Source organism: Pomacea canaliculata, linkage group LG5, assembly GCF_003073045.1.
Source record: "Pomacea canaliculata isolate SZHN2017 linkage group LG5, ASM307304v1, whole genome shotgun sequence".
Lineage (NCBI taxonomy): Eukaryota > Metazoa > Mollusca > Gastropoda > Architaenioglossa > Ampullariidae > Pomacea > Pomacea canaliculata.
This window is the reverse complement of record NC_037594.1, coordinates 15162285-15306463: the sequence shown is the minus strand read 5'-3', so window position 1 is coordinate 15306463 and position 144179 is coordinate 15162285. Positions and strand designations below refer to the sequence as shown.

The window sequence follows — 144179 nt, the reverse complement described above, 5'->3', positions numbered from 1 at the left end:
GCGCCGGGCCAGCGCCCACCGTCTCCGTGCAGCTACACCCACCTCCTCCCAGGTTCCCAACTGTGCGTGAAGCGGGCCTGTGCACCTGCACGCGCCGTTTTAACACTTATTATCTACTGTGGCTCATCGGCGATCAAGACACACCAGTCCCGCCAAGTCACCCGACGCTGGCATACAGATACAGCATCTTAAAACTGTTGTGAATTCTTTCATAAATTTTAAAATCAACCTGATTGTTCCACGATTTTTGGAGCATGTGTTGAAAAAAAAAAACCAACACAACAAAGTGAAAGCAATAGGGCCACACAAACAGATATACTTCATTTTCTTTGTCAGTATAGGCTGTTTTTTTTTATCTCTTTCTCTCACAAGCACACATGCACGCGAGTTCACACAGTATTGGTGAACAGGCAAGAGATGAGTGACTCTGAGCTAGATTCGATGCATTCCGGTATCAATAAATCCATTATTTTCTTGCATGATAGCCAGGTGTTAGAAACTCATTGTCATGCATATACCTACTCATTTTTGGCAACAAATTTAATGAGTAGAATTGACACTCAAAAGTCAACCATAAATGCTAGTTTTGCAGAGGCAGGCCTGGGCCAAGCATCTACCCAGCAGCCTTGAGAGCTGGTGGTAAGGTCATGTGATCAGGCCTGGCTAAGGCCGATCAAGGCCTTATCATCACTGGTCAGCTGGCTGGAGCAGAATGCCACACCCTGACCGAGATGGGCGGCTTTGTGGATTCCTTAACATCGAGGAGACAGAGATGAGCGGCAGCTTCTACCGCCGCTATTTCATCCTTGACAGTGCCAACCGAAAGTTTGCTTACTACATGGACAGCCCATTGGTGGGTCAAAGTGGTTATAGTTTTAAAAGTTTTGTTAGAGAGCATTGTGAGTCGCTCTCCCTCCCTCTGTTTCCCACCTCTCTCTTTTCCTTATCCCTTTCTCCTGCTGCCCATGGAAGTAGTGTGATAGATGAGGAAGCAAAGTTTTCTTTTGTTGGATCCTGATCCACTAAATGCAACCTCTTCCACAGATTCATTTTCTTATATTATTTTCTCAATTGTATTAGAGGATCTAAACTTTCATTAACTCATAGCAGTCTCATAGTGAACATGGTCTTTTGACTAAAGGTGTCTGAACTCTTAAGAGTTAACAGTTAGAATGTGGTCAATGTTGTTAATGTGTAGTGTGAATGTACATTATGCACATGCATGCATTCTTTTAACGTACGTTTTGTATCTGATTACATGTGAGCTTGATTGTATGAATTCCTGTGAACCGATTTGCAGGAGGCTGCTCTACAATATGTCTCTGTGTGCTTTTATTCAGATGCAATCATTTAGATCTTCCTTATGTTTCCTTAGCAGTTACTGTGTACATACCATGAGGAAATTAAATAGGAAAAAACCATTTGTTGCAACTGTAGTGTATAATTCTAATAGGTTTTAATCATCTCAAAATATCTGTCAGATGCAGTCTTAATTATATATATGGCAGTAACTCAGCATGTAAAGATGAAAGTCCTTGAAGGTGGATAAAATGTAGTTTATACCATTTTCCAAAAATGTTTTGCATTTTGTACATTCTCTCCTTTTCATTCCCAAATCTTAAATCTTTTGCCTCAAATTTATCAGGCTTTTGTCAGCATAAATGTCAATGAATCTGTGTTGATAAAAAGACACAAGAAACTTAATGACATCATTGATCAGACTTTGCGTTTCAGCATATTTAATGGGAACCACTTGCTCCCATCATATGTCTTGAGTAGCGTTAGCGGGGAATTGAATATCGCATCTGTCCCCAATAAACAAATGAAAAGGGTGATAAACACTTACATAGTGCCTTTTGCATACTCAGAAGGCAAACAGGCTGTTCCTGAGAAAATCAGCTGTCAGATGAAGTTACTAAAAGTGTAAAGCATAGTACAGTCTTGGTCAGACTTACAAAGCCTAAATTAAGTTTAAAATGTGGAAAAATTATTTCAATTTCATTTTCAATAGTCTCTTATGTGTATCTGTATGGTGATTTTATTTTGCTATCATTTTAGACTACTTTGCTGCTCTAGCAAAAAGTGTATTTTCTGTTGCCAAAGTTAATGATATGTCAGTGCCCATACATACTTAGATTTGTGGCTTTATTCCTACAAGTTTATTTAAATGAAGAAATAATTCATTTTTTTGTGCCATCTATACATACTTCCCACCCATTCCGCAGTGTAGTTTTTACAAGCTCTGAAGGCTTGACCCTATACATAACTGTGAAAGTAATTAACATCCACATTTGACTCAAATTCATCCTCAAAACATTCTCTATAAGAGGCCTGATATGAACTTCAATGGTCTTTTAATGCTTAACAACCATCTACTGTTGTGGAGCCAACTAAATGCATCTGTAAGAATTATGTGCTGTTCTGTAATAGTGCTCAAACTAGTAGGGACTTCTATTACCGAATCTGCTTTGATCGTATTATACTCCTCACTGTTTGCCTAAGTGAAGGGATTTACTATGTCTTAGGACATCAAGCGACTTAGTAATATCAGTATCTCCTTGTCCTGGTATTGTTTGCCTAGCACAGATAAAGTGTCCAACCTTCAGCTGTCTTGTAAGCCGGCCTAGTCTACCAACCTGGTTTTAGAAATTAGGTCATCCATTTTAACATGTATGCAAACATTCCCCAATATCTTTTCATACACTCAGTACTAGCTGCACAGAAAATAAATTATTTTGCCTTTTTAGCACTGATAAAAATGTCATCCCTTTACAGTTTTTATGCAGAGTGTACATGTTGATACATGCATTAGTGAGCAGGTAATGTGTATATGGATGTATATGAGTGTGTTTTGTCTGCATACATGAATGAGCAAACAGGTACGCCCACATGGCTCTTAATGAAGTAAACAGATACATTTATGTGACTGACTGGAGGAAAGAGATGGGTTAGTGGCAGATTGAACAGGAAAACAGTGAATGCTGAATTTTTTTTTTTAGGGACTTGGGGCAGAAGTAGATGGGTTTAGATTAGGCTTTTGGCATAATTTTTAATTGATATTCAATGACAGGTCTGTAGAGAAACTTATGAGAAAAAAAAGTTAAGATAAATCTTTACTTGGGGGTCAGACATTTCTCCTTGTCCTCTGTAACTTTCCTTCCCTAACCATTTTTTTCTTAAGGGTCAGGTAACTATTCAACAAGTAGGTCAACTTGAAATACCCTGTGCCACAAGGGTATCAAACTGGTTAGTGCGCATACATTATGCCAGTACTCTAACCGCGGAGCTGTTTGCTTTCTAAACAGGTGGAAAACACAAAAAAGAGCTATAAGAAAATTCACACCCCTATTTCTTTAAGATTTTAGTAATATCTTTTTATTATCATTATTAATATTATTATCCTCGTAATCCAACTGATATATTATGCTTAATTTTGTTTTGTGATTTCAGAGCCTGCCAGAATCATGGAGGAATCCAGTGGGTGAAATCTATTTGCAGTATATCAATAAGGTATGGCATAACAGTAGAATATTTCTTTTAGACAGTCAATAATAATATATATTTAAGGTTTAATCTCACGCCTTCAATAATATTGTTAAGAGTCAACTCATGCTTTCTACTATTATTGTTAGAAATAAAGGAGACTAGCATAATAATTGATAAGGATTGTCATCAACAGCCCTTTGACTATTTTACACAAGAAAATAAAAGTTAAAGCTAACATTTGATTTTACAGTATAGCGAAGCAAGTAGATTATAGTTAAAATCATTCTTCATTATCAGAACGTGCACTCAGGTGATTATTTATGCATTTAGTGATTACCTTCATCATGTGTGTGTGGTCATATACATACATTGCCATGATATAGCCTCAGCGTAAAACACCAATTCCCTTCCCCCACCTTCATATACATACAGGCATACATGCCTACTATACTGATTGTAAAAGAAGTATTTTATCCCAAATGGCCAGCAAGAGTCTAAAGATAACAAGTCATGGTTGTTCTAAAATTAGGTACATGGCCCAAATAATAGTAGTTTTACCTGCATGAAGAAAACCATTATTATACCCAGCTAACAAAGGTAGGGTTTCTAATAGATAAAGCAGTAAAGAATTGCCATGGCAGAAGGATTCAGTAATGGAATGTTAAATTATGCTTTGTTGGTTTCTTTTCATTTTGACAAGGCAAAGCACAGATGAGTTATTTTAACTTGTCTTAAGCATTGTAGCATTCTTAAATATTTCTGTTAGCATAAATATAAAAAAAGCTTGGTTTGCTTCATGTCTTTAGTATTTAGGGCAGAGTTTCCACTCCAGTTTGCAGTATGCTAATGTATATCGTCATTGTGTGTGTGTGTTTTAGGTTGGTGATGCCAGAAAGATGAGACCAAAAGTGCCGCATTGCTTTGGTAAGTTAATTGATACTACATTATTAATTGATGTTACATTGTTTTCATTCCTCACTATTTTATAGCTGCAATGTCTTTTTAATCATGTAGTAGGTTTTGAATAAGCCATTTTAATTTGTCAGTATTCAATATTCAGAAACAGTGGGAAATCTGCCATATCAGTTTCTGTTGTACTATCATCTTCAGGTTCTTTTTTCTTTTTTTTGTTTGAATTATGCAGTTTTACTAAATGTTGACATCAGAATGAAATTGATTTAATTTGGAAGCAGTTGAGCCTGCTTTCATTAGTTGTTGTATGTCAGTTGTCAGTGTCGCGGGACGGCAGTACTTTCTACAAGCTGAAGATGACCATAGCATGGAGGAGTGGATTGAGGCTCTCAATAATGCCAGCAAAATCACAGTAGGTTTCTCCTTACCTTCAGGAAGGTTGTGTCTACAAGTTTTGTATTGAATGTCTGAAAATGTGTTAAAATGATTTTCAAAAATCATCTTACATCAATAAAAAAATCAGAAGATTTTGTTCATAACAGTAATGTAGAAGAATTCACTTGGCTAGCAGAAAAGAGTGCAACTTAAAGAAAAACTCACATGCTTCTCATTGCACTAACTGTAGTCGAACACTTGGGCAAATAGAGGAGCCTTGTTGAAGATACAAAATATAATTTTGTAAGGTTCTGTGAAACATCAACTGAGCAACTTGTAGTACGCTGTCAAATCATGCAAGTATGTGTATCTTGAAATTTGCATATACTGTCCATATAGATTCTGATGTATAATATCTTGTTATAGCTTGATAACTTTTCCTAACTTAATTTTTTTTACATATTAGGTCCCGCGACATGAACGGACATACCAAGGAACTGAGTGGCATGCTGGTGACCTGAGCCAGACAGGTTATGTCACAGAAATTATTGGAGGTGTTGTCTGCAAGATGCCAATGCAGGTATGTGGACTTGCTTATGATAAGCTTATTTGTAAGCTCAAAAGTCACAGATTGAAGTGAAAGGGTTAGGTAATTTTTTAACAATAGAGCCAGTGCAGATAGAAGGGGAAGGATCATCTCTTGAATTTTCCTCTGCTAATTCACAGTCACTGTTATGTGCTGGTGGACCTGCTGAAGAGTGGGGCCAGATGTTAGCAGCTGTACATCATCAACATGCAGACAAATCAGCTAGTGTATGGCAGGAGAACCGAGGCCTGAGGCACCCCACACTTCAAGACCACATGTGTAGATGTGGAGCAGTCTATAAATTAGAACCAGTTCAAGACACTGCCAAAGATCACAAGAAGGTTCTTGAGAAGGATGTCATAGTCAAGTGAATTAAGCACAATTAACAGTTCCAGCATTGACCATAGCAAGATGTGATCCATGCTCAGTCATTCAATCTTTTGTCCCTGACTGGTACCAGTTGTTGGGGCAGCTAGCACATAGACACAGCTGACAAGGCCCACCACTCATGCCAGTTTTAGGTGATAGTGAGCAGCTCCTGCATTTGATGACCAATCCAGTCTTTGGTGTTCATAAGCCAGTTCTTCTGGCCACCACATCTTCAAACACCCTCTGAAGTACCAGTCTTCAACAAGTCATTCAGCATCACATGGCCAAACCAGACCAGCTAAGTCACTTGACTGTTGCAAGTAGAGGTTCCTGATGTTCTGTGAATGTGGCAAGTGGGCTTCATGCAAAGTCATTGGTTTTATGCTTTCTGCATAAGATCCAGAGCAGCATCCTCATGCAAATGCCTGGTTTCTCTTTGTAGTGGCAATCCAAGTGAATGCTTCACATCCATCAAGTGGGATCAGTACTATGAGGGACTTGTACAGATTAGTTTTACAAGCAGACAAAAGTCATTCAGTACTTGTAACTTGAGGTAGAAGAGATTTCTAAAGACTACACAGGAACTGTTTTTTTACTTTGGTTCTCACCTTTGTTTATTTGCACTTAAGTTATATTTGAAACCATTTAGAAATTGTTTGAACTACATCTTTCAACAGTTAAAACAGGCACAAAATCAAAATTATACATATATGTGGGAATTTTGTATAATGTTCATATTGAAAAATTATTGAAAAAAATTTTCAGCTGGTGCAAATCTCCAACATGACACCCCTTTGAGTTATTTTGCGATAGTTTGAAGGAGGAAAGCACGAGTCTCCAACATTGTCAAAGGGAGAGAATTCATGTAGAACTAATTATAATTTTTTTAATGAACCTTTCTGCCCTTCATCAGTTTTCTTCTTGGCTTTGTTTACGAGTAGTATGGTTTTCTGTGAATCAGTTGTCCATTTCTTTTTATTTATGAAACCTGAGACATGAGCTTTAAATGCCATTTACAAACACCTCACTGTCATGTCAAATGAACCATAGGCATTATTGCTTTCTCAATGGCCTGGTCAAGTGAGGAATGTGCTCATGTTGTTTGTGGCTATGTAACCATGTGCAGTATTTCTGTAATTCTGTATGTGTTTCTGATTTTAAACTTGCATCATCATTATTAGAGTTATTATCTTCATTTATTAGTGTCTTAACTGTACACATATTATTTTACAGATGCCTGAAGATGTGGACAGTGAGACAGAAGATGATGAATCTCGATCATCATCTTCTGGAAAGATTTCCCCATCGAGTTCTGTTTCTCGACATCTAAATGCCCTTGGGCGGGAATGTAGCAGTGCAGAGCATCACAAACCAATCACATCAAATACAGTTACACCTATCAGAGCAGGCTATGCTGTGAAACAGGGGGCTGTGGTAAGTGGTTGCATTAGTCAGATTTTATTCACATGTTTATGACTGTCAAGAAAATAAAAAAAACAACCAAGAAAACCCATTCCCCAACATAAAGACAAAAAAATAAAAAGAGCGTTTCAACATTTTCACTGTAAATATTTCACAATCCTCTCCTGCCAAGGGATTCAGGATATGTATGGTCCTATAGGTGCTTACAAGTTTGTATACTTGAGAGTGGGCAAAATAAAGCCTTAAAAGTGCTTACTTTTGGTGAATAGGACCTTATAAATTGTAGTCATATTTTTATATAAAAAAAACAGAGGTGCTTATTAGTCCTTATTAAAGGGTGTTCACATTACTCTTCTCACATAAAAGAATGAGTCTGACTTGGGGAGAGAAAGGTGAGGATTGACAGATTGAAGCGATTAGTGAAGAATAACTGTCACCATGTCCTCCCCTAGGTAAAACCATTCTTTCCTGCCATAACTATAGATGTGACATCTCTATCCCCCCCAAAAAAAGACCAACCTGGCACAGAAAATAAAATTCTGAATAGCTGGGTGGAGATAGGCTGTGAAATAGCATAAGGTACTGAGCTTGGTAAGAATAAGTAGGAACTACAGAAAGACGGTTTTGACTACAGAAAAAAGCGAGTTGCTGGCCTTATTATTTTAAAAGAACATGCATCATTTCAACAGCTCTCTCTCATTCTCTCTCACCACACACACATGGAGAAGGAAGAGAGGAGGGGAGAAATAAAATAATGACCTCTCCTGCAGAAAACAGAGCCATTAAAAAGAGGAAGAATCATTGTGTCTCATCTTGAAATGGTCTTTAAAATAGGTGTCCAGGTTCTTAAAAAGTTCTTATTTTCATAGTGGTCAGAGGTGTGTTAACCCTGGGTGTGGCTCCACATGTACAGATCTTTAACATTTAAAGACATACCTGATTGGGGACATATATCATCCTTAAAAGACTCCTTTCATATCACTGATTAATGCCTTAAGCATGAAATCGAAAATCGAAACACAAATCTCAAGAAATAAAAAAAAAATTTCTTCACCTGTTCAAGTCTCCATTTGGGCTGAAGCCATGTGTGACATCAGTACGGGTGGCATTAAGACTGACCATAGCATGGCTGATACACGTCCACAAATATTGAATCTCAAAAGCCTAAGCACAGATATGGAACCATTGTGTCATTGTTGAATGCACAGGGAAATGTTCGTCACACCAGTGTACAAAGTTAGGAACAGCGCCAGTATGAACATGTTGATTATCATACAAAAGTGACAGCAAGGCAGTATCATCAGAAAATTTTATAAGAAGCTCCTATCCGAAGTGACTCCACTTTCTGGCTATTATACACTTACCAAAACATAATGTGGATGTCACCAGTTGCAAGGTCACACATTATTCATTTTTTTTTTGCAGGACTTCATGACTGTAAGTACAAATTGCCATCTTTGAGATTAGATAATAAACAGCTGTGTTCCAGGAGCTGAAATTTACAGAGGATATTTATATTACCTCTACCTACCGGAATAGTTTTACAATTGTGTGGGTCTTTAACAACAAAATTTCTTCCTTCTCATTTTCAGGAGACCTTTGCATACACTTCCATCTCAGATAATCATATTAGATTTGATATTTTATTTGTTTCAGAGAAAAAGTTGGAAAAGGCGATACTTTATACTTCACGAGCAAGGACTGTCATACTTCAAAGCAGAACATGTGAGTAGCCAATATCTGTATCTTCATTTCTAAGAATTGTTCAGTAAGATAATGATTACCTTTTGCTTTCAAATTTCAAATGTCATTTATCAAACGAGGTTATTTTTAACAATGTTTTTTCATGAGGTTTTGCAGTGGATGGAGAATATATATCATGAAAGTGCTAATGGAAAGAATGTTGTCAGTAAAGAATAAATAGAGGCTGTTACTATTGGCAGCTTATGTGTTGAGTAATCTCAATCTCTAGATAAACCTTTTGCAGTGTAAAGATTCTCAGCACAGCATAGTTTTATTCTTGATTTTACTTATGTATATGTTTTATTTATTTATTTTTTTTCATTCACTTTTTTTTATCATGAAGGTAAAGAGTTTTGAAAAGTTGTTAAGATCTGTGTGGAGTTAATGAAAGCTGTGCAGACTATTTCTGTATTTGTTTTTCTTTCCATGTAGGACAAGCATGCCATCAGAACTATACACACTGTAGACATCTTAGAAGCAAAACAAGCAGAAGGGTAGGTTTGTTTTTGACAGAATAAGTTAGATTTCCATGTAAAATATTTCACTTACAGAAGACGAATGTAGTTCTAAGAATTTTGTTAGGTTTGTTTTTTTTTCTTTTGTCTTGCTGGAGCTCTTTTCTTTTTCTTCTTTGTTTTTCTCCTTTTCTCTCTCCTCCTCTCATTTTATGTTTTATCTCCTATCTATGTCAAAATAAAAATCTTTATGCTCAGTATTATAAAGAAGTGCGACTTTTGTTGCACTAGTTTTACAATTTAGAGGAAGCTTCACCCTCAGGATGGGTAGGGAAGCAAATCATTTTTTGAGAGTTACTTTATGTGATGGAGTTTTCCTTCAAGCCATTGCTTTCTTTCGTACTTGCATTATCCCACTGTTATAATTTGGTTATTGAATAATTAAAGTTTAAAATTAAAATTACACACTTTTAGCTGTTTTGTTTATTTCGGGGGGTGTGAAGCCTTAACTTCATTAGCCTGCTTGCTTTCCTCAGTTTAAGAAATCATCTGGTCATCCTAAAATGACTGCTGTAACTAATAATATCAGAAAAGTGTTTACACTTTCTATAGATAAAATCTGTTCCAGACCTTTCAAATACTATATTAGAAGGGCAGCATGATGGAGGCAAGCAGAAATCTTGAAAAGAACATTTAGATACAGTTTTATTGTTACACATTTTTCCTGAAAGACCATGAAAACATCTATCTTACTCAGGCAGTTTCTGTATGATTGACTTAAGATTGTTTTCTTTCCTTTTAGAACGAACCTTAACAGAGACAACTTGTTTGAATTAATTACAAGTAAACGAATATTTTATATACAGGTGAGCACTGTATACATACATGTGTGTGTCTGGGTGAAGGGGTGGGTAGTGCGAATGGTGCATGTGCAGTTGTCTTTGCTTTTGCGGAAAAAGAAAGGAGAAGGTGGATTAAAAGGGGGTTAATGTTATTTTCTGTCATTTGAGGAAATGGAAGGCAGAAAGTTACAGGCAAATTACAATGCACTGTATGTGCAGTAATGATATTTATATTCACAGTTTTTTTTCTTTTAGTGGTGAAATTGTTTTCAGAAAATTATGGCTTCATTTAGCTAACTGGTCAGCATCTCTGAATGATCTATTATCTAATCAGATTCTGTATTGATTCGTGTATTATAGACACTTGCTTTCTTATCCTTCCTGCCTTAAGACTTTGAAAAATTGCTGCATTTATTATAACATTTCTTATATTTAAGAATACCTTGTGATTGCTTATTTTCATCATAGTGTTGAATCTTTTGTTTTTTTTACTTTCACAGTGTGATTCACCAGCAGATATGCAGGGCTGGATTGATGCAGTGCGCTTAGCAGTTCGAACCAGGAAGTTGGAAGAGCGAAAGGTATTGCTGTAAAGGACATACTTAAATTTAATCTGGCTGATGCTTTTCTTTGGCAGTCTGTGCATAAAATCTTTTAAACCTACCCATTTAATGTGCATTGGTGCTTGTATTTGTGTGCATGTGCATTTGTGTGAGGAGGTTCGTGTGTATATATGTCTGGAACTTTATTATATTTTGTTTGATTTTTTTTCTTAAACTTAATTACTTTGCAATTTTTCAGTCAATGCAGGAGGCAGAAGGAGGGCAGCATGTGGAACCAGACCTTGGACACACATACCCTGATCCAATCTGGGTATGAGCAGAGTGGGCGGTCTGAGCAGACCTCTGTGCTGCGTGTTGCCTGTGATTGTATTGCATATGTCAGGCATGTCTTGTTTCCTGGGACACCTCACTGTTCCTGTATTTTCCTTTCTCACCTGGATAAAGTGTAACTTTTGGTTTCAGTAACTATCCAAGCTGCAAGCATGCATTTGATTCAGGTGGCATTTTATTTGTGATCATGTATGTTGAAAGTTATTTCCCTGTGTGTTTTTAAAGTTTTTAAAGACTTTCCTTTATTTGACACATGGTTGTGTTTTGGTGAAGACTTTGAGACCTGTTCCAGAAAGGCTACATTTTTCAGGGCATGAAGGAGATTGAGATTAATTTACACATGAGTACATGCATGAAAAAAATGTCCATAACATTACAGAGTTATCAACATTCAGAGCAATTGAATTTTCCCCACAAATTTACTTGAACATTTACTAGAGAAAGAGGGAGAAATGAGATGATCAGAAGCTCTTACCCTATCAGCCTTATCCCCTTATACCTCACATCATATACAACTTTTTTTTTACTCCCAGTACATTTACCACCCCCGCCCCCCAGGCTCTTCCATTTACTGGCAACAGCTGTCAGCAAAAATTGCAGATCAAGTTTTCATAATTTAGGTCATAGCCGTTTAGCCCTAAAAACTTAGAGCTATAGAACATGAACTACTGCTCAGTGTGATGCAGCCATCCTGTCCTTTCAGACCAAAACAGTGGCATTGTTTTGTTTGCTGTAAATAAAATGTGCTTAGCCACTGTGGGATTTGCATGGTGTTAATACTTTACATGTTTGCTTTGCTATGAACATGGAGGACCAAAGAGCATGCCTTTTTTTTTATAGATAATTTGCATGTCATGACACGTTTTTTGAATCTCTTTGCTTTAAAGGAAGGGAAATTGTTTAGTGGATAAATATATAAATATTTCCTTGAGGAGAATCAATTTTCCTTTTCTTTAAGTCCAGTTCCATCTCTTTGCCTAAGAAAAAGCAATTGTAACTAGTTTGAAAAGTGGAGGCGGGAATCTTGAAAAAGCATGTATGTAAAGTGGTGTCCACGTGCTGTGCTTCAGGTTTTGTAGCAGCTTCTTACTTTTGTTCTGATCTTTACCTTGCACACTATTGTATAAAAGGGTATGCAACTTGTAAATATTCTCACTTTCTTTATCATTTCATATTATTGGTACATTGTGTTGGGCTTTGAGAGAACCTCTTATCTTACCACATCATTTCTTTCAGAAACAGGAATATAAAAAGCTGTATTTTTTTATTTTATTTACTTTTTTTTGTTTTAAAATCTGTACACAGCTTTACTTCTTGTATTGAGGAGCACCACCTTTTGTTTTCAAACATGGCATCACTCACCACTGTTTTTACTCCTCCTGTTCTGAAGCAGCACTGCATTTGGCTTCAGGCATCATAATTAATCCTATGCCATGTTGAATGTAATTTGGTTTTGCTTTATTTATTGATGTGTTGGTATATCAGGAGAGGTGGTGTGCTAATTGAGTGTTTCACATGTACAGCAAGTTGTTGTCTGCATTAAATAGATTTAAATGTTACTAAAATTTTTATAAATGAGGAAAACAAAAGAATTCAGTGAAATTCATATTTCCATCTTCATGATCTCATCCATCTACCTTTTTGTTTTTAGTAATTTGGACAATAAGCTGATAATTGAGGGGCAGTTGGCACCAAAAATAATTATGCTATGAAAGGAGGTACCTAATGAAGAAAGTTAATTGTTATTCCTTTTGTTTTTCGTCTTTCTTCCTGTGGTCACGATTTATATTTATTGATTTGTATATATTGCACTTGGGGAAGAACATAATTATAAGAACAGTCTGTTTATTTGTCTTTAAATGTTCGTTTAAGTGAATAAGATGCAGCATCATTTTGTTGTTCTTGTTGGCCTGAAAGAGAATTCTTTCCCACTTACATACCACCCAAAAGATGTGTACATTTACTTTTGAGAATATACAAGTTTTCATATTGTACCACAGAAATCTTCACTTTACCATCAGTTGAAAGGGTAGTGCATATCACAATATTAGTGACTTGCATGGATTACTATGCATGGAACGGAAGTTTATAAGTTTTGACTATCATTATACTGGTTCATTCTATGATGCATCTCTAACGTGTCTGTGTGTGTGTAAATAATTTTGCTATATGAGGGCGTTAGAGTGGGGAGAAAATTCCAGTCTGCATCACACTTTTGTTCGCTTGGTAGTCAGAGTGGAAGAAAGATGATGGGTACATTTGTCAGGACTTCACAAACATTTTGATGTGGACTCATTTATTATTGTTATTATATTATTCCTATAAATGTTTATAAAGTGGCTTAGGCCTAAGAAATTTATATCAGTGACTTGTCAGGCCTGAGTGTTTGGGACTTGCCTAGAGTATGTCATGGCCTAGTCATTCCTTTTTTTAAATTAGGCACTTCCGGAGGCGTGGGTTGTTTTTTTTGGTTGTTTTTTTTTTTGGGGGGGGGGGGTTGTTGAATGGGCTTGTGTGGGTAAGCGGGATTGTAAAATTACAGAGAAGATGATCCCTATGAAGTAATTTTAGTTTCCTTGCAGGGCACTAAGGCACCTCATAACAACTTTTGCATCGATTGTTGAATAGGCTTTATGTGGACCCTTGAACTGTTTGAAAGGACTTCGTTAATTCTGACGTACAGTCAGCTACATTAGTGTACTGACTTCCATTTCTACGACAATTCGTGTCGCCTTTTGTGAAAACAGTCTGGCAGATTCCGTGTTAGTTAACATCATACGGCCATTGCAGACTGGCCTTTTGAGGAGTGAACCCATCTCACCCTTTCTTGGCAGGGAAGGGCCTTGTGGTGTGCACACCGCCATGAGCTGGCAAGCAGGGTGCAGACATTACTATAGCTCCTCGTGATGTTAGGAGGTTATTGGTTAGGTACGCGGGCCTCTAATTTTTTTTTAAATTTTTGATGGGGCGAAGTGCCAAGGTGAAAAGGTGTTTGAAAACTGTGTCTTACGTCAGCAACGCGACGCAAAGAGGAAATACAAAGTCAAAGCGCCTATTTTGAAACATTTAAAAATCAGTACTTGTTTACATTAAACAATGACTCCAACCACCTTTTAATCATTAACAGAATGAAATGTGGCCGTAGTTATGTCGATGGTGTGCAAAGCCAAAATAATCCATGGATTCCACAGCTCATACAGAGCTCGTTTTTAGCCACCTGTCACCATGTCGAGTGGACCACCGATTCTGAACGTTGTAGGTCGGTTGCATTAAAGAGTCGCGTGTGTTGGCAGCCATACTTTCTGCTGCTCATCATTCCTTTGAAGTATTGTCGTTGAGAACCCAGAAGAGGAGTTAACTATTGCCAAGGATCAAGGGTCAAAGGTAGCTATAGGAAATGGAGGCAGAACGAGCTCCTCTGAACCGAGGGCGGACTAGCAGATGTCTGACAGCCTGCAGGTCCTCGTCTTTGTCCCGCTTCCAGATGATTGCCTGTGGTCACAGCAAAGAAACGCAGAAGTAGACTACTTCGGATCCAAGACTACTCGCCTGGTGAGAGAACAGGCTTTTGGTATATTACGAAATGGGTATTTTGTTTTGGAGTGTTTTTTTTTCAAAGATAGCTGTGACACTTACACAGAATGCTTGTGGGAACATCGGAAGATGCTGCGATGTTCACTCCGGTTGTGTACCACGATGAACCCGGCACTAGCGATTAAAGAAATGAAACTGTTACGCAGTGCATTCAACTGAGCACCGACTAACAACAACAAAAGCCATCTCACCCGCCCATTTACCCTATACCATTAATTAAGCCGTTTGATCACTTAATTACTGTTGAAACTGGAAAACATTAACTGTAGGGAAGAAAACAGAGGAGTTGCTGCCCTTGATTACTGGCTTTACACAAGTTTGATTAGCTCAGCCCCGAGGGTGGTGTATGCATTTCTTGTTGTTTACAGTAACGCGGAAGATGAGGGACAAGTAGACAGTTGGAGCGCTGGGAGAACCAGGTAAACACAACACTTTGAAAAAGCGTCAACAGTCTCTAGCGTCATGACCGGGAGACGAACCCCTAGATCATCTTTACCAGCGGAGTGTCACACAGTCGCTACGAGCATGAGCAGGCGGGTGGAAATTTGCGAGGGGGCGGATGGAAAAGTTATCCAATCGGACTCTTCACGTGTTTTCTTTTGGTGAATTGAATGTTCTCACCTCTCTTGTGAACTCCATGAAAGCGCAGGATTTGGAATGATCAGAGTTCTAAGGGAAGAACCATTTGGAGGAACAACAGATCCGTTAATCAGGATGAGTGGAAGAATGGAAAAATCTTTGACATGCCACGCGGTTGAAAACAACAGGTTTCACCGAGTTTTGTTTTTGTTTGTTTTGAACAGACGGTATGACCTGCGTGTTTACCGTTGTGGGACGTCGCTCGGAGAAGGAGCGGCTTTTGAAGCTGGCACAATGGCACTTTGGCTGTGTTCGACGGAACTTTAACTGCAGATTTGTGTTTTGTAGGTTTGTTCTTGCCGTGGTTGTAACAGTCGTTTTGACAGCGATGCGCACTTTCACGCTTCATTGAGTCGGTTATTTCGTAATGACATCTTCTTGGCCGCTTTTTGTCTCTGACTCAAGCTTAAGGTCTGTCCGTATCGCCTACAGTTTTTGTTTTTTTTTAGGCCTGTCGCCAATATAAGGGAGCTGTCGTGAAATATTCTCATGCAGCTGTTTTTGAGGATTTTTTGTTTTGTTTTGTTTTTTGTTTGTCTTTGCTTATGTCTTCCTCGAGTCTCTCCTGTACATGTGATTGTGGGTGTGCATGTGAATTGGATGGATGGGGGGCGGCTCTTAGAAGTAACCTGCCTCTCAAGCATTTCGTTCAGATACACTGTTCGCTAACAGAGAAGTGTCGACTGAATTTCCATGTGTCATGTTCTCGTATCTATGGTAATGAGAGCTGTGCCGCGAGTGTTGAGAGGCGAGGGCGTCCGTGTATACAGCCCGCTATACTCACAACCAGAATATTCTACGCTATCTTGAAAAAGAAAAAGAAAAAGAAAATAAGCAGAAATTTTTTTCATCCACCCAGAGTCTTTAGTCAAAAAGAAGTTTAATTACACTGAGCAAGCGATATTTACTGGTACAAATTCTAAGCTCCAAGCTCCCTTCTTCCTGGTTCAGTCTCAAAAATGAAGAAAAAACTGTTTCCTTGGTAGACTTATTTTCTCCTCCACCCAGGGTCATTAAAAAGACGTTTAATTACACCACAGCGATGTTTACTGGTACAAATTCTAGACTCAAAGTTTCCGATTTCCTGGTTCAGTGCGCGGAAAAAACATGTTGTGCGGTTCCGCAGACGGAGACCCAAATGCCTGAGCTTCCTGTTGACGACATTTTTTCTCCATTGGTCAAAGATGTTTTTTTTTTTTTTTTGTCTGAAGTAAAACTCGTTCCCTCTTTTTCTTTCTTTGTCTGGATGTCAGATTAGTTCCTATTTACGGGACACTCGTAGCCATGTGCGTCGCGAAAGTAAAACACTTCAGTGATCACAAAAGTACAATAGTTTGTACTTGTTTAGCTCCGAGGTTTGAGAAGCGTTGCCTAAAAAAAGATTAAAAGCTTTTATTGCAGCAATGTATGAAAAACATTGTTAATGTACGTTACACGATTTTCGTAGGTGAAGGACGTGATTTCTGTAAAAACATTTCCAACGGCAGGCATAAAAAATTCTGAGTTTTGGAAAACATTTTTTTTAGCTCGATGTTCTTGAAATATGTGTTTGTTTACTTGTATTCTTTTATGTGCTGCGGAACAATTCTCTGTTAGTAACATTGCAGACGGACGTGAAATATTATTGTCGCATCGCAACAGACTTGTATTGCTTCGACACGACACATACTGAGTTGTGTGGAACTAGTAATTCGGAATTGGACAGACTTGTCTCACAGACAGTAATATCTGTAGCTTTAAAGGTTAAAGGACTGCTGTGACGTGTTAGCCCCTTGTTCGGGTCTTTCCAGAGGTCTGCCCGTTGTATATTAGATTTCAACGGAATAATAGAGATAGTCCTCCCACTCCCTTGCGATGAACTCTCACTAAGTGCAGGAAACCCCGAACTTACATTTGTAACGGTCTGCTGATTCCGTGACCCGAATCAGCAAGTTCCGGTCTTGGCGCGAGAGACCAACCACTTCCAGTTTCGTTTGCGCATGCTGTCTGGGTTATCAACCCCTGTATTGGTCAAATTTTAGTGATGCACGGGTTTTCTGTGAACTTACGATTGTTTTCCATAGGTTTCTGTATGTTTAGCATGTGTGTTAAACCATGTCTATAATCTGTGTTTAAAATTCTATGCATGTTAGGAATGTTCGCCATTATGTATGGACACATCAATGGAATGCCTGTGGCCTCACGTCAAGCCATTGACCGGTTCAAGATTTCTGACAAGGACTTTATAGCTAGAGGACGACAGACAGCTGTTCCGCAGCTGACATCAGTTATAAGTACAGCTGCCGATGATGCAGAAGGAATCCTCTCCGTGTCTCGAGTACCTCATTATTTTGTGATGTAGACGACAGGTTTTGTATTACATATATTTTAAATAATCACTTTACAATTTTCTAAGTCTTTCTTTCTCGCGGCTAGACACCTGTACATTAAGGACGATCTGAAGCGTGGGGCAGCGCGAACATTCGCAGCATTCGGAAGTCCCTGTGCACCCAAATTCAAAGGTTCGCCAAGCATGCTTGAAGTCCTGTGTTCTACCCCATCGTGTATTAATTTAAAACGCATAATGTGGACACAAAGAAGCCGCTGTATGATTTTTGTGACAGGTGTAGCTTGTGGGGCACTACCCACCCACTTCCAAACGCACATGTACAGTTTTGTTTGTTTAACGGGCTGTCTAGAGAGATGAAGTAATGTTGTTTTACCACGTTGTCTGACTTCAGTTTGTAAACTTTTAAGCCCTGGCTAAACTGGAGATCAGTTTTCTTTAAAGCGGAGTTGTGTGACTGGTGCTGCGCACGCTTATCCACTAAGGCATTCATTATTATTGTCGATCTGCGAAGGAAGTATTGATGTTACATGCTGTTTGACACGTTTACACTCATCTTACTTGTTTACACGTGGGTTCATTAGGCCTTGTATGCCGAGACAAAAGAAAGAAAGTGCTGCGAGCTACATCTCTAATGTCTTCCATACTTTGATAATTAGAGCCACATCATAGTTTGGCAGACGGTCATCAGAGCGACCATTTAACGTCGCTGTAACTGTCCTCGGCTGATTTCAATGGTTTGGGAGGTTTTTGCGGTATTTACAAGCTTTTCTTCTGTCTTGCATCTTTTTTTGAAAATTTTCTGGATTTATTCGGTTTCTGACTTTTGGGTGAGGAGTGGGAAACTGGTACTGTTTCTTAGGGTTTTACGCTTATCATTAGCATGCTTCGCTAAGATTGTGCAGATTGTTGCACTCATCAAACCTGAATATTATTTTGGTTTCCGAGACTGCCACTTGCAAAAAGCGTTGATTTATCTGTGAATAGACTAGGTAATGTAAGTACCCTCCCGTTGTTTTCTCCGCCCTCACCTTTCCCCTCTGTCTCATCTCTCTTATGCACAGCGTGAAACGAATAAAAATATCCTGTCTTGTGAAACCGAGAGGCGAGGCAGCACTTTATCTTTCTTGCGGAAAGTATGGACGGAAGTTGATTGAGTTGCCCCGCCGCTTTCTCACCACGAGCGGAGATTTACTGATTTCAGACATATGCTGAACGTCTGGTGGGGACGAGACCTTGCGGCCAGGATCGGCAGAGACAAAAGTAATTAGGCATCATTCCTGGCTCCTGGTCTTCAGTCTACACTATACATTTTTTATGAAGGGCTGGTAACTCGAGGGCGTATGTTCACTGCACAGTCTTTCAAGTTCGCAAACCGTGTAATACGCTAGTGCTCGATACAAGCACATAGTAGCATCACCACCTTCCTGTACTTACAGTACTTTAGAATGTTACGAATGTTTGGGAAGTAGAAAATAATTTTTATCATTTCCTTTGTCGTATTTTTTTTTCTTCTTTTCTTTATTTTTATTTTTGCTATTCTGTATCTTCTTTTCTTCATATCATTTTTTTAATTCTTTCTTTTCTGATTTATTTTTTATTTTGTCACCGCTCTCTCACACTCTTTTGTTTGTGTGTGTGTGTGTGAGAGCTGCTAACAAGTTATGTAACCGGACTCATAACGCACAACACAATTGTTTGTTAGGTAGAATCGCTGCATCTGCTGTCCCTTTTCATATTCTTACACATAGGCCTGACCAGAGGAGGGGACAGGGGTCTGGTGTACCCGGGCCCGCGGTTGTGAAGGGGCCCGGCCTTGGTCAGTGGATTCTGTTACATTACTGAATGAAATGTAGATATTGCCAATCGAACTGAGAACATGTTATATACTGGAAAAATAATTTTTGATTATAATTACAAGGATCCCGGAGAGGTGGTCTGCCCTAGGGCACATGCTGGCTCCTAATCCTGGTTGACGGAATCGAATAAGTGTGGGCCGACTTCCAGGTTTTCCCGACTTTCCTAGCGCCGTGACCCACCCTGCAGCAGAACAAGTCTGGCAGGCCCAATGTGTAGGTGTTGGACAATTTTTTTCGGAAGTCCCCGACTGTGGGTTGTCTGTCTAAATGTGACAGAGAAGACGTTTGGATGGAAGTAGGTTGTTAAGTGCTGAGAAGCTATATGGGGAAAGCCAGTCTCCCCCTAGTCTTGCAGCCAGCATCAGACTTAGAGATGAGAGAACTGTAGCAGTGGTGGTGGTGGTGGTTGTGGTCGGGGGAGGGGATGGCAAGAACCCCATAGACCAGTCTGTGGTGTGCGTGTGGTTGGATTGCCTTGTAGCCCTTCTTGAAGTCCGCAGTGACGCACACATTTCAACGTACACATTCCCACAGGACCTCCATCGTTTCCACTTTCCGTCTTTGCGAAAGCGTTTTATTTGCCTGTTCCCTGTCCCCTTTCTGTGTCTATAATGTCATTTAGACATGGCAAAAGTACATCCTTGTATACATATTTTGTTTTGTCACGTACTCTCTGATTACCTGACACCTTTTGTGAGTGTTATTAAAAAAATAGGGTGGTGGTGGGGTGGGGATTCGAATTGGAAATTTTTGTTTTTTCTGATGTCAGCGATCTTATCACCATGGCGACTAACAAGCGCAAGAATCAGCAGTGGCATCGTCTGCACACACCGTCTTGAAAAGACGCAAGGAGACCAGTAACAGATGTGAAAACTTTTCCCATCAGTTTATTTGAAGTTGATTCAGATGCTAATTTCCTCTCCTCCTTCCTTCTCACATTCAACCCCATTTTTCTGGTAGTCTCGCTGCGTAGACGAATGATCTGGAATACATGAGCTAGATATGTCTGACCTTTTACTGATAGAACAGGGCTTTGTGGGTGTCGGTGTGTTTTTCAAGTCTCTCCGGAAAATAGGACTTTTGATTCGAAAGTGAAAATATAATGCGACAGCTTCATTATGGCTTTCTGTGTTTTCAGTATGTTGCAAAGATGCATGTGGAGTTCTTGACTCAGCAACTTAATATATTGGGTCATAAAAAAACAACCTTCCCTGACCATGAGGATGTGGCAATGAGGAGGGAAATATGTTAGGGGTGAAGGGCAGTGGCTTGCGCGCTTACTTGCCTATACAACCGATCCACCATAAAGTGTGTTTGATAACAAAAGTTATGGCCTGGATTTTATGCTTGTTTTTTGTGCTATTTTGCTGACGAATCTCTGTAGTTTATTCGAAACAAACGATTTTTCGTTTAACTGAAAATGCGTACTTGACTATTTTGTTTGCTGTTTATCAGTTGGACCGGCAGCTATATATAATCGTACAAAACTGACGTATGTGTGTGTGTGTGGATGGATGTCTGCGAACCGTGTCATAAATTTTCCTGATGAAAAATAAATCTTTTATAATGATTCCTTTTATAAAGTATTTTGTGGTTTAGTTAGAGCCCGTTACACGTTTTGTATGTCTCTCTCTATATCAGTATATATGTACATAAAAATCTATAATTCCCATAAAGTAAAAAAGCATCTATTCTCTTGCTGCAGCAGGCTTTTTTCACTGTGAGTGAAGCACAAGCCTTACAGAAATGTGGCACCATGACATTTGCACAGTTTCCTTGAAGGACTACTTTTTCAATAAGAGACTCAATACCGGGGATGATGTGGTCATAAAGAGCAGCAAAGAATGAAAAGGAAAAGATTTGTTGTTTTTTTTTTTAACGCAGCGTTAGATATCTTCCATGTCTTTTAAAGTCTTAGTGCTCGTGATTGGTGATTGCGCTAGCTTTGTTAAGAAATGGCATTTTCCGTTGCTCATCATCAGAACATTTCCATTTCCTCTTAAAATAATTCAACATACTTTTCAGCTTTCGCAAAAAACTGAAATTATTAGAATAAAAAGAAAGGAGATAGCTAACCCTTAGTGATACCATAATGCGAACCGGGGTCTCGTCTGGTCTGGCGAACAGAGCCGGGGAGCAGCCACAGACTGTGGAGAGATTGAAGGAAAGAGCTTGTCTCCAGAGCATGTGGCTTGATAACAGGCTTCCGTTGTAAGCTTGATAAATGATTTCTGAATTCATTGCAATATTACAAGCTTGAAAATGGACATGCCACGGGTAGAAGGACTTTACAATTAATTTAGAATGACCCGTCTAGACCTACATTTTTCGTACATCAGTATCCACCAATATTCACCAACCTCGTTGTCCTGATCTCACAATAATACTTTATCCACACTTATAACCCTCGTCATACCGATCTAGCACTGATACTGTATGCACATTTACAATCCCTTCAAATCGGGGACACACGCACTTTACCCACACTTACATACCCCGTCAGATCTGACGAAATTACTGTATCCACACTTACGGTAGGCGTCACACAGAAAACATACGATGCCATCGTGGATCTTGGGTGGATGAGGCAGAAATATGTCCAGACAGCCCCTCAAACTTCGTGAAGTTTACTTTCTATAAGCACCAGAGTTTTTTGTATCTTTTAGGCTGATTGCCTTGAAGAGTCTTAGATACATAACCATTGTATTGACGCTGTCCTCATTCTCCTTTTTCTTTCTTTGAACCATCTTTCATGATTGTTACCCCTGGAGTAGTTCGTTACTCAGTCTGTAATTATTACAAACTGACGCTTTGAACGCACTGGGGCAAACAGTTGGAATGTCCAGAAAAAAACTTCGCGAAACACTTCCATAGGCAGGGACATTATCTAGCGGACTCTCAACAGTTTACAGTTTCATTCGCTTGGTCTCCTCTTGAGCTGTTATCTATCGTCTGTTGATGTTTCCTCTTGTTCATAGTTACTGGCTTTGACTTCCCGACTGCTAGCAGTGTGCTAACCTCCGTCAGACCTCCGTTTGCTGACGTCAGAGCAGCACGAAGAAACTAAAACAAAGAGAGGTTTTTCAGTATTTTTTTCGCTTTCCCGCTATTTTTTATTTTTATTGGCGGGTTCAGTACATGGGCTTTCTATTTTGATCCGGTACATTAATATCATCCTCTTTTTCATTCGTTTTCTTCTGTAAATTCTGGGTAAAATGTTTTTGCCAATCAAACATCATTCCGTCGTGGATTTTTTTTAAATTGGGGGTCGGGAATGGTGCACTGCAAAGATCAAAATGATCAATTGTATTTAGCAAGAAATTATAAAAAAAATCACTTATTTGCAGAGATCGCTGATTTTATTGACCTTTTTATCTCTTTGCGCATGATTCGGTTTATTAATCGCGTGCACACCTGCCATCAGTCTGTGCCTGAAGCTTTCAACTCGGCCAACGAAGTCGTAAGGAAGAGACGACGCACTGGGCAGATGTAGAAAGGAAATAAAAATAGATGTTTCTCAGTTTGGTGTATTTTACTATTCTTGTATCAGAAAAGTCATTCAGATTTCAACATTTGTATTTTCAGTTCCAGGCAGTTCGTGGGCTGAAGAGCGTACATCATAATGTATAATTGTAGTCTTTAGCTTTGTAATTTCCTACCATTCCTGTCTGACACCCACAACTACTACCCGAGTGTCTTTGGTCTGGTTGTGTTGTCTGTCTCTCCGTGCCACTCCTCACATGGGTCAGCAGACGTTCCTTTTCCTTCGCAGGTCCCACTGTTTGTAACTCTCTTCCAACTGTGTCTGCGTTCGAATCCTTGAAATCTGACCTCAGAATTCATCTCTTTAGGAAATATTTTGTATAATCAAGGGGTACTGTTCCTTTCACTCCTCATTTTTATTTAAAATCCATTGAGTTTATGTTGCTGTCATGGTGTCATCTGCTTGCGGGCGTTTGATTCTTGTACGGACTGTCGGTTTGTTTGTGGTCTTTCGTGTGCAACGCATTCTCTCACTATCTCTTGACAAGTAGTTTTGAAATCTTTTACATATTTATGTGCATGTATACAGTGTATTGTGCTGTTTTGATCAACTTTGGCATTTCTTATTATTCTGTTTTTGGTGGGACGTGCTTGTACACCGGGTTAGGGGAGAGGTCTTGACATTCCAACATCATATAGAGCCACGGTTATCACCTGTCACCAACACAGTGAGGATTAGTTGGCCTCAGTTCAGATCTCATCTCGCGCTGTTGTTTCTCTGCACTTGGCATCTGCTTAGAGCACTAGCTGATTTGCCGTGATGTACCTTTAGCTGCTGGCCCGGCGTAAAACACCAATTCCCTTTCCCCTTCCTCTATTCCCGATGTCACCAGATTTGGGCAATCCTAACGGAATTATTATGACGTTGTCCATTCTGACTAATCCCTTTAAACTGGTTTTACTGTTGAGTATTCTGACATTGTCATGCCGGTGCTTTTGCGCTATACTGCTATACTAATCTACTGTTTCAACATAATGATCTGTACAATCGCTTTGCATCACGTGCTGAAAACACAAAAAGAGTTGCAAAACAGCTGCAACATGGAAGCGTAGCTTAACTGTCGACAGAAAGTCAGATGGCAGACGAGAACTCTGTCAGAAACCTCGGGACTGCATGGTCGCACATGACGCATTGTGACAGTTTGATGGATGGTGTCCTGGCAGGACTGTCTGTACTTGATGACATCTAGTCTACAGTCTTTCATCACCAAGTCGTACTGTACCTCAGACGACAGACTTGACGCCTTAGACTGCACTTCAATGTTTGGGCTCAGTGCGCATGACCGGAACTGAAGTCGCCATGAACCTTACGTCAACGCAATGCTGCAGTGCGGTCGGCTTGATGCCGCAGTGAAGCATAAGCACACCACCTCGGGGAACATAAGAGGGAAGATAAGACAAAGTTCTTTGCAATGAAATATTTACAGGTAATTCGACGTGAAGCCTCCACGCTGACGACAAAATCCCCCGCGCCCCCCAGCATCCCCACGGTGTCGCAAGTCCCATGGCGTCCGCGAGAGGAAATGAGGATTTTAAAATAAGATGACCCTAGTGGTGAGGGTTGAGCTGGGAGGAAAGGGGCTGAACGCGTGTAACGTGGTGAAAGCTCGTGTTGTTGTTGTTTATTTTCCTGCTGAGCAACCTCAGCGTTATTATCTGGCAAGAGTAAACAATTTGAAGAGAAAATTTGAAAGTTTGACGCCCAAAGGGACGATGAAGACACAAAAATTAACCCTTTTGCAGAAAATGGGATGGCAATTTTAATAACAATTAAATTGTTGTATTTGCATAACCAAACGGTTCTGGGAAATTTGCATGTGGTGGTAGTTCAAGTTTTACTCGCATGAGAAACCCCCTCCTTTTTTTTTTTGTTGCAATCGAGCAAAGGCGGAAAGGTGGACAGATTTAAAGGGTAGAAGTGTGTTTGTGTATGTGTGTGAGAGAGAGAGAAGGTGGGAGTACATCTACTGCTGTCATGACGATTTTCTCCCAGCCTTAGATTATAGAAATTGTGTCCGCTACATTTAACTTAAGCACCTTAATTAAATTCAGCTTCTAACCCTTTTCACGGCCCTTTGTCTTTCCAGGTTCACAGCCGTTCGCCACGGGAGGGCCGTCTAGGAAGACAGAAGAAGAAGACTTGGTCTTTATGGTGACATGCATCTCTACAGAAGTGACATTTTCCCCTCTACCGCGACCCGCCATGTTCATTTCGTTATCACTATCATTATGATCGCATGGATTCGTGATATGACTAACTTATTTGTGTGTGATGTGCCCTTCGCTGAGTACAGCCAGTTACGCACAGCAACATTTATTATTATTATTACTTTTATTTGTTCGCACGATGCACCAAGTGTTGGTGGCGCCCTAGAGAACTCAGTGCATTTCTTGGTCTGCCTGGCCTGCTTCGCTGGAATAGCTGCTCTCGGTGGCCATGCTAACAGTGTCTGTGTGCTTAGTCTTCGTGCTGTTGTGACCTGATTACAGGAAGATGTGAGTGTATGTGTGAGGGAGGGAGGATGCCGACACGATTTCACCGCGAACCCAACCACTGGAATCTCAAAGAGGAAGTCGCGCCGCAAAAGATTTCGACAGAACTCACAGCCTGTGGACGATTTCCAAACAATAGGATTGGCTCGTGCGGCTCATCCTTGTAAAAGATGGTGGGACGTGAAAGGCAGTATTTTACCAAAAGACTTTTAAATGTGACGGGAAACGAGATGTGTGCTGTTGAGTGGGCTTTACTCCGAGATGTCTAGATGCCATTTTCATTTTCAGCTAGAGTCGTGGAGCTTGGACGAGAAAACAAAACGTGGGCGAATGAAAAGCAAAACGTGACACTTGAAACACTCGACACCTGTGTTCATTCTTGGTTCTCATGAAGAGAAAACGGTTGCAAGGAGACGGATTTCTCGACTCGTGATGTCTTTCAAGTCGTGCCATTAACCATAGCAAATTTTGAACCACGTGGGAAGCATGCTTATTTACTTTTGCCTGCGCTTGTGCTTATCAAGCAGACGAGTGTTGTCCACAATGTACCGCCCTAATAATGTTGTGCAGCATGTAGGGGTCTTGGGAAGTGTCCTGCCAGTCTACGGTCTGCTGGACACAAGGTGTACATTGGTTGCAGGCTCTACGGAAATTTCAGCGGCGTCCGAATAATGAGTGTAAGGGAAGGAACGAACTGAGGACAGATGAAAGATATAATTAGCTTCAGTGAGAGCATCTTTCTCATGTCCATACAAAAAAAAAAAAAACCGCCTTTAAAGCCTGTTGGTTCATTTATATCGGTCATCATCATTTGTAATTCGCATAGTTCTCTAAAGAATAGAGCAATTATTTATATGGTTGATTATTTATAAACGTTTCTAACTGTCGTGAATAGGACATCAGGTAGTTTCCGTATTGATGACCACAGCTGACTTGAATATTTCGAGTTGTGGGCATTGGTAGTAAGCACAGCTTGTCTTTCTTGCCTCCTAGACCTTGTAGTCGCTTTGAATGTTCATCTGCCACGTTATTCATACGAAACTCGCCTTCACGTCGGCTGAGAGCCAAGCAAAATTACATTTTAACAATTAAAATGAAAGAGAATGTAAAGCCTCAAAATCTTTACCTAAACGGCGCGCTGTCGTCACATATAAGAACGAGTAACAGATATGAGTCACAAGGATTTTGACACCAACGAGGGACAACAAAGTTCCTTCTTTTGCTTTCATTTCTTCCTCGGTTCTTTTTCCATGCCTTTGTCGGTTTGTCATTATATGTTGATCTCGATTCCTTAACAAAGATTTAGTATGTGAATCTCTTTGTCCTTTATTATGTACGTTCATCTGAGTTTTCCGGTTTGAATGTTATTATGTTCCTGCAGGTGTCATCTGCTCAAGGCGAGGTCAGAGGCAATACGCTCAGTCCAATTATTTGATGACAGCTCCTGTTTCGTATTTTTAATTCCTCAAGGAAAAAGAAAGATTCTAGCAGTTAGGAACACTGGTGAATTATTGACGAGTAGACTGCAAGGTTGTTCAGGAAGAGTTCAGCTTCTGTCAACCCGACCACATTTGATGGCCGGTTCTTCTCTTCCCCTTCTTCCCTCTTACAGTTGCTGTCAGTCCAGCAAGCCAGTTCTCAACGACCATCACCACACACACACACACACACACAGTACAAATAGATGTCATAGAATTTAATTCCGTTTCTCTAAAATGACCTCAATTTTTTTTCTTGTGAAGATTAGTATCTTTTTGCGGGTTCTCTTGCTTGGTGCTGCATTTTTTGGTGGAAAAATGATAGGAGCAAAGATTCTCTTTGATAGGAGAGGATAACTGGTGCACAGCAGCTTCGTGTACCTGATACTGAGACCCTCTAGCACCTCGGCTGCATGCGCACCTGAGCTTTGTATTGTTTGTTGTTTATCAGCCTGGAAATGTGTGGGGACTAGGCTCATTTTCCAAAGTGTGAAGCAAAAAATGACAGCTGGCATTTATCATTAGAAGATGTACTTTGACTGTGGAGCTGAAATTTTTTCTAGATCCATTGGACATTTCGAGAAGGCCATCCTTCACAAAGGGCATAAGGCTTGTGGCCATTATACCCCATCTTCCACATGAAGTCAACATCAATCGGTCAGACTGTTTTGTCAAGTTTAGAAAGTAAAATTATGCCAAATCTGTTACCGTAGGAGAAAGATCCCCTTGGGATGAACCAATAATAATAATGAAGGTAATTTATACGGTGCATTTTCATCAAGGCATCCTGGGGCAACCATTTGAAAAAAAAAAGGTAGGCGGGAGAGGGACAGAAAATACCGTTGATTCAGATGAGAAGCAGGCCATTTGATTGTCGATCTAAGATACATTTTTTTAAGACCATGACTAATGGCACATTGCTGGCTATTCATTTTTTGCTCACTTGCAAAATTCGCCACAGGCAGCCAAATGCACTTTCTCCACTAATAATAATTTTACAAAAAATAGTCTTTTTACTGTTTAGAGTGAAATTATTCAAAGGGGCGAAGATATCGGCGATGCAACCATTAACACTTCTGGGTTAATCTGGGCACAGAGACAAAAACTGTTATTTTCTTACTCTCTCCGCACTACCGCAGTAATGTCACGTGATTATTTTGTAGGAAGCGTTATCAAACACGTGCATTAGCTATTTAAGTCTCGAATGGAAAACAACCCTTCCCCTACAAAAAGAAAAGAAAAAAAAAACCCCAACAAGTTGAAAACTTTTCTCCAGTCTTTTGTCTCGCCATGAAATATCCGTTAAAAAGAAAATTCGACCTGAAATGTGGGTTTATCTTGCTTAAACATATGCTTCATTAAAAAAAAGGATGAAGAACCTTTCAACTTTTCCCTCTCTTCGATGTCATTGTACGCCATCTCCATTTTGTATTTTTGGAGACATTTGTAAAAGGCAAGCCTTGAGGAGATAGCATATTGATCAGGGGAATAGGGGGATAGCATATTGATCAGGGGAATATGCTCTTGTAACTGGATTTGATGCGAGCAGTTGGTGATGTGTTGCAGTTCCGAGGTGTTGTCTGCAAAAGGAAGACGGAGGAGAGAGAATTTTAAAAAACCTGAACGGAAGCGCTTCAGACTGAAGGCTATTCGCAATTTTAAAGGCCGTTCCCTTGTAGGAAGCACCTACACCACCAAAGCTCATTATCTCAAATGTGGCGAAATGTCGTCAAGAAGCTTCCAGCTGTCTGTACACCCAGGCCTGTGCTTTACAATTACAAATGCACAATTTTCTTTCTCTCCAAAAAGACAGAGGTTGTCTCTAACTCTGCTGCCACCGTCCATATTAGACACTTAAACTGGAGAACATTTCTTTTCAACTTAAGACAGCGAAACAAAGAATAATTAAATTATGGCTGTTATGTTATTTAAACAAATTCTATTCCAAATAATCAGTGCAATTAGTGAGGTTAGTGGAAAGAATTGTCGCAGAGCTGGTGGCGTTCGCCTCAACTCGAGGTCGAGCATTCAGTGGACAGACTCTGTTCTAATCTGACAACCACCGATGCCCGTGCTCACCTTTAGTAAGCAAAGCAATGAAAGAATTTCATTATCTTGGTTGATACACCATGTTGCAGAAACAAAATAAAATGTCATTCCATCGCAGAATGAAAATAAAAGTCGATCAAAAGGAAAATAACGAGACGCATACACGATACAGTTCTTGGACATTTTACTTTCCTTTTTGCAACGTCGAACCACATTATTGTTTTTCTTCGATTTGAGAATTTTCTAGACGATACATTTCCTGAGCTTGTGACCTTCATGTTATCTGTGTTTCAAAAGACTGGATGCTACAAGGAGATTGTGCGTGTAAACTGTTTTTGTTGCTTGGTTTTGGCCATCGAGGCTTTGTAGGCTCCCGTCTTTCCACGAGCAAATCCTTAGCAGCACGTCTTCTAGATTCGTAGCTTGTGATAATGCCATCTTTAATATAGTTATGTAGTTACTATCTTTCTCATCGTGTGGGCATAATCATCTCAGTGTTTGAGTGGGTCAGACATGAAGATCTCAATGCTGACACTCATATATATGCGCGTGCGTGTGTGTGTGTGTGCTTGAACGCTTGAACGTGTGTGGCCTTGTGTTAATAAAGGTGTCCAAGTGTATCCTGTTCGCATGCATGGACGAGACAATGTAGGATATATATATACATTGCAAGTTTTGTATGTACCGTCCTGCAGACAGACGTCTTCAAAAAATACCCAGAGGAAAGGAATGAATGAAAAAGGGTCTTTAGTGCTTTCTTGCATTTTTCTCGAAACCGTGAGAGGAAGTTTATAGGAGCATGAAAGGAAGTTTGAGAGGCTTAAAAGAGAAGATAACCTACATTTGCCTCTTGATCTTTGGTTGTTTTTTTTTGTTTTTTGTTTTGTTTCTTTTTTTTTTTTTGGAATGAGGGGAGGGGTAGGTCGGGGCTTCGTGAATAAGCACCGGGAAGCATGGAAGATGAATCTCTAGGGAAAATCTTGATCCATGGATAACCTCTAGTTATCACAACCAGTTTCTAATCCATTTCTGTGAGGTCTTTACAGCGTTTTCCTGTTGTCACATCCATGATATCAACTGTCTCACTTCTCACAGATGCCTCGGGTATGGACGTGTGCAAAGTGTGTGCGCATCTTCTAGGTTGAAATTCCGCAGCCTAGGAATTCATGATCATCGGCTGATTAACCAGAATGATCATTTTAACACTCTTATATTTCCTTCGCATGGATTGTTCTGAGATAAGAACAATGACAACTATGATGATGATGATGATGATGATGATGATGATGATTGTTTTAATGTAAGGTATCTTCCTTGCAAAGTGCTACCACCCACATGAGTTTAATTTAAAGCTCACAATCATCAAGGAAGGCATGCCATGGACCGGTGGAACAGCCTTATGTTTAACGATTTTGTCACATTTGTATTATCACAGCTACTTCAATAGACAGAGCTTTTGTAAAAGTGTTCACTGGTGCCTGCATTGCATTCAGAATCTACTTTAAAAAATATTCTAATGCCTTTACATAATTATATTCGTCTTTTACAGCCTAGTGGGATGCGAAATTTTTGTGACTTGGAAAAGCTTAGTGCAAGATACTACTTCCACAAATCTGTGCGAATACATCCCGTCCCTTCACGACATACAAACCTACAAATATTCCCCTACACCAAGAACGGTCTGACTTCATGATAGTACAAAGAAAAAGGTGTAGTTAACCCAGATTTGGAAAAATACTATCTTGCACTGAACTTTATAAATCATTAGAAGACATTTGCATTAGTCCTTTAAGTGTTGTCCTTCTGGACGTTGTGAATGTGTTTGTGTGTGCTTGGTCTGCTCTAACGGACTTGCCTTTAGTGCAGCTCTGCTTTCGTCATGTAAAGAGTATAACCGAATTCCTTTTTTTCCTCCAATGTCGAATTTAATTCTTGTACTTGTGTTCTGTAAGTAAATGTTGAGGAAACATTACCTGAAAAGGTGTGTGACTACGTAACACATTCTCGGGCAGCTGCCAGAATGTGGATTTTGACCCCGCGGTCAGGGTCAAAGATGTGGCATCTGTGTAAGGCTGAAATTTGTTTCACAATGAACTGCAGAGGTGTTGTACAATCGTGTTGAGTGTCTGGTGGTCAGATATGAGGGAAAAGGAACTACTTGCGATAAAAAGAGTTTTGCCTTTTTTTGAGAGAGAGAAGAAATGGATGGAGGCAGTATGCAGGCGGACGGACAGACGGACCAACTGACAGAAAGCTATACACAAATGCAGACGGACATAAATACGAGGGAGACAAGTGCAGATAGGGAATTATCGTTTGAGGTAACAGAACATCTACTTGTAGGAGATGGAAACCTTTTTCCACATCTTCATCCTCTTTTCTTGGGAGACGCGTCCCGACAAAATGGAGAAACTGTTTTCGGACGCGCCTGATGCAAGTCTGTACTTCACGGCGAGCTGAAGTTTCTTTTGTTTAGTGGAGAACGTCAACAGGCTGCAGTCTGCCGCTCACCATTCTCCTCCTGTGTGCCGCCAGCTGGGTCTCGACTTCAATGTCCTCCAGGAGAAAACTTGTGGTCTTTCTTATTATTAGAGGACAAGTCGGGTGTAAACACTTTTCTCTGATAATTGAGTATGGCTCGGTAAAAGATACAATTTGTCCAAAATTAAAAACTGGACAACTTTATTTATCTCAATGGACAATAGTAAGCTGGGAGTTGTACTCAGTTACAAAACAAAGTAGAGAAAGGGCTAGTTACGAGATACGACAAGTGGTGCATCGTAGCAAAACTAATAATAAAATAGACTAAACCATTCTTAAAACACACCAGCAACATTATGCAACCGCGCGCACATACACACTCATGTATACATGATGCACAGAAAATTTGCTGAGTGTAAAATGATTTAAAACATACTTTGGCTGCTTCTTCAAAACACTTGCCTGAATTCAATGAACAAACTTCTCCAGCGAGGACATGATTACTCATGGGCAAAATACTTGAAGTTTTTAAACAGCTTGCTGATCACAAAAAAGCCAGATCCTTTAGTCTGACACCAAATGACTTTAGAACAAACATGGACAATACTGTTCAGATCGTTCCTTTCATGGACAGACAAACCTGAGGAATCAGCGAACAACAGGAAAATATTACCTTTTAATCAAAGACCGATAAAATCGTTCATTACACCTTTTTTAATTACAAACACCACCATGCCCTGAAAAATGTCCACAAGGGATTTTACAAGAGTACTTCTGGGTCTTGAAGGCAGCAACCTATTTAGAGAGCTGGGACCATGTGTTCATTAACTATGTGGACAAACATCATCACGATTTTGACCTCTTTCACTGCAAGGTGATGTTTGTATCTTCCAAAATCGGAGGAGGTTCATTTAACCAGATTTGCGACAAGAGCATCTTGCATGGAAATTTTTCGAGACACTGAATTATGCACACTACTAATCCTTTAAATGTTCTTATCTCACAGTGTGAGTGTCACAGTTATGAAATTACCTATTCCCACATCAGTGTGCTCATGGAAAGGTTGCCTCAGTGCATCACAGAACCCAAGTTGAATTTATAAAGCGAAACTGATCGAAAGGTTAATGGAATTTTAAAAAAAAAACTATTTCATTCGAAGTCCCTGCTGTGTTTTGTTCACGTGCAGAGTTTGAATAGTCGAGGACGACATCTTATCTAGGTTTTTTTTTTCTTAATCTCGTATCTCTAATTGGTTTTATTTTCTGTAGGGCTAAGCAATACGAAGACATTCTCTAAATTCTTTTTCTTCCAGATTTTTAACAGCTGTGCCTTTTGTCGTTTACTCTCCTTCAAGCCAGGCGTAGAATGAAAAGTAAAGGAAATGGTAGGGTGGGTTTAAATGACAGTTATTGATATTCTGAAATGTTTTCAAAACTTCGGGTTGCGAGAAAATCATTTGTTTACAATCGCCTACAAAATACAGCTCTCTGACAGGAGGCTGCTACTTCGTAAGATCACTAGAGCCAGAGAGTAAACTCTCATTCTCAGAAATGGAGTGGATTTGGAGAAAAAAAAACTTTCAACCGGAGCACAGCAATAAAAAGCTCAGGTAACAAACAGTAACACACTCAGAGCTTCTGTCCTTCTTAGTGACATAAGTCTGTTTTTTGCTTTGTTTTGTTTTTTTGAAGGAGTAAACAAACACTCTGAAGCTGTGTTTTAGAAGCGATTGTAAGTAAACGATTCCTTTGAAGCCTGAAAGTTTGATCCCATGTAATTTAAAAAGCCAGAGCCTATTATTTCAGCTCAGCCTGATAGTTCACCTGCCTGTCCCTTCACGCTGACAAAGAGGTTTGAACTCCGTCTTCATTACAAAGACTGCGCTAATCAGTCTCAGAGAGCTGTATACTAATAGTCCTTCGGTTCGTCTCTCATTACTTTTCTTTCTCCTCCCCCGTCTGTCTCTCCCTGCCTGTTTCACTCTCTCTCTCCCTTTGTCGTTTCCAGGAAATTAAAGGAAAAAGTGCGGCGATACCAGCAGCAAAAACATTCCATCCATTTGTAGTCTGAGTACAGTTCCTTGTATTCTTCTCGACTGGTCTACAGAATGTATATGGACTTTTCAATTCCACTATTTCTGCTAGGTTTTTTCTTTCATTTTTGCAATCTGTTATCGTCTGCTGCTTGTGATTTGCCACGAGAACATAAAAAATAGTTTTTGCAGCAACCGAACTACTACAAAATAAATACACTACAGTGTTGCTACTTATTTTTTATGTTTCTGTTTACCTACGTGTGTGTGTGTGTGATTCGTTCGTATAAGTCTAATGTTTTCCCCTATTCATAGTCTTTGCCGAATCGTGTTATCCTCCCGTCCCTGCACATTATACCTTCAGTACAAAAACCTTCTGTTGCGAAAACTTATGTAACTCAGCATCATAACTCTGTGGATAAATGTTTAATGTGGCATGGCTGTGACAGTCAGGCATTCGCAAATCAGCTTTAGATACAAAGAAGACCCCTGGTGATGCTTGCATGACAAACAGGAACATTATTCACAACCAGGTGGGGATCATGAAAAAATACCACCATAAACAAAGATGCACATCGAAGAATGACAGAACACGATGGAAGAATGAATAAATGAATGATTAAATAAGGCATGGCTGGGGTTCGGTGCAGCTACCAATTACTTGCTGTGTCAGGTAGCGGAAGTGCAGCGTCCCTGACAGTGGAAGCAGGCGCGAGAGATGAGAGGCGATCACGTGAGGGGAGTAGTGAGGGGGTTGTCGTTGTGGTGGTAGTAGCTGTGCGTGGTGATGGTGGTGGTGGTGTGGTGGTGGTGGTGTGGTGGTGGTGGGATGGTGTGGTGGTGGTGGGATGGACAACAGCAGAGGCAGCAGGGACGCAGCCGCCCACACTGTCTCAGAATTGTATTTCTGCTCTTGCGCCTCGAGTGTTCCTCCTCACCATCAACAGAGACTGCAGCTACAGAAAACAGCCTGGAAATTTAATAAGCTCATTGGTGAAAACATTCACAGGCATCAGCAGTTCTTTCAAGCTTATGTATGGCTTACCCTTTCTTTCTTTCTTTTCTTTCTTTCTTGAGAGAGTGTGTATGTGCGTATGTGTTTGTTTATGTGTGTGGAAAACCGCTAAACAACATACAGCATTGCAGAACAGTGACCCTCCTTCCACATTTACTCCTACCTCTACCTCTAGCCCTTCTCCTTCACTCCTTTTCCTTCCTCTACTCTCCCATCTACCAATCACCTGTAGGTGGAAGCACTTTTCCTATATAAACACAAACAAACCAAAGAGGAATAAGCTTAAATAAAGGATACGGACGTTGATAATTGCTTCAGAAATGTAGACTTCAAATTTCGTACTGTTTCTGGAGGAAAAGCAAGGTGATCCTGAGTGGCAATGTCGGATATACCGTGTGACAAGCATCCATTTGGCTCAGTTCTTTTTCTCTGAACTCAGCTTTAAAAGTGAATGGCACGATGGAAACATGGAGTCCTGCTTTTTGACTAGAGTGTAAGTAAACGATTGTTGTGGAGCCATAAACATTTTATGATGTCTGTCTGTATTTTTATTACTATCAGTCAAGTCGAACTTGCCATTTCCACAGCCATTTCATCTCAGATTATTTTCGCGTTTTATTCCAGTTGCACTTTAACTAGTTCTTTCTTTTTCTACTAATGAAGGTGAAAACTTCTGATCGAGTGCGTGATTATCACAGCTTCTGAGATGTGAAACCTTAGCTTGAATGTTTTAAAGCCCAGTTCGATACCCACATGTGATATGATGCACTTCTTTAATGTTCATCACATTTTTATGTTTGTGATCTTGTTCTACATCCTTGTTCCTAGTTTGTAAACTTGTTTATCGCAGTGAGTCCGTCTTTGTCTGAGTTATTGCGCTATTATTGTTGTTATTGTTATTGTTGTTGTTGTTGTTGTTGTTGTTGTTAAGTCTTCCCTATCATAGTTTACATTATCTCAGTTACTGTGTTCGCTTTTTAAAAAAGGACAATTTTGGGAACCCTTTCTCCTTCCACCCAAAAGAAAAAAAAAAAAAAGAAGTTGACCCTAATGACCTCTCTGAAAGGTGAAATCTACCTCATTGAAGACATATTCCTACGAGCGGATTCGCTATGTCTAATCACCAAAAACATTTCTTTAATAGCATTTAGAAAATAATTTGTTTAAGAAAAGTAACAGAATAAACTTCCGTGGTAGCTTTTTTAGCGAAAAAATTAAATTACTCATGGATGGCGATCTCCTTCGTTCTCCACGTGATTAAAATATCAAAACTTTTATTAACCATTTCCCGGTATAGCATGGGCTGTGAAGTTGTGTGCAATGTAAGAAAGTTTATCTTAAATTTAATCTTTTTAAGCTGTAAACAATTTAGTTGCGTGAGTCTTTGAATTCGAGGAGATATGCTATTGCATGCTGGGAAACGGTTTTTATCAATACGACTCCACTAAATTTCTAGTATTGCTGCATTTCCGATGGTTTTCTTCTTTACGGCATCCCTTTATCCTTTATCCTGGCAACCAGTACACAGTGTGATAGCAGGTACACGGAATACGCAACTTCTGATTTTCACTTGTTGTGTTTGAAAGTATTAGAGATATCACCTACCCAGCCACCCACCCACCCGTAGTCAGGTCAATGCTTTATTAATTATTTATTATCAACCACTTGATTGATCAACCACTGCACACTGTGACTTTTCTCAGTGATGCTAATATTCATTGCATGGATTCAGCGAGGACTGTGGGATTCAGTGCCTGACTTAAAACTCTCAGATGAAGTTAATATTCATTCGCTGATTTTGGAAAACACCTGGCACTTCATGGAAGTACCTTTGAAGGCTATCTTCGTCTTTAGTTGGAGACGTCCTGTTGAAAAAAAAGAAGTCGTCTTGTTATTTCACTAAAGTTTATAATGTTTTCTTAGTTGACTAGTCTTGCCTGTGAACAGTGCACAGCCTGCAGGGTGAGCACAGTGGACAAGTCGGTAATCTCGTTTAGCTCACACGATGCTCATCCTCATCTATCATGTTTAAGTGAGGTGTTTCTAGAGCTGTTGATCAGCATCTTGAAAGGAGACTTTAAGAAAGAATTTTCTGTGTAAAATAATTAAGTTTATCACAAGCTCTAAAATCTGAGTAAGCAGCATCTGAGCTTGCCCAGACAGAGGTCCAGTACATAGATACGTGTGACACTACCAGATCTCCCGTTGCCGGACATTTGCCATAATTTCAGTGATGTCATGCTGGGAATTGCACATGTCACCAAGACTCGTTCATCAAACACGGAAAAGGGGTTTAATTGCAGAGATCAAGTTATCTGAGAAGAAAATGTCCTGTGGTTAGCCTGTAAGTACACGTTTTACGGGCAAGCGAGCGAAACTCTTAAATGATTTATTTTAGTATTTAATATTCTGCTTGCTTGTCCGGTGTGAGGTCTGTGTCCAGTTGAGCAAATCAGCCTCCCATCAGACTTCTTTCTTGAACACCAGACTATTGGCTTGGCTCTCACCCTCACTGTTAGTCTGTCCACACGCGCGTGCACGCGAACACACACAATGTTCACGCGCCGTTCTGAATAGTAATTAATATTTGTTATAGGAGATTGCAGATCCTTTATTTCAGAGCTCAGAATGCACGACTCTATTAACAATATGATCTGTCTTACTATCTTTGGTTGCATAAGTAAGATCACTGTTACAGCCGGCCTGGCTCATCCACTGCATTGTCTTCTTTTCCTTCCTGCCTCATCTTCCTTCATTCTGTTTTTCTCCGCCTATTACAAGTTTGCTCCTCACTCCATCCATCGTCCACGGAGACCGGTTTTTTCCAATAGATAATTCTCCTGTTCTCAGCCAGAAGGAGTTGTCAGCTGGACTCTACCTTAAACAGGTGTAACACATTTCTAGGGCCAGGGTTGTTGACTCTTTGTCATTAACACGGATCTTAAAACATTCAGAGCAGCCTCGGGCTAGGTTTTCACAAGTGCAAATTCTTATAATGGGATGTACAAATCTTGCAGTTCTTAGAAATGCTTTAAGTACATTTTACACTGAAAACAAAACAAAAAGAGATTGCAAACAGAAACCATAAGTATATCAAACATCTCAAGGAGCTGGTGGCCCTTGTGAGCGACAACAATCATTGCACACTATTATTTAATCACAGCTTTAATCATAGAAAGGTCAGCAAGTTCTGCGCATTCTAAATTGTAAGCAAATGAAAGAGAGGCCGAGATTAATAATTCATTATTGCACTTTGGTTAATAAAGAACAGCTTTCACACATGCGTGCAGTGAAGAAGGTCTGTACACCGGGGACTGGAAGTCATGGCTTCTCCATCTCCAATACTAAAAGCAAGACGGCGGTCATAGGATCCTGTACAAGCCGCACTAGAAGGCAGCTTAAGCGTGCGGTCATGTTCGCGGGAAGTCTCTAAAAGCCTGGCTAAACTGTTCATGAAAGAGGGGAAAGTGGAATGGCTATGAAAGCAATTTTATAGACGGGTTTTAAAATACTTTATTGCCATAGCTGGCATACAGACACGTGTGTGTGTGTGTGTGCGCGCGCGCTTTGTCTTTTACTCAAGTCTTAGTTGTTTTTTTTTTAAAATTTATCCGTCGTCCATCTGTCTCTCTTCCAGTCTAAGTATTGCGTGTTGGTGGAATGAAATCTGGTGTACCTGACATCTTATAAATGCAGACGTTACAATCAAAGAAGCTGAGAAAAGCAGATTAAATTTTATCAAACAGAAGATGGATGGAGGAGCAGAAAGAATGGACGGATAGACACATACGACAGATAAATGGAACGATCCTTCCCTTGTGTGCCACCACTCTCCCTCTCACCCCTGCATCCCCCTCGACCGCCAGGCAGGCAGCGCCGACAACGCCGAGTCCACAGTACAGCCATCCTCCTGGTCACAACAACACCATCAGCGCTGGCACCACGGCTGGCCAGCTGCACCTCTCATTTAGTTGGCGCTTGTCGTCTGCAGACAAAGGCGTCGGTCGTTTGCACCTGTGTCACACGCCTCACTCATCGTGACAACGTGACGTGACTGCACAGACCCACTCCTGGTCTTGCTGGCTCTATTACACAGACCCACTCCTGGTCTTGCTGGCTCTATTACACAGACCCACTCCTACACGTCAGCCGCGCACCTGCCCAGTGTCCTCCACTCTCCTCGCACCTTCCAGGACAAAGATTCCAGCAGCAAGTCTTGCAATTTCTGGCAGCAGATTGCGACTTGCAGGGTCTTTCCCTTGGTTGTCGTCTGCCTCACCAGTCACACGTACATGGCCAGATGGGAGTTTGTTTTGATGTGCCTCGTTCTGAGCTGTAAACAAGAACAGGAGATGTCTGGGTTCCAGCCAGTTCTGCAGAGTCACCTTCGCTTAGACTGATTTTGAAGGCCTGCTTCATGAAAGCGAAGGTGAGTCGTATTCATCGTAATGATAATATCATGATGATAATATTATTATCAGGATGCGACTGTTCTGTCGCTGTCTTGACACAGTTAGAAGAGTTCGCACATTTTTATATTTTTTATATGTTTTATATTCATGCTGGTCACTGTAGGGTCAAGAATACTTTAGTGAGTCGTTAACGTCTCTTCTGAGCTTTTTAAAAATTTTATAATGAAAACAAAGTGTGGAGATATGTCTTTGTAGCGGAAAATGGGAGTTCTTTCCAACCCTAATAAAATCCACACCGTTTGTCCGCTCCACACCAAATCTGGGTTGAAGTCCTTTTAATTACTTCTCGGTCGTAGACTATATTGACTACAACAGCGGGCAGGGGGGGGGGGGGTGATAGCTTGTGTATTTTTTAATGAGTTTCTTTTTCTTCGTTCTAAAATGTTACCGACAAAAGAAATTGCGTCTATCACGCAAAAGAAAAAAAACCTACCTAATATTTGGACATGGTATCAATGAGAATGATACAGATAAATCGAAGGAAAGAGAGAGAAGAGGGAGGAGAGAGAGAGAGAAATGGATGGAAAGAGGAAGATGGGAAGAGGACAAAAGCAATCGGGTCACGAGACACAAGACTTGAAACCTCATCCACCAGTTGCTAAAAGTATGATGTCAAGTTATCGAAGCAAGTCAAGAGAATACATTTTTCTCTGACAATATCAACTCTTGACTAAGATGAAGCAATGATTAGAAGGTTGAGAGTAAAATCAACGCCGTAAAAGTCACCGACAGAAATCAACCCTGGAGAAGCGGGTACCCCAGTTAGTGACTAATCATCACATAATCTAATTTCCAAATGATAAATTGCAGTTTCTACTTGACGAATATGGTTCATTTGTGACATAACAATAAGACTTCAGTTTCGATGCGAAATTCCCAACCACACATGGTCATTATCAATGTATTTCAACTTGGCATCAACACCTGCCATTACCTCATGAAACTTTATTTACAACTATCTGGAATGCTCCTGTGAAGTGAAGAAGCTAAACCTATTTTATTACAACATTAATGACTGCCCTTGGTATTAATAAAACGCGATTTTGACAAAGAAAGAAGCAAATCTTTGAAGATGAAAGAGAAGCGATTTTACCAAAGAGAGCCGATGCACAGGTAAAAGCTCCATATCCACAGCTCCAACAGATGAAAAGCTCTTATCACGAAAAACTGATGAGTGAATCGATGCCTGAAGGATAAACAGTTAAACGGTCAACTAGCCTGTGATTCGGACTCTGCCGAACCTTTTATTCAATTTTGTTAAAAAACAAGATAAATTGTCATTCTTCGCTTTGAAGCTGTGATGCAAAGATGTCTCTTTGTAGCCACAGTCAAAGAGCTTGCATCACAAAGTTTGAAGTTGATGTCATCTGTTCATCTTTTCTTTTCCTTTTTGTCGATTGATCCCAGCATAAATCCCCCGGCGATCGTGATTCTGCAAGTCAGTATTGCTTCTGGTTTCAATGCTCAATTCTAGGTTCTTGATGAATGTCAGTCATGAATAGTGCAAACACTTTAGCAGATTGTGGAAAAGACTGTCGTGTGCAACATGGCTGGTAGAAGTAGTGATAGACAAACTGTCTCGAGTATCTTTCAGAATAATATTGAAAAGTGTAGAGAACGTAATGAATTCCATTTAGGTGAGTAAGTTTTTTTTTTTATTTATTTATTTATTTTTTTTTTAAGCCTGAGTACATATCGTGACATTTGTCAAAGCTCACAGTCAGTAATTAACGCACAATTTAATTAACTGTTTGCTTATCGTGGGCGATAACTCTGGACCACATACATTTCCTAAGTTACGGTTCTTGGGAATGGAGATTTTGTGTGCTATCTGATTACCTCTGATGTTTGTACTCGATTTATTTCTCGCTGTGATGATGATTTGTCCTCGGTCTGTAGCTACATCTGAGCTTGTCATTGATAGCTGTTGCTTTGTGTCATTTCTTGTGTTCTTCATTTTTTTGGGGGTCAGAAAGTGCAGCCTGTTGTAGTTGAGATGCTGCGAGATGTGTGTTCAGTTCATTAAATTGTGTACCGTTGATGCGCGGTTGGATTATGACAAATCTGCTGCTGCTGCTGCTGGGTCTCCAGTGGATAGCACTGACCCTTACATTTGTGGAAATTTCTGTGAATTGAACTTTTGTAGCAGCCTAATGGACTAGGCAAGTTGAACTTAATTGACACTTACTGATTTCTCACAATCACGTCTAAAACTCAACACCTCCCCGGCTGTCGGAGGACACCATGCTTTGTGCTCTCTGTCGAGGGAAACAAATTGACCTTAATTCGCGAGGCCGACAGCGCCATTGGACTAGAGAGGCATTCGATGTCACGACAATCTTTCTCGCTCTGCTCTTCCTGGCTGTACTCAGGTTCGAAACTGCTTGGGACCATCCCCACATCTACGATGCCAGAGTGCTCACAACTGAAAGGACTGAAAGTGAACGCTTTCTCAGAATGGGTTGAATGAAGTAACTTGAGAGCAAAACATGACACCCTCCCTGTACCTCCCCTTCAGTTGTGTTTTAGACCCCATTGTAAGTAACGGATTGGTATGTAACCCAACATTTTGAGCAGAAACGATTGAGAAGGTCAGTATTTGTCCTTTTTTAAACACTGCCACTTTATATATACATATTTCTCGATAACATGTCTTAAAGGGGAACACAGGGATGTTCGTGATAGGTGACTGAATCCAATGCATAACTCTTATTCCTTTGATATTGTCGCTACTTTTTCAACAAATGTGCTGAAATAAAAATGTTTTTTTTTCTAAGACAAAGAGCCAGAAAAAGTGTTCATAGCCACCTTTTTCCATACAACCATTTTGATGAATTATTGTTTCCAGTATTTTTAGAATCTGCAATTATCTTGTAATAAATCCATCTTTGCTATCACTAGAACAAAGATCAGCGTCATTAACGAAACAGAAAAAAGGAGACAAAATGTTCTCTCTGTCTCTTCCAGAATGTTTATGTGTTTTCACGGAGCATTTTTCCCACGCATAATGTTTGCAGCAATCCTGTTTGGTGTATAGTCGTGCTTCAGTTTTTAACCTCTGTTGTTCGGATTCGAACAAACAGTTGTAAATCGTCTTCTCTCAGTAATATTTCAATTTCGATTTTTCCTGCTTTTACTAAAAGATGGAGCCGAGCATGGTGACTCACGTTTAATTACCAGCTTGAATATCAGCTTTTGGTTCATTTAACCAATGTTGACCACACCTGTGTGAACAGGTCTGAGAGCATGTGATGGGACTATCAGGGGGCAAGAAAACCAGCACATGACACTTGACCACTTCGCATTTTCTCTCTTAGTTGAGGACACGTATCTAACATCACCACCCACAACCACCATCCGACTGACCGCAAGGTGGGTGAGCCAGCGACATGTCAGGCACCACTCTCACAAGACTGTCTCACTTGGAGCGACCTGCCAAGAACTGGTCTGGCTCCACTGAGTATACCAAGATCTTCTCTCTCGGGGAGCTATTGCCTGCAAGCTGGCTCAAAGGGTTTTTTGGGGAAATCGAGTGAAATCAGCTCTGATATTTTTCTTACCTCACAAGCAAGCAGCACTGAACTCCGGCGGGAGGTGACCTTTGACCTAGTTCAAAGTTAAAGCAGCAGAGAGGATGTTGAAAATGCTCCTCTTGGGTTAAAGCTCAGGGCTTAGTTGCGCAACACGTCTAAATATTAAAACAAATGTAGAAATGTTTTCAGAAGAAGTGTTGTTCTGGCACTAGAGATTCATTTTACGATTTTCTTTTCTGAAATTAGAGTAGCCCGGAGCTGTTCTGAACTGGTTAAAGAAGCTCTGTGAACGATGACTGGAGCTATTCCAATCCCCTTTACATAAAATCTCGAAGTGTTGATTGAATATGGCAGAGACTACTCCGGACATCACAAATCAAATCCGCGATTTAAAGAAAATAAATTGTTGTTAGACATACTTTGAATGTTCATCAATGAACATAAATTGAACATGTCGTTTTTAAACTAAATCGTAACACAATATGCTCGCGAGTGTCACTGTTGTATTTTTTTTTGCAGTGGTAGTGTCTCACCGTAGTGGTATGGCGCAACGGTTAGCGCTGTTATCACCAATTGAAGGTTTGGCTGCCCAGAGTTCATCGGGTAACGTGGCAGCTGGCTGCTTGCCGATAGTCAGTTGCTGACACGGCGTAAAACCAAATCCCCCCCCCCTCACCGTGGTGGTCGAGTTGGCCTGTCGCGTTAGATGTTTACATTACTGAGTACATATCAAACCTCACTGACTGTGCTCTCCACATCAGTCAAGCATGCAACTTTATTTGTTATGCTAATTTTGAATTTAAACGTGAGCAATTTGCTCAGTAATTCGGCTGCCACGGTGTATGAAAAGCTATTATTAGGTTGACTTTCCGCAAAAACCACAGATTTTATTTATTTATTTATTATTTTGCATTAGCATGTGCTATCGAAAGCGGAAGTTGGGCTAAAACAGCTTTATCTCATTTAAAAATATTTCTAAATTTGCGCTGTGCACTAATTTTAGAAGCAATTTTATAAAACTGTTTTAGCTAAATACATTTAAGCTCTGAATAAGTTTAAAATTCAAAATGTGTTGTGCAACTGGTCTAGACGATCGCTGATTGCATAAAAATATTCTCAACAGCTGCTGGTTTTTTTTTAAACATTATAGGTGAGCGATTTTATCTAACCTGTAAGAAATGACTTGTGAATACGTGCCGAAGTTTTTAAGTGCTGAAAAAAGCGCGTGTAATCAATCTGCAGGTAGGAGACACAGATTCTATCATCAACTGCTCTTTGGTCGTGGACAAAGTTCGCCCCCTGCTGTGCGAGATTAACTATCCGTCTTGTCACAGAGCATCTCAGCGCAAAGAGGAAGAAAAAAAATTAAATGAACCCCCCCCCCCGAAAAAAAAAACAAACAAACAAAAAACCAAACTCGGTTTTTTTTTTATCTTGAAATTTCTTTTTGTCGACAAGAGAGAGAGAGAGAGAGCAAAAAAATACTTTGGAGACTACAAATTATGATTAATATGTGAACATTTTTTTTCGGTCTGAAGTGAAAAGTCCGCTGAAGGCAAATATAAATCTCAAACGGCAGCCGATGACATTAATGCCTTTATGGCTAACAGATGTCAGCATCTCCGAGCTCATGAAAGCCTAACAGCTCTACAAGGGGATAAACCACGAAAGGATAAGTAGCATCTATTGTCCTTCCACTCTGCAAGACTGTTGTATCATATTTCTCTCATCATCATCATCTCTGAACAAACTGCTTGTTTAATGTTTGTACAAAAGTGTTTGAATGACAACAAGCCAACTGGGCCGTTTCCCCAACATGGTAAAAAAAAGCACGCGACCCCCTGCGACCCCTGCTGTCAAACCCCATCTCTGATCATGCTCTTAGTGGAACAATTAAAGAGTAGCTATTATGCTTTCATTAACTGTACCATGTCAAAAGGTGGCCAATGTCACTGTGCCAGCATTAACATTAGCATAATAAATATAATAAGCAACGAAATTTGCAAAAGTCCTTTATGGATAAAATGACAGGGTTTCTTTTGGCGGATGAAAATAGCTCTGCACCCCTCTAGCCAAGTAATGACAAAGCTAGACAGGGCCCTACTCTTGTGAACCATTACAAATATCGGTTATCGTCATTACATCTGAGGAAGTAGAATCATGCGCCTTTGGGGTTCGCATTTTTTTGTGTTTTTTTTTTTTTTTTTTTTTGTTTGTTTTTTTTTTTTTTGTTACACCTGGCAGTTAAAATTTTTGCCAGCAAGCCGATTTAAGCTGTTACTTAGAACTGTGTCTGACTCTCCAGGGTCCAGACGAGCATTTTGATGTTGCTGTTCTAATTTCTAGTGCCCTCCTTTCTCAACCCTTTCACAGAAGACCTATCCGTCTGCTGAAGACACCATGAACAACACAACCACCAGCAACAACACTGTCGACGAACCGTGCGGTATGGAGGCCAGTGTTATGGCGACCGAGATTTGTTTGAATGACAACGAGACAGTTCACCTGCCGCAGGTGGAGATGACCTTACCCCGCTATCTTTACGTCTACGCCACTTTCCTCAATGTCGTCATCTTCGTCGTCGGCGTCGTCGGCAACCTCATGGTCATCCTGGTCATTACGTGCATGAGGTCAATGCGCACGCGCATGAACTACTTCCTGTTGAGTCTCAGCATCGCTGACGTTCTGGTCCTGACCGTGTGCCAACCGTCCGCCCTCATGGTCTTCTACTCCAAGGACCAATGGCTGATTGGCGAATTCATGTGTGAGTAAAGAGGATTACTCAGATGTTTGTGCTAATGTCATGACATCCAATTTACGTCTGTCTTCTGTTGCGTCTGTCCAGTTTTCAAAGCTTGCTTATTTTCCAATGACATTTTTTTCAGTGTGACATAGATAGGCTGTAGGATTATGATGAGTCTGTTGCTGCGTCTGTTTACCGACAGTGTTTTGATGTGGTTTGCAGGCAAGCTGGTGCCCTTCCTAGAGCACGCGACGCTGCACAGCTCGGTGCTGACGCTGCTGGCCATCGCGGTGGAGCGCTACAGGTCGGTGCGACACCCGCTGCGCGACTTCTGCCAGGAGCCTGTCGGGTACAACAGCTGCCCCGTGGTGGTCAGTGCTTGGCTGCTGGGTGGTGTGCTGTCGCTGCCCTTTGTCTTCTACACCTGGCTGGTGGAGGAGGAATATTACGACGGTTCGCGCGTGGTCACGTGCCGGACCGTGACCACGCCGCCTCTCGGCAGCGCCTACGTCGTGCTGCTGTTCGTGGTCTTCTTCGTCCTGCCGATGCTCTCCATGGGCTTCATCTATGCCTCCATCATCCGCAAGCTCGTGCGGCTGTCTCACGGAGGCGACGGAGATGCGGCATTATCGGCATCTGCAGGAGCTCGAGAAGGAAGAGGAGTGGTCTTCCGTTCCTCCCAGTCGCTGCGCTCCTCCCGCTCCTCCCGCGTGTCCCACGTGACCTACAGGCGGCCGTGCGGCGCCGCCTTCGACAGGTTCCAGAAGCGCGTTCTGCAGGTGCGGCGCCGGGTGGTGCTGATGATGGGCGCCATAGTCTGCCTCTTCTTCGTCACGCAGCTACCCTTCAAGGTCGTGACCCTATGGGTGACCTTTGGCTCCAGCCGCAGCAAGGAGAGCCTGGGCTTCGAGGCCTACTACAACGTCCTGTCCACCGCGCAGCTCGTCACCTACGTCAACAGCGCCGGCAACCCCATCATCTACGCGTTGTTGTCCCACAAGTTCCGCCGCGCCTTCCGCAAGCTGCTGTCGCGCAAGTGCTGCAGCATTTGAACTGGGGAGGCTGCTGTGTGGCATTGCTGTGCAGCAAGATGCCTATTTATCTACTGAAGCACTTTGTGTAAGTGCGCGCGCGCGCGTGTGTGCGTAGAAGTGTATGTGAGTGTAAGTGTGTGTAAGTGTGTGTGCGTGCGAGAGAGAGAGAGATGCCACATGCAGACGGCCAATACCTGCAGAGATGACGAAAATTGAGGGGTCCTCCGAACTTTTAATGCGTACTGTACGCAATTTTTTGCGTAAGCAGGAGCCCTGACCTGTTACCTGTTACCTGTTTCCGTCTGCTGCTATGATGATGTCCTCTTCTTGTTCTTGTCCGTCTAGAACATTCCTTGATTCCTCACGGACGACAAAGGAGCCAAGAGCGTGCAGACCGGTGAGCTATTCAAAAGCTATCATAAAGACTGTTAACCTGGTGATGTTGAAATCATAAAATTGTCTATCTTGTTAACCGGTGTATTGAAGTCGTACGTGAAACCGAAATAAAATTATTTTTAAAAAAATTCCCAAATTTAAAGCGACTTAAAATAAAGTCATTACATTGTTAAATGTCCACACAACATGCATAACACAATATACTGTGTATATATATATAAAATTGTAAAGATTGACTTTAATACATCTGCTATCAGTTGAATGTAACCTTTCAGTCCGGAAACAAAGTCTCCATACGTCGGTTGCCATGGTACTGGGGCAGCACAGAGTTATTACCTGTGGTCGTCTCACACCTGATTTGACAAATGTGCCTGCAGAACTTTTTATTTTTCTTCTCTATGTTACTTTAAGGTTAATTAAGCAAATCAGACCTTATCATCTGTAAGAGTGTGTGTGCGTGCGTGCGACAGAGAGAGAGAGAAAGGAATAAACTGTTTCTAAGGGAATAACATAAGAAAATGTGTATTATCCTCAAATGGACTGTGCAAAGGTTGATTATAAAAATATCTAAGATAAAATAAAATGTGTACCGTTAATAATGTTCTTACACGGGCATCAGGAGATATTATTTCATAAGATCTGAAGCAGTAAGGAAAAAATGAGACAAAAAGTGAGGTCAAGGAAACATGTTGACATCCTCAGTTTTATCCCGAAAAAAAATCAGAGAAAAAAAAAGAAAGAAGAGAGGAAAGAGGATGGGATATTCTACAACCCCATCCTTCACAAAGAAAAAGACAAATGAAACTTTCTGTGATGAACTGGAAGTGGACGAGACACAAACTCGAGCTCTCATGAATCCAGTCCATCGAAGACACCAAGTTTCTAGTTCAGATCCCGCCTCAGGGCACCCTTACTTCTCTCTGCATCCAGTTCATAAAGGTGAACGTTTGAGGTTTTTCTATGGATACTCTGGTTTCCTCTCTTTTCATCAGCACCTCCTGCCAATCACAAAAATCTGACGCTTCCGTTTCTGGTGATAGAGATGATGAGATAATAAGTCTGTGTATGTCGATGTCGATGTGGACGTGGTTCTCCTGCTGCGACACACGTTCGCCATGTCACCGCCTGAACCCTGACACACATCGCTTGCCACGTTTATACAAGAACAACGGCAACGTTCACGTTGACCAACCCGTTGACTGTACTTTCCTAATGGTCTTGTATATAGACCAAAGGTTCAGAGCCCTTTTCATGGTTTCCCATATTCCCTACATTCTGTCTTCCTTTGTCTGCCCTTCCCCACTCTAGTTTACTTCTTTTTTTTTTTTTAAGTGACGAAGTTCCACAGACCGTACACAACGAGCTACATGAGGTTTTAAAGACATTTCAACTTCCGTCTCATCCACCCGCGTTTGTGTGTGTGTGTGTGAGATGGGGGCTAAGGGGGAGGGCTGTGCTCTCTAGCCGATATTTTCCTGGCTTCCCAGAGGATCAGGAAGAAAGGGTTTTAAGGCGCTGATGTTGAAGGACTTCCAGACGGAAGCTCAGGCCTTTCAACAAACATTCGGGATGCCAAGAAGTCTTCGTTGAAGGGTTTTGTAACCTTTTACCTCAGACATCTGAAGTGACGTGTTCTGGAGAGCAGTCTGCTGGACAACAGACCGACACACGCTTTGTGCACTCTCCGTTGTCCGCAAACAAACCTGTTTCCACTCACCACTCTTCAGACGTGAACCAATTTCCTCAAAGCATGAAAACGTGGTAAAGAACGAACTAAAATAATCCAAAGTTAAGAAACATGGTGTCAGGTGAACACTCCATAAGTCTTGAACATAAAAGTACGGTTGGTAATCATCTCCCTTAAAATGGCTTTCCTTTAAAAAAAAATGAAGCGGTAACATGATCACTCTTAATAGCATGCCTTTTATTTCTTTCTCTCTCTCGCCGTTACATGCTCGCATTATGCTAGTCGTGTGATATATCTTCAATCAAACTCCATTAAACCAGTTTTGGCTTTGTACCCATCATACTCTGCAGCTTTCCAGCTCCAGACAAACCCAGACTGTCATTTTCAGAGAATTACCACCAGTAGTCACGCCATCTATTCTAGACGCCAAAAGTGCTCTTGTTCCTAATAGGAAATTTTCTCTCTGCACGAGCTTTCCTGCCATCACTGTCCTTTGAACGAGACATCACCCATCCACCCACCACCTCCGACGCGCGCGCACACAGACACACACAAAGTCGTAACTGTGGCATACATTCTGGCTACATGTTCCACCAAACAAGTAAGAAGAACATCAAAAACAACGAATGAATGAATATGTAAATTGTTGGTCGTCCATCACAATGCACTAGGAGGGCACTCACCAACGTTTTAAAACAGTTGTAGAAAACAATGAGAAAAGACAAAAGATGACAACTGTAGCAGAAAGAAAAACCGGTAATACCAGAATAACGTGACATACTAATAATAAAGATACTAATAACACACTAATAGCATAAACAATAAAGATTGGCATGGCAAAGAAATAAAGAATAACAAATATGCGAGACCTGACACGATAACACAAAAAAGTCATAACAAAGAAAAAAAACAGATTAATAACTGGACATGACAGAGTAATATCAAAGAATGCCATAACCAATAATAACCCAGACAAATGACAAAGATTGAAGGTTGTAACTGAGAACAACCCGACATAATAACAACAGAATAATACCACAGCACAGCAAGTGATAGAACAATAACAACAAGTGTGAAGCGATGTGGCAGGACACTTGACGCGCGAGGTTTCGACTTCACCTGACGACGACAAAGTGATGGAAGCTCGAAATAGCGCTGGACAGCTTCCTGTCCGCCATCTCCAGTTGCTTCTACTGTTTGTACTTTGATCGACCCACCTTTGCTGCTACTTTCATTTCTCGAGGGTAAAACTCAACGTTGCTGCTGACGTCAGCTTGAAAACGAAGGTCCGGTTTCTGCCCGTTATAGCCACACAGTGGGGCCTGCTGGCAAAGGTACGTCAGCAATATAGTTTATAAAACAAACTGTAGAGGACAGAGAATCTACAGACATGGTTGTGGGGTATAATTATGTAGCATTGTAAAGTATAATTATGTAACATTGTAATGTATAATTATGTAACAGCCTGGTAGTTCGTTACCAGTATAAACTGACTACCAGCGTGTAGCGGTACAATTTTAATAGGGACCAGTGCTGCATCTTCTGTAACGGAACTGATCTGTTTTACTGCTCTTTTCTCTGCATAATTCTTATTTCACATTGACACTGTTTCAAAGTGACGAAATAAATCTTTGACATTACCTTTAGCACCCATATAAATATGAAATTCTCTCTTTTTCCGTGACCAGAGTAGGACACTTGAGACACTTCTGTTCCTGAACCTACTCAAGCAGGACACCGCCTGTAGAATGTCGGTGCAGTCCCGCCCCGGGATTGTCTCCTCGATATCTCCCACACAAAGTATCTGGACACTGCTCGACCTATCGTACCAGGAAGATGCGTCTCCGTTACAGAATACTAAATAAAGAGAGAATAAAAAAGGACAATTCGCTATCAGACATAAGGGGTTGTCCCCCTTACCCGATGTATGCACCACGGGCCTTTCTTACACAAGACAGGGTAGCGGGTACTTACGGAAAACATTTTAGCTCTCATTCATTCATGAGTGTTTGATTTGCGTGCGTGGACACCAATGAAAGTCAGTCATTTTCCAACTAGAAAACCTGAGGAACTTTTTTTATGCAAGTGGCAAGGCAGCGAACGAAGTCATCGTGCTTGGAAAGCTGGAATGTGCAGTTGCCAACATATATAGCTCAAAGAAAAAGATCATGAAAACTATATTGTAGGATAAAAACACAATGGGAAATTTGCTATGTATCTTTGAATATTGCATCCATGACTAAAGCTGGTTTAAAAACGTTCGTGAAACAGAAAACTAAGGGACGAATAAGAAACACCACGGATGCATATAGGTGGATTGCTGTCTGCCGAGACCAACGCTTAGCACCTTGCGAAGTTCTCCGCTGTTAGTCTTGGCGAGCCTTAACAGTGAATAAGACTAATCCGGAAGCTTTGAACACACCTGCCTCCAGCAGTCCAGTAATACAACTTCGTGGAAAGACCGTAGAGCTGAAGCTTCTTCATCCCTGAAAATTGTGCTCCATGCTATATCTTTCTTTAATCTATGTGGCCTGCAAATATTTTTTCTGCAAGTTATGGAAACATCCTCAAATGGTCCTTAGAATAGGTTTCCAGGTCCTTGAAAGTCTTTATTTTCAGTGTGGTCAGACGTGTGAACCCTGCTATAAGTATTTGTATATATTCTAAATGTTATGATTGTAACCTGTATGATCTGTTCGTATTTACACAGGGATGGGCCAGTCGCACAAAAAACCAAACCAAAACAAAAACAGCAAAAATTTTTTGAGGGGAAAAAAGAGCTGGCCTATTATTTCTTTCGAAAAGGACACGGTGGCGACCCAATTTTGCAGTTAGCCCAAAACGGCTCTTCCAAAACGACGTTTGAAGCTTTTAAAAAAACAAAACAAAAAACAACTCACGTTCTCTCTCTAAATGCCTCACCTTTTTTTCCCTCCCGTTCCCCAATCTTTTTTCACACCGTCATAATTTTCCTTTTGGTCATTTACCCACATTCAGACAATAAATTTTGACATCTTGCTTATCCTTTCTTTCTGGCGTCTCTAAGAGCTGGCGAGGATTTCTTTCAGACAATACGCGGTTAAAAAAAAAAAAAGGGTATTTTTATGACGGAGTCGATTTGTGATTTGTGATAAGAATTATTACTGACATTCTCTCTTCTTTGTTCGAGGCTCAGACAATTTACATTTAACAAACAAAACGCATTATGGTTAGATTTGTCAGTCATGCAGTCGTTCTGTGTATCACAAGTCGACTGCAACTGGAAACGCAACAGAAAAAAAAAAAAGCTTCACGCGATAACGCACTTCTGACGGGGCGAGACCATGATTTGAGTTCGGCGGTTTCTCGGGGGAAATCTGTTCTGTCACGACCAGTGTCAAGATAACAAGTATAGTTGTTCTTCATCGACATTCCTGAACGTCTACAGCACACCAAGTCTCCAAGATGTCCTTTGAACCTTCAAACCACAGCAATCCAAGAAAACTGCCTCGTTCCACCAAATCTTATAGTTTCTTAAAATCCAAGAAAGGTCGTTTGCTGTGTTCCGTTTTCTGTGTTTACTAAAGACCCACTTTAGGGGGGTGGCATAAGAAAAAAAGAGGGTAAAGTGTCATCGATTTCAGCGCATACTAAGTTTTAGCCACATCAAAACTACGACACCCCGCCACTCATCTCTCCTGGGAGAGCAACACTAACCTTTGTTAACAACCATCAAGCTCAGAGGGAGAAGAGCCCATTCTTTTTATGCGTGATGAGGCTTCAACTTTCAAAACATCTCCCGTTTGCTTTGTTCCTCGTGTTGTGGTTTATAAAGTCTTGGGTTCCATGATGTTGAAGGCGGACTGAATTCTGTCTACAAGAGGTCAACGGCGGACGTCAGGAGGGTGACCTAGTTCCATCCTTTCCTTACCTTCCCCAGGAAGCTACCATTAAGCAGGCGGCCTTCAGGGCTTTGGATCCGTTTAGCATCTTGGCTCTAATGTTTACCTTCTGAAGGGCAGACCCAGTAACTTCCCCTTTGTTATGTATGAAATGACTACACGCAGTTTAAATGTATTATGTAGTGTCAGCGCATTTTTCTGAAGTACTTAAACAAAAAAAGTAAGCTTGGGCTTGTTTAGAAACCCTCATTAGTGTGCACTCCCCAAAGACTTGTTAAATGCAATTTAATAATTGGCCACAATCACAAAAGTGAAAACTCTGAAAAGTAGATAACAGGAATGAAAGATGTAAAAGTGTAAAAAAGTAGGGTACAGCATAATTAGTTTACAATTAAATTTTCTAATAAGCTGCAGCTTCATTGTCTGCTACAATGATAATTTGCAGATTCAGTGTCTGCTACATATGAGCAAAGTATTTTAAAGAAATATAAATTTCTAGAAACATCACATAAAGCATACAGATGATTATGGCAAAAAAAAAAAAACAAAAAAAAAAAATACTGGACCACAGACTGCACAGAAGAGAGAGAAGAAAAAATAATTTCACTGAGTGTAAGCCAAGATTTAAATTGTGAAATAAGCTGAGTGGTTAGTTACTGTCACTCTCCACAAATTAGCATGCATGTGTGTAATATTCTCTAATATCTCCTGAGTGCCTAGCTACTGTCACTCTCCACAAATTAACTGTATGAGCACCATGTGGGTATACACACTCATGCATGTGTGTGTAATACTATCTAATATCTCCCTCCTCCTGTTCTTTCTCTTACAAGAAGACAATGAATAATTTAACAATTCTTCTGTGCAGTCTGTGGTCAAGATCCCATCATGTTTCCTGGTTGCCTCTGAATCACACAAAACCCTCAGAAATGAAAAGCTACTTGAACAAACTGTTTGATTTCTTTTTCTTTGAGAGTGAATGTTTGGATGATGACATCCATTCTGGCAGACTTCTCTTTGGGCTCCTGATATCTGCTTGTGAATAAGATTCAGTAATGCTGCTTGAAGAGCCAAATGACCCTAAGAACTGACTAGAGGGTGCAGATTCAGTAATTCTGGATGAAGCAGATGAAGTAACAGTTGCTGAGTGTTCGACAGAGCTCTCCAGTTTCTGAAACATTTACAGTAGCACTATCACAGAATATCACAGAAGAAGGATACTTTAGTCCCTGTGCTGCTTATCATACTCCAAACAAAAATACTTAAAAAATATCCCTGATTGGATGAGCGGCAAAATTAATGTTTTTTTTTCAAAATTTTATAAGCGCACATATTTTTAACTGCAACCATTAGGACTCCAGGTCCAACGTAAAAGCTTAAAATAGTGAAATTAAATCATAAAATACCCACATTTTTTGTAATTATGTATTGACATATCTTGTTTATAGCAACAGTTGTTCATCCATACCTTGGTCCTGCCCCTTTCTCTAAAGAATGAATCCAGCGATACTAATAACAAAAGAGGCAGAAAACAATGCCCAAATGTTCTGTAGACCATGATATGGAAAGCATCAACTATGATTTAATGAAAAAGGCACTCACTACTGACGGTCTTTTGCTGTCATAACTCAATGTGGATAGCATGCATTCCGGGTTTGCCAGCACAGGCTTGTCTGCCTTGAGGGAACTAGCATCAACATTTAACACCTGACTCCCTAATCGGCTGGTGGTTAAGCCAAATCTTGACACCAGAGTAGCAATAACAACTTTGATGTGATTGAACCCAATGTAAGCTGGCAGCTGATCTTTGATACGCGTGAGGCTCCCAATATCTGAAAATATAGAGAAGACCACAAGAATTTCTTCAGTACGTCCAAAAGATCTAAGAAAAGATAAATGTTTCTGCTGTTTCAGAGTGGCGTCTGCATAGTCATTCATCTACAAAGTTAAGAAAAGAACAGACTGTAACATAAAAATAACTGGTCATAATTTACTTTTATGATTTCCAGCAAGTGTCTTTGAAAGAATACACAGCACTAAAAAGCACTACATGCAGGAATGGATTAACTAAATTTTGATATTTAATAGATATTTAAAATAATGTACAATGTGTCATCTATAGGTATTCGCTAATCATCTACCTGGTATTGTGATTTACAAACCAGTAATAATCGTCTCTATGTGGTAACAAGTACTGTGAATGTGACTATCAAATTAAAATATAATTCACAAATTCTGATGCTTTTGGCACTTTTGGGCAGCCTGACCTGAATTAACAGGAGGAGAAAGGATTGTATCTGTGATAAGCGCTTCAAAGGCTGGAGTAACCCCCAAGCCTCTGATGTCTATGGAAAGGCCCAGACGCACAGCTTCACACAGATGATTAATAACTGTAGAGGTCTGCAATCCCCTTAATGAAGCCACTTCCTCCTAGAAAACCAGAGGGGAGATTTCCAATAAACTATCCATGTCAAATGAAGACCATTACACTGCTTCCCACCACCCTTCGCAACCTATGCACAAAGCGAAACAAAAGATTTAACCTATTAATCCATGCTGTCTTGATACCATGCTTAGTTTATAGAAACCTTCATGACTGAAGACTATCAAATGAGTGAAAACAGGAACTGAAGATAGATGTGCACAGCTGAAGAATCCTGTGGAAATTAAATTTTCTGTAAGATAACTTAATTTGAAATGTTGTTTCCCTAGAATGAACACTATTACAGATAGTGGTAATCGCACAGACTAGATATAATGCTATATATATAAAGCTGTACATGTATGTGTGTTTATATATATATATCTAAAAAAAACTGCAACATATGCTACCCACCAAGGACTTGTTCTCCTTAACAAACATCACATAGGATATGCGTTGAGTTTCCGAAAGCTGCCTCAGCTCAGTCTCGAGGTCTAAACTATCCTGAAATAAGAAGTAACAAGTAATTATTAACATTAGTAAAATTTAACCAGTGTTACACATGCTATCATGCTCTTGTTCTTCAGCTTTTTTTAAATTGTTTGTTCCAAACTTTATTTCAGTGGTTGTCTCATTTGGTCATGAGCTCTCAACAAAGGTGGTTAGTTTCAACACATTAGTCAATCTGGTTTTAGCATGACAAAGTCTGGGCTCCTCTGGGTTATCTCGGTATACTGAGGTCTCCTAGCTTTTCCTGCACTCATGTAGAATTAACACTGAAGAATAAACTTGAATAATTGAAAAATATAAATAATAATAAACTCAGAGCACTTGACCAACTGCATATGTGCATTCACAGATGAAAAATTTGCGCATACCTGTTTTAGGGTGTATGATGGAAACTGATCAACTGACAGATTATGCTGAACGCAAAAGACTGAAATAGTCTGCAGAAATGGCTTTCCAAAGTGTTCAGCTTTAGCAGCAGGAAGATCTTCAATTTTTTGGAGCTGTTCAAAACTGCTTGGCCTGGAGAAAACATGCGCATAAACTATACACATAACAGAATAAGGATAGTAATTTCTTTTAAAAAATCACAACAAATGTATTAACATTAATGATCAGTTATTTCGGCTGCTATAACTACTGTCTGCTCTTGTGTAAAAATTGCACTAAACATAGCATTGTCTTACCTCATACGTGCCATGTCAAGCAACACTTTGTTGCTGGCTATGCTATGTGGGGTGAAGCCCATCTCTTCTGCGATTTCGTTGCGTTGCTTGATCAGCTTTGTGTAAAGCTCAGTCTGTTGCCACCAGAAGAGAAAGTATGCATAATAAAGTCGAGAGTTTAAAGAGAAGACATAAAGATATAAAGACTGGGTTGTAGCTACTTTGGTCTCAGAATTTCTACAGAATAAAATATTCCTTTTTATGATTTTTTTTAAATTTTTGCTGTAAAGGTGAGATGATGTAGAACAATGATTCATATAAAGTCCTTTTAGAGGAATCAACATTGGTCAGTTAGGAACTAATGTTTCGGTATAGGTGTGCCCTCATAATCTACATCATTATAATGAAAACTAGGTAATCAGCTACCATCATCTACATCAAGATAAGATGTAACTCAGTTTTCAAGGGGATAACCCTCTTTGTAAAAAGGCAAAGAAACATACTAAAGGGAAGCAACTAAATTAATTCAAGGATGGCTTATCAGCTTGTAGACCTCAAAGCCTTGTACAGTACATATTTCTGGATTTGAAGGTTCTGTCATGCTGTGTTGGAAATCACTGAAAATTACTCAATAATCTGAAAAATGTACAGATTTCACACAAGTCACTTTTAAATTTAACACTTTTATCTTATAAACTGTTTAATAATTGTGCACTTATTAGTTGTTTTCGAAGTCAGATTTCAAAAACAATCTTTGGCATCTAGCAATGTAGTTTGCTGATTCACTTATACAGATAACATGAAAACAAGCATTTTAGTACTGATGATTGTCTGCAGTGTACCATTCTTCATAGACATCCTAGAAATACTGCCAAAGCAGTAATCCTAACATAGTTTGGAACAGAGCACATTACAAGAAATAATGACAACAAAAAAGTGAGAGAAACAGGAATCTACAAGGATCAATGGTGCACAGGGAGTAAAGGAGTGAAAGGAAGAAGAAGTTATGAGAGATGAAACAGTCTTCACATTTATTACACTGATCATAAAGTAATAAAATCTCACTTCTAATTTTGCCACTCGTGGATCAATCTCAGGAACCTGCGGTTTATAGACATCACCCCCACTAATGGTTTTCAAGGCCAAATCTGAAGCTAGGCTTGTGGAAGCATGGCCAGATTCTATACTGTGTCCAGGTATTGCTAGGGTAGTTGCTCCTTGTCTGAGGAGGGTACAATGCAATATATCATATACAAGTGTACCGCTGTCTGCTTATGCAGTTATAAGCTAAGCTTCTTCTAGTTCAATGCTTTTTGTTTAGGGTCTTGCAAGCATGCAGATAAATGGAGGCAGAAGCACAAACATAGAATGCCAAAGAACAACTAAATTGGAAGAAAACAGGGGACATAAAAAGTACACAGATTATACTTATAAATTAAAATTCCTGACTTCATAAAAACTTTCAAGCAGCACTGAAACCAAAATATAAATGTTCCTTAAATTTTAAATTAAAAGTCTACATGCTGCTTTTGCATAAATTTTCCTTTTAGAAACAAAAGTAATGAGAACATAATTGTGATATTTTTGTGCATTATGGTAAACAGGGAAAATTGGGGTGAGGAGGCAGCATACTTCCTGCTGTTAATGACAATTTTCTTAACAGCTGCAGCTCGGAGCTCTGACAGCAGATTTTGATCAGGCATGATCATTAGAGATGGAACATCATTGTTTGATGAGGCCTGTTTCATCCACTCAACAGCTTTTCTACCCAGTTCTGTAGTTGCTCCAAATCCCCCTCGAACTGCACTCTCAACAAGGTAGCCTTCAAACACCAGACACTTGCCTTGAAAAACAGATGTTAATGGGACGTGCTTAAAAACTTTTAATAAAATTGCAAATCATGGTACACAGTTCACATGAAAAAAAAAAAATGTGATGGATCAAATTATGACACTCAAAATCCAAAGTTTTATCTGATGTCTTCTCCTGCATGCTCAGAATAATTACACTTGAACTACTAGAAGTATCCTTCAATTAAGATGCTTCTCTGAGATCCCAATTTTGAATCATTGCTGACATTAGTTATGACTCAAGGCATATCTCAACCATTCCTTCCTTTAGGCCATTCCTTGCATTCCCAGACTCTTTGGCACACGACCTATGTAGTTTATTCCCCACCTTTCTTGAGCAGCTGATCTGGAACATTATCAATGCCTGGCGACTTTTCTCCATTCAGACTATACACAGCTCTTTCGACCTCATCCCAGAGGACGTAGGTCTGCAGGTTCACTGTCTCTAGCCTGGTTGCTTTAGAGGATGTTGGTGTCGGTCTTCAGTTGGAAGTTGTACAGGTCTTTGCAGTACTCAGTCCACTGGTTGAGTACAGCATTGCTTTCTGTGACAAACTGCTGTCTTTGATGACTGAGGTCTTGTCTTGATCTGTCTTAGTGAGAAGTTGGTAGGCCTTTCTGTTGTCACCTTGTGTTATTCCATCCTTTATGTCCCAGCATCGGCTCTCGATCTAATTCTCCCTAGTTGCCTTCATCCCTTTCTTGATGGCACAGTTCACTTCTTTGTATTTGGCAGCGGCTTTGGATCAGCTTTTCTTTGCTCTCTTCAAAGGCCCTCCTTTGGATACAGAGATCTAGAATGTCATTTGTGACCTATGGTTGTTTCTGATTTCTTTGTCATTCAAGGCACCTTGAAGGGTAGCTAACACCGCAGTGGCCAGAGAAAGAACTGGCTTACAAACAATAAAGATTGGACTGGTTGTCTTGTACAGGACCTGTTCAAATCGTCCATAATAGGCAAGAGGGGACAAGACCTGTCAGTTGCCACATCTATCCATGTGCTCCCCACAATGACAGGTGCCAGTCAAGGGAAGACTGACTGACTGAATATTACTTAAAATCTAAACATTCCTCCTTTTTTTCTGAACTTACCTAAAGTTTTCCAAAATGTTTGACCTCTGTGTCTGAAACACAGATTTTAATGAAAGCATTATAATAAATTATAAAAGAAAAAAGTTTCTTTTCTTCAAAGTGCTTGAATGCAACATTGCCAACGCCAAAAGGTAGGTTGTAATTATGAATTAAACATTAACATCCAATCATTCAACAATATGCTTAGTTATTATGAATCTAGGTGAAGTAACGAGGTCCTAGCGAAAATTTCAAAAAGTACTAAAGTCTTTCAGAGCCATTTGTTCTGTGCTTAAAATATAATAGTACACATCATACTTTCCAGAACCATATAGCTTGTGGCGCATGGCATCTTTGCACTTCTGGAGTTTTTGTGATGAAGACCCACAAAGAACTGAACTGGAACAGTCAATCCATACCTGTTCCCTGTGACCTGTTTACACAATGTTCAAGAGTACACGCTATTTATCGTGAAATTCCTTGACAACAGCAGCATTAAGCATAGGAATAAAAACAATCTGACAACACTTTGGAACATTTTCTGAAAAAGCAACAAAGAATGTTATTATCAAAAGATGAGGAAAGAATCATAATACTTTTACAAATAACTATACTGGTAACTGAGAAAACTGATACGTTTAAAAAATAATTCATGCGTCCCTGATGTCCACTACTTTTATTCTTCCACTTTAAAAACTAACTCAACAGCTGTCACCCCCAAAATTACACCCACAGCAGTTTCACAACATTAAATTTGGAAACAGCTTTTATCAGTGGATAATGTTGTTGCCAATGTTGTTACTAAGCGTTGTAGCCATTTGAATGAGGTGCCACCCAGCAGCAGTCAGTGCTATAATGGGTATCTGACTGTGTAACCTGGCTGGTGTTGGTCACAAGGCTGTGACCCATTCTGCCTAGATCATTCTAGCAGGAGAAAGAGTGTGACGGATGCAAAGGAGTTGCTGCCAGGATAGTTTTAGCAGGAGTTGCTGTACATTGTGTTCCAGCATGTCACCATTTGCTTGTGTGTCTGCAAGTGAAGACTATTCATATAGAGCTTTAGATAAAGTGTTTATTTGAAAATATCTTCGATTGCAAGGTCTCATTGTCTTGGAGAGGTTGGCGCCGTAGATTTTGAACAAACTACTGATGAAGACATTGTCGCATGGAACTTGTATTTTGTTGCTCAATTAACCTTCATTTCCACCTTATTTCCACATCTGGTAAGAGATGATGTAAATTAAGAAATCATACCACAAATAAAATAGATGACATGATAATGTGAACTTTCAAAACTTAAGTTTACTGCATGGGAATTCCTGTAAATAAGTGAAGCTATTTTAAATGACTATGAACATATTACTATGATTACACAGAAAAGGACATACTCCAAGCACATTAAAAAGATGGGTTATGCAACCATCTTTAGGACCCAGTGTACCTTTACCTTAATTGCTGTGAAAAGATCCAATGCTTCTTTGCCCATGTCTAAAGGCTGATCTGCTGGAACAAGAGTATCTGCTGTCTGAGGGCTTTCTTCGCTTAAATATTGTTGGTATTTGCTACACTCTAGCCTGTGAAAACACAAGCAAACAAATAAACAAACAAAGAGTGATGAAGGAAACAGAAATAGTGTGCAGCCAATACAAAACTGTACAGCAATTTTCACTCTGTTATTAAAAATACATGACAGCAGTGCAAATCTCAAAATAATGTTCTGGATTACCAAACACAATTCAATTCCAACGTTAAATGGGTGTTAATAATAAAATATTCCATGTTGTAACGGCACAACAAAAGTAATAACGAAACAAGTGCTTCTGTTTAAGACTTTCAACACCGGAACTGAGGAATGTGTAAATGTTTGTCTTTTCCACAAAGGGTCCATAAATTTCAGAAATGCCCCTAATGACATTCTTAGATACAAACAAGGCAGTACAGCATATACCCTGATGGAAATCTTTGGTCATGGACAAAATGAGATGGACAGTCATACACCTGAGAATGTGCGTAAAAGTTCAAGATATTTAAACTAATTACATATTTCAAGAGAGTTCACTTCTTTATGTGTGCAAATGATTAGCTCTTGTAAGTGCAGAACAAGAATAAATACCTCTTTCTACAGTTATCACAACAGTTTTGTGTTCCTCCAACTTCCAAGGAAGAATTTCCTTCAAAATGGGCAAGTAGTAGTCTAAGAAAGAAAATTCATGCATTGTACCACTTTGAAATAAACTGAAACAAGTATTATCTATAGTAATATTATTTAAGGACTTTGTCTACTGTATGCTATAAGCTCCAGCTTTAGTTTGTTTTTTAAAAAGACAAAAGAATTGGTGAATTTCCTACAGGGTTCCTAGGGATCAGGGATGGAGCCAAGTAAGGACCTTTTAAGGACCTTTCATGCATTCGTAAGGACCTAAGTAACAGTCATCAATGCCTAAGTTTTTCTCACGTACCGTCGGAAAAAGGTATTATTTATGAATCTTTGGTCTTCTCTATGTTCTGAAATACAAATATTACTATTCTAGTAATAAATAATCAAAGAGTTAATTTTGCTGCCTATCTGCCATATTTAGATAACTTAAAAGGTCTCCTTAGCGCGCTGATAACATACACAGTTAATGTTCTAAGTTTTCTAGAACTCTAAGTAATAATAATTGCAAAACCTGAAAGCCATTCTTTAGTGTAATACAAAAGTCAGTTCATGTCTCTCTCACACACAAACTCAAAAGGGTGGGGGGATTGGTGTTTTATGCTGTGCCAGCAACCAAGGCTACATCACGGCAAGGCAGCCAGCCCTGTAAACAGATGCCACGTGCAGAGAAAGACAGAGAAAAACAGCGTGCCCAAAACGAGAGCTGAACCCAGGACAGCCATCCTTCACTGTATTGGTGACAGGCGCTAACCGTTGCACCACCGGACCGCCTCTCACTCAAAAGGGGAGAAAGAAATAAAGCTATGTACAGTACTAGAAGATCAAGGCTCTGGTTCAAGAAAGAGATATCCTACAACAGTATATGAACAAATAAGCAAGCAAATAAAGAAAAGAAACAAACGAACAAAATAAGGAATATGCAACGCTAAAGACAAGATGCAAGGAAGAACCTGTAACTGTAATCTGTTCTGGTTTTATTGTCATCAACTTGTGGATCTACATCTTTTAGTTCCTTTGTGTGCTGGATTGTCTGTGGCTTTCTGCCTTTTTCCTTACAGAATGGACAGATGAGATCAAAGTTATTGTTGACTAATGGTTTCCACAGCCTGGTACTTTCTTCACAGCCTGTTATTTGTACCATTCATTTCTACAATTGTTGTCTATCCAAACAGTGTTTTGTAAACACTTGTTTTCATGATGCAATGGTTCACTTTGCTTCAACTTAATTACTTGGATGCTTTGATGAAGCGATTATACTTAACTCCAAAGTCTGATGCCACTGATTGGATGCTCCCTGTTGCAAAGTGGTTGATAGAAAAGCGCACCATACAAGTGCAATCTTATTACGCTAATTTAATGCGCATTGAGTGCTGATATTGCTGCAGGAAGGCACTTATTACTCATTCAAATGAAAATATAAAAAAATTCTTTTTCCTATCTTTTACCTTTGTTATTAATCACCGTCTTCAGCTTCAATCAAAGTGACACACATAAATACCTGCGTCGGCATGATGCAGAGGAAAGATACTGCTGCATCTTGTTCAGCATCTGCTGTTTGTGCTCTCGAAATCCAGGGTTTGTGATCTGACTAATAAACTGCCTGAAAGGAATTATAGATATATTGTAATTCTTTACAATGACACAAATATACATGCTTATCTTTGTAAAATTATGATCTAGGAGTTTATTCATTACTGTATAGAAGACATAAGTCTTGAAGCCTCATGATCCTTGCATGTGAGGCTTAATATCACCTTTTCCCACGATCAACAAACTACTATCATGACACAAAAACATGGAATACGCAATGCTGTAAATAAAGCAATATAAAACTACCTGCTAATATTAAAATCTGAACTGGAATAGAAGACATGACAACTGCTTGGCAGGCCATCCCTTCCAGCACGCCCCACCTCCTGATAGTAGGATTCAATGTCCTTTGGTGCTGCATGATAAACATTTTTAAGTCTGTTGTAATGCAAAACAATTTCTAGACTGTACAGGAGGGAATGGCATGAGGTAATAACAAAAAAGTCCTACCAACTATACAAGTCCCTCACCGAGACATCAACACAAGACCTATACAGCTTACAGCGAAAGCAGATGCTTTAAAGCAACCAGACTAGAACAAATGAACCTGCAGACCTACCAGTCCTACGTGAAAAGCTAGAAAAAGAAGTACACATTCTGAAAAGAAGAAAGTCACAGTGTTGACAACATCCTAACATAGCTGCTCAAACATGGTGAGGACGAAACAGCAAAGGTCCTCACTGCTCTGGGCAAAAGAGTCTGGAAACACAAAGTGCCAAAATGATGGACAAAGTCACTAGTCAGTCATGTTCCATCTTTAAAAAAAAAAAAAAAAAAAAAAAAATCAGCCACCCAATTAAAGGCATATAGATTTGCCCCTGGGTAACTCCTATAAAAACAATCTGACTTCAAACCAGGCTGGAACACCAAATAGAAGCACACCCGAGCAAATCTTCAACAGCCACATCCTGATAATGAAGCATCTTCAGGATTAGCAGGACCACTATTATAACTTCATTGATTTTAAAAATGATTTTGACAGAGTCTGGCACAAGGGGCTATGAATGTGATGCAAAAATTCAACACTGAAGAGGGTCTCATCCAAGTCAAACCAAACAGGATCTTTCTTCCACAAAGGTCTGTCAATGGCTCCCCCCATCACCTAAGCTGTTCAATATCTCTTATGATGAACACCATACATGAAGCCATCACACCTACATTTTCATAAATGGAAGGCAAATTTGCAGCCTACACTTTGCAGATGACAACAGAGAAACTGTAAGACCTTACCAACAGTGTGACAAAATGCATATGGAGTAGCAATGACAGAAAATGTCTCCAAGGATAGCTCAAAGAGCCACCCTCTCCATAACAACAGGTTTACTATGAAGTACAATCTGTACAAGTTCCTTATAATGCCAATCCTGAAAAATAAGGACGCTGCTTGCTGAAACTGAGAGAATTCAGGTATTTGAGAACAAGTGATGGAGGAGGCACTACAACAGTCCACCCTGAAACAGGTGTCACATCAAGAAAGAGGTTTGTTGCAACCAAGATTCATATGGTCTCAGATAAGGCCATGCAGTAGTTTTCATGTGAATTCAGACACGAGAGAATGAATGCAATTTGTCAGATATCTGAAGGTTAAAGAATGTACTAGAAGGTGACAGCATTGCGTTCACCTGTGAGATTGGTAGGCTACCTCATCATTTAGTGCTTTGATTGTTGAGAGAGAAGGATGTTCCCGCCAGTTTCCAAACAAATTAGATACACTAGATAAGGTTTAGCATTTTGGTAATAGTATTATATAAAACTTTTGGTGATAGTATTGTGTAAAATTTATTGTTAGTATTTTGTAACTTTTGGAGCAAATATTGTTTATCACTTGGTGCAAGTGTGGTTTAACTTTCTTAAAGACAGACCTCATATTTTTTACTGAAAACATGAGAAAAACTGCTTTTTTATAACTTGAATTGTATAAAGAAAGCAATAGTGAATAATGGATAAAACTTACTGGAATTTTGAATATTTTTGCATATTATGCCACACAAATCACCAAGGCTTTGTAAATAAGACTTACCTCCATAATGGATGACTTTTCTAACATCTGGTTTGTCAATGCCCATCCCAAAGGCAACAGTTGCCACTACCACCTATACGTTCAAAAAGGAGTCAGTCAATTTAATGGAACCACTATGACAGGATGATTATTTACAGGCAAAAAATAATGAAAAAAAAAAGGGTAAGAGACTACAAATTTGCTTTTATTTGAACACATAGTATATACAAGATAAAATGCATTATATGTTTCATGAGAGCAGATATCTCAATTTACTGTGATCACTTGAAATGCTTTAAGATATTGAACTGCTGGGAGATTAGAATTTGCCACCCATTCTGTGTATGCTACGACCACATGCTAGATGAGTACGGCACCTGAATGTGATCATTGATGAAGCTTTTGTGTGCTTGTTTCCTTGAAGTCAAAGACAAACCTGCATGATACGGCAAACATGCAACACCCATTCCTGAAATAAGACAAACCACATAAAACTTTTGTGTCATATACTGTCTTTGACAGCAACCCAAAATTACAGTTAATACATCCTGGAAGTCTATAAATGCTGGTTCTATAAGTCTATAAATGCTGAACGTAGCTCTGATAATGTATTTCTGAAACTGGATTAGGGATATATCTTATTAGGATAAAGAGGATTAATTACCAAAAATGACGAGTCATCAATACACATAAAAATAAACTTTTAAAAAAAGAAAAATAGTCGATTTAATGCATAAATACATAGAACACAAAGAAATAAAAGGAATCATTGGGCAGTTTTCTTCATTGTTCTTCCTATACGCAAGGCAGAACATCTACTGGAAATAGTGTTGTCTATACATGTGGTTGTGTCATCTTAGAAACCACTGATACTGCCACCAAAAAAGCACCTCATCATCAAGTGAAGGGCAGAAAATATGTTCGGATGCTACAATTAAGCCTAACTTCTCTTAATAATGACGAAGAAGCAAATGCATAAAGAAAACAGACCTCTGAGTGTGGCCGCAATGTCCATTGTAACTTTTTTGGTAGGGCAATAGATGATCGTTGGGCCACTGAACTGGAAGTCATTTCCATTCTTCTCCAAATGAACCTTCAAGTCATTTGAAGGGTAAGATTTGCTTGACACGGATAAGAACAAATTGGGTCTGCCAAAAAAATTGTAAGGACCTTAGGCAAAATATAACATTTATCCTTCTCATGTCATGAATAAATTTAGTAGCATATTTAATTCAGAAGCAAAAAATACAAATTAAAATTTACTGGTCTTCTAAAGGACATCTAAATGCATACATATATGTACCTGAATGTAAATTACACAAAGTATTTCAGCTTTAAAAAAAAATAAAAATCCCCCTTTCTTTCTTAAGATAGTAAACTACTTAAATAATGACTAATTTTTATATCCCTGTTTCACCCTTTGAGCTTTATACATTTAAACTGATCATATACAGTTCAGAGAAAAAAGAAACCTATATTGGCAGACAAAAAAGAAACTGACCAGTACAAAATGACATTTTTAGCTTGCCTGTCAAAGCCTGTGCACACGATTTTGGGAGACCTGAGTTTCAAGCTGCGGCAAATATCAAGCTGTACTTTCTGAGTAGCTGTGGCAGTCAAAGCCATGACAGGTACCTATTTTGAACACATTTATTCTCTTCTTGAAAAAGTATCTTCTGTCTAAGAATCTTTAGCAGCCAATGTCAAACATTCAAAAGTTTTAAAAAGACAATATTTTATTATTGCCACTTGGTTTGCAAAGATGATGATGAACAGGCATTTAAACATGTTTAAAAGGAAAGACTTAAGTGGTCACATGTAAACTGTTCAATATTACACAAATGAATGTATGTCATCAGAACGACAAAGCATGCCTTCAAAGCACTAAATTACTTTTGTATCTACAAACACACCTCTGGAAAAGATTCCTTTAGGCACCCTAAACAGCGATAAGCAGCACGAAAGTCATGACCCCAATGAGACACACAGTGAGCTTCGTCAATTGCAAACAGGCCGATGCCTACAACATGAAATAAGACCTATCTGATGAAACAAAGTACTTGATGAGTAGGAAATAGGAAATGCAAAAATATAAATTATAATAAATAAAACAAAAATAACTCAAAGTCTTTCTAGGATCATCCTAAAATATGAAATTGTAGAAAAATTATCATTACGATACTGACCAACAGTCTTTTGAAGTTTTATCAGGAAGTTGACAGAAGAGCTGGTAAACTCAGGAGTTATATACAGCAGACAAAACCGACCGCTGCATTGATAGCAAGTTCAGAAATATTTTTTTAAAAAAATCATTAGATGCATTGCATGGGCAAATAGCAATGTTTAAAAAATATTTCTCTTTTAAAAAACAAACAAGCTATTCTAAACTTGCTAAAACAGTATTAACATCAATGACCATTTTTATCAGCTTCAGAGCCAGCTCAAGATGTTTACATGCAAATTAGAAAATCTTAAAAATAAAATGAAGGCAAATTGTTTTAAGCAGTTTGTATTTAAATGAATTGATACTGACAGAATTATTGAAAAAATCACACGGACAACAAATGAAGGCACAGCAACAACGCTTAAGTTAAGAATAGAATTTTATTTCCTTATATTTTTGATTACCGTAGCAGGTCTTCTTTCACACTTGCTGGATTCTCTTGCGCAGATCCCAGCAGACAAGCCTCAATGTTTGCTGCCCTGTTGTTGAAGGGTATGGTGGAAAAAATCCAGATTATTTTTATTCTTTGCAGTGAAGCAATGATGCAATGTTACTCCTAAAGTGTTTAATGGTTTATTCAGCTTCAGAAACAAATTTCCTGAGCCCACGTTTTCTTCTTTGTTTCTTTTTTAAACAAAAACCTAACAGTTCTTTCAAAGTGAAAATGTGCCCTCCATTAAGCAGTTTTTTTTTTCCTTAAAATAAAAATAGGAAAATAAAAATTTCTTCAAAGATTAATCATTATACTGGGTGAGAACTTGTATTTAAAGAAAAGCAAAATAAGCTCACTGCATGCAACTAGTTACTTTTATGTTTGATTTTCTCCTTAAGTATTCACGTTATTTGAATCCTTACTTCAGAGCAAGCACCTGATCCTCCATCAACGATATGAGAGGGGAGATAACTACTGTCAGGCTCTTGCTGTAGACTGCTGGAAACTGGTAGCACAAACTTTTTCCGTAACCTGTTTCCACATAAGAGCATTTCTTTTCAAAGTTTTTGCATACTGGTTAGCAATCAAAATGAAGGATCATCATTAATGCATCACTTTATCATTTGATTAGTTTATCCATGTGTTCAAATCAAAATTAATATAATATTTTAGACTGTGTTATTATATTTCAATAAGTGTAATATGTATAAGTTAACAAAAACAACTTTACTACTAGAAGCAATGACATTTTAAAAAACTCTGAAATGACATAGGATTATTCAATTTATTGACTTTAAAATATTTTGTTTTAATGCATTTAAAATAGGTTATTGAATAGTTATTTTGATTCTTTATTACTTTTTTAATTTTCTAATAAATTACTTTTTGATTAAAGTATAAAGATTAAATCTTCAGTATAAGTTTTTCAAGTAAGTAAAGAAATCTCCAGAAGATTTTGTTCACCTGTTGCCATGATGACGCATATGTCTTTCTTTTCATTCAGGACCGAACTGATGATTTTCCACTGCAAGCTGCAACCAAGACTTTCTATCCACCACAATCCTAAGTTTTACACATGGAACTCTATGGTTGTACCCCAAAAGATTTTTCAGTTATAACCAATTGTAAAGTAACTTGTAAGCAATTTACTAAAATTAAGAGATTTACTATTTTAAATTAAATATTAAACATTATGTATTGAAATGTTTCTTTTATATAGAGCATTTGTACAATTCACTTTAGCAATGATATTATCTTTTAACACACAGACACGCACACACAAGTAAATATACACACACTAGAACCATGTTTCATGCTTGAAAAAAAAAATGTATAACTTACGGCCTAAATTTGGAATATCCGAAGAACTTCTTCAAAACTTTAGAGTAAGATGGATCCAATAGCTGATTTTCTGAATCTATAGATAAGACACCATTGATGAAAAACAAAGATTAAGTACTATTTGTATTATTTAAAACATTCATCTGTTCAGTTATTTAAACCCACATGTGCCACCAGAAATGGACTGACCATCTAGTTTTTCTACAGCAAATGAATAAAAGGTATTTAAGTTTTTTTGGAAACCATTTTTATATCTTCACAAAACAAAAAAAAATTTTCTGAAAAGGCTTGAACTATTCCAAATTTATATCTTAAAGATTTCAAATACATTACTGCAAAGAAGACATGGTAGATCTATATTCAAATCAATGAACACAATACTCTGATTAAAATATAGCATGCATTTTTCGATGTCAGCAAAAATGAACCTAATTTCTAATTTTACCATCATCAGCACAAGGTTCTGGATTCATAAACTCTGAATACTCTTCATCAGAAGCAGGTTCTGGAATCTACAAAAAAATGACTGGTTCTGAAGCATGCAGCTGTAGCATACCATAAACATCAGTTGGTAAAGTAATGGAAAACATTACTATATATGTTAATTCTGTTCTCAATCTCATCATACAATATTTTCTAACGACTGAGTATTACATAGTCTACTTTAACTGGTAACATTTCCCTTAAACATGTATAGTGATAAAACCATGCCCACATAATGAAACTTTGAACTGTAACAGAGTTAAGTATTCTGGTTACATACCTTTACATATGTAAAAGTAATGATTATTTCAAATATATATTACTGTTTTTTTCTGATTTTTTATTTATTCTTCTTGTATTTTAAAAATGTTTTAGAATGTGCATGCAAACATAACCATGGAAAAAAAGGTAAAATATAATTTAGCTATTGTTTACATTTTACTGATTAGAAATTTTAAGATTTTTAAAGTTATTCAATGGTTTTCTGGAACACTTCATTGATGCATATTGTGAATTTGGTGTTTTATGTCCCCTGCGAAAAAGTTAATCATTTTGAATATGAAACTAAAAACGCTAATATCAAGATAAAAAAATTACAATTATTATGTATAAATTGATTTGCATGCTGATTATTAAACAAATCCTGTTGAATACTTAAAATAAAACTGATGGTTGGGTACATGCAATGCATTATATACAGCCTGATTTTGGTTTGATGCGGGAAAATTCCTCCACCTTTTCATACAATCTACAGTTTCTTCAGCGAAGTCACTGAGATATAGAAATCAATGCCACTAACCTCTTCTATTTTGATATCTTGTCTGCTCCTTGGTTCTGTTTCTCTTTGGTTATCTGCACAAGACATAATGCTTGGCGATGACTCGTTTTCATTCAAGTCGCAATCACTAAGTGCATCACTTTTTGTATCATCCAAATCAACTGTTGTATCTGAATCTTTATCCGAGTGAGGATTTTCGTCGATCTGGCTTTTTGTGGTCATATTCACCAAATCATTTTCTCCTATGCATACAAGTTGTTGTGCGGACATCGATGCCTCGTGTACCGATAACTCGTTTTCATCCAAGTCCCAGTCGCTAAATGCATCATCATTAAGTGGATCATCAAACTCAACTGTTATATCTGAATCTTTATCCGAATGAGGATTATCATCGATCTGGCTTTTTGTGGTCATATTCACCAAATCATTGTCTCCGATGCATAGAAGCTGTTGTGCGGATACCAATGCTTCGTGTGCCTTCAGAATGAGGTCCTTGACCTTCATGTTTCCTAATGCACTACCTTTGTTTTGAAGGATTTCAAGTATGCAAACAGTTTTTTTCTGAATCGTTTGCAGTGTTGCTTCTAAATCCATGATCGAGATGCCTTCCAATGCCTGCTTAATTTTTAGTTACGGAAATGTAGATCTGAGCTGCAACTACACTCTGTAGGTTCCCGTTCATCCTAAGCTACAGACTAAGCCGGCCTGCGACTTCTTCAAATCACTACATTGCTCTAACGTAAATTTTAATACATTTAGTCTGATAAACATTGCACATGTTAGTCCCAGCATTTCCCGCAATTTACAATTTTCACGACTTTCAGCTGTAAAGACTTATACAGGGGAGGTCACCAAATGAACTTTGGGATATTTTTTTAAAACTCTTCGCATGTTGGCATTTATAAAGTTTAAATCATTTGTAAGTTTGTCGGTGTTTATTGGAAAAGAATATGGTAGTTAACCACAATTATTTTAAAAAGAAATTGAAATTATTCTGGACAATCGACAGGTTGGGCTTTTCCATGGTTTTTCCCATAAAACCGGACGCGGAAGAAAAATGACGCCAACCGCACAGTAGCTGAAACAGGGACAGACAGGATATACATTCTTAACTCAGATCCTGGAGATTAGATTGTTTCTTAACAATGTTTGCGAACGCAGTAAACGGGTAAGTGTTTTTGCATAGCTTAGTTCACCATTAAATAATTAATTGCACCATTTATTACTTTATGCTGAAAAGTCGATCAACATATCGTCTGCTCACTTTTCTTTGAGTAGTGTCCCTTACACTGTGAAAGTGAAAGTGGCGACAAAAGATTAACTGCGCACTTCTACATAGTGTGTATGATATAAGTATTAAAATTGGGTGAGTGATGGGTCTCCGTGCCTATTAGCCTTTCCAGATGAGCCAATTTTCTTTCTATCGGGATCTGAGGAAGGCCAGAGCCTCACAGCCTGAGCTGCTTGTGAAAAGAAGACAAACACCATACTCCACAAGGGACGTGCATTCAGCGCGACCGATCAAAGTGTTTAGAGGCAGATAAAGAGAAAGAGTGCACTGCACTCCTGTGTATTAGGGGCTATTCTCACGCTATGTCTTTATCCGACAGAAAAGCAGTCATGCTAACACACCAACAAGGAAGTATTTGCTTCACCAGGAAATTAAGTATCGTCATCTACTGCTGGTGTCGACATTTCATTTCAATTTTTGTTCTTTGTGTGTTTTACTCTTTTGATTGACCTTCTATTTTTTTTATCCTTTCTTTCTTTTTTTTTCATTCTCTCGTTTTCCTTCCTCCTTTCTCAATCCCTTCCTTTGTTTCTTCTTTTTCTTCTTTCTTTTATTAAATTTTTCTGCCTTCTTCCTCCATTTTTTTTTTTTTTTTTTTCAACAGGAGACTTTCACACACAGTTCTCTTTGTAGCAACGTTTCTAGTCATGCAAGGGCAAGGTAAGACACAATGAATTTTTTTTTTTTTTTTTTTAGGTTATTCATTCACGTTTCTTCTTTTACTTTTGTAGAAGGTCGGCCGGTAGCCCGGCGGTAGGGCAAGATACGGGCAGAGCTGAGACGGGACGACAGACGGAGCAGCGTCAGGACTCATAGCCACGTCATAGACAACTGTCTAAATATGCGCTAAATTGTGCTGTGGGACAATGAGGATTTTGTTGCCGTTGCTGCTGTTCTTGTTTTGTATGTGTTGTGTTAGACTGGATATGACACGCTAGGTCACGTTCATGACATTGAAAAAACGATTCAGATAACAACTGTGACAAGCACCTCTAGTTGCTCCCCCCTTTCCCACCACACACATACACGTGGTCGGGGATTTAACAGTGTGTTCTCGTTTGTCCTTGCTAATCTTCACGTTTCATTTCCTTTTCCGTCATTTTAATTTGGTTCGTTTTTGTGTGTATGTGTGTTTATTTCTTTCACAACAATGTCAATGAAAATGATCATCTGCTGCGAACTGTAGCTGTTCGTTTAAAAAGGGTCTTAAAAAATAACAAATGCGCTAACATTTAAATACTTTTATTAAACTTGTCTCATTAATATTGTTTCTATTGGTGCTGTTGAGCTTGCAACCTCTGTGTGTGTGTGAGTGTTTTTGTGTCCTACAATGTTAACCTATTTTTATTTTTCACGGCAGCCCTAAGCTCGCCGATTCTGGCATGCTACTATCAGCCGACAGGTTACTTCCCTCCCTCCAAAGTGCCTGCCGACTTGTGCACTCACTTAATCTATGCCTTCGGCACCATCACGTCCTCTGGCAGCTCGGGGCCCGGCATCGTCCCGCCCACAGGAAGCCAGGCCTCTGCATGGAGAACCCTGACATCCCTCAAGACGTCGAACCCTGATCTGAAGGTGCTTCTGTCCCTTCAGCAGGGCTTTCCTACTGTGGTAGGGAGCGATCAAAGCAAAATGCAAGCGTAAGTCAGTGCCAGTCTATATATTTTTATATTGGAATGAACGGATATTCATTGGAATAGAATTCGTTCTTTCGGTTGGTTTTTGTTTTGTTCTTGTCTTAAGGTGTTCATTGACAGCTTATGTTCCAACACCACAATTGCGATTCCTACCGTCCGGTCAAAAGTCCTCTGTATGTATGCATGTATGTAACTATATATGTCTGTTCCAATATATGGCAGGTTTGCAACCAATGCTATCGCCCTGCTTCGCCAGTACTCGCTTGATGGAGTAGACTTCGACTGGGAGTTTCCCTCATCAAGTGATCGAGCAAATTACGCTAATTTCCTTAGGGTATGTACTATTAAATCAGTCATTTAGTCAAGGTTTCGATTTACATGGCCAAGCGAAAAACCCAAATGGTCAGAGCATTGGCGTCGGTTCGATACCCCTGTGGTGCAGCGAACTTCCCCCCCACCACCACCACCACCACCACCACCACACTTTCCCACCGCTGGCAGTGGTGATGATATGTGTGTGTGTGTACCCTGCACTTAAAGAGGAAGGATGAGAAGGAATGTTTCATAATCATTTGTTGTCTTGCGTATTATTATAGATTGTGCGCAGTGCAGTGCAAGAGGAGGCTCAGAAAACTGGCAGACCACCACTGCTTGTCTCCCTTGCTCTGGCCAATAACGTGTATACGGCAAAGGCGGCCTATGATTTCAATACTTTGGCAAGGTAAGATTAGAAACAAAAAATTTTGATGATGATGAATATAAAGATACCGATTTGACAAAATTCTATGTGAGCTGTATCTGTTTCCTCCCGTCTTGTAATCTTACATTAACTGACCCGCTTGCTGCACAGTGCCGAACAATGATTTGTTATACGCGTTTTTAAGTCACTTACCCGTAGAAGTATCTGAAGGATAATTTTCATGTTTCACTACATTATTTGTATTTTCGGACATAGCGTCGTAAAATTAAAACCCTCTAGGTGACTAGGTCCTTTCTGCGCTCTTGGTATTGAAAAATTTGTAAACTGTCTTCTTTTAAATATGTTTAAAGATTGGAAGGGGGAGTAAGATTCAGTGAGTGAGAGGAAGGGTTATCTTGTTCATAGGTGCTCCCCTGTTGGGTTTGTGCAGTATTCTGTGGACATGTGCATCGGAGTGCTCTCTTCAACCTCCTCCTCATTATCATCACTTTCCAAACATTTGTTCAGTTCCAAAGACAATTATCGAGTGTTTTCCTGCATTTTTCGGAATAAAAAATTATATTCCATCATAGTTCTTTAAATAATTGCAGCTGTAGAATAATAAAGAATAAAAGTATTGCCGAAACAAATAATGATGGGTACAGAAAACGTTTTCTGATAATGTTGAATAGCTGTCGCTTACAGCAATCCACTTTCTCAAAATTTAAAGGTCAAGACCTTTACCTTTTTGGTTAAATTCTGTAGCTTATTGGGGTATTTTGTCCTTTTTATGGTGTGGAGGGGAGTGTTGCCAGATGAAGGCCTTTGTGGCTGTTCGTGCTTTTTCTACTTCATGTCCAAATTGTATGAAATTGTCTCGTTAATTTGATGGATCGAAATTTTTCAATCATTTTTCTTTCTTTTTCTCTCTAGCCTCTCTGTGAGTGCATTTGTTCACGTGTGCGTGCATGTTTCTCTGAAAGAATGAATATGCTTAGATGTGGCAATTAGATTATCAGTTCGCAACACCTGCTTTATGTGCAGTACTGTCGACTTCGCAACTGCCATGGCTTATGACTTCCACCTCTACATCAAGAACAAAGATGTGAAGACTGGTTACAACAGTCCGCTGTTTACTACACCAGGTGACCCCACGTACTTTTCAGCAGTAAGTGAAAATACGAATGACTTCACTTAATTTTTCTTCCTTATTTTACGTAAGTTGAGCGTTATTGTAGTTTTGAGACTTTCAATCTTCTGTTTTCTGTTTCATATTTAGAAACTGAGAACCCACTTTAATGTCGCTGAAGTCGCGATCGAGCCTTGATTCCAAAACATGTTACAAAATGTCTCTCTCTCGCTGACACATACACAGACACACACGCACGCGCGCACACTCACAATTATGCTTGAAGTATGGCATTAGCATAAGAATTAGCTATCATTTTTGGCATTAATCAATAATCATACAATAATTCTATTTTAAATTTGTGGGAGATGGAGAGGGAAGCTGAGGGCATACAGTACTTTAAACAGAACTTTTGCTTTAGGGTGACGTGCTTTGAAACATTATTACCACCGCTTAAACTACGTAAAATATAATTTTTTAATTACATTCAGCTAGTTAATTTTTATAATTGTTTCGATTTTGCATGAACGAGCATTCGTTTTGTGTCAGTACGTAACAAATTATGCAACCCCATATTAGTTCGTGATAGAAAACTCTCGCTCTCTCTTTGGTAGTCGGCCTTGGCGAACTTTTACCTGCAGCAGGGACTGCCAGGGGAAAAGCTGTTGCTAGGCATTCCCACCTACGGGCGTTCCTGGACGCTAGCCGATGCTTCCAACCATAACCTTCATGCTCCAGCTACGGGCAAAGGTGCTCCTGGACCTGTCCGCGGCTTAACTGGAATTTATGCCTACCCCGACGTAAGCTGAATCAGAATAGGACTAAACTAAATACATAGTTCTTGGGTGTTGGTATGAAGGGACACCTTAAAAACTGGCTGAATAGGGGAGTCATTAATGTCAAAGGACATTTATGTTTCCGCCTTGTAAAAGGATTTGGTGAATTAGTGTATGAATGTAAGAATTAAAGGAAAGAGAACAGAATATTTCATAAACTGACTATAATAAATAGGCTAGAGAATGTATTTCATCACTAAGTGATATGAACTGAATTAAATAAGTGGGTGTTAACATGTTAAAGGACAGTATTGAGATCTGTTCATATTACGGGAATGTTAAATAAACTGAATACAACTGAAGTTATCCTGCTTGGAGGAAATGACAGTACCATGTCTGTCTTGGAAATCAAATAGTTTTTATGCAAACCTACACGATGCATCACCTCAAAACTGCAAACTTCATTGTTGAAAGGAGTAGAAAGAACTAGCTGAGAGAAGTAAATTGTAAAAGCTGATTTCCAAGAGAAATACACCAGACTACAGCTAGAATGTAAACGTAATTTGACTGGTTACCTTTAACAAGTATATCCTGGGTATGTCGGATCATACCACACATTTTGCTGTGTTTGCAGGCCTGCAAGTCAGGGGCAACAGTGGTGGAGGACAGTACATTGGAGTGCCTACCTGTACCAGGACCTGACGTGGGTGGCATTTGACAACACAGCGACTGTGCAAGCTAAGGTTGGGTAGCCAGAAACTTGTGTTTGAGATTCACTCAAAGATCTTAGATACTGAGTATCAAGTTGATTTATAATTATGGAAGAAAGACATGACATACAGCGAGCAGCAGGGGCGCACGCTGTCTCTCTCTTGCGCTCAAACACACACGCGCGCACACACGCACACGCATCAATTACATTTACACAGAGATACACAGAAAATTTTTGGTCAACAGAAACATTTGTTTTCAAGTGGCAAGCACCATTGTGACCAAATGCACTTATAGAAGGGTCTACATCATGACTACCAATGCGGCACTCGATGACATCATGATCCTTTCAAATTAAGTTATTTTAAAACCTCTCTATAGGACCTACTCTAATAGTCATAGTAAATATAATATAATCATTTTCTGCACTTGAATGAATAAACAAGAAACAAGTTCTTTACAATAGAAATTGAGTGATGCTTGTACGCATAGGCGCGAGTGTTTACGGCAATTCGTGCGTTCTCATTTCAAATCCATTGACGTTTCCAGGCCCGAGAAGCAGCGAAGGTAGGTGCTGTCATAACATGCCAAGTGTTTTCTCTTTGTAGTGTAACTGGGCTGCTGGACAAGGTCTGGGAGGCGTTGGCGTTTGGTCCCTGGCTCTTGATGACGTCGACGGAGTATGTGGAGTGCAATTTCCGCTGGTGACATCCATGAAAGAGGCTCTGCTGCCTGCACTGCGCGTGCGTGGTCAAGACACCGGCCGCTCACTTCCGGTCAGGGATCTGCAGCCGGGAAGGGTCGTCAAGATGACGCAGACATGAAATATTCGTACTCAACCTGTAGGCTGTGAGTTCACTCCCTTGGCCTTAAATGGTTCTTCCTTGTCCGGCCGTCGATCTGCTTGTCAATCAGATCGAACGTTCCTAGCTTCTGTTAAAGACTGTTGTATAGTCTTGTCTCTTTCTGTGATAACATTTCAATTTCCTTATGAATATTTTGCAGCAGTACATTGTCTATGTAATTCTTTGCTACTGACAGCCAGAATCGAGCAAAAATTACAAAGTATATGTCCTTATTCAGTATTCTTCGATATTTTTAAGCACAAGGTAAATGATTTACAACTTTTTCAACCGCAGATCAAAGAGTGTCCTTTTTCTGTATTTTCCTAGTTGATTTATGTTCCTTATTTCAGTACATTTTGTTTTTACTTTACACTCGCTATTTTATTGTTAGGAGAGTTCTCCACGTTGCTTCTTTTCATCAACACTGACGGGTTTAACATACTTCAATGTTTCTGAAATATGATGATGAATAGTGTTCAGACCACGTGTTACATAAAAAGGGCATAATTATGGTGGAGCCTCTTTCTTGTCTTCACTAAAAATGTATTTCATGAAAATTGTTTCATTTGTCTCTGCTCAAATAAACGAACATTTTCAAAGACCGGTATCCGCGTTGTCTATCTAGCTATAAATATACAAAGAGAAAGGCAAACTCGAAAAAAGTAGCAACAGTGCATGACGGAACGGACAAATATAAGACAAAGTAAAATCGACTGTGTGCGCGGTTAAAAAAAAAACAAAAAAAAAAAAAAAAAACTCTTGAAATCTAAACAGGTTCAAGTACAGTCGTTAAAGCAGAAGACTAGGAGCTAGCAACTGGAATCAAATAGTAATTACAAGCTTCAACTCTAAAACTGGACTGCTAGCCCATCGCCAGTAGTTTGACCCTACCATGACTAGTTTCGCTTGCATTTTTACCTTGCACCAAAGGGAGAGAATTAGCAGGAGTATAGAATCCCCGTATTTACTACCATTTTACTATTCACTCAAACTTTTCTGCTGTGCTAAACTCATCTGTCATTGTCAGTGCCAAAATCACTGGTTTATATCAGTGTCAGAAACACTGCCGGTGTCCAGTGTCCTGTCCCATTGCTGGTGCTATCGTCTTAGTCACTGTCCGTCCATGTCACGCTTTTTGCATGAAGAGGTTTCCGCAGGAATCAGGAGGACTGATTTGCCATTTAGATTCCTTACATCTATATATAACGTGTGACGATACTATACATATGTATAATACACCACGAATCACTTCATCCAGTCTGAATGGCCGCGAACACATCAAAAGCAAAAACTACAGCAGCGGCAAAAAACAACATAACAAAAGCAGTCTCCTCATTTCACCTCCTAACGCGCCATTTCATCCGGTAAGTGACACATCATCGGCAGGTGTCACCACAGTTGTTTCTCGCCAGCTTGCGACAGCTGCCTGCCACATGAATACCCTGCTTTTACGCCCAGAAAGTACCAGACAAAAGGCCTATGGTTCACTTATTGCATCGATCGCCATCTTACTCTCCCTCCCGCTCATTCAGTACCACCCATCTTCTTCATCAACACCCGGACGTCTTAGAAGTAACACTGGATACCCAGTCACACGACATAAAGCAGCTGAATCAGTTGCTAGGTTACCGCGACGTCAGGCAGTAAGAAGCTCAAATAACTACAAATATGTCCAGAAAATTAGCATCCGGGCACTTGACCAAACGAAAATTACCTTGTTCGGGGAATCAGCATAATACTGCAGTCTGTTTTCCTAAGAAGGATGGGTTTAGAAATATTTCAGTCAGAATGCAATTGTGCCAATTTAATCACGGTTTTATATGTAGCTGCTGTAGTTGGAACTTTACTGCAAGTTTTTTTGTATGGAATTGTTTTGGAAATTCTCGGTCTGCTCCTGTCTGTATTGTTTTGCAATCCTTTGCAACCATCGAGGTAGCTTTACCACCACTTCATGGCTAGGCCCCAGGCAAGTGTCGTTATTGTCACTGTTCTTCGAAGCACATCGAATTAATTGTTAGCATCAGACATAGGATATATATATATATTTGCCTACATCCACACGATTGCCCTTTGTTCGGACATGCCTGCCTGCTGCTGGGGAAAAGTATGTGACTAAAGCAAAAGTTTTTATCACAAATACATCTCAAAATCAAATGATCACCTCACTGCTACACTTAACCATCGTTGGCTTCTATTAAGTTCTCTGGCTGAAGTCTTTTCTCAACTGTCCGACAAGTCACAGTGAAAACAAGGCAGACTGGACTGTGGGAGAAAATAGTCAGTAGCGCAAGTCGATGTAAGTAAAACGCCTTCGTGCAAGTGGAATTATTGCACAATCGTCAAATAGTATTCCAGTCAAATTGGAAATGGATTGAAGTTTTAATGTCTGGCCACCTTCGTCACACCTAATCCTCTTACCTGCTCCATTTTTTGCGGCCACTCAGCCAACCATATAAATTGGCATTGAAACAAATGGCTTTCTTTGCTGACTGAAGCTTAGTCAGAATAATCGGCTTTCGAGCAAAAACTATTGAACACAAAGTGAGCTAGGCCTACACGACAGAACGCCAATTCAATCTTATCGCTTTTCCTATCGCCAAAGCTGGGAACCCGGTCAGGTATCCCTGGGAGCACGCAGAACACAGGCAGCCAGTTTAGACATCATTATTCTTGCCTTGGATGGGTGTGTGCCTGTGACAACAAAATCGATGTTTCAAACACTACTTTTCCTACCGTTTTTTTTTATATTTTGAAGCTTTCGGTAAAACTCTGCAGGTCTGTTTGTTGCTCAAATGCAGCCGGTCAATAGATGTTAATTTTTTTTCTGACGAGAGAAGCGCGCCGATGTTTTTGCTAAGACATAGTCAATAACTGACTCTTTCCAAGTAGAATAAACATCTAATACACACCCAGTCCGAGTTTGGGCTTTACTTTAACACATCTACGGTGTCTTCAAGTTGTTTGTGTGGGGTCGAGCAGGTTGTGTGTGTGCGCGCGCGTGTGCGGGGTAGGGGTTGGGTGATGCAATAAAAACGAGGAGAGCGGTGAGAATGTTTATGTGTATTCAGACACGGGGAATTGCAGTTTGCTCCACTACAGCACATCACTATCGTTCACTTAAGTCCAGAACTGTTCACGGATAAACGTCCAGCTTTGAGCATATCGTAACTGTAGTCGAATCCTTGGTCTGGAACAAAAGCTGGTGGATGTCCACACAGTAAAAGGGCAATAAGCAAAACCTCGCGGCACATGAGTTTCGGAAAGAAAGATTCTTAGTAGAAAGACGTAACCTGTACACAGAATGAAGATTTTGCAGCAGCAGCAACAACAACAACAACAACAACAACAACAACAACAACAACAACAACAACAACAACAACAACAATAATGTGTTCGCTTGTATATCGCCTTTTCCAGGCCTCTGGACAGCTCAAGGCACTTCACAAAAATCATAAGCACAAAGGAACTGAACATTGCCTCTCCAAACGATTGTCCCTAACTGACCTAAAAATAAAACATCTCGCATTAACTGTGTTGAACTCCGAGTTTGTCTCATCTGTAAATAGGAAATAAGTACAGTGTACATGCTTCTGAAGGCTGGCCTGCATTAAATGCTTTGACTTCAACAGACGAAAGGATTGGGAAAAACGTTAATAATGCGAACGGCAAAATCGGTTAACCCATTAACCGAGATTAAAGGATCAAAGAATTAAAGGATGAAAGGGTGAAAGGGTGTGTTATAGCCATTGCGGCAACTGGAAGACGGCAAGCACCGCGATGCAAAATCAAGGAACTAGCAACAAAACAAGTTTTTAAAACGTACAGTGGGGATAAAAAGCATTTTAAGTGATACAATGGTCCATGATAATGTGAACAGTTAACGATCCCCATCGAGAGTGAAGTTCGAGTCCCCTAACCCACTCCAACTCCCACCTCCCGCTCATCGTGTTTTCACTTTGTTAGAGACCACCACAGACATGTTTTTATTTTATTTTTTTACCTTTTGAACAGTGCTAAAGATTTTTTTTTTTAGATCGACAACAAAGACAACTCAGTATGACAGTATTGCAATTTTCTGTCCATCGATCATTGCCAGGGAGTCCCAATGAAAACACGCTCGGAAAACAATAACAGATCATAGTACAGAGAGTACTGACCAATGACGTCCTTGCTCACCAGTCACGTGATTCATTACACAGTCACGGGTACTGCATCGCATCCTCACATACGTGGACAACACAGCGAAACGGAATTCTTTCCCCACCCACCCACCTCACTCCATCCTCAGTCTCTCTTCCTTCGCTTTATCGGCACTCACGTGGTTTCAAAGACCAGCTTGCATCACGTGGTCTCCAGCAGCGCGTAGTCTGGGAGGAAATGGTGTGGATCGCGTGACGAGTCAAAGATCTCCCTATTCTCCCTTCTCGGCCATTGTGAAAAATATGCGCCTGAAGTTGCCACAAAAGAGCACCATCAACCCTGGAGTCTGTAGTCAGGGTACGAGATCGAGAAGAACACATTGGCCGATGGTGTGCCGTACAGCTGGACTGAAGGTCTGAGTATTTTTAAATCAGCTTTTGCGTCTTACCTTGCATCAAAGCTGCTGGTGGGATTGCCGTGTGATTTATTTATTTATTTATTTATTTTGAAGGAGAAAGCACGTGATTTGATTTCAAACTTCTGAAGTCACGGAAAGCCTCAGATAATTCGGAGCACATGAAAATAAGTCCTTGTCTTGTGCTTATTTCTGTAACTCCACGGGAATCGAAATCTTGGCATCTTTCCCTCAATTCAGGTGAAATTTTAAACGTTCATGATGTGCGCCTTATGAATAATTCGTTCAGATTTGAAGAAGAGATATCTAATGGCGAGATTATTTCAGTCCATCGAAAACAAATTTTTGGGACACCAGCCTTGAAGTTGTCCGGTTGTAATGACGTCAGAGACTGCAGCGGGGCTCCCTGGCGCACCAGCACGCGCCTCGTACGTCACTACAGTTAGACGTCACACCGCTCCAACTTACAGACCGGTTTTATTTTTGGACACGGCAGTTATCGACCTTTATTCGCAAAGCCAGAAGAGTTATCGAACACATGTTTATGCAAGATCGCCGAGACACAGACGACAACAATTAGGCGCTGTAAGTTAGAAGCACAGGTGGGTTGGGTGGGAGTGGGGCTCAATTGATCTCCTCCGATTAGGAGCCGCAAAAAAAGAAAGAAAGAAAAAAAAAACACATTTGCTTCAATAGGCTTTGCAGTGTGATAAGCACCTCGATTGCATGCTGTTATGTGCTGATTGCTTTTCCTTCACTTAAGCCGCTTCTCTCGAGCTTAGCTTTGGTGCCGTCGCAATGGCCACGGGCAGTGAACCTGATACCTCCGTGGCACGCAACACCGTGCTGCAGCAGCTATGTCTCCCTGTGTTCAAGCACACACGTAGCTGATTGCTCTGGACACCCTGATCAATTACTTACAGCTGCCGAGTACTGTTATGACGTAATGCGGCATATATGTCAGCGTCGGAGAGCTTAGCACCGAAGATTAATTATTTTGTTTATTTCGTGTCTTAATAAAATAGGTGAGGTTTTTGCTTGAACAGTTATTCCGATTGGAGGCATTAGTACAGTGTGATATATGCACCAGAAGATTGCTAGTTTTGAGTCTGGGTGATAATAAAGGACTGAGAATAAAAGTAGACTTTTTTTTTTTAAAAAAAAGTTGTGTGCTAATGATTTGATAGAAATAGAAACAAGTAAGAAATATGATGAAACATACAACAAAAGGACAGATGTGGGCTGTTTCAATAGCAGAAACAGAGATATGAGAAGGAAAATGGATGAAAACAATTTACAGAAAATGCAACAAAATAAAACGATACAGAAAGGTCCTGATTAGAGTTCGTAATATTACGAGACAATGACAAATAAAGCTTAGACACATAACATAAATGTAAAAACAAAACAAAGTTAGCAACAAAAAACGGAAGGAACATCGGAAAAAACTTCAGAAAGTGAAAGGTGACAAAAGGCAAAACAAAACAAACAAAACAAACAAAACCAATGATTCAACAAAAATGAAGCGTAAACAGAGATAATCGACAGCTGTAGACCGGATGCTGCTCTGACTTTGGTCTATAACCTTTGGGTTGTTTGTTCACCTACGGCTTTTGGCGCCTAGACGACCCAGCTTCTTTTCATAGGTAATGTTCATTGTTTTGTAGTAGTAGTTACCATTCAGCTTTACGTCCCACCATGTCCAAAAGTATGTTGCACATTGACTTAGCTCTTGTCATTAGATACGGTCCCTGAACAAGCGACACGATACATCGAGCCATCACAAAATCTCATTTGGCCTCACCACCAGGTCCAACCCCTTTTTATAACCCCCTGCTCAAATCAACCAGCCAAAGAAGGAAAGAGAGAGAGAAAGCCTGTGTGTGGTAAAGGTCATCGACTAATCTTTATAAAGTCGTTGGGGAGTGAGGTGTTAAAGACCTCAATACTTCTCAGGCCCAGCTTTATGTGAAGGTGGTGCCTTGTTCTCCCATTCTCCACCTTATCTCTCCTAAACCATTCCCGAATTCTGCTTCTCCGCACGAATATCGAACCAGGCTCCTCTCGGTTCGGACACCATCTCTGCGAGCAGGTGTCACATACAGAGAGTGTCCCCGAAACCCTGCAGCGGTGACAAGCGAGTGTTCTACCCACTACACTACCGGGCGACATTCTTCCCCGCTCACCATCAGAGTAAATACTTTCGTAGAAATTGAAATCAGTGATTTTAAATTACTACTCCAGTGAATTCTGTTAATTTTAACATATGTTGATATCATAACAAGTCAGTTGTTGTGAAAATATAATACTTAAGATAATAGAATAGAAATCTCGCTTTCATAACTTATCTGTATGAACCTAGTTTTAATGAGACCTGGGGAAGGGGATGCTTTCTCTTGCGGCGCCTGGGGCGTTCCTCCCCATTTCAGTGCACCACTACACAAAGGATGGAAAGGATGAACAGTATGTGGTGTCTATGGTAAAAGTGAGATAGACAACAAGAGCACATAGTGGAAAAGTACAGATGAAAATGAGAGACAAGAGAAAGGGCTGATTTACTGACTTATTGACATATTGACTTGATGACACTGCTTGCTCCCCTAAAGTATTTTATAACAAGAACTGTTTCAGTGTGCAGCAGGTTGTGGGTGTGGGGGATGTAATCACAAAATTAGGTGTGATCTACAGACAGGAGTGAGGAATGGATTTCTTTCTTCTGTGCCAAGCAGGTACTGTGAAATATTCTTTCTCCAGAAGTAGAATTTACAAATATCAAAAGAAAAGCTTGCATCATCCACATCATGGCAAGAAAAAGCTCTTCTTGCTAACCCACTGTTTTAAAGTAACTTCGACCTTGTTGTCTACTATGATTGCCAGTGAGTCCTCCTATCTGCATTTTTTTTAAAGTTTTTTTTTGCAACTCTTCGTTCAATATTTTCATTGCTAGGTTAACAAACCAAAACAAAAGATTTCCCAGTATCTGTCTTCTGTCTCATTGACCAACTGCATCCAAAAACAGAAAACATCAAGTAACAGAGACATTTCGACATCTCCAGTTACCACTGCACAATAACACATTCCTCGTGATCTATATAAATTCAGCAGATTTATTTAAATTAAAAATGATATTTTAATCTAAAGATAACAGTAAACCTTTTTTTGGACAGAAAATGGTGACTTTTTTTATTATGCTGTCACATTCTTACGAAATGAGGCTGATAAATCAAACTAGGACCCATCCCATTTCAGATATCATAAACATTAAACCACTGAACAAGTTTAATAGACATTTTGAAACCTTGAAAATGTCATTCTATTGTCTCTCTTCTAAATATACCCGAGAAGTATGGATAAACAACAGATCGAAAATAAGATTTACAAGTTAATTATTTTAGCTTTACGTAAATTAAAAAAGATTGATTTTTTTAAAGCAAAATGAAGCAGTACAGCTTCGAATCCTTTATCTGTCAGCATGTTTTATAAATGGCTTAACTTAAAAATGTTGTCATTGTTTTCAACACTGTCATGCTTGCAGATTTTGATGCAGATTTTATGTGTAATACTAATTACATTGTGGTTTATAATAGACTTTAAAATGTTGCTTAAAAACTGTTTTTCTTGAACCTGTGAGAGTAAACATTTTCTTGTTTATAAACTTGTGATTTTGTTACTAATTAATCAATCGATTATTATAGCGATATGTATATATAGCGATAAATGTGACTGCACGTTACAAATAAAAGTAGTGTAGTCAGTGGGCTTTGAAAAAAAAGTAGAGAAGGTAGCGGAAACGAGAGACTTTGATAAATAAGACGATGCTGGCAGCAGAAACAAACAAACAAACAAAGAAACAAACAAACAAACAAACAAACAAACAAAATTCGATCTTCTCAAGAAGGATGAGGATGAAGAGAAGAGGGATGAAGACAACGGCAATGACAACGACGGTAATGGTGACGTTGTGGACAACGAAAAGTAGGAGGAGGATGAGTTGGAAAACGACGACGACGACGAAGATGATCATCATTTAATAATTTTATTTCTTTTTTTTTTATTTCTTCTTTTTTAAGTGTTTTTTCCTTTTTGCCCGTTACTCATGAGAGCACGCCTGTTTAATGAGTTACATGTTGACGACCATTCCTTTCTTCTTCCCACGCAGTCTTTAGTTACAAACAACGATTCCTTCTTCTGAAGAAAGAAACATCAGCGAAACCAGATTTACTCCTTCAACAAAAGATCAACACCTACGTGTACATGCACGTCTCCCGGAGTCGCTAACAGGCAACAGGATCTGGCCCAGGAGACTGCACAAATCTCTCTAATCCCTGCCTTTTGTTGCGGCCTTTCACGCCGAGACCATTTTGCCTGAGTCCTCGTCCACTGTGTCTGTCAAACTCAACCATGAATGGAAATAAAAGTGACACTTTTTTTCTCATTCTTGCAGCGCCCTCCGCGAGATTTCTTTTCGCCAAACTGCGCAAGACAGATCCGCTTGTCAGTTGACGCCGAGCCGGCGATGCCTATCTACCTAATTCCAGTCGCTTTTGTGAGCCCGATGGCCGAGCTAACTGGGCGAGGGCCCTTAAGTTTGTTGTGAAGCAGCCCTGACCGCCCGCTGCCGTCGTCCATGTCGCCGCGGCCGCCAGAGGACTCACCAAGTCCCCAACCCTAATTGTCGCGCGCAGATCTCCGCCAATGACAGGCGCTCTTTTATCGCGGCTCCGCATCGGCGTTGATTGTGTGGGCGGAGCTTGGCGTCTTCGTCGTCTCCCTCATTAATCCCATTACGGCGCGCGCTCAACCAATCAGCAAGCGGTCGTCTGCTTGTCAACGGCCTAATAGCGGGAGAAATTATTATTGTGCGATTATGAAGACGAATGGCACTTGCGTAGCGGAACACGACACGAGCAAGAACTTGGCGAGTGGCGGCGAGACTAGGAAATGAAAACTGAGCCTTCGAGACGCTTTCTTGGCATTTGACAAACAAGGTTTGAGACGGACCGTCTTGGAGCGACATGTTTTGTTCTTTGGAGCATCTTCACTTTTCTGTGTAAGGGACTAACGGGGGGCGAGGTTGCTTTGGGTTTTTTTTTCCTTTTGGGTGAAAGGTGGTTCGAGATCGAGGTTTGGCTAGTGATGTCACAGACATTACGACATTTACAACTCTGCATGCTTTAAATAGAATTTTCTGTTGCTGCAGTGATGAAACAGCTGTGAATTCCAAGATGACACGATGGTCCTGAGCTGGGATACTGTCCGGATCCGCAGTGCATACCTGTGAACACCAGAGGTTCCGGTGTACAAGTGTCATTAAACGCTGTTTATTGTCGTCTTGTCGCATCCTACAGGAGGAAACAATTTCATTAGTTCGTGTGAGGAAAGTAACACAGGCATTACTCTACTCCCAGACAAGCAGAAAACATTATTTTCCTCCCCATCCTCGTCCAGCCAAGCACGTGCAAGTATGTCTGACAACGGGAGTCCAGACAGCAAGTCGTCGCCACCGCCTGTTCAACCCCCAAAGCCCTCCTTCTCTATCAGTAGCATCCTGGGTCCCAAGCACGACAGTGCGGATACCGAGCGACCGGACTCAGGCAGCGATGGAGAGACAGAGGATGGCCCGCCGGAAGTGACGCGCAGCCGGGATGCCGTGGTCTTCAGCCTCGCCGACATCTACTCTAAGTTTCACGTGTACCCGGACACCCGCCTAGCGGCTCGTGCCTTCAGCCAGTGGTACCCGTGGTACCCGAGCCTCTTGCACTCCGCGCTTGACTACCCAGGTAGGGACACCTCCTTCACCCTCTCTCCCACCCTCCCCCAACACGCTTGTCTATCTAAACAGCTTAGCTTACACGCTGAGGAACTTGCCAGACTGATTGTCTGTTCCTACCCTTGACCTACCAATTAAAAATGTCCTGAACGTGTTTTTTTATTTGTTTGCTTTTTGTTTGTTTTAGTGCTTGTGCGATTTATCAAATATGCACAGGTAGTTCAGTTTTCAGTGTGCATGTCACTATTTTGTGTTCAGAATGCCGCACGGTGCTTATGTCCCAGCAAGGAAAATATCGTTCCTTTAATTTGGGAGGTGGGGGAAATAGATAAGGGGAGAAGGAAGGAGAGATATAGCGTGGGAAGATATGGAGAATAAAACGACCATACTTATACTTTGTATGCATTCCTCTGTAGGTTACCTACACATAGAAGCAATGTTTCATGGAGTGCTTAAAGTTGCACTGTTTTTCTGAAGTGCAACATTTTTGGTCTATATTTATATTCTGTTTTCAAATGTTTTAAGAATGTATGCTTAATTTTTATTACTATTTTTCTAGACGACAGAAACTTGATGCGAGGTGACTGGTCTCAGTGTATGATTGTAAACACTCATGGCTTATATATATATATGAAGGGCTCCATGAGCACAGACATTTGTGCACAATAAAATTCACGTGTAATGACTGAAGAGATGGCACTGAAGGACGAGAAGTTAGAAATAGAGAAAAGAAAAGCAGCAGACATCTCTTTCATTCTTTTTTTTTCCATTCCTCATCAGAACAGGCACCAGTGCTCATCGGATTAATAGTTCTAGCAGCCCCTTGCTCGTATCTGACATATAGATAGATATTTATACATGTTCATATTTTGTATTATAAATAAATAAAATGTTTTCATTCCTTTTCACAGGCAACAAATCGCCTATCTACAGATTAGATTAGTAAGCAAGAGGACTGAGTCAGTGTTACTTAACAATAATTGCGCAGTTTTTAAAAATACAAAATTATCCCCGTGTAAAGGAGATGTGTTTATCATTCTTAAAACTGATGGTAACATTGTGATAGTAATGCCTTAGTGCTATAATAACACTATAACAATAGTAAAATTAATCATCATAGAGAAACATACACATCATAGTAAATTTTAAAAAAAACATTAGAGATTAAGACTAAACTGGGAGAAAGCAAAATAAATAAATAACTGTTGGATGCCAGCATCAAGATGAAGTGAACAGTTGTCTAAACAGCCCAAAAAGCAGGCATTCTGGGCGGGATGGGGAGGAGGAAGAGAACAGTCAAAGTGTAGTGAGAAGGGGGGAGGGGACCCCTTCATACTGCTGGGAGAATCTATGGTTTATAGTTTACTTGCTTTTCTTCTAGTAAAGTACATGTCAGCCGGGTGCGACACACGTATATAAATGATATACAAACTGTCAGGTGTTCTTATTTTATGCAGGCACTCTTTAGCTGTTTGTCACTCTTTCTCTCTCACACACACACACACATGCACACCTATAACTATAATAAGTATATTTAGACTAACAAAGCAAACACAAATGCTTTATTTTTGCAACTAGGCGGTTATTATATTTTACATCTTACAGGTGACATGATGGTCTGCAAGCAGAAATACTTCCCTAACCTACAGGGTGTCACACCAACTACACGAGCAAAGCATCCAAAGAATTTTTTTTTCAATCCTAGACGCCACTTTTGTGAAAATGTTTTTGGTGGCTTCCGGTAGAAATGTTACCTAAAAGTTATGAACAAAATCACAATTGATTGATTGAGAGTAATATCTTTATAATCATGTAACTTAACCTTATAACACGAATCGCCCACACCTCCCCACCAAATCAATCAATCAACCAATCAATTCCTCTCTGTAATCTGTATTTTACTGTTTAAAGCTCGTTAGACTACACAGTTTGAGGTTTGTTTGGGATTTTTTTTCTTTTTTTTTTTTGGGGGGGGGGGGGGGACGGGAGGTAAGCAATGCTGTTTATTATCTGACACTCTTACAATCGTAATTTCCTTCCATTTGTCACTCCCTCTAGCCGTATCTTTTATCTGATTGCCCTGCGCCTAATTTTCTCGTCAAGTACAGTCGATGCCTCTCAACAAGTGTGCTAACTGTGTACACAGAGAAAACAGTTAACGATTATTCATTACCTTATAAGCGCCTTCCCTCGATGAACTGTTAAGCCTTCATCAAAGACTCCACGCAATCGAAGAAGGAAGAAAGAGATGATGAGTGAGAATGTGAGAAAATGATGAATGTGAAAAAAGTAAGCTGTTATTTTTCTGTTAAGACTGTTCTTTTTTTTCTTTTTTTTTTTTTAAACACTTAGTTGTTGTTCCATGTTACTTTCGATAGCTTCCTGTTCTATCGGCGGAATTGTGTACATGAGTATTCAGCAACACATGGGTGTGTCATGTTATTATTTCTTTATTTGTATCTTCGGATTGCACTTCAATTTTTAGTTGCTCACTGCTAAACAGAGTTAGATCAGATATCCCTTTTTCCCTGCTTTCGGAGTCAAGACAAATATTAAGATTTCTACATTTCTTCCTTACAATTAACAGTTACGTTCTAAAAAAATGTTGAAAGATTAAATGACCCTTGCCTTTCGTCCTTTTTCTGACTGCCATCATAAAATGTTGTTTATGTTATTTTGTAACAGGGAATTCACATAATTATTTATATTTTCTTATTATTTATTTGAAATTTATGTTTTATTTTCATCTTAAGGGGGGAATGGGGAATGTTGCTTTCATGGAATAGGGATAAAACAGTTATTCGAGCCTTCACTTTTCATTGTTCTCTTCACCCTAATGTCTATAATATAAATAATATATATACTAAATAATTTTACACGCCAAGCGTGTTTGCGTGTGCTCGCGTGCGTGTATGCGCGAGAACATTTGTAGGTATGTTCACGGTGCATGCAGATGAATAAATTTGTATCGCAATGCTCATAATTATGATAATATCTAGCATTAGTCTTAACAATTATGTTTAAGATTGTTTTTATTAAAATATGGTGAAGTATTTAAGATATTCTCAGAAATATACTAAGAACATCTTTTATTAGAATGGTTGGAGTCACAGGAAACACGTCTTAGAGATGGCAGTGATTTTTTAAAGTCATTGACAGACGAGAGAACAATGCCGAATTAACTTTTTAAAATATTATGTTTTAACACTTAAAAGTTTAAGCTTCTGGTGATGGTGATGATGACGGCGAGGGAAATAAAGAAACTATTATAAAGTTAAAATTAAAATACAGCTTAACAGGTTGGTGAAAAAATAAATTATTTCAACACACTTTGATCATGTACGTTCGCTCATTCGCTCATTCGCTCCCGCGTACTACACACACACACACAAAGTAGACACTTTTAATTGAATAATATGATACTCGAACGTGCATCTACCAAATAAAAAAAGAATCAAGGTCTGTGAATACTCTGGATAAGACATTGAAGTGTGTGATCACAGGCCTACCTTAACCTTTCTCATGAAATTTCTACCTGCACGATAATCGTAGGTAAAGACCTTTGCTGTACGACTGTAGTCCGTTGACCTCATTTTAAACAACTCCATAAAGCCACTGCCCCCTACATGCCTTCTTCTATTTTCGAAAGCTTCGACAGCAAGCTTTAGTTTGGATTCAATTTACTGCCCAAGAAAAAAATTCCAGAGGGTAAAAACATTGAAGTTCATGCAGGACACCCTGCCACATAAAAAGGTATACACAAGACATAAGTTTATGATACATGGCTGTTAACCTGTCGTTACACTGAATTATTTAAATTTGTAAGCATGTATATTTACAATCCTCCCCAACGCCAGAAGGGTGATAACCTGAGGAATACAGTTTTATAAATTTTCTGCAAGTAATATTATTATCTTCGTGTTGTTTAAAAGCCGAGTGTTGTTTCACCGAGCTACCAAGACTAAAACAGTCGCCGGTCTCTTTATCTCTCTATTCTTCATTTTCTCCCTCAGCGGTTTTGGTCAGTCGGGACTTTATCATTTATCAGACGTGTATCACTTGCAAGTTCCATCATCACTCCGACTTCTCTAATTAACTGCCCCGTGATGAGGCTACTTCGCGAAACAAGTGGAGTCCGGATCTAGTCACAGCTGGGCCAAGGGCGCGGAGAGGAAGCGGATAGCCTCCAAGGGCCGACTGGACGGTCAGTCAGTCGATGTGGCCGCGACTGCTGCAGTGCCGTGCTGCCGGTGCTGGGGGAATAGCCAGGCGACGCTGTCGCTGGACGATGCTGCCAGCAGACCGCTACCGGCGTCTGAGGCCGGGCCCGACAACACGTCAATCAAAGTCCTGAGGGGCGGGCTCATCGATCGCCACGCTCGGTCCACAAGTCCACAGCTGAGCAGCGCTCACTCTCTCTCTCTCTCTCTCCATCCCTCTCTCCCCTCGTGATGCTGGTCTGTCCGCATCTGGTTCTCCTCTGCCAATTTCTTTGTCATACTCGCGCGTTGCGGCGCCAGAGAATAAGTACAATTATCCTGTCTTTTATTACAATTTGCCTCAACCCAGAATCGATATGGCGAAGCCTGTGAATACAGGTACCTTGCTTTTTTTATACCCCATCAGCTGATATTTATCTCTAGGTTATGTATATCTCAATAAGATGATGTGCAAGTACGAACGCGGAAATTGCGAGGAGCTAGCCACGGGCATAGTTAGGTAAATGAATTTGCTGTAATGTTTAGGGCGGGAGGGGTATCGTAAAAATATTCGTTTCTTAAGTAAAATAAGAGAAGACGCAATATGGATTTTAGCATCATTGTAACTAAGGACATGTAAAGTTAAGAACGCACTATTTTTAGTAACTGTTCTAAAGTTTCTTGATCCCCTTTCTGATTCTCGTACCACTGCTATTTTTCTCGAGTATCAATCCTTTTAACTAATATGTAACGATGAGATATGAGTGTGTTGAGTAAGGGATAAAGCAGTCCTATATTTCTTCCATCATGGCAGTCACACTGTGTTACCAAGCAATTTTTGCTTCAGCTGAACAGAGGCCAGGAAGTGCGGGAAATAGACGGGGAGGAGGGGATGGGAGAAATAAATTTGACAAATTACAGGAAAAGCTTTCAATCTTCATTGTACTATAAAGTTGCTTTAGCATTCAGGACATGTGAGTAAATAATACCTTTAAAGCTTTGTGTAATTATAAACAGTTATACTTTAATGTACTTCAGCTAAAAATAAATCTCGATATTAATACATAATGCAAGGATACGGAGTATACTTTTTTGACATGCAATATTTTCTCGACTTTTAAATTTTTCAGGCCTTTACTGCTTTCCTTCCGGCCCATCCCACCCTGCCCCCAGTTTAAAAAAGATCAACAAACAAACAAACAAACAAACAAACAAACAACCAAACAAACAAACAAACAAACAAACAAACAAAACATTATAGCAGCTATCCTTTTCCAGAATGTAAATATTAATTTTTAAAGTGCACTGACAAGGATTATCTACGATCTGGTGTCTTTTATTACTTCCCATCTGATAGGGGTACAATCAACAGAAAGAGAGAGAGAGAGGAAGGCTGGTTGGGTGGAAAGAGGGATTCTAGTCAAGAAGGTTTTTTTAAAAAAAAATTGTCGTGATTATCTGGGCGCCTCGGGAAACTCAGAAAGAAAGAATGTAAATAATGCTATTAGACAGGGAAAAAAGTATCCAATCCTTTAAAGTGCCGAAGATTCATTGTAACGAGCGAACGGCTAATTTTTTGGTTTATTTTATGATCTTGCCAACTCCCCACCAATTAAATGTCCGAACTCTTCTGTGCCAGGCCTCAACTTCCAGACGCGGAATCTTAGAAGACATTACACATGTTGGAGGCAAGAAGCGGGTGCTTTGCTAAGTGCGTTCTTGGGCTTAGAGCCCTCAATTTTCCGCCTTTCCTCATCTGAAGATTTTATTGAAAAAGGAATATCTAAGAGCACGCCTGGCAGAGAAGAAAGACAAGATTCAATTTCAATTAAAGGATTCCCTCGCTCTGTTGTGTGCATGGACGGTAACAACGAAATGATGTTCTATTGATTTAGTGTTTAATATTAAATAATAAGACGAGATGATGTGCATTTAGAGTGTTGTACACAAGCAGGGGTGGTGCAGCAAGTGGGGTATGTTTTCTGAGTCAGATGAACTTACCAGGTAGTCAACAGCCTTAACGAATATCTGTGCAAACCGTACAAAGTTCTCTTATCATTTGTCGATAATTTGTGGCAAAAGAGATTTACCTTCGCATGTTGAAATGGCAAGTACACAGTTCACCAAACCTCCCCTACAATAAAATATAACAAATAAAGCGGACACACACACAGAGGTGATTTTTTTTCTTCGTGTGAGATTAAATTTCCAACATTCTACATTCTCAGCTTCATTTAATGGGCAACCAATTAAAAGCAAACAAATTAAGACTTCCTTTAATGTATTAAAAAGTCTCCCACACATTCAACACTTTAGGTCTGCCACAAAACCTCAAGCGCATAACGGTACAATCAAATCTACCCAAGGAATCCAAGTAAGCATACAAACTAATTAACTAGTCACTTTAATCAACTGCCGGTTACCAATACCAGTTAACCTCAGCCTATTAGAACCACAACATACGTTCTTCTCTCTCACACACACACAAACAAATTAGCAGGGTTTTTTCTTCCAAAATAAAAGGGAGCTAAATAAACACTTGGTTTTTTACTTTTGTCCAGTCATCGAGGCCACTCTTCACTTATTAGTGAGGCAATCCCAAACTATAGGGTGTAATAAAAGAGAGCTCAACGCGAACCTCTTTTGTGTTTGTTTTTGTGAACGCTTTTGTTTTGTTCCACCATGGGATACAAACCTCTATTTCACCCCACTGTATACTATCGTATGAACAGAAACTTAGAGGCTATAACACATGTTCAAAGCCAAACTATACCATCAGCAGGGGTGGCCGTCACCCGTGATAACAACATAGTGTTCAAACTACAACTTAAAAACATATGTGCAGGTCTGCTCTCTTCATTTTCTCGAGAAATAACTGATAGCTTAACGTTCATAGTTGCTCCACATAGTTTAGCAAAGAGCAAAGCAAACAAAAGAAGAATGAAGATCAATCTAAGTGGATTTACCCTGGTGCCAGAAGGAACGACAACTGGTTTTTCCCCTTGAGCGTTACATAATCTTTCAGAAACGTCGAGATTAGACTCTGAGATGAACGCGACACCAGACAATTATAAGCAATTCAATCACCAATGTGTATATTATATTGCAAGGGAGCAATTTTGAAAATCGGGGCTATTATTTTTCCAAGCTGAACTTCTGAGATGCTTGACGAGCTCTGTCGTGTGACGTAAGCGCGAGAGAAACAAATCATTATTATAAAGATGTTGTCTGCTTCTGATTGGCATTGTTTCTTGCCTTCGACATTTTCGCTGCGTCTAATTGGTCCTGATTACTCTGCAACGGTCTCTCCCTATCATTAACCCTTTCTATGACAATGGTTGTTCTTCTGTTCGGGCTTTCAGTTTTAGTATGTTCCACCCAATAAATTCTCCCTCCACAGCTATCGTCTGTTTTCGAGCAAAGAGGATTTCCACCGCCTCCGCCCCCACCCCTCTAACGACTCGCACTCTAAATAATTTAGCGAATTATTTTCGGTTGGACATCCTTAGTGTTTGGTATGAATGATCGGGTGTTTCAAAGCAAGGAAAATTGTAGAAACATCTCGTGTCATTTAAGTCCCTTACATTCTTACTGCCATCGCGCGATGTCCACCAAAAGTCGCAAGGCGGTCATTTCATATTTTATATTATTCTGTGAAATATGTTGTCTTCTACAGCAAGTTAGTTAAAATACAATTTATTTCTTGCAAATGTACCTTCACTTTGCTGGCAGTAAAATTTCGTCAGAGATAGAAAATATTTAAAAAATGATTACGGTTGTGAAGAAGTACTGAAGACTGATTTAAGAAATGTTGGCGTTTAGATAAAAAATTCATAAAGGACTTTGAAAGATAAACAACATAATTTACGCCTTCATTTATCAGTTATGACTTCAATAAATCAAACAACACACGGAATAAAGACTTTGAGACTAATAATACTAAACTAAAGATTACAGAATTATAAAGCAATAAACTTCTTTTAATAAAAGGCTCGGTTACCTTTAAGACTATTGTTTCAAGTATACTTGATACTTCCTGCAGTCTAAAAATAGCTCCTTATATCTTCATACAAAAACATGATTTTTATATTCTTTGGAAAAGGTTAAGTTCGAATTGTGAGGCATTTTACAAATTTCCTCAATTTAATATATTCTGCAAACAAAGAGCAATGTTACGAGCATTTAATCTTCATATCATGTTGACAGTTTGTGAGTCAGCGAATTAAGCACCAAAAAGTTAAAGAGGGAGGGAGTCAATACATCAGCTACTTTCATCTACTTTAGAATGGCGGCTACATCAGCAGCCAGGTATTGTCACATTTCACTGCCAAGGTAGCAATTATTTCGTCAGTTTGCTGCTGATGTTGTTGTTGTCGGTTTTTTTTCTTCTCCTTTTTCATTGTTTTCTGCACGAAACTTCACAAGACATGGGTGCGGCTAATCGGCTGATGACTGGATTCAGTCGTGTCAGACTTCGTTTTGGGACAAGGGTGGAGGAAGTGAAGAAGTGGATAATAAGCAACAGCGTTGTTGTTGTGAGAGCGGGGCTGGGGTCGGGGTGGGCGAAAAGAAAGTGCAAATGGAAATAAGAAACGGGTTTAAAAAATGGCTTGTCGAAGGATGAGACAAGGGTTGGGTGTGTGAGTTTATGCTAGTAGAGTCAGATAAGCTTGCAGGAGGATGAGACAAGGTTTTGGTTGGTTGGAAAGGTTTACGCCTATAAAGTCAGACCAACTTCCTTGTTTTTAACATGTTTTTGACATTAATTTCATAGAGGGCATAGGTCAGTAGGTTGTTTTTCTTGGTGCCCACTTCCGCCACCCCTCCCACGGATGAAAATAAACGTTTGAGTCTCAAAAGCAAAGCTTCGATAAAGGATTGATGACAACACAAAGATTACATCTTATATATACAGAAGGGACCGATGACTCTGCCGACGAACCAATGAATAAGTATCTGCCATTCTTTGAGGGTTTGTGTGAACACGTCTAATTCCTGGCTGTCAAAGATCAGTTGGAGCTATGAATCTGCAACCACATCGAGTTGTTGAAGGAAAGAATACTGTCATAAGAAAGATTTGTAAATCGGGAGATCCAGGGTTCTCTTTTTCCCCCTGCAGCTATACTTTGAAATATGCTTTTTCAAAAGCGCCATCGATCGATGGAGAACGTAACAACGGCAGGACTCGTCCTTCTTAATTTGCAGGATAGCGCAAGCACTCAACTTCTTCATCAGACTCAATCTTTTCGTTGACTGAACAAGCACCATGAGAAGGCTTCAGCCGCTTAATTTCTTAGCCGCCACGTGTCTTAGCTGCTGTCTGTCAACAGCATTGATTTCATCCTCTCGCCTTGATTACTTCCTGTGCGGGAGTGGGGTCGGTTACCGTCTCATGAAAATGCTTCACGAAATGACCTGGCGAGGGTGCGCCCGCTTGAATAGAAGAGCTCTAGACCAATTACTAAATTTAAATTTTCAATTTCTAATGTTTTACTTTCTTATTTTAAACACATTTCAATTTTAAATCTACACGTAATCAATTTTATAGACAACGTATATAACACAGTTTAATAAATTTTTTGAAAAAAACTAAAATTGTTTTAAATAAGATAAAACTGTTGAAGCCAGATTTTTTGTTCCCTTCAGCACAAGTTTTGTATGTTCTTTTGCAACGCATCTAAATGGGATAAAAGCGATTTTTGGAAAAAAGTTTCTAAATTTGCTTGCTTAGAGAAGTCATGTTCCACAAGCATGTTTTGCAACTATCCCCTCGGTGTTTCTGGGAGCAAAGGAAAACCCGAAGCAAGAAAAAAAAAAGCCACAAGAAAGAAACCCATAATTCATCTGACCATGAGAAACTGCAGGTTTTCTAATTGAAATGTGTAAGACAGAACATCAGCATCAGAGATTCATGATTCAGTGTCAGAGACTTTTTTAATGGACGAATTTTTTCCCTTTCTTGCAAATTTGGGTTGAAATGCATTTTTAATGCATATTATACCAGCAAATCTGTCAGCTCTGTCTCTGTCCTGCCCCTTCCCATCTCTTTCTCACTCACCCCTTCCATCTCTGTCTCACTGTTTACTTATCCTGCCTTTTCTATTTTGGTCAGTTTGGTCAGAGGCTAGGATGAACGAGCGTGTGAACGTTGAAAAACAATCAAGTAGCAACCAAGTGTCAAATATATTAAACTAGATTAATTAAAGTAATTAAATGACTAACTGCACTGGACTTACAAAGCTTCTTTGATCTCCCACCGTTGTTGCCAACATAGGAATTTGTGCGGCGGTAGTTGACCTTCGCTCCTTCTCCTCTCTCCTTTTGTTTCTCTCTCCTGCCTGGAAACCCCAAGAGTTTCGTCCCTTTGTCTTTCCCTATTCCGGCTCCCTGTCGTCATATCATCTGACAGGTTCTAACTAACCGGCGACATCAAGGCCGCGTGAAGACATGTGACACTGTCTTGCTCACTCCACGCGTGCTCAAAACTGTCATTCATAGAACATCGCAGTGGAGGTTGGGGAGACAACCTGCAGAGGACAATGGTGTTGGTCACTGTCGATCATCCTATATATATTCAAATATAGGGTTTCATTTACTGACCAGCAGTTGCTAGCCAAAGCGACAATTTTATTGAAAAAGCAAGCGATCGGTTTAAGATTTTGTGAATCGCTTAAGACAGCAGACAAAGCAAAACAAAACAAACAAACAAACAAACAAAACAACAACAGCAAACAAACAACAAAAACAAAACCAAAGGCTGCACATCCACTTTTCGCTTTACGTGACCTGAAATAAATCTCTTTAAATCTACCAGCATGCAACTTAGTCTAAAAACTATTTTTTAAAAATATATCCACACACACACAATGAAAACAAAATTTTTCTCTTTTTTTTTTTTGTCCTTCTCTCCTTTACCATTGTCTCTCTCATTGCCGTTTACTGATGTCACGTGTATTTACATTGTTACAATATATTTCTTAATATATGTATTTGTCAATGTCAAATGTATTTACATTGTTACTATATATATATTTCTTGGAAAGTTATAACCTGTTTCGATGTGTGACTCAAAAACACGTACATCAAGTTCTCTTTTCTTGGCTTGTTTCAGTTGCCAGCACAGCCCGGCTCCGGCCTTCATCACCAAAAGCTCCGCTCACCCCTCCTTCCCCGATCAGCCCCCTCAGCGACAGCGGTCGGGCCGGAGCGGGACAAGGAGCGAGAAGATGCTGGTCCAAGCTCCCCGAAACGATGCTGTCGAGACCACCTGGACTCCGGCGACGAGGAAGGAGAGGACGGTCGTCGAGACGATGGCAGCGTGGGAGGCGCCCGCGAGGACGGCAATTCCTCCAGGGGCCAGTCCAGTGCGGCTGGCGATGACGACGATGACAAACACAAACAGCGGAAGAAGAAGACCCGCACGGTGTTCTCGCGCAGTCAGGTGTTCCAGCTGGAGTCCACGTTTGACATGAAGCGCTACCTGTCCAGCTCCGAGCGAGCGGGCCTGGCCGCATCCCTGCACCTGACCGAGACGCAGGTGAAGATCTGGTTCCAGAACCGACGCAACAAGTGGAAGCGGCAGCTGGCGGCCGAGATGGAGGCGGCCAACATGTCGCAGAGATCCCCTCACCGCATGGTGCGGGTTCCGGTCTTGTACCACGACAGCGGCGTTGCCTTTCCTTCCAGTTCCTCACGTACGGACAGGCTGCCCAGCAGTTCACCACCATTGTCCTCCTCCCTCAACCCGTTGTGCTACCCGCATCCGTATCCGCATATGTCCACCCTTCGCTCTCTCCACGGGGCCGTATGAGTTCCCATGGCGATGCCTTGATAGACATTCCGGGAAGAGGTTAGGTGCTCAAGAACGGAAGCGGCCACACGCGAGAAATAGAGAGCGAGGCTTTAAAAAGGTTGAGGTTGAGTAGTGTTGTGACAATCATTGTAAGAACATCTTAGTTGAGAAAAATGAGCAGACTGGAGGTGGGTCGAACCCCACGGCAGGCTGATAGACACACGAACGATACAATCGACCGAGGAGAGGCTCTTTGATGACAATGGCAGGGTGCTCAGACCTCGTGTGGACTGTTCCAGAAAGACTTCTCCGGAGCGCTGTGACAATCAGCTTGTTACTCGCCAAGCAGTATTATCTGCTTATACCAAAAAAAAAAAAAAAAAAGAATTGTCTTAATGTTGTGTTCAATAATTACGGTTGTTGGTGAGACTTTTCACATCGCTGGACAGATGCCCTAATTCTGCATTTCAAATGGATGCAGGACCCTTTGAAAGGTCACAAAAACAGCTAAATATACACGAGTAGTATGGCATTTGGAAACGTGTTTAAATTGTAGTTTCTAAGAACTTATTGTATTTATTGAAATTGTAAATAAAATTAACAAATCTAGGAAAAATGTACGTTAGTGGGTGGGAATAAAATAAAATAACCCCTAAGTGACTCAATCACGAAATCAGTGCAGTTATAGGTGTAGAAGAAGAAGAAGAAGAAGAAGATGATGATGATGATGATGATGATGATGATGATGATGATGATGATGATAAAGATGATAAAGATGATGATGCTAGTAATATTAATAAATCTTGCCAGTTAGTATAGCTAAACCACCGAATGTGTTCATTTTTGCCTGGAACAGTAAATGATCAAACCCATGATCATTGCAATAGAGAGCTGAAAAAATAGAAACAAACCAGAGCTGCAAAACCTTTCTTCCGACTAGCAAGAAATGTTTAAGTGATGTTAGCTGGTCTTTCAAAGATTAAGAAAAATAATACCTCATTTCATTATCAATGGAATCTAAACATACACACACCGTATGGTGTCGTTTGCTGAGTTGTTCTTTTGTTGCCTTTCCTAATGGAACACCGAGGATTATGTTGCTTTATTCTCGTCACATTGCTAAAAGATATGAACTGTTGTATTTTTCACTTTTAACTTGCAGTTCAAGAAAAGAGGGTATTGGTTCTTAAACATGTACGAAGTGTGTGTGTGTGTGATTCCCGCTATTGCTTATGTGTTTCACAAACTGGAAATAAAAAATCAAAATGTGTCGAGAAGACGTGAATGGCGCAGTCAGCTGAGCTGTCGAACTCTGGCCGTAGTTCAACTGACATAGTGTGGACCTACTTTTGTATACCTACGCACGACCTCTGCACCTCGTATGTGAAAACATTATAAGGCTGTGTTTTTATTCGTCACTGTTTACAGAGCTTTGAACAAGAATACTGAACATTACTGAATAAGTCTGAAATGTAAAGGACTATTGAAGAATGCCAATGACAACCCACGACAGGCGGTCATCAGAGCTTCGAATTACAGAATTACATCGGTTGCTGAGAACATGGAGGAAGGAGTGATTGAAAGAAAGAACTCTCTACTTTTGCATTAACATAAAAGTAGAGAAGGACTGGCGAAAGTAGGGAAGGTGTGATCAGGTTCAGCATGCGACAAAAGGACATACCAGCGTGACAGATGAAATGCTTTGAGTTCGTTTTAAAACTCCGAAAACCACAACACCTCATCAGTAGATATGTAAATCAAATTCACATCAAGTGCATGTGCTTTTTTTATTTCTTTAAAGAGCATCACTTGCTTCATTGTAATGGTTGCTTAAATGTTTCAGTGGGTTTTTTTCTTGGCAGAATCATATGCACTTTTTTGTGTGTCCCAAGTTTCTGGAAGAACTGAAGATATAGTTTTTGTTCTGCTTAGCGTTAAGGTATTGGTCGAGTCTTTTTGATCCACCTGCGTGTTCATAGCCTGATTTTGTTTTCATTTTATGAAATTGGCAATTGAGATGTATACATTCCACACGTATTCAGTGGTCTAGGCTTTAAAAGAACGTGTTAACAATATTTGTGATTGACATCACTACACGGGGCCTTTTTCCAAGTACACATTAAATAAAAGGAGTTATAAATACGAGATTCAAAGGTCCGATACACTGTTGCATTTCTTCATTTTTTTAAATTTTGCATTCATATTCATCAAATGCAAAAGATACAAGTCGCCTCATAAAACATGCTTATGTACAGCAAGCTATTATTGCATGGCTAAGTTTCTCTTCAAAGACGCTGGTTAGAACCGTGTTCAACAAAAACCACTGCGAATAACCACTGTTTATTGTCAAATAAAAAAGCAATAGCCTATTTAAAACTATGGACTAGACACCAAAGACATCGGTTTCCGATGAGCTGAGAAAGGAATATTCTCGAACCAGTCAAGATGGCAGACAAGGCGAGTTAAAGCAAATTGTCACAACTTTTGTGAATACATTCCACGTTATAGCCACCACAAATGTGTTGTTTGATACCAGAACGGAAATAAACAGATTAATTTGTACTTATTTTCACTTTTATTCGTTTGTAATATTCCAGATTTGATGATGAAATGAAAAAAATTATTTTGAAAGCAACTAGCTGAGTACTTTCATGCGGAAGTATTGTGGTACCACATTTTACTTATGTTTTACATTGTCTACAGCAGTTTGGCACTTGTGTTCCCTCACTTGACAGCTGAAGCACACATATTAAGTACATTTTGGCCAGTAACTGTTGACCAAGATCAATAAAAAAACGCTGCAGATATATACACATCATATCTTTGTGTTTTTTTGAGTGGAATTTCGTTATTACTTACTTGTGTTCATCTTCTTGTTTTCTGTCTTATTTTAAACAAAACTGTAGGCAAGAACTCTTTCAGTAATGATTAATGAATAAGCTTCATCTTACCAAAGCGTTTAATCTGGGTATCGTGTACTCTTAGCTGGATCTGTGACAGGGGATGACTGTGAATATTATCAAATAGTAGAAATTAATTTGGTTAAACCCTTTCTTATTACATCTGATTCAAGAAGTCATCATTATCATTAATGCAGTATGACAACCTACATCCCTGAGTAGTTGTGATTATGAAGTACTTCAGTTCTACAGGTACAGATACTTCCGTGATCTTGTTACAGTCGTAGGCGGTAAGGTGTTGGGCCATCACTTTTCTCGGGGCCAAGCTCTTGTGAGAGGATGCACATTTTAACTTTTAAGTCCAGACTATCAGTTCAACTCCTGCAATCTATACTCAATCTGAATTCAGTGATTTCAGTCCCTAAAAGGCAACCACCTACAAATATTACATCTTCTCCAGCCTTGGACAGTAGCTTCAAAGGACTGGGTGTGACCATTTTCTGAAAGTCTTGTGGCTGTAGACAGGCAGGTCAGTTATTAACACTGAGTTTCAATGTGCTTTTATTCCCCGTCTTCTTCCAAAAACAAGCTCCTTTCATTTGCCACCTGCTTTATATGTCCGTTAACAGGTCCAGGTGACTCAGCTACTCTGCCTTCGAGAATAGCACAGAGCACCTGAATCGTGTGATCACAGGATGCCACAGGCGACGGATACGCAGGAGGGGGGACTACCCTAGTGCTTTTGCTCATTTCTGCAGAAATTATTTCTCTGATCCCTAGAAATAAGAGAACAGGAGCTTTGATCAGCTACAGCTGTCACCAAGGTGTTCAGTCCTGCGTTACTTGATATGAGATAAAGAAACTCTCTTTGTTGGCCCGAGAATGACATCAGAGATGAGAAATTTTTTAGTCCCCTAAAGAATTAAAAAAAAAAAATTGACTGTGTTTTGCATATGTTAATGTGTGTGTGTGTGGGCATATCTCGGTGTAATTTACGGTCTATTTACCGTTAGATGCTCTAGAAACTCTCAAAAGAGACAACTCTTGAGAAAATTGTCAACGCGCACCATCTGAAAGAATATTATAAGCTTATTCCTAGTGCACCCATAATTTCACACCATATAAATATCGAACACGTCTGCAAGCTTACTTACACCCAGCATCATCCTGCAAACATTTTTACATCATAAAATTCCTGAGTATCCCGTCGTCCACTCTGCATCCATGGAGACAGACAGGGTTATCGCCGCTAAGGACCTTTCCGCATGCTGCCAAAATGTCACGTGTTCAAAGTTACCACAAAATGATTTCCATGACGATAGTGCCTCCGCCTAAACTACTAGCCACTGGGAGGCAGAGAAGTTAGTTTTCAGGACTGAGGAGGGCGGAGCGATGGAAATTTTGAATGCCAAATAGAAAAATCGATGCCTTTAGCATGAGAAAGTAAAATGCTTCTTTCTTTCTTTCTTTCTTTCTTTCTTTCTTTCTTTCTTTCTTTCTTTCTTTCTTTCTTCTTTCTTTCTTCTTTCTTTCTTTCTTTCTTTCTTTCTTCTTCAGAAAGCAAAGAGGGAAACTACTCTTTGACCAGACTTTTGCCAGACGTCGCCCTCATGCAAAGCTGTAATTTCCGAGCTTAGGAAGACAGGAGATGGCTATTACTCTTCAAACGCCAGCTATTACACAGGGACAATAAGGCACATGCGAACGAAGTCCGGTGAAATGACCGTTAAATAAATAGCTATTTGAGCAGAAATCGTCAATGTCATGTAGAGTTCACAATGTTCAGAGAGCTTCTTGATTCATAAATATAGCTGACACACTGTGATGAATTTCCCTAAATACATCAGAATATAACATTTCTGGCTAGACTGAGAAAGGAAGAAGTAAAAGAAACTAAAACGAGAAGAACGGCAGTTAGAAAATTACCAGAAAAATAAAGATACGGTGCCGACAAATAGCTAACCAATCGATAACAGACCGAAGAGACAAACATATCCTGATCATGCAATCATTAGCACGAAAAAAAACAAAAAAGTTCACTTTGTTGATGTATCCCGCTGAGACCGTGTCCAAGGACAGGAACTGTTTAAGCATGATGGATAGTAGAATTTCTAAGATTTTTGTTTTGTTTACGCCAGTGTAGGGTAGGGATCATTAATTTTTGTGGCCTGAAATTTTTCTACCAAAAAATACTCTTAGCGTCAGGAAAAACAACTCTCATAAATAAAAATTAGCGCATGATTATTTTTGCTTGTGGTGAGGATTTAAAACAGGTGTTGTTTATAAGTTATCCACTAAATTTGACAGGCATACTCCTGTCGTATGCTGTTCCTGGACAGTTTAATGTCTCTGTTGTCAGATGTCGCTGGTGGGTGGCACAAATTAAGATAATTAAAATCATCCAGAACCAATTGTGATATACCTCTGCTCAGCAGGGCAACCTTCTACAATGTCGTAATAGGGCATCCTATGAGAGAATGGTGTCGAGACAAGAAGTGATCGGAAAGAGAATGAAGCTTTTCTTGAAGTCTCCACCACCACCACCACCACCACCACCACCACCACCACCACCACCACCTTCTTTCCGTTACTAAACTCTGGTCGACGGGTACGTCATTTTCGCAAATAGTAGGGCGTGAATGTTTGCTGCTGACCAACAGCTGGACTTGTAGTTATTTCTTTTTTTCAAAAAAAGAACTATGTACTCCATTTATTTCTTGAAAGACGTCACAACTGACTTCACACCATGTCACGTTCTGTGATTTCTTATTTCCCTGTGCGCCTTCGACAGAAGATGAAAGGGCCGATGCTTGACATCATACGAGGACTAAGGCCTGCAACCCATGCGACAACTGTGTAGTTATCGTCCTTGCCTAGCACCACCATGGTGTGCTGTGACAGCTTCGCTTGTCGTTTAGGCCGCCGACAATCGGGAGCAAAGGCATGACAAGCTTCTCGCCAGACTGTAATGAGACAACGGTCTGGAGCGGGCCCACTGTTCCTCGGGGACCCTAGGGCGCGCGCCCTGCACGCTGACATCTATTTCACACTCTCGCTCTCTGCCCACCCTCCGTGCAGCTCTGGGCCCAGCTGCATGACGGGGGTCACGGCTGGGGCTAATAGGGTCGCCATGATAGCCAATTTCTGTCCACAATTAATGAGCGAAAGGACGCGTTGGGTCATTAGAAATCGGTCCATCAGCGTAGCCCCATGCGGCATACCAGCCTTTAAAAAAAAAAGGTTTCCTGGGCTACAAAGAGGTTAACGTTCCCTTTGACGATATCGAAACGATTAGTAGTTTTCTTTATATAAAAAAAAACCTCTTTACTGACCATAACCACAACCCTTTGTATCCCTTTAAAGGAGAACGTCTACAAACTGGATTTACATACCGGGTTAAGACAGGGTGATGTGCCGACTGTGTGAGATCGTACGCAGTAAGTAGACTGCATAATGTCTGAAACTAGACGAACTCCCGGTATACATAAGAATTTATATAACTAGAATGTATAAGACAGGGCAGAATACCTGAGATGAAAGAAGTGATAGCAAAGAAAGAAACAAATAAACAAACAAAAAAACAAAGACAGACAGACAGAAAGAAAGGAAATCCTCATTTATATCTAATGGACAAGACGAATCGCTTCTTAACTAGAGAGTCATATAATCAGCCATCTATAACCACAGGCAGTTTTATTTTATGTCGTCGTCGACCTAAGGTTCAAAAAGATAAAATTCTGTTTGTCAACATTTTTATCGCGACTCCTTTCATGAGCACTTAGCCTTCCAGGAGCGATAGTAAAACCCTTTGTCGCTGAGCGTAAGGGCCTGCAATCACTACAGATACACCTTTGGTTTCATCGAAAATTGCTTTTAAAAAGAAAAAAACTTCTTTGAACGCCTTGAGTGCATTAACTTATTCCAGAGCAGACAACCATGGGCACAGTCCAACCGTACAGCTTCAGGTCCTCTTGCGGCAGCAATTTGCAAGCTGCACTGAGCAGTATTCTTACTCGGTTTTTGCCTAGAAGATCGTAAACCTGCAATGTCGTTCGGAAATGGCTTTAGCTGCTTTTGAAACTCGAGCGGCAAAAACTAATTTGTGGCTCAAGCGTTTCCTCCATGTGAAGATAAAACACAGATCGGGAAGACGCACTCAACCGAAAGCAAATGCCGAAGGCAATTTGGCTAAGAAAGTTAGCTTGTTTGTTTGACAAGAAAAACAGCTTACTTCGGTTTAAAAACTAAACTCTTTTGTACCCTAACTATGCATATAATTTTGTGAGGCCTCTGGATTCCAGTCGCATTTGTGTTTTAACTCCTTGCTCAACCAGAGAGTACATGTGGTGCAAGATTCTGCGCTGTCTCATATATGTAATACAAGGTCTCTGTCAGTATTAGGCAATACATAGTCCGGGTGTAATGACTTCATCATTGCAAACATGCACTTCTAGACTTTCTTTAAAGCTGTTCTTAGCTGGACAAAAATTTGACAAATCTTTGAGCAAGTTTTTACATGAGTAGATTCAAACTTTTTTCAGCTTGCGCAATCATTCGTCCATGATTTTCGTCTGTCAAGAATAGTCTTTAAACGGACACACTGTAAAATATTTGACATTGTTAATCAATAGCATGCTTTCTTATCCGACAAGAGAAGTGACTGGCTAGTCAGGCCCATTAAGACTTCACAAAATCACAAGGACAGAAAGAAAATTGAAATCGGTGTACCTAGAGTTTAACTTTTCCACAAGCTGCAGTTTCCTTTAAAGAGTTGATAAACTGCTTTGTCTCTCTTGCTGTCTCCAACACACTCTATAACAGTTCTAAAAGTTTACAGCGCATTCACTGAAAGATATATTTTTGGAAATTTAAAATAAATGAAACACAAAAGCAGAAGCCTGAGACCAAAGAAGTGAATAACATTTTCCTTCCTTGGCGACTGAATAATGTGGCTAGAACGAACAAAAGTGAGTTATTTCAAACTTACAAAATAGATAAGATAAAATATAAACAAACAAGACCTCATGAAAATGTCATTTAATGTTAAAGGCTATTGCAAAAACACCAATAACAGAAAGAAGCAGTTTCATTTTCTGTAAAGTAACGGTTGGTATCTATAATCAGGTAGTTCCTCCCTCATAAACAGAAAAATAGCTATGACCAAAAAGTGTCCTAGACTGACATAAAATGCTAACCATACATTCACCCACAATTACTCTTTTCCCAGCGGCAATTTTCTTCTTTATTACTCGTCAAGCTTGTAGTCATCGAGACTTAATAATCCACAAAGTAGCACAACTTGGCGACAAACAAGGGCACATAATCAGGGCGGCGAAGAGTTAATATCCTAACATATTTTTTTATTATTGTTCTTCAAAGGAGCCTCCCGCTTTCATGCCCGATGCATGAAAAGAGTGAGATTTATCTCTGGATAATCTCCATTCTTAGGACACTAGTTATCCTGGAAACGATGGAGGAGGCTGAAAGCTTTGTGTTTATCCAAAAACAACTGAAAATATTTTAGAAGACATTATTGTGAACTGATTGATGAGGAATGTGGAAAGTTTTATGTTTGAAATTGGCAGAAAATTTTCAAAGAAAGAAAGGAGGAAAGAGGCTATCTCAACCATATTTCTTGACTTCCGATATCCTCGAAAAAATATTTCAGGGAGGGGTTTTTATTGTGTCCTTTATTGTGAGCTTCGTTAAAGCATCTGCTGAGAACTGGGCTTAACTGGTAATGTATATATTATGAGATAATGTAGATATCATGTCCGTATTGTAATTGTCTCTTTTGATGCAATTGTTTATGCTAACTTATATTAACATGAGCATCTTGAATTGCAATGTTTTACCCTTAAATTGTATGAGCTGTGCTGGCTTCCTGCGATGCTGAGGTCCTAAGCAAAAAAATTCTTTCTTTCGTTTATATGGTGGTGTAGCTTTGGAAAAAAGTTTTGCAGTCTTAATGTAAATATTTTGGTTTCATTCACTTTCTATCGCTTCCTTTCTGTAGACAGCTGAGGAAAAATTCACGTGAAACCTTCTATAATCATCGCCATTGAAAGTATTGCAGTTTTTACTGTCCTTCACAGTGTTCTGAGCAGGATCCCTTCTGTCCAACGATGCAGCCAGTCGTCCCGCATCAACAACTTTGAGCTTGACATCAAAGGCTAGAGGTCATAGGCAAGTCGATCATGTGAACAATCAACTTCACGAACCCCTTGCAGGCAGCGATCTAAAGGCGCTGGGGCCACGGGTGGCAAGCATGAAAAGCACAGCAGGTGTTGCAGGAACACGGGTATCGAACCGTCAGCCAGCGGCGGTCCCTGCCGGCACTCTCTGCTCCGGAGGACTAGTAACGGAGAGAGAGAGAGTGAAAGAAAAAAAAACAACACATCATCTTGTACATTAACAATGGCATAAATTTGCATTGGGAAATGGAACGCAAAGCCCTTTCCATCTGTCATCGCTGTTTGCCGAGGCAATAATTACGCGCAGTGCATCTTTTGACTACAGAGCACGGCAAACACGGAGGCGCGCCAAACGTTTGGAAGGCAGCAACACCTCGGTAAAGAAAGGTCGCACTCCGAAACAAAATCAATGTCTTCACTCAAGCCTATCATTTGCTATCATTTGGCACGCAGACATCGCCGGCCCACAATCGACACATAATCACACTGCGTAAACTCCTGCCCCGGGTGCGTCGGTACAACAACTTGCTTGTCTTCCCTCCACCTCTCTACCACCTCAGAAAAGAAAAGAAAACTGCACTTAGCTAATGTAGTGCTGCCGCTGATTCGCACTTTTAGAAGTGTGCCAGCAGATTTTGCAACACCTGTCCCACATGTTTCACAAGTTGGTTTCCGGGTTCGAGAATGTTCCGGGCAGTCGGACGGATCTCTTTTTTAAAAAAAAATCTGGAAGGTGTTTTTAGCTGAAAATCAGCATCTGCTTGACAAGAAAGTCGTTAGACTCACTTGTTAGCGCGGTTTGTGAACTCTTCGATTGAAGAGACAGCACGAGGGTCAACAACCTGAGCCCAGATACCCAGCAGGACCAGAGAACCGGGTGCACAGTCTCACTACCTGATTCGGTAGCAATAGCCTGAAATTTTCATGCGCTTTATCTGACTGTTAGCATATCTAAGAAGACAGTTGTGAAGTTAAACCTCCCTGTATAGTCTAGTAATTGTGTATAGCTCGCAGTGTCCTAACGCTAACCCTAACCAAAGTTTACAGAGCGTCTTTAGTATTATATCTTCAACAAACTCAGTACTCACGAATTACAACAACTACTACTACTACTAGACCGACCTGAACGGTTTTGCATTTTTTTTCTATATCAGTAGATAAAGGCGATATAAAACTAACCTGTAAATTTCAGTCTTCAAAACCCATCAGTTAATTAATTATCCGCAACGATTCGCACCTGCGATCAACGAGCGCCTTCACAGTGTACTACGTCACGTTGGTGCACCAGTCACAACATTGCCTAAAGTCAAAACCAGAGAGAGAGAGAGAGAATGAGCGACAGTTTGGATAAGTCGGACAAAGACAGTCGGTATTTCTCATGATTCTGAAAAGCTGCTACTTTAGCAAGAGAAATGTAGACTTTCAACGTCCAAAATAGTCCAAACTGTCACTCACTTTCTCTCTCTTTTCTCTCTCTGATTCGTGTTGACTGCTGGCGCTCGTCCTAGTGTTAGTATCAATGACTAGCATTAGATTGTGCAAGCACTAGATTGCGTGACATCTCGACCACAGGTCTGACTGTGTATTGTAGAGTGTAGACTGCGTCTGAATACTGTCCGTCATTACTTATGTCTTCTCCACTATCCGTCCCTTATAGGTCAAGCAAAAGAACACACCAGCACACACACACATTGCTACACTTGGTCGCTTGAGACTATGACAGTTTGGATTGTGATTTCAAACCTTCACAGCATTCCCTGACAGTAACACTAAAATTGTATTAGGCTAGCTTTTCTCTGAGCGCCATATCACAAGTTTTTCCCCCGTTTGGGCTTGCGTGTTTTTTATAGCTAGAAAGGCTTTTTATAAGGTCAAAATATCTTTCCTAGCAATCAATTGTTACCTTCTGAACAATCAGACTGCGTCATCTTGCTGTGACATATTGGTTTTTACAACTGTTAGGTAATAATTCGATCTATTATTTCTGATTTTGGATGGTGAAACATTTGTAAGAATTAGAAACTGTGCCTGTTAGTACGCGTGATATGTGTGAAGGAGGGGGAGGATATAGGTAGAAGAAAGGCGACAAAGAGGTAAAGAGAGGAAGAAAGCAATAGAGATGTACAAATCGTAGAAGGCGGAAATGGCAGCCCATAGCAAAGCAGGAGACCTGTCGATGGCTGGCGACGACTTGTGTGAGTTATGAGGCAACAGGGCTCAGAATAAATAAGTCACGAGAGGCCAGGAGTGACACAGTGTCCTGACTTTCGGTTCACTTTTGAACATCTCTGAATTCATTAGACAGCAAGCAGCAAATTATGCAAACATCCAAAGCTGAGATCATCACTTGGGACAGCATGCACGTGATACTCCAACATCGATACAACTTCTGAAAAGAAAGTGTAAACGCAAAACTAGATAATTTCGCTTAATGAAACTAATGTATTTAGACTCTTGCTGTATGCTTGAAGCCTACTAACCATTTTGGTAAAGCAATTATAATAAGCTGAGTAATTGATTTCTGTTATAAAGGCGAAGACAGGGAACAGCGGAAGAAGCTCCAAAGGACAAGGGGAGCAGACAGAGTTTGAAAATATTTGGCAAAGGTTGTCTGGCATGCTTTCTGGAAGGATGGTGAAGTTAAAGTGATTGACTCACTTCACTAGCCTTTTTGTGTGCTCACGTGATACTTCCCAATCGACATTCAACTTAGTGCCTGAAGTAGTTTCATCGGACTAATACATTGTATTATTGACTTCCATTCCTCCTGCAAATGCTTGGCCGACATCTTGTTCTACAAACTTACGGATGTGATGACAAATTTCAGTTTTAGCCTTCCTACCAGAGCTCAGCAAATATTTGAGACCTTGTAATCATCAGCGTATATAAGAAAATTAATTCTCATCTTATCCATCTTAATTTTTTTTTAATTGAAGGAAAGGGCATTCATTTTATCGAAACGATGTCGCGATATAAATCAAGGGAATTCAAATCTCAACTTCCAGACATCGAGCGCAGTATAGCTTGTCAAATAAAATGTTCCGGGCGAGGTTTTACAAACACTCTTTTCGAAATGAAGTTAATACTTTGAGAGGTTACAATCTCCAGGGCAAAGCTTGCCCAGCAGGTTCTGCGCCACAGCTCGCCAATCCTATCAGACAGTACAAAAGTACGAGCCGGTCGCGGAACTGAACCACTTCAATCATTATGGGGGAGGGCGGGAGGCTTACGGGGAGGGGGACTTCGAGATGACAGGTCTGAGCAGAACTTAAATGTGATTAAAACAGAGGACAAGCATAACAGACTCACAAGTGCTGCTATGCGCAGAACCTCATAAGCACATCTTTTGTCGTTTGAAGTGTTTCGGCGCACTTCCGGTCCAGCAGCTCAGACGGTATGAGACTAGCATTTCCGTGCCTCTGGTAGGACATGTCAACAATCTGGTGGAAGAGGGTGATAGAGGACGGGGGACGGCTGTGACTCCTTCCCCATTGCAGTTTCCATCTCCAAGTCTTCCAGGTGGTGACTTGAAGACGTTTTCTTTGTTTTTCCCTTCTCATTGTCTTTTTTTAGGTGAAACAATGTTAACCTTTTGTGGGTCAGATCTCACTCGACATTTGGTGTATGCGGCAACTAACGAAGAACTACGAAATTTAACAAAAAAATTTACACGAACAAGCTAACACAAGTAAAACTTTAAGCAAATAACATTTTAAAGAAGTAAATAGGAAAGCATGTAGTGGCAAAAGTATATTTAAAACTCGATATCTCTTCCTATTTGATAGCGTATTTGAATGTAGTGGAAGAAAGGCAGCTGGTTGTTAGTCACGTGACACAAGTGTAATGCGAAAGGTTGCTTACAAACTGAGGTTTTTCATGGACAATAATTGTTTATTATTATTCCTTCTATTGTTGTAGTCTGTGCCTCCATCTTTAGCAGTAAGTCAGTAAATCTGCTATTATAGTTGTATGGAGTTTATCTGAATGTTAAGCGCTAGCATCTACCTAGTGCGTCTGTGCTTCCGGTGTCTAATCAGTCAAATAATCTTTTCATTGAGTGCTGTGAATGTCGAGATCACACGAGGGCTTTGAAGGCATTCTTATTTTTATTGCTTTTACTGCTGTTTGCTTGCAGGTTTGTGGCTTACTGTGTTGGATAGAAAATTTGTCCTTTCTATCCCCCATCTTGCAGGATCCCAGAGAGCTTAAACGGCAAGAGTCAGATAACAGGTTCAATTTTCTTACCATGTGCTCACCCAGCTATCCCCGATTCTGGACGTCTTCGATCATTATCGTCAGTTACTTGACCAAATTTCGAGTTTTATTCACAAAAAAGGACCAGAGTGGCTCAATAGGTATTCGTGTCCAGGGTTCTATTAATCTGAGAACATTATTTAGTAGTTGAGCAAGTCTTGATCTCAACACAACTTTATTTTAGTTCAGGTGCACGGTGTCTCTACGCCGTCTGCGTATCGCCATCGTGTACTTGCGATCGACAGCAATAAAGTAAATTAATTTTTTAAGAAAAAATTAAAATATTAATTTTTAGAAAAATATGCACGCATGCGAGCGCGCGCACACACACACCCACACACGCACACCCACTTAGTCTCAGAGAAAAGAAAGATATATTCTTCGGACCGGATGTTTCAAATTCTTTCGCTTACCCCACGTCAAGTGCGGGGTTGAGGACGATGATTCGCGCAAACAAAGTCTCTGTGGTCGAGCTTTTTGCAAGTTTCCCTCGCCTACGGAGGCAAACAGAACGCCCAAACGGCTACGGGTAAGAGCATTGCTTCCAACCCGTAATTTAGCGAGATTAAATCGAACAAAGCTTATCTGTCAACCAGAATGTCCACGCTTTTACCATAGAAATAAGGCATACACTAGGCGGCACTAAATCCATCTTTGTTCGCCGAGTGTGCCAATCAAGGAGGAGAGTGGGAAACCGGCTTTAAACCGTTTCAGGCAGGACAGTAAACCACTGTCTGTCCAAAAAAACCTGAGGTACTGCAGCTTTCTCTTGACAACAACCTAAATAGGATAATGGTGTGATAGCCTTACACAACTTGCTGTCTGCAAGTAACGGGACAAATGGGTTTCTGAAAAAAAGAATCGGCTCAAATGGCAAAGCAGGTATTCTAGTTCAGTGTTGCAGCTGAATGTGCACATCGTTGTTTATAGAAGTCCTTACACAGATTGAAAGACTGAAAACGTTGTACGTAAACACTTTTCTTCTCTGAGCTGAATGCCGAGGTAATTTTGTATGTCATTACCAAGTGACATCACTGCTCTAATGGGATGGAAATCCGAGCTCTCAGTCTGACATCTCGATATGTGAGAAAACAACATAACGTTGAATGGACAGTGCAGCGCATCCATTGTTCTATATTTGTAGTTTATTTTTAGGAAAGAAATACCTATATTTTAAAAGTCAGTTTCTATGACTGTCCTTACTTACTTTTTTACATCAACAAAAGGCAGGCATGTCAAAATGCATCTTGTTTGTCTTCTTTTCACCATAACAGAAATTTAAGAATTGTGTATTGTAAAGCAATGTACGCCACCTCATCAATAATTTTACATAATCCATCATACTACACCCCAGTCTGTATTATTATAAACAGCTTCATTTAACTGGGGTTTGAATATTAATTTATTAAATAACACTTACGCCAGTGCTGATTAATAATATACTGTTCATAAGTGAGCTACTATACAACAAATAAAGATTCAAATGAGCGAAAAACAGTTTCATTCTCTTCAAACTGCTTCACTCACTCCTTCTGTTCAGTTTTTCCCTGTTTGGGAAGAAAGGTGTTGATAATAGCCGACAAATGATGTCCCAGCCAGTGCGCAGTCCAAGGTGGAAGAGCCAAACACAGACAGACCGTGCTGGACTCTTTCACGCATTTAGGAGGTTGAGCTTTCATCGTTTTGGTTGTTTGTGGTGCCCTCGGTCTCAAATTATTACTTTGGCAAGAGCAGCCAACTGTTAGACCTTTACAGGTATTATTGTTGTTGTTGTTGTTGTTGTTGTTGTTGTTGTTATGCTGTATATCACATTACTGCATAGTCGAAGCAACAGACAAAGATGGTTAAAATGAAAGCGATCTGTGCTCCCGAACTTTCTTCCTGCTCTAAATACTAAAGCTGGACTTGTTCGACTAGTTAGAAACCCATCAAACTGTGACGGTTGTTGTAGGAATAGGAACTCCTCACATCACTGGAGGTGACATCCTTGGTGGATGTCTGTCGCGTACCAGCAACGACTTGAGTCCCACGTCAGACTGACCCCCACCCCTTCTCCCACCCCTTGCAAGCAAAATTGCTTGTCCTCGTCATGACTAATGCGTAATACTTCCAAAAACCGTACAGCAAATAATAACTGTCATCCTGATTCAGTGCGCTTCATCAATCACAGATCAAACACAGGTAATAGTAGTCTTCGCCGTTTTGTGTGTAATTCTAAGGATTTTCAGAGATAATTACAGGAAACCCTGAAAAGCTAAACAGGTTTGCTTATAAGATAAATCTGTTTCTGTCTGTTCAGGACGTGTCCACCGCTGAATTCTCTTTCAATGGCGAAATTGTTGCTGACGCCTTTGTCACTTCTCTTCGATTTGCTTCACTTCCCGCGTTGCTATTTGAGATGCCTTAACCTTCAGCGTGGTATTTCCCATTGGCATCACACTACTGATCTTTGTCGCTGCCGGAAATCTGGTCGACAAAAGGTTGAGGTGACCGCCTGACATCACTTTCTGGTTGTCGCCAGTAGAAACGTCTCTTGATTTTTTTTTTTTTTTTTTGCCACATTGCCCTTCTGATGAAGGAACACCATGTTGGATACACCACATTGGATGCACCACGGTGGATGTACCATGTTTGGATACACGAGGAACTCGCGAATCTGAGTAAGGCGCATGTAGATGTCACGAGCAAATCGAAGGAAAGCCCTTAGTGTGAAGGCCCGTGATTAGATCATTGACACACTGACAACATGCATGACACCAAATGTTTGTGCATGATATGTGTAAATATATTGCATGATTATTGTGTATAATTACTTTATATAAAGAAATTAACATAGTTTATAAGCTAACTGTATCTGTATATCTATATATCATCTATCTGATAACCTGTGAGGACTTTGTCCATGTATAGCAAGAAGTTTTGATATATATATAGGGGGTTGATGTTTTACGCCTATCCAGCAGCTAAATTTAAACTACTGCAAGGCACCCAGCCCAATAAACAGATACCATATGCAGAGAAAGAACAGCGTGCCCGAGACGAGTGTTGAACCCAGGACAGCCAGCTTTCACTGACAGGCGCTAACTGTTGCGCCACGCGGCCACCCTGATGGCTGGGTGGGTGGATGGCTGATATGATGTCTGTACGGAGAGATGATCTTGTTTGTTTCATACTCAGCGGCTGATTAGTTTAAGTTTCTTCAGAAACTATAATTAGTTCAATAAAAAATATTTCTCAAGTTCAGCAACGAGCAGGCAAAAGACTGCAGAACGTCAGTAATGTCACAGCCAACCATTTATCTAAAATTATTCACCTGTTGTTATTTTTTTTATTACCTTGATCAATCCATGCATAGCAAAGAAAAGAAAGGAAAAGGAAGAAATCCACTTCAAACAGAATCTTCTAGAGAAACTCCGAATTTTCTAAATCCTTAGGCAAATTCCATCACAATACGTCAGCAGCTGATGCACCAGCGTGTGTTCCATCACGTGTTTCCATCGATCATTCATTTGCTTAGTCAACGCTATTATCTTCCTCAGTCGTCGATCCATGCGTCAATATATCCGCTTATTCGTCCGTGTGTCCCTTCGTCCTCCAGAAGGTTTAAAAAAAAAAATAACTCCCTCAGGCAAATGCATGAGACCGAATACCTGGATACCAAGATAGCATTTTTTTAAGGTGTACCAGATTATTCTCACCCTCACCAGACTGTTTCTTTTTTTTCTTCCTCTTCCTTACCACCCTCATCCCCCACTCCCAACCACACCTCCCTCCACCCCCAACAGCTCCCACCAGCCATCACGACAATTTAGCCACACCGCTAACTTAATTATCCAATGTATAATTCTGTCACGCACGCGCTCTCTTCTTTTCTCCGCACGTGCCAGGAGTGAACTGTGTTTTCACACTCTAACCTTTCCTCGTGCACCGATGTTTTATGTACATTTGCCTTCCTGTGTCTACTATTCTTCACGAATTCCAATACCCCAGACGGAGGGGTTTTCTCTTTTTTTTGTGATCATTTTCCCAGCGTAATGACAGCATGCCACTTCTCGACTAGAAAGCAAACACGAGAGGCACTTCCCAAGCTGCTAAGTAACGCACATTTGTACAGACTCATTACTATTTATAAAAGATAAATCAAACACCCGCCTCAAAAGGCCACGTTTGTTCAGTCTCTGCCGACATTTTTCTTCTTTTTTTAAACATGATCCATCCTGAAGAATATTCTGGAATGATGCTTTCAGATGATGACGTCGAACTCTTTCTCGATTTCTGAAAACAATATGTGACGTCACCGAGCCTGTTTTATGGGATGTCGGTTAGAGGCGGCCCGTCTGGAAAAGGTTACATCTCCGACCCGCACGTCTGCCGACGAAGAAGGAGAGATGGAAGTAGTGGAGGCAACCTTCCCCACTTGTTGGAACCCGCGTGCCACGGAGCTCGGGCGACCGATAATAAGTAAAAGGTTAATATAACTAATGGAGCGCTCTGCCGCTAGAAGTCAGGTGCTCGGATCAAAATATAACCATGTCACAAGATTCACGTCTCGCGTGCCACCAAGGAACAGAACTCGATAAGGACGTCCCCCTCCTGACTCAATCAATCGCCCCGACCGTTGCTTTCTTGCGCAATGTAAGTGCCGTGAGTAACCCTATCTGGGCAGTAGATAATCATGTGCAGACAAAACAACCCCCCGCACACCACAGGAAACAAAACAAAAACACAAAGAAAAAAAAATAAGAGAGGGAGTTCAAAAAGAGAAAGTAACTAATGAACATGGTAAATCCCTAAACTAACAGTTTCTTTGAAGGTGGTGGTGGTGGGGAGGCGAGGGGAAAAATCTTAACAAATCTTAATAATAACAATTACGACCTTTGAGCCGGTATGTATGTGGTCGACGCTAGTTCCGGAAAGAGCTATAAATAGAATTATCCCCAGGTCTTTGCTGTCGGGTGATGGTGGGTAAGGATTTTGCCGGCAAATTGTTTTTCACCCACTTACCGTCGTGTTCAGAGGCGACGTCAATACACTTCTCTCTCGTGACATTTTGGGGGCGCTACGCCTCATGTCCTTTTATTTATGCCGGGGTATTGACGGCGGATAAAAGCGAAACTGCAGAGAGTGAGAGCGAGTGAGGAATGTAGTGAGGGGTGGGAGACGACAGTGTGTTGGAGTCGTTGATGTGAGGGAGCAGTCTGGGCAGTACTTGAGCTGGAATGAAGTCTCAAAGGGGCTCTTGAAAATGTGCCATCGCCGAGCAGTGCGAGGGGGGTAAATGTGAAAAGCCCAGTAACCTTTATGAGTTATTGGACGTGGCACTGTTTTGCACATCCCCTATTTACCACTATACAAAGTCCCCTACACCAGGACAGGGTGGGGCACTTGTGTGGTGGTGGGGGAAGAGAGGGATACAGGTCCGTGCTCAGAAGGTTGCAGGAGGGAAGAGAGGGACCATAAAGAAGGAGGAGGGAAACGGTTGGGTGGTGGCGCAGTAGCATCAGTCGTATGCCACTACTTCTATCTCCGTCCAGCGGTGAGGCTGAGCACTACCTTTAGCACGTGGGTAAACAATTAGCTAATCACTGGCATTTTCCGTTGCCTCTCTCTCTTGTTGAGCTCTTCCCCTCTGCTCTTTCCCCAAGACAAAGAAAATAATTAAATCCTACTATTCCTGTGAACTTAGTTTTTCTTCAAATGAGTATGATTATGGGCCCTGCATTAGCATCTGCGTCCCTCTGCAGAGTTCGAGAATATTCCAACAATCTTCTGTTGGAGTGAGCTGACGTAAGCGTGTATATATGTCGCCGTGAAAAACATCGTAAACAGGTGAAAGGTCGGATACATGCCCTATCATGTTATTTGCTCAAAGCCAATTTTACACCTCTTGTCGCACGTCTCCCCCTAAGAAAACGAAACAAAAACAAAACACAACTAATGACAAAGGTCCCTGCAAAAAGAAGGCAACAAAGTCTGAGCTTATTCTTCGCACACCGACGATTTGGGACATCAGTGTAAAAAAAAACAAAACACACACACACACACAAACACACACACACATTTATTTAATTCGAGATACTAAGACGCGTTACTAGAGCAAATGATTGAGGCCAGACAACTAGAAGAGCGATTCCTGCTTAATGTTTTATTTCTTTTTAGTTACCGTGAATTTTAAAATAAAAGAAGTTTCCCAGAGAGTTGATATAAAATCTCATTCATATTTTCCTTTTCGTTCTTTTATTTTTTTCTTCCATCTTTGTTTAAGCTTACTTTTAACTTTTCAAGTTCCCCAAAAGCTTAATAGTCGGTGAACACTTTAGCAATTTTTTTTTTCTTTTCCGTGTCTCTCTTTCATGAAAGAATTTTATTATTTATGTGGTTAGCTGCACAGTATGTTTCTAAAACTTAAAACTGTTCTAAAAAGAAAAATTAAAAATCGTTTTTCAAAAATCTCTGTCTTTTCGTAGCTTTGCACAAGAGCAGATGAAAAATGCCTTGACGACACCAAAAGTCTGGCTTAAGCAATTTTACTTTATTTATAACAATTTTAGTTTTGAAAAGTCTAAATTGTTGTTTCTATTAAATTAATTATATAAATATTCAGGGCCTTAAAATGTTTGAAGTAAGAAATGTGATGAGCAGCTGGAAATGATTAAATCATGACTTGCTTGCTGTACAGTGCATTGTGGAAGCTTGCTGTTGATATAATTTTTTCCCAGTGTCGGCGTACTGACAATATGCGGCGTCAACAACTAAAGATCGCGATTTTTTCCAGTTAACTGCTAAAACGAGGCATTAGACGACATAGCTTCCGGCTTATTCACAGTTCAGATTAACTACTAAAGCGAGGCATTAGAAGACATGGCTTCGGTTTATTCACATTCTTTGTTACGGTTCACAGAGACTAACAGCGGATCACTTCGCAAGAGGCCAGGAGTGAGTCTCGGCGTACAGACATCAGTCCATCAATACACGTCCATGGTATAACTTTTTCTTTCTCTCTCTCTTCGACTAGTCGTTGGGATGGGGGTTAGGGACACGATGAGACGCAGCAACAGTGAAAGGGCGACAGTTAGCCCTTTCAATAGGTCAACGATCCAGAAACCAGTCCGATCCTTAATATTTGTCAACAATAAGGAATGGTGTAACAAACTGTGCGAAATGTCCCATGACGTCACAGAACACGAGGTCGGCGCTAAAGGTCAGACCTTTGAAGCAGAGAAGCGCATCGGAGATCGAATCCACGTGACTGCTTCCGCACTGGTGGGTATCTGTAAATGGCGTTAATGCAACAAGTTAAATTTACACGCCAGTAAGAGACAAGGACATTTTATAAAGACAATACTAAGATATGCACAAAGAACGCGCAGTTTAAAAAAAAATCATCCAATAAGAGATGGGGCTAAAACAAAGGAATCAAGAAAATCGGTGTTCGGGAAAGACACGCATTGTTATAAATTGTTTCAATCGCTCGTTTTTGTTTCTGCAAGTCTATCGGGAGAAATTTTCCCAGTTTAACCCTAGTGCGATGCCCTTTCTTTTTCTCTTACTTTGGATTCCATAGAAGTAAAATTTAAAAAAAAAATAGATACGATTAATATTATCTACATCTGCATCGAGAAAAAACTGTTCTAGCACAATTCAATAAAAATCGCAAGGGTGCAAAAAGGGCATTCTGAAAGAGGGTAGCAAAACGGGCAGGTGAAAATCGTTTAAAAATGTTCAGTTAATTAAGGAGGATTTGATCATAAAAAGGAGAAATAGGCGTATAGACAAGAGTGAAGGAGGTGGGCATAGATCATTTACTGTGCCAGATGTTTTAGAAATCATTGTTAAATAGCGTTACCACGCCTTAAAGGTGATCAAAGTGGGTTTGTGGGATTTCGTTTGTTAAAGGAAAATGTTTCGTGTTGGACATGTCATGGTGAACTGGTTTGCGGCCACAGATGCAGTATTAAAATCACCATATGCTTACTTCTTGTTGTAAAAAAATCTGAAGGCAGTATAAAATGTACAAAAAAACACAATTTCAAAGACCTTTCACGGTCAACCTTAAACTTTCCATCACTTTTTATCGCCAGGGTAGCGTAGGTAACGCACAGTTATAAAACACCCGACCACGCAGCCCTGAGGTCTACTAGGCATTTTCGATGAGAAAATGTCAGACACATTGTCTTTTCTCTTTGTTTACCCCTAAGCGTCCACGATTCTATGTCCTCTTGATGACTCAGCTCCACGCACCCCATTCCCTCCCTTGTTTTCAAGCCAAATGCGCCCATAAACATTATTCATATTCTAGCATATTGTAACACCAGTTGAAGCATGACTTCCAGAAAGAGACAAACTGTGCACACAAACTCGTTTTCTTAAAAACAAAAACACAGAGAAGTTTGCCTTGCACGGGTCACCTCGAAATAATGAACTGATGACCCTAACCTGCATCGATGACTCCTCTCATACTTCCCATAATCCTTCACCAGGCAGGTTGAAGTGTATGAATGTGGAGAAGAGGGTGGAGTTTAAGTTGTCTTGACACTTTTGCCCAGGTGGGTGCCTCAGGTGTGCTTGCGTGCTCATTATCTGAAAGGTGATCTTAATCGCTGATTGTAGGGCCGAGAGGATGAACACTGCTCACGCGACCCTCCTCCTGCACGAACCGGCATGCAATTAAAGCCTAACCAACGTCGGGCTCCACACCGTCCTTGGCAGGGGCTGCGGGCCTTTTAATCACAATGTGATCCATGGTCAGGACTCGACAGACTAATTATCAATCACGTCAGCAACGATCTTCGTCAGCCTTTCGCTTTCACTGAGCAGTTGATCGTATGCTACCCGATGTGTGTATATATATATATCAAGAGACACACAATTCGAAACAATTCTTATAATTATTCTGATAATTCTATTAGCAGTAGTGAACAAACATATAGAAACAACAGTGACAGAGATCTTTTACTGCTCTTAGCACAGAAGAATAATATTTTTTAAACGAAATTTACAAAGTGAATATTGATATTTCTAATCCATGCTTATTTGCATTGCCAACGCTTGAAATGAATATAATTTTATTTATTTGGTGTATTTATTTATTATCAGAAAAGTCATAACCGAATATGACGAGAAAAGGTTGTAAAATGGATTCGATTCTAGAAATTCTAATAAACAACAAACACACTGACATAAACAAACAAACAAACAGACAACAAACGTAAAAACCTTTTGAACAGAACAGACCGGGTGCTCAGGGCTTTGATCCCATTCACAGGTTGGAATGGAAGGCGCAGATTTACTGCTGATCGACAGCACCAACGAAAGACAATAGCATGACGACAGCAGCGAGAAGTCTCGGAGGGGAGGATCATCCCTGGCAGGTCCCACAGCAAGAAAACTGGGAGGGATTGCTTTAATTACTCTCTCTCCCATCATCCCCTGAGCCAGCAGCCCGTCAGGCGCAATCCCCAGGCGAGATGGCCAGTTTATCTTCCATTTGTGCTGAGCTGACCGGTGATAGGCGCTCACCAGGCGTGTCGGTGAGGTGGCGCTGTGTGGCCAGGGGAGACAAATGTCGGCTGTCGAGTCAGGGGCGATGACTCTCCCAAATCTCTTCGTCCTTGCCACGCTGCTAATAAAATAAGTTACAAGTAAAGCAAAAGAAACGAGCGAAAAGAGCTTATAAAAACAGCTGACGTGTTTAGGCAAGGAGGCAAACAGAAGGAGGAAAGAAGAAAAGCAAAACAAATAAATAGAAAAGGAAGATAGAAAACGAAACAGCAAAAAAGAAAAAAAAGTTAATGGAGTAGAAAAATATGAAAAAAAAAAACTTCAACGAAAGAAGTATGTTTACCGTTAACGTGTAGGAGGATGAGTCTAATTTATCAGACTCTGCTTGATATTTCTCTGAATTATCAAATAAAAATTCTGTTTATTTTTTGGTGTTACTTTCCTCTCCCTCTTTGTTTTTTTACTTGCTGCCTGCCAGAATATGCAGTACAACCACTGCTGATTTTTCATGCTGCAAAAATTTAATAAACAACAGTCTTTATGAAAAAAATTATTTAGCAATTCTTGAATCAACATTTTTGCTAGTGATTCTTAGCATGTAGAAGAAGTGAGAGGTTTGCCTAGTCACATTATTAGTAATAGTAGTAGTTAGATGATGAAAATAATAATTGTGAAGGCTGCGTACAGCAGTGAAACACTCGATCTGTTCAACTTTCCCTATTCTTGTAAACTTTATCTCCTCCACTAGACGCTGAGAAGCTGAGATTTCTGAGCAAAATATCGAGTGGCTCTCCTGCAAGGCAGCAAACAAGAAGGGGGTCTTTTTAAGGCAAGAAATTACATCACTTTAATCTTTACTTATAAATTACATTTTCCGGCCGTGTTCTTTGATTTCTTGCCGCAATGCGCAAATCACAGAAAGTCATTTCAGCAAAGTTACGTGCTTCACCCCTGTCTCTACTCCCCACCCACCCACTAGCCCCCGGCACCTCTCGCTGTCTACCCTCCCCCTTACCCCGACCTTCTCAAAGCTCCCCCCTCTTCACTCTGCCCACTAGCATCCCCTCTCCCCCACCCCGATTCTTACCGCAAGGCCGACAACTCGAGACACATTTGGCTCCTTGATAGCGACCCTTTAATGTCTTCAGCCGCTGACTACTTTTAAAAAAAAAGGGAAAAAAAAAAAAAGACTTGTGCTCTGCGCGATCTACAGACAATGTCACCTGATCGTGTGGATTTGTAGACGGTCTCAAGAAGAAAAAAAAAGAGAAAAATGTAAATTAAAAAGGAGGGGATGGGGGGAAAGAGGCTGACAGAACCGCCGACAAAGAACCATTCTGGCAGTGACGGTATCCTTGCAGGGTCTCCCCCATGTCGATGCTTATTTCCTGACCGGCACGGCAGCGTGGCAGGCGAGGGGCGGACTATTACTACCTGCTGCCACAGACCGCCGGTGACATAAATCGCGACGGGTCGCCTGCAGCCCCTCTCCTCTCTTTCTCTTGCCCCCTCCATCCCTCACGGCGCCCTCCCTCTCCCTCCATCCCAACCATCACCCCTCGCGATGGCGCGACCACCGATGCTTGTTCTTACAACCGATGGCCGACGACGCCATCGACTTGCGTCTCGCGCGCTTTAACGTTACCACGTTGATGCCAGATTCAAGACAGATGTAAATGCGTGCGTCAGTGTGTTCCTAGCACGCATCTTGCGTTGTGTGTGTGTGTCTATGGGTGTATATGTGTGCGTTAGCGTGTGTAGAAACATGTCAGTGTATTCAGTTTCGTGTGAACGCGTGCAAGTTTTCTACTTCATCGTCGCATAGTAAACGTTCTTGCATCCTGCAACAAAACAGTAGTCTCAGTTCTTGCGAGTGCCTGACGGGAGAAGAAAGTGAAGCGAGCTATATGTGTACGGTTCCTGACGGGTTATTTGCTGCCAACAGAGCAGAAAAACCTTTCATTTTTTAATATAGAAAACTGCGCATCAATATTCGGCCAAGTGCCAGAAGAGCGAAACAGACGCTGGGAGGAAAATTCGAGACCCCGGAGAAAAAGCCACACCCAACATCTTCCAACGGTCGATTGTCTGCGCGAGGACGCGAACTCTCTTTCGTGAACGTTGGCGGCCGTCTGTGCAGCTCCTTGCCCACCATCAGATCTTTGCTACACACAGACTCAGAGAAGAAACCTTTTACCATTTTTTTTATTTATTTTTATTTTATTTTTTAAACATGTGAATTGTCAAGGTCGCTGGGACACGCAGTGAGGCGTGAGTAGAGCGCAGGGTCAACACAGGTTAGGCATCTAATTTCTGTGTGAGGGTGGTGCCGGCGGTCTTTCATTTGTACTCCGAACTATGGACAGGTATTTCTGTCTGTATATGAAAGTGTCACTTTTAAGATAAGAGATGTAATATCATCCTACTTGCAAAACTTAGGAAATTGTGGTTATTTTGTGTGTTATTTGCGTGTGTGAGATAGAGAATGCATGTGTAAATGTGATAGAGAATGTGTGCATGTGTGAGTCTCTGGGAAAGAGAAAGTAAGTGTGTATATACGCAAGTGAAAGAGAGAATTTGTGTTTGTGTATATGAGAAAAAGGGGATAATGTGTGTGTGTGTGCATGTCTGAGTGCGCGGTACTATGTTTTTTTCGCGCCTCCCTGTGCGTGTGTTACAGAATGAGCAGACAATAACAACTGCACAGAATGCTCCGTGGCCTAGTAGTTCACAGCGCTTGATGGCTGCATTTTGTCGGGCCTATGACTAAAATATTCCTCTCGCCCATCCTAACCTGGTTTATCAGGTAGAACACGTAGGGCTCCATCTTCAACATGTTGAGGCCTCGACAGATGACCCACTCGCTTTCACTATCTTTATTTTTCTATCAATATTTCACATCAAGTAGCCTTGGTAAAAGTGAACCACTCAACCTTACAGCTATAGTTGATTTTAATTACTTTGTCTTTAATCCCAGATAAATGCAACGTGCATATTTTCTTTTCGGTAGGACAGTGTATCCTCCAGTCTTAGGAAGTCACTTTTCTGGTATTTTGCGAACCTGTAGGAAACAGAAGTTTTCTCGTTTCTTCTCAATCCCGCTTTTGTCTGATCATTTACCTCCTTACAGATGAACACAGCGATTAATGAAGAAATATGACACATTATGATGGAAGAATTATAAAATGTTTGTGAAAAAGTAAGAATTTCTTTAAACAAAACAATAACTGTAAATGCCTGTCAGCAATAATAAGAGAATCCAGACCCTGTCTTTGCTCTATGTCTAGCTCATCTTGAGACTTGTGCAGTCTAATGTGCTTAGAAAAAAGGTAAATGTAAGAAAATACATTTTAAAATTGAGATTAACTTCTGTGGACATGCTGTGTTGTCCTCACATTTTTCTTGATGACACTTCCGGTGGAACCAAACATTGAGCTAACAGTGAGACTGAAGTTAGAGAATGGTTCATGCTTCTTGAATGATTCTTTAACATTTTTGCTTCCTGCGACAGATTTTGTTGTTGATGATTTATTGGCGAAGGAGGGGCAGAGATTGATAACTGACTGTTTATTTAGAAAGATTGTTTTGAGCGAATAGATAACTAACACTGAAGTTTTTGTTTCATAAAATTGTTGCTATCTGGTTAAACAACTGGTTTTCACGCACGTGTCTGCGTAATAATTGTCAGTGATTTCAATTTTTTTCCTCCAAAAGCAGTACTAAAGGGCCGCGATGTCAGCTATAAAGAAAACCTGACAAATAACGATGTAGACATCCCCTCAACCTACACCCTCCACACAAAGGCGGAAATGACAAAGCGACTAAAGAGGACCTAACTGTGACTACGACTCTGGACTGTAAACGCAAATTACTTTTTCTTTGGCGAAGCAGTCAAGGAGACGTTGGTCATAACTTCCTCCTATTTTCACACGAGAAGATCGTCAGACTTTTCATCTCCTCTGCTCGTGAGGGTTTTTTTGAGAGGCTGTTTGTCGACAGTTACCCTGTGTTAATCACAGAGGAAGTCGGATCATTTGTCGTTAATGATGGTCCTTTCTGTGTGGTGCGCACCGTTTCTCTCTCAGTATTACATCCTTCCTAGCACCAGAGAAACAAAGGAGATTCTGGAGCAGAAGAGGAAGAAAGAGGAGAAAAAAGGCAGAAGAAGAGGTAGGGAAAGAAGGGAAGATACATATGAACGGAAACAGTTATTTCTTGTCTACCCAGTAGTCGAGGCTGAGCTTCATGGCACTGCCGATTTCACCGAGAGTACAATCCAAATAGATGTGGGCCCACGCTGAAAAGACCACATTATCTCTGTAGGGGGTGTTACGAGACTGCAAGCGAAAACCAGGCATAAAACGCGCCTGGAGAACTCGGAATATTACCGCCATTAGTATCGACCACGACATCGCAGGCGTATGAAACGACACGAGGTAAAGTTCCGGGGTCACTCGTCAAACCCGCCGCAGATGACCCTTATTGCGTGGACACAAACAAGAAGAAGCATACAGAGGGCAGACAGGAAGAAAAAAAAATGGAATGCACTTACATAAACACGCGCTGAAGGACACAGTCAGCACGCACTCACACACCCACACAACCCACACACACACACACTCCCTACAGACCCCAGATCGTGATTAATGAGAAGCCAGGAAAGGACAGATATTTTTTTAGTCACAAACGAATCAAGTCTAATATTTTGTCTGGAAATACTAGCAACTCTTATTCTCAGATCGCACTCTGTTAACACTTGAACTTTGCGATTACACGAGTTTATGAATACGTTGGAGTTTTTTTTTCGTTATTTATCAAACAATGGCAGTCAGCCTGTCTTCTTGTCCTTTTTCGTGCAAGACCTGCATAGTCTGATCTCATCGCCCAGATTATCCGGCTTTGAACAAATTCGAAATAATGGCATGCCGGGAAGATCACGAAGTCTTTGTGCTACACGAACACATTGTGAGAACGAAGATATTTGTCATTTGAAAGGTTATTTGTCGCAAGAACAAAGGAGATTATTTCCTCAGATTTAGAGAATAAGTATCCTGCATTTCCAACAGCTAAATCAGTTTCAATCCCTGCTGCTAGGACATTGTCTGCCATTGTCCCAGTTCCGATGAAAGCTTCAGCTCGGCATCTGAGTGACTTTAGACCACTGGCTTTAACATCGTTGATCATAAAATTATTGGAAATAATCATCAAAGCACTGGTTCTAAATGTCGCTAACAAATGTCTTGACCTCTTGGAATTTGCATACCAGTCCAAACGAAGTGTTAATTGTGCCAAGCTGTTTATCTTCCATACGTTCTCCACCAAGTCCCGTAAGTGTCATCTACGACAAGAAGGTGGAAAGTGTCCATACTTTTAAATACATGTACCAGGTCACCAGCTCAACATCGCCTCTTCCTTCCATGGAAGTTGAAGTCTTTCTCTGTATCCCAGCAATTTGTTCAGCTCTTTTATAGATCACATACAGAAAACGTGCTGTCCTTTTTTTTAGCTGTTTTAACAACAGTTTACTGGCGAAGGACAAGAGCAGCTTACGTCGTCTCCACCTGCTTCAAAGTCATTGGGACAACCTAGAGTGCTCTTCAATCTCTGTGGAACAGGCAGACACTCATTAAAGTTTCTCTGAAATTCTTCGTGATGACAGGCATGTCCTGTCAAGAAAATTCTTCCAACTCCTATCGGGCCGCCGATTCTGTTTACCTGCATGGAGGGCCAACAACTGAGGTCGTCCTTCTTTGTTTCGGCCGTGCAACTTCTCAATGTTACTATTGTCGAACGAATTCAGCAGTCAGAACCATGGATGTTTGAGTCTTTCTGGCGGATATGAATATGTCGTGGTAATATGTGAAAACTGGCTGAGAAGACGAATTTTAACGCCAAAGAAAGTTTGAAAAATGAAAAAAATAATGAACTGAGAATACAATTTCTTCGCTTTATCAAATGGGACTGTAGCTTGAGGGGCAGCCAGCAACACTTGTAGAGCGGAGTCGACAGTCTCAGCCGCTCTCTCAATAATGTTCTTCCGGCGACTCACAGGCCGCCGGCCGCTTTCAACTCAGGTTGCGAACTGCCGCTCACGAAGCTTTTATGAACATCACGTATTTCTCTCGCAACAACTATTGTCAACCTAATCCATCATTTGAACTGGCATCTCTGACCACCCCCATCCCTGCGTACTCTTTCCTATTCACTCACCCCACCCCCGTGCCCCGCATCTCTCGCTACTCCCACCCACCCGTCCTCTCTTTACGGCTGTGATGGGTGAAACTAGACTGCACGGACTTTTGGTCGCTAATTTGCTCTGAAAGGTTAATATTTATTAAATTGCTTGTAGCAGCCTGCCATCATTGAGGTTTTTACCGAGGTGGACTGGTGTCTGGCCGTCAGTAGGAAGCGTGTAATCGCTCTAACAAGGTGGCGTTCGTCTTGTATGACACTCAACGCCCGGCACCACCCTCTTTAATTCGTCCTCCCCTCAGCGTCGCTGTCCCCGATTCCTTTCGCCTTTCGCTGATGGTTCGCGCGCAGCGAGGCGTGACTGATTGGCGCCAATTTGTACACCGCGGACACTTTTGTAGCGCGCGAGCGACGTGGTTAAAGGGAGCAAAAAGAGAGTCAATTCATTTGTCAACAGCCTTTGGAAGGGCTCGACAATGCTGACAACTTGAGACCGGCGCCGATTCGCTGGCGCCCGCCTTCGCATTATACAGTCACAACATATTAGGTTTGGGCCAGCCAAGTGGCACAGCGCATCTCTCGGCCGTTTGCTGCATTTCGTATGTCCCACGTCAGCCGCATATACGGGAGAGGACGGCCGAGATGGATTAATGAGCCTGTTGGGTGAATCGGTGAAGCCACTCGAGAGAGGAGAGTTGTTGGGAGTCTGGTCCATATTGCTCTATCACTAGTAGCTAGGCCACGATTCTAATGTCCTCCGTCATCGAGGTCAACGGTCTCCCAGAAATGCTGATTTTCCGTTTGTGATTATCGTTCAAAATAGTATAAAGAGAAGTTATTTCCTTTCTTCAAAGGAATAAACATCTCAAACATAGTTTACACTTCCTAGAAAAGGAAATATCAGGCTTGGCTTAGATAGCTTAGATGGCAGAAGTCGGGCTTCATCTTCTGAAGACTTCCCCTCCACTCTCATAACAAACCGATTAGTGAACAGCACACAAAACGAGTTATAAAGAATGGTGTGATGGGAGAGGAGGTAGAGAAACGTTGAAAATGACGGAATGTTTTCTTTGCCATAAAACTGGCCAGGGGAGACAAAGCAATGCAGGATGATATCCGCACACCGGAAGTACAGCAGCGGCTGATGTGAGCACGTGCTCGGTACGGGTTGGACGCAGGGCATAGACCTCTAGGTGATCTGGTTACCTCCAAGGTCTGCTTCTGTTTACGCCGACTATCCCGCGCTGTCAACAGATAATATTACCTCCTATGTAGCTTCGTTTCCGGTATGTCGATATGTGGCTCACATAGGACAAAGGGATGGCGCCTGGTTACTAGCGTGATTGTTGAACTGAGATCATGCTCTTCCTCTCGTTGACAGAATCGATCTCCAGTTTTACTTACAGGAATAAGACAGAACCGCTGAGAATGGCATCTATATGGCCAGTCATTACGTCATGTTGAAAGAATATAAATAATTATTAAAACATTTATCTGACCCCATTTTATTTTCTGTATAAACTCGTTTGTCTGTATAAGAATGGCGTTTTCTCTTTAGACAGATTCTCCATTATTTTTACAACAAAATAAAATAAAATAAAATAAAATAAAAATAAATAAAGACAAACAGAGAACAAACGAAAATATTTATTCCCAAAACATGTATAATATGTATAAAAACGTAAATCACTTTCCCAATTTTCAATAAATAAAAATGATTGAAAGTCTGAAAAAAAACAATTGCGTGAGATAAATGTGACTAGGTGTGAGTATATCATCTGCCTTAAACAAAGGAATATTAGAGCAGTAAAATATAAACTGCTCACTAATAAAGAAAAAAATACGTGCAAACATATGTAGACAATTATAGTATTTGTTATCTCTCCCTAACCCCTCCCCATCACTCCCCCCAACTATCCCCACTTTTCCATTCTTTCGTCGGATCCCTATTCTCAATCTGAGGGAAATTATTCTTCAACCATTTCAACACAACCCTCTCTTGGGTTTTCCTTTTTTTACGCATCTTTAAAGATGATAGGAGAAGTTGATGCAGTTGACGAAAAGGCGCTCCATTATCTTCACTTGCTCTCCATCCGGTCACTAAGTACACCGAGTACTTCCATTTCCCTCCTCCGTCTCACTTTCCTGACTTGACCTTTTAGGAGGTTTTCACTTCTGACTCCGGGCATCTTTTTTTAAGATGTCTGCCAGTTGTCTCCCACCATTTTCTTCGGACATTTCCATTGGTTGGAAGGAAGAGTGGCGCGCATGCGTGATAGAAGGCATTATTTTTGCGAGAATCCCTTTTCCGCAAGGCGCGATACGGTATTTAGCAGAAAATATTCATAATAGCATTTACGGCGATTTGTTTAGTGAGCGTCAAAACATTGTAGTTTTAGGCTGTGAAGAAATACTGGCATCCAAAACGATTAAAAGTTATAAGCTTGGCGCAAAAATATTAATAGTTTATATTTTTTGGTATTACCAGTAGCTAGGTCTTTTTAAAAGGAGTGCACATTCCGTTTTAATGGAATGTTTACTTTTGAAAGGAGAACTAGGGTAATGGGTTATAATTTGACCGAATTTTATCTGCTTCAGACTTCATGTGCGTCGCATGTAGAGGTGTAAAGAAAAATACGAGTGAATGGTCAGATGATGAGGATGATATAGACATTGGACGATGAAACGGTTGCAGAGACAGACACCACCAGACAAATGAAGCCCATGCTTCTCTTGTCCAAAAAAGGGCGCTGTGAGTGCACACCTGAAAAAGGACTGAGACCGGTGGATGGTGGGGGCGAGAGCTGAGAACCAAGGTGGAGGGGCGGAAGGAGAGGCTTGCAACCTGTCGTTTGATGTTTGGACTTCAATCACCGGCAGGCGGAGGAGGAGGTTGCATCGGTGCTCACCGTCAGGCTTGTCGGCTCAAGACGTTCTTCTAAGCCAGTCCATCATTACACAGTTCTTGGCGGCCTTTCGCGGCTGCTCGCTAATTGAAAGCAATAGAGAGAAAGGGTTCGGATTTACAATGCAATTTCGTGTTCAATGATTCCACTCAGCGTTTAATTTCCGAGACTCCTGGACTAGTAATTTGCCGCACGGAGGACTCGCACGGATTGCGCGGACGCAGCGCTTGCTTGGCACGCGAGTGACGTGGCGGGAGGAAAGCTGGAGGCGCAGTGAACGCCGATCACTCTGCTCTGCACGCGCTCTCATTACCGAAGGTGATAGGTGTAACGGCGCTCTTTGCCGCCATAATTGCACTCCTTTAGCGCAGACCTGTTTGCCGAGGGACACACGTTCTGGCCAGCAAGCGACTGGCTTGTCAGAAAGGGCGATCAGTGTGAGGACAGAAGGACCAAAGGGCACGCTCTTAGATGAGGTTCTGCCTTAGAAGAAAGTCCACCCACCTACTCATAGTCGCACCACCTTCCGTTCCACTATGTCGAAGTGGACAAATTCTGACAGAGTTTAAAATTATGAAATTTCTCAAAACAATTAAAAGGTTTTAAAAAAACGGAAATAAAGTTTTACTCGATGTAAAATAACACCACCTCAGTTGAGTAAGTTTCACATAAATAAGTAATGAAAATTGCCCAAATGCCAGCTATCATCATCGTGTCCCTTAGTCCTGATTGGTCGTATGAACGCTTGACGACACTACCGCCATCTCTTTCATCATTTTAGTTTGTTTCCCGCCAGCCTGGGAGGCGCTGTCCACTCTTGGATGTTGTCTTTCCGTTTCTTCTCTCTCTCTTTCTACCTTCCTGTACTATGCAAATCCCAGTACTCGTTTGATGTGCCAAAGCCACTTTGTTGTACATCTTTTCGCCATATTGGGGAGTCTTCTTATGGGCCCAGTTATGCTTCTTTCGTATTTGTGTTGGTCAGTATAAAGATGGTTTAAATGAGCCATCCAGTTGTGTGTTACACTGGCTGGCAGACTTGAAATGATTTCAAAGATCGTACCAGTCATCCTATTACTTCATTGATAATAGTACACTGTTCAAACTACTGCGCAGTTATATATTTTTTTCCTTCCGTTGATTTAAAGAACACAACAACAGTCATTACACATCTTTTTGTCGCATAAATAATCGCCCTTCGTGACTACTCCTGTTACCAGGCCTTTCTACTAATATTTTTTATTATTGACCGGATGTTTTTTCCAGTTGACATATTTTTAATTTTACAAATGAGACTGTTTTTCTGGTTCTTGTGTATTGAAGGCATTGAAAGAGGATAAATAAATCAAAAGTTCTGGAATAAAGTACCGTGACAAAATAAGAATGCAGCGCAGTTTCAAAATATTAAATTTTTTCAAGACCTATTTATAAAGGGACAATAAGCTGGCGTTGAACACTAATTTGTAAACAATAATTTACGAAGGTCCAGGATTATCGCAAAACACTCATGTTTACACACGCACGCACACACACGCGCACACGAGCACACAGACACACAGACGCACGCGCCCGTGAGCTGGCCCCCTGGCGCCAAGACAAAGGAAGGTGGACCATTAAAGGTGCAAGACAATAGCCCACCATTATGACCGTACGCGCGTGCGACACCCACCAGCCTTCCTGTCCCCCCCGGTCTCCCAGCCTCCTCCGTCTGACGCCCACACGCACGTTCGCGCGCAATGAAAACTCTGCACGCGCATGCGTACGCACCTTTTTTGCGCATGCATCAGCAACGCACGTGTTCGCGCGTTCTGTCACTGCCGACTCCAAAAAGCGCGCTGGCTGCCCGCCGTCAATTAGTAAAATGGTTTTCTCGCCCCAAGGCCGAGCTCTGCATCCCCGGTGCCAAAAGCACAAAAGAGCGCGGACATTCAAATACCTCGCGCCCACTCCCCTCTCGTCTACGCCATCCTCCGGACCGGTCCGTGCACCGGTGAGTTAAGTCGTCGCTTTCAAGTCTCATCAGCCAAAGCCGCGTTATCTTCCACCCCATCCCTCCCTCTCTCTCTCTCCACTGCCCCTCCCGAACCTAAACCCTTTCCATTGGCACAGCCGGGCCCTCGCGCAAGCATGATTACCTCCCCTCCGCGGCTGCAGCAGAAGCGGATTAGGGCCCCTGCCTGTAATTTCTCCGCATACACAGGCGGCACATGTTCTGATTAATATCTTTTGAGAGGATATTTTCTATCAATTTCCGAGTCAGCCACATTCATTACTAGATATCTGTTATCCCCGTGACATTTTAGCCTTTGATTCCCTGGCCAAGTAATGGCGGAGGACGGCCAGCTTGTTAGTCGGTGCCCCGAGGCGCGAAGCCGGGCGCGCTCTAAAACGTCGCTTCAAATTTAGTGCGTCTCTAATCGGATGTGGCCAGGGCGGAGAGGAGCCATACAATCTCACCATGATCTTGCTTCCCGTGCCTAATTCCCGCGGCCGCTCCTTCGTCTGTCCTCTTGCTCTCTGTTGGTGCCGTTGCTGGCGATTTTCTACTCCCCTCCCTTTCCCTCCTATCCTTTTTCTTTCCCTCTTTGCTTTCCCCATTTATTTGTGCCAGCACTGCTGCTACCCCTCTAGCCTGTTCCCTTCTCAACCCTCGCACCTTCCCCCGCCCATTGCTCTGGAATCGTGTTCTGAAATTCATTGCACTTGAATTGCCATCAGCTTCAGTTATGTCTTGATTAATACATCTTGTCTGTCCTCGCTCACTGCGTCTAGTTGAGATTATGTCCTGCACACTGGCTGGTGAACTGAGTTGCATTCGCTGACTCCTCTGCTCGCGCGCGCGTGTGTGTTTATGCATATATTTGCACATGCAATCTTATACCCGTGCGTGGTCGAGCACGTGCAATGCAAGATCTACGGCTTCCATACCACGAGAACAGTTTTACTAATTTATCACAAGAAGATAAATGTGTTTCTATTTTCGGTATTGATCTACAGTACGACAATGAAGGTTTTTTTTTTTCCTATTCCACCATGCTAATTACCCCCTGTAAAAAATTGTCTCCTCTTTTGTAAGAACCAAAAGTTAGGATTACTATCCTCGTATTTTTCTTATCACCAGGGAAATTATTTCCTTTTTCACCATCAATAATATTAGAGTCAAAAGTAGAGTGTTTATTCTTTAAGTAATCAACATGGTGTTTTTTTTTCGAATTTCATCAATTCCAGATATACATTGCTTATTGTTTCATAAACCAGTTTTTATAGCTTTCTCAGTTTTTTTCCTTTTCTGACTTATTGCATACCAACACTATTACACGGAAGGAGCGAAGTCACAGTTCTAGCAACCTCGATTAACAAAACACAAACACACATTACAGCCAACATTACAACAACAATTTGGGTGAGTGTCATTGTCTACACTCCTCGGCCATCTCTGGGTTTGACAATCCTTCACTGCAGACACAAAGCCCGTGGAGTTGGCGCAGCCATCAAGTGTTCCTCCTAATGCCTCCTCGTAAATCATTGTCGCAGGCAGGATACCGTTACGCCGAGCCGAAAGAAGTGCCTGCTTTATAAATCGTCTTACAGCAGTAAACTTAAATCACATAAACATAAAAAACCAGTTTTGAGACACTCGTCCCCTAATCTCCACGATGTATCAGCTGTTTTGCTATGCAAAAAGCTTGACAGTTAATGCACAAAGACTATTAAGGGGCACTTATTGATCATTAAGCTTAAAAGCAGCCGTAGAAGTAGCGCAAGGGATTTTTTTTTTCTTTCTTTTCGTTTCCCGAGAGATGGCTTCGGCTAAAATGTGAGATAATTGACTACTTTTCAAGGCGAAGAAGAGAACAAAAATAAGTAAGAAGCAAAGATGGAGTGCATGAAGAAAGAACGCTTTTAACAAATCAAAAATCGATCACTGCTGCATTGGTTTTCTCTCGCGGAGACGTTGAAGCTGGATGGTTATTATTATTATTTAAAAAATACAGTAGTAAACTCAGAGCTTAGGCTGGAGCGCAGAATGTTTATGAACAGAAGCGCCATTTTTATATGTCATTTTATTATTTTTTTGTGGATTAAATCAACTGTTGTAGACATGACAACTAAAGAAGGGAACGGAACCCAGCAGTAAAGTATAATTAGGTTAGGATTTTTTTTTGGTGATATTAGCAGGTAAAAATGAAATGACAGAGGGTAGCTGGTGATGCAAACAGGTGGAAAGTTTTAAAGATGGTTTTTGATGCGAGGGTCCACAAACCACAGTCACATCTCGGACAATTCGGGTTAGTTCGTAAAAGTTCTTCTCGATCTATTGTCGTTTAAATCGGTATTCTCCGGAGATGTTTGTGATGACACAGTTCTTGGGATGGGATGGATGGGTGAGGGTTTCCGGCCGCTCACTGATTGAAAGGAATAGAAGAAAATGAGGGCAAATATTTAACTTTTAAATATTGAAATTATGGCCTGGATTTAAGAAAATGGGGAAGAAGAGAGGAAAGAGAGAAAAGATTGAGAAATAAAGATAAGAAAAAGAAGGAAGGAAAAGTACAAAGGATTTGGTCGGCAAGGCTGGTCGCTGAATGACATTCAGAATAATGTCAGATATATATATATATGTTGACCGTTTTCAGAGTTGTTGACTGGAGATGTTTGTAGGCATGTATCATGAGAGCGGAAGGGGGGCGGGATTATACCGCACTGGATATTTATCTCAAGATGGGCGAAATGGAGGTTTCGAATTAAAAAGATTTGGTATATACATTTATTAATCTCCTGTTACAATTTGCTCTCGAGGATACATACGGAAGGGTGGAAAGGAGATACCAAGAAATGATCTTTGTGCTGTTTGTCTTGCGGCACCAGATCAGACACGAAATGCTCTTTGAGGCATCAAGCATCACAGAAGAGATGACGGCAGCAAAGAAAAAATAAAAGCTGCGGGGGTTGGGGTTGGGGTCGGGGGGGGGGGGGGGTTGCTTCTTACGAAATTTATTTTATTTCGCGGTGAATTACCAAAGTTTCTTTGATGAAAGTTGTTTCTAAACTCTGCGTAAAAATAAAAACAAATGGAAAATTTTTCAAAGGAAGAGAGATTTGTTGGTTTTTTTTTTCCAGCGATACTCTAAATCACTGCCTGTTTTAATCTCCTGCAACATGGGAACTGAAGCAAGAGCTGAGGTTGAGCATCTTTCCTCTCGTGTTAATACAAAACACACACACACGAGACTCCCCTTACCACACCGGTTTAAGTTCGAGGAATGGCTGTAAGAAACTGTTAGTGGAAAAGGTTAAATGTAAAGTTGGATGGTTCTGTCCTTTCAGTCCGGATTGCTCGTACTACTTTCTCATAGTTTCTCATGGTCCTAGTTTCGGGGAAATGAATGCAAATAATGAACAACAAGTATTATTGTTTCAGAGTGTTTTTACATATGATTAGTAAATAACGAAATACATGTTCTGTTTTTAAGAAGCCTCAGAGCGATAGTGAGCAGTGAAACAGGGAGGTGTTCAACTCACTGTCACACCAGTGAACCACAGTCATGAAGAAGTCTAACAGCTTATTTACAGTCACATGTATAATTTTTGTATTAATTTTGTTCGTGGACTGGGACTGGCTGAAATACGTATTGTTAACTCAGACGTTAGTGAGTGGTAACTGCAAAATGCGAACAAGTCTTTATTTAATGAACAGTCAAGCTGGACCATTGTCTGCTTCCTCGAGAGGAAAGGGGGACACACCATGAGAAATAAAGAGAGAGATAGCAAGGTATGCAAAAGGAGAAAACACAACACACAAACCACTTTAACCTCCCTCCTAATAAATAAATAAAAAGAACAACTGATGCTAACATTCTCTGAGGAAATCACATTCCCCTGTATCAAAAACCATCATTTCCTGTCATCACGAGGCCTATGGCAGTGTGAGAGAACAAACAGGTAAGGTATAAAAGAAAGATGGAAAACTTTCTGCATCTCCGAATATCTTCCCTTAAAAAGGTGAGCAGCAAGAAAGGCACGACAAGACTGCCTTCAGTCAGGGCCCCGTTGCACGGCAAGCCCTTAGATGAAGGTTGACATCTGCTCGCGGCTGCCGTCACCAGGGTCACAGCAGCATCACCTGCGAGGCAGTGGGCAAGAGTAATGAGCATCAAGAACTCGATTAAGGGCCGGTGACCTCGTGTGCGGGTCGCTCGCGTGAGCAGTGCTCTCCAGTGTCACGTTCCATCCCCTTTCGGATTACGGCCGTTGTGCAATACGTCGAGAGGGGCCAAACTGACTTGTCGGGATTAATTGACATCACTCAGGGAAGGAGGGAGCGGAGGAGGAGATTGTGGGTGGGTGGATGTGTGGGTGGAGGGAGGAGGAGAAGAGGGGGAGGAAGAGACTCCCGGGCGTTGCGTATCTTGGTGTTGGCGTTTCCCAAACACATAAGATTTCCCCATCAGACTTGGAAGCTGCGCTGGTAGAAAAATTTAGCGAAGCTTTCTTCGAACCTGCCAAGTTTAACATTAACGTCAACATGTTTCCTTCTCTGATACAATCACATTATTCCTTAGACAAAACAACACAACCTGTAACTTTAAAGAGGTAATGTTGAAAATGGAAGACGAGCATGCTTTCTTTACAGAAACAGAAAGATCTACAGAGAAAAGGTTAAATCATTTTCTAGAAAGAAAAACCCTAATTAAGGGATGAAAGGTAGTTAAAACAAAGGTTTTATACATCTACAATGATCAAACATGCAAAGTCTATTAAAGACCGCAACAGCAGTTTTAATGTTAAATCATTGGCCTTTGCCGAGTACACTGACAACAACTGAGATGTTGAACAACCATCTAAACAATCGCATTAACAATATTAAGATGATATATTAAGATGATGAACAACTAGATGCTACCATTTTATCGAGATTTAACAAATTGCAAATATCAAAATGAAAAATGAATTGTTACCGAAACGTTCGTCATATTGCTGTACTGATGGTGATGTTACTGTTTCAGGTATAGATAGTCTTTTACAATCTTCGACTCTTGCACCTTGCATGAAAAGAAGTCTGATCGGCGAAGCCACAGATGAACTTGGACACTCCTATGTGGTCATTTAACCCACTCTCAAACATCTCCCACTGGCTATTCGCAGTGTCACCAGGGTCACCAGCAGGGTCACCAGCAGGTCACCTGCAAGCGGTGAAAACATGCTTTTGTTCTCTCTCTCTGTCCTTCACATGCATGGTGTTCTTTACTATTTCTTCACCCTAAAGGAATACTGTAAATATTAAAAGGCTCATCATATCACTCTCTTTTCAAGCCATAGTAGGCGTGTAAAAAGTAATGTGTGAAAAGTAATGCTGTCGCAGTGAAGCAGTCACATGCACCTGCTTACCACGTCCTGAGCATCTGGCAGTTGTTGACTGAGGACATTGGCCCAGTGGAACATACTGATTTTGTTCCCTGTGACTTTTTCCTTTTTCACAAACTCAAGGGGGTCGTCAAGGGGACCTGTTTTAAAAGCACTGAGGCCATCAAGAGTCCCGTAACGACAGAGATGAGGGTCTTCCCAGAAGAATCCTTCCTGCAGTGCATGGCAGTGAGGGATGGAAAAGTGTATCACATTATAGGGGATTACTTTAAAGGAGAAATCATGTAGTTTGTTGCTTGAAAATAGAAATAAATTTTTTTTGACACCAATCCCGTTATTTTTCAGACACATCTCGTACATAAATTGTTTGAATGGAAACGAGTGGTCTTTTTAAAATTAAATCAGACGGTTGAAAGATCGGGTTGGGGAAGCAAACTGACTTCAAAGGTGTTTTTTTTTTTTAACAGTGAATATTCAATCTACAGTGTAAATTATCAGATATATTTTCCCCTCAATATACATTGCTGTTTACCTCAAATAACTGAACCTTGTACTACTTCTTTTAATTAACTGCAGTAAGAAATAAAATTTTAAAAGTCTAAATACTTTAAAACTATGATAGTGGATTCTCTGGATATTTCTTAGCAAACTTCAAGAAAACAGGAACGACGCTGAATGTTAATTAAAACATACAGATTAATAACAAATAGGCAGAGAAAGAGGCAGGCTGGTGAATGCATTTTATAGTAGGCTGGTTCAAGCATTTACCATATTTTACGATCATTCGTGCAGCCTGCGCCTAGCGACACCTGAAGGCCCGTGATGCAAAGCGGCGGGCAAGGTAGGGGCTGGCCACATGGGACAATGTCGGTACATAACACAGTCATACCAATCTAACCACCACCCTACCACCACCAAGGTATATACTGCTACCACTGGGGTCCCTTGATGATCACTCGCAACTGTCGTGTCGGACACTCGTGCCAGGACCAAGGCAGGCTAGGACCTGGAGTGTTTACAGCAAAGAAAGCGAGTGTGACGAGGCCAGTGCCAGACCATGGCAAGGCAGCATTTAAATGCCAAGCGAGATTGGGTTCCTCCATATTGTCAGGTTATCAAACCATGTGCAGATGAAGGTTCCTGTGCTCAACCCCCAAATACGTCAGACTGATGTGAGGGTAAAGGAAGGTTTAGCTTACTCCGGTTTGTAATCACTTATATAGACTTATAAAGGTTGAGGTCACTTTGATTCGTAATGGCTCTCCCCTCCCCACTCTTTTCTCATCTCTCTCTCTTACTAACTCTGTCTTTGTCTCTCTCTCATTATCACTATCAGGTTTCGGGAAGAAGTTTATAAATATATCTCTGTTTCCATAAAACTTTTTATGAAATATCGTAACAAAAGCTTCTATCAAGTACTTGCGTTTATGATCTTTAATAGAGCTGGGATTTTAAAAATTCTTCGACAAAACCCTAAAAACAAAGATTGTCGCTGTGAAACAAAACACGAGTATGATAATTACAACGATGAAAACAATAGTTGTTCCTAGAAGGAAAGGAAGCAGACATATCGAATGATTTGTAATTTTAGGGAACGCAATACACGTTCCTCTCTTCTACAGGTCCATCCCCACCCTGTATTTAAAGGGCAACATATGTGCAATATTTTTTCTTTATGATCAGGTTAAGCTAATTTTAAAATACTGATTCCAAATATATTGGTATACATAATTGTCTTTAAAAGTCTTTAAATATCGTCATCCTCACCTGCCACTAGGAAAGCAGTAGAAAATTATGGATGTAAAGTTTTATTTCTACCTCATTTAGCTGTAATCAAAATTTACTATTTACTTACTCGCACGTGCTTCTGTTTAAGCTCCTCGTACGCGTGCCGCTCTCAATTCTCTTTTAATTGTTTCTAGCTCGCACATCAATGTGCCCTTCACACGATCAGTCTTTTTTAGCATTGTGTTGGATAAGTTCAAGACAATCGCTTTTGAAATGTTTTGAGCAAATGCTTGAGTATAATTGTACAGATCTCTGGACACAGTAGTTCATCCACTGGGTTTTTGTGGCCATTATCTGTAAGAACTAACTTCATTTGAGTGTCGAAGAGCATATTCATCAACAGTACATTGTGTCCTTGTCTGTTTTCTTTTACCGAGGATTGCATCTTTTGTTTTGCAATTCAGTTGACGCAGACGACGATATTTTTTTTTTTTTTTAGAAATACTATCTTTTCGTCACTTCCTGTTTTTTTCGACAAATGCAGGTGTGATTGAGGGAAAACACATTAATATAATATTTCTCTTACCTCTTCGTCGTTAAATACCACCGTAATATGTTTTGTCATACTTTATGGTTTATTTCCAACGGTTTTCGCTAAGCGCTCGTGTTGCCCTTTAAGTCGATTGAGTAGGAACTGCCTAAGATGCTTCCCTGCTTGCTTGCGTGTGTGCGTGCTGCCTGTGTGTGTGTGCGAGCGTGCTTCTCTCCAACCGCACTTAAACATTTAATTTACCACACACTTTTGCACGATGACCAAAAAGAAACCATCATACATTAGACGAATTGTGGTGTCTTGCTTCATTCTGGCATCGGACTAAGCCTGTTCTATGGCTCCCCTGCTTCCTGATGGCAGCCTCGTTGTCGTCTCAACTTAAGAAGGGCCCGCAACGGACGGCGCAGGGGCGTGCATGCTAATGAATGACTCAAAGGAGACCTGATCCGGACGCTCAGGTGGGACAAGGCAGAACAGGGCTGCGCCGGCCCTCTGACAATGGAGAGACGTGGCTGATCTCCCCTAACCTGTCATTAGGCGCGCAGGGGGCGTGGCTAGTTGATTAGGTGCCCGAGCGCAGGTGAACATCTAGCGCTGAACTAATGAGCTGGTGACTTAAGCCGCCACTCGCCTAATGAGCCGACGTGTGTTAAAGTTGTGCAGCTTGTTTAATACCGAAACCAGGCAAAGAAAGGGTCACTTTCTAACTGACAGTCCTTCTCACGCCAGTGGACATGCAGTATACATATATATTTCTCTTCAGGTAAAAGAATTAAGGACAGTGTTGTATTTTTTTTAAAAAAAAGAGTTTAGTTAAAATATATAATATCATCTTTGGAAGCGTTTCAAAAAAGGTCTGTTACATTTATTTAGCTACAACAGTTAGAGTATTATATCTTAAGCACACAAGAAGAATATTTAATAATAAAAAAAAGACAATGGAAAAATGAGTATTAATAAGCGCAATATCCCTTCCCCAGAGAGAGAGGAGGTGCTGACTTTTAGAACAAACTTCTGACCCCAGTGGAAACCATCCTGTTGCCTGACGACGAAGCCACCGACCAGTGCTTGTCTTCACACTTTAACGGCCTCTTCAGCAGCACCTGCTAACTACCAGAGTTGTCGATCGTTAAACTAACTGAAGAGGAAGTGACGTTCGGCTGGAAGACCCTGCCAGTTGGGAAGAGAGGTCCGTCACCAGCGAGAAGACAGCCCGTTCAGAAGGCACCGGGTTCCAAAGTCATCCTTGCAGGAGCAAACTGCAGGAAGTCTGGCAGTGTTGGAGTGAAGCGGTCTTACAGGGCTTCGCGATCAATTTATCCGCTGTTGTGAGAAAAGAATTTCCCCACCACAAGACTTAATGGATGCAATCAGTGCCGCTTCATCCATATAAAAGTAAGATAAAAGAATCCACTTCACTATTATCATCGGCTCTCCCCCCTCCAAAAAAAAAAAATTCATAATCTCGTCTACTGAGTTCTTTAAAAGCGACCTGCTGCAGCACTTTCACAGGAGATTGTTCATAAAAGAAAACAAAATTATTATGGGTGCCAACAAACGCATACGGATTGAAACACAAGGTCGTGTGTACATCTGTCCTAAAAGGGAAGAATACTTTTGACATCAATTATTAGGTTTGCAAATGAGTCCGCTCGTCAAGTTTTACCATTGGGTCTGTAAAGACGATAGTATAACTGTACTAGTCCACATCAGGCAACTTTCCATTCGGTATAGGGAATGGGTAGGAGGTGGGATAAAGCCACATTCTGGAGAAGCAGTTTGTATACTAATGCAAATAAATAAAGTTTAAATTAGTTCTCTGAAACTCCGAACTCTCGTTAAAAGAAGGGAAGCTTCTGACGAAATGGTAAAGCTTACTTTTACCTGCATGTAGCTGAACGTGGCAATTAAATTTGAAACAACTGAAAAAAAAAAATACTGCGACAGATGACTGCCCATAGTCCGCATTACTCCGCAAGTTCTAATCTAGAACAGTATTGTCAGACAAAGATGTTGACACAAGTTGAACACTTGAATGTGTTTGTAGGCAAACACAAATATCTCATCAGAACGATTGCAATCCACAATCCAAGTGCTGATAAACATGCAAATTACAATTATACAGATTATATATTTATAATCTTTGGACTTTGTATGAACACGGTTGCCACTCTAGTGGACCACCAGGAACCCCTTCTCGCAGGGGCAAATCTGGGCGAACGTATCTAGTCCAGGCAGATAGTCTGACTGAGACCGTCCTTCAGGGTATCCTGGATGGGGATTAACGCCGATGTGGACAGAGAAAGAATTGGCTTACAAATGTAAAGGAATAGGCAGGAGCTCCACTCAGGATCTGCTCACCATCGCTCGATGGGCCTAAGTGGCAAGTCTAGTCATCTGCTGCGTCTGTGCACTTATTTCCTCTGATGACTGGTAGCCCGGACTTGTATAACTATTCGTGAACCAGCCAAGGGATGAAGGAATGAGTAAATGAATTTACACTCTTTTAGAAATTGCTTACATAGATTCAAAGACTAAGGCTTCCATGATGATGATGATGATGATGATGATGATGATGATATGATGATTATGATGATGATGATGATGTGCAGTCTTTCAACTGCTTTTTTCAATCTGGCAATAACTTTTTTTGTGTGTTGGAAATCAGTATCCTCTAGCTTTGCAGTGAGCAGGAGAGGAATTTGACAAGAAAATAACAGCACTGTGTTGTAGCTCTAAAAATGTTCAACAAACATTTTGACCGTTGAAGGAAGTCTGGAACAAGTAGAAAGGGAGTTAATTTGTTTGTTAATCATTCTAAGAGGATCACGTATCTCTGTCACATGCCTTATCTTTACTTAAATCGTAAAGTGACTACTACAAACACCCAATAAAAAAAATTGTACAATACAAAAAATAATCTTGACAATTATACTACGGCACTTAATAATAATAAGGGCACCATTATAAATAAATCATTGGAAGAGAAGACAGGGTTTTCTCGTTGTCTCTCATATCACTGACTGCACTTTGTTCACTCTTTCCAAACTAGACTGCATCCTGTCTGTCTGAACTAAGGAGACGCCCCCCCCCCCCAGTTACTTCTACCAGAGCTCTCTCCCTTGTACAGAGGGCGCCGCCGTTGCACGGCGCGAGGTGATGGTGGTGGTGGTGGTTTTGGTGGTGGTGTGGTGGTGGTGGTGGGAGGCGCTCGTGTTCTTGTCGCAGGCTATAATCTCCCCGCATTGACGCTCGATTCGCTGACAGAGCTTTCAGGAATTCTCCGGCTGATAATCGGGCGGGCAGGATCGAATCTATCTTCACGTTTATCGCTTTACACGTC

At 40.5% G+C, this 144179-nt stretch overlaps 5 protein-coding genes across 9 annotated transcripts in view; 4 read left to right on the top strand and 1 right to left on the bottom strand.

Moving 5' to 3' along the window:
* Positions 1-31234, top strand: part of LOC112563743 (pleckstrin homology domain-containing family A member 1-like) — a 34858-nt gene extending 3624 nt beyond the window's left edge. For 2 of the 3 annotated variants that reach the window (XM_025238025.1, XM_025238026.1), the window contains 12 exons: positions 585-853; positions 3451-3510; positions 4365-4410; positions 4713-4810; positions 5240-5353; positions 6962-7162; positions 8807-8875; positions 9326-9387; positions 10151-10214; positions 10691-10771; positions 10992-11063; positions 25132-31234. In XM_025238025.1, coding sequence (XP_025093810.1) covers positions 713-853; positions 3451-3510; positions 4365-4410; positions 4713-4810; positions 5240-5353; positions 6962-7162; positions 8807-8875; positions 9326-9387; positions 10151-10214; positions 10691-10771; positions 10992-11063; positions 25132-25200 — 1077 coding nt within the window. In that variant the 5' untranslated portion in view covers positions 585-712 and the 3' untranslated portion in view covers positions 25201-31234. Of the gene's footprint in view, positions 1-584; positions 854-3450; positions 3511-4364; positions 4411-4712; positions 4811-5239; positions 5354-6961; positions 7163-8806; positions 8876-9325; positions 9388-10150; positions 10215-10690; positions 10772-10991; positions 11064-20270; positions 21029-25131 lie in introns of those variants that run through there. The other variant, XM_025238027.1, reaches the window with a different exon arrangement.
* Positions 31235-38765: 7531 nt separating this feature from the next.
* LOC112565349 (trissin receptor-like) lies at positions 38766-46481 on the top strand. Its single transcript, XM_025240756.1, has 3 exons — positions 38766-39021; positions 44971-45361; positions 45563-46481. The coding sequence occupies exons 1-3, from the start codon at positions 39010-39012 to the stop codon at positions 46390-46392; spliced, it is 1233 nt and encodes a 410-aa protein (XP_025096541.1). The 5' UTR covers positions 38766-39009; the 3' UTR covers positions 46393-46481.
* Positions 46482-52607: 6126 nt separating this feature from the next.
* LOC112564012 (Werner syndrome ATP-dependent helicase homolog) lies at positions 52608-70679 on the bottom strand. Its single transcript, XM_025238529.1, has 26 exons — positions 69881-70679; positions 69044-69110; positions 68599-68674; positions 68221-68288; positions 67680-67788; positions 67229-67303; positions 66787-66869; positions 66514-66620; positions 66129-66235; positions 65591-65748; positions 64978-65069; positions 64622-64694; positions 62848-62956; positions 62510-62611; positions 60967-61047; positions 60301-60427; positions 59165-59286; positions 58875-58906; positions 57565-57775; positions 56998-57154; positions 55954-56066; positions 55639-55789; positions 55175-55264; positions 54606-54768; positions 53941-54170; positions 52608-53509 (listed from the first exon to the last, which is right to left on the bottom strand). The coding sequence occupies exons 1-26, from the start codon at positions 70451-70453 to the stop codon at positions 53276-53278; spliced, it is 3510 nt and encodes a 1169-aa protein (XP_025094314.1). The 5' UTR covers positions 70454-70679; the 3' UTR covers positions 52608-53275.
* Positions 70680-70861: 182 nt separating this feature from the next.
* Positions 70862-76772, top strand: LOC112564751 (chitotriosidase-1-like). Of its 3 annotated transcripts, none has more exons than XM_025239796.1 (9): positions 70862-71027; positions 71755-71810; positions 72511-72790; positions 73010-73121; positions 73384-73508; positions 74511-74634; positions 75210-75395; positions 76006-76114; positions 76691-76772. In XM_025239796.1, exons 1-8 carry the CDS (start codon positions 71005-71007, stop codon positions 76087-76089), a joined length of 990 nt encoding a protein of 329 aa, XP_025095581.1. In that variant the 5' UTR covers positions 70862-71004; the 3' UTR covers positions 76090-76114; positions 76691-76772. The 3 variants fall into 3 exon arrangements, with proteins under 3 accessions (XP_025095581.1, XP_025095583.1, XP_025095580.1); XM_025239798.1 differs by lacking the exon at positions 70862-71027 and adding an exon at positions 71147-71225; XM_025239795.1 differs by lacking the exon at positions 70862-71027 and adding an exon at positions 71249-71544.
* A 10174-nt stretch (positions 76773-86946) lies between these two features.
* LOC112564011 (homeobox protein HMX3-like) lies at positions 86947-102052 on the top strand. The gene is made up of 3 exons (XM_025238527.1): positions 86947-87262; positions 87440-87468; positions 98563-102052. The coding sequence occupies exons 1-3, from the start codon at positions 86947-86949 to the stop codon at positions 99259-99261; spliced, it is 1044 nt and encodes a 347-aa protein (XP_025094312.1). The 3' UTR covers positions 99262-102052.
* Positions 102053-144179: the final 42127 nt, after the last annotated feature.

Bases quoted from the DNA above. Each gene is read 5' to 3' on its own strand.
- LOC112565349 (XM_025240756.1), top strand. The intron at 45,362-45,562 runs GTGAGTAAAGAG...TGTGGTTTGCAG, and splicing joins GCTGATTGGCGAATTCATGT to GCAAGCTGGTGCCCTTCCTA.
- LOC112564012 (XM_025238529.1), bottom strand. From the start codon at position 70,453: ATGGATTTAGAAGCAACACTGCAAACGATTCAGAAAAAAACTGTTTGC. The intron at 66,621-66,786 runs GTCAGTATCGTA...TTCATGTTGTAG, and splicing joins AAAACTTCAAAAGACTGTTG to GCATCGGCCTGTTTGCAATT. The intron at 65,070-65,590 runs GTCTGTTTTCTT...GTCTTATTTCAG, and splicing joins CATTGCGGCCACACTCAGAG to GAATGGGTGTTGCATGTTTG.
- LOC112564751 (XM_025239795.1), top strand. From the start codon at position 71,453: ATGTCTTTATCCGACAGAAAAGCAGTCATGCTAACACACCAACAAGGA. The intron at 71,811-72,510 runs GTAAGACACAAT...TTTTCACGGCAG, and splicing joins TCTAGTCATGCAAGGGCAAG to CCCTAAGCTCGCCGATTCTG. The intron at 73,122-73,383 runs GTATGTACTATT...GTATTATTATAG, and splicing joins ATTACGCTAATTTCCTTAGG to ATTGTGCGCAGTGCAGTGCA.
- LOC112564011 (XM_025238527.1), top strand. From the start codon at position 86,947: ATGTCTGACAACGGGAGTCCAGACAGCAAGTCGTCGCCACCGCCTGTT. The intron at 87,263-87,439 runs GTAGGGACACCT...TGTTTGTTTTAG, and splicing joins CTCCGCGCTTGACTACCCAG to TGCTTGTGCGATTTATCAAA. The intron at 87,469-98,562 runs GTAGTTCAGTTT...GGCTTGTTTCAG, and splicing joins GATTTATCAAATATGCACAG to TTGCCAGCACAGCCCGGCTC.